Source organism: Arachis hypogaea, chromosome 6, assembly GCF_003086295.3.
Source record: "Arachis hypogaea cultivar Tifrunner chromosome 6, arahy.Tifrunner.gnm2.J5K5, whole genome shotgun sequence".
NCBI classification, from domain to species: domain Eukaryota; kingdom Viridiplantae; phylum Streptophyta; class Magnoliopsida; order Fabales; family Fabaceae; genus Arachis; species Arachis hypogaea.
In genome coordinates this window covers 118,572,571-118,716,351 of record NC_092041.1, presented here as the reverse complement: position 1 = coordinate 118,716,351, position 143,781 = coordinate 118,572,571, and the positions used below count along the sequence as shown (strand labels likewise).

The window sequence follows — 143,781 nt, the reverse complement described above, 5'->3', positions numbered from 1 at the left end:
TCTTTTTCAAAAATCACTTGATTTCTTTTCCACTTTTTGTTTTCGAAAATTATCAATCAAAGTTTTTCAAAATGTTTTCAAAATCTTTTACTTAATTTTCGAAAATTACTTCTCTTCTTCTCACATCCTTCTCTTTATGGACTAACACTATCCCTTAATGCAAAATTCGAACTCCATCTTCTTTGATAAGTTCGAATTTTCTACTTCTGCCTTCTATTTTTCTTTTCCTCTGACACCTCAAGGAATCTCTATACTGTGACATAGAGGATTCCACATTTTCTTGTTCTCTTCTCTTTCTTATGAGCAGGAGCAAGGACAAAAGCATTCTTGTTGAGGCTGATCCTGAACCTGAAAGGACCTTGAAGCGAAAACTAAGAGAAGCTAAGGCACAATTCTCTGTAGAGGACCTAACAGAAATCTTCAAAGAAGAAGAACACATGGCAGCCGAAAACAACAACAATGCCAACAATGCAAGGAAGGTGCTGGGCGACTTTACTGCACCTACTCCCGACTTCTATGGGAGAAGCATCTCTATCCCTGCCATTGGAGCAAACAACTTTGAGCTTAAGCCTCAATTAGTTTCTCTAATGCAACAAGAATTGCAAGTTCCATGGACTTCCATTGGAAGATCCTCATCAGTTTTTAGCTGAGTTCTTGCAAATCTGTGACACTGTCAAGACTAATGGGGTTGACCCTGAGGTCTACAGACTTATGCTATTCCCTTTTGCTGTAAGAGACAGAGCTAGAATATGGTTGGACTCACAACCTAAAGAAAGCCTGAACTCTTGGGAAAAGCAAGTCGATGCCTTCTTGGCAAAGTTCTTTCCACCTCAAAAATTGAGTAAGCTTAGAGTGGAAGTCCAAACCTTCAGACAGAAGGAAGGAGAGTCCCTCTATGAAGCTTGGGAAAGATACAAACAATTAATCAGAAAGTGTCCCACTGATATGCTTTCTGAATGGAGCATCATAGGTATTTTCTATGATGGTCTCTCTGAACTATCCAAGATGTCTTTGGATAGCTCTGCTGGAGGATCTCTTCATCTGAAGAAGACGCCTACAGAAGCTCAAGAACTTATTGAAATGGTTGCAAATAACCAATTCATGTACACTTCTGAAAGGAATCCTGTGAACAATGGGACCAATCAGAAGAAAGGAGTTCTTGAGATTGACACTCTGAATGCCATATTGGCTCAGAATAAAATATTGACTCAACAAGTCAATATGATTTCTCAAAGTCTGTCTGGAATGCAAAATGCACCAAGCAGTACTAAGGAAGCTTCATCTAAGGAAGAAGCTTATGATCCTGAGAACCCTTCAATGGAAGAGGTGAATTACATGGGAGAACCCTATGGAAACACCTATAATCCTTCATGGAGAAATCATCCAAATCTCTCATGGAAGGATCAACAGAGACCTCAACAAGGTTTCAACAACAATAATGGTGGAAGAAACAGGTTTAGCAATAGCAAGCCTTTTCCATCATCTTCTCAGCAACAGACAGAGAGTTCTAAGCAGAACACCTCTGACTTAGCAACCATGGTCTCTGATCTCATCAAAACCACTCAAGGTTTCATGATTAAAACAAGGTCCTCCATTAGAAATTTGGAGGCACAAGTAGGTCAGCTGAGCAAAAAAATTACTAAACTCCCTCCTAGTACTCTTCCAAGCAATACAGAAGAAAATCCAAAAGGAGAGTTGACAAATGGATTTTTGCCGGTATAGAAATTATAAAGTAATCAATCGTAGTATAGTCTAAACCGACGCAAAATCCATCATCAAACAATTCTACAATCTATAACCGAGAGTATTAGTCCCGAGTCGTTCTTCCCTAGGAATGCTACAAGAATGCATGTTATTGGTTAAGTGGTCCTTTGTGGCTTGAAGAGTGTGGCATAGAAGTGCTAATAAAAGAGAACAACAATCAATCAATAGTAAAAACCTTGGCCAAGGTTGAACATTGGAAGTTCCATCACTATAATTTCCTTCAATTGTGATAACAAAGGAGTGTTGCTTCACTTAGTCAACCCCTAATTATAGAGGAAAGTCAAGTGAAAGTAACTAACTTGAGTCACAAGTCCTAGTCTTACCCTAGGGAAGTCTAGCTTTAGTGCACTCCAAGTCAATTAGCAATCCTCAATTCTTAATCAACAATTGACATCCATTATTCAAGTGTCTCCAATGACTCAACCACTAGGCCAAGTGAGGGGATACTACTCCATATCTAAAGTTGGCATTTTCTCAAACACTTGGAGAGCGAGAATGAAAGACATAGTAAAATTGAGAGGAAACTTAGAATCAAAGTAATTCAATACAAGAGATTAACAACAATCAACAATGAACAACAATGAAAATAAAATCTTCAATGAATCAATAGAATCCAATCTAAGACTTATGAGAATTGAACAATTACAACACTAATGGAGATTAGAGAAGAGGATCTACAACATGAACAAAGTAAATTGAGAGTTGTAATAGATCTCACCAAGAAATGGTTGAGAATTGAGAAAAATGAAGATGAATCCTAGAGAGAAGTTGGAGTTTCTCTCTCTACAAATGTAACTAACTAAAAATATCTACCTAAGGATCTAAAATTAGTCTATGGATGTGAATGTATGTCAATCCCCTTCAATCCTTGGCTCTTATATGCATTTTGGCGCCAAAGTTGGTTACTAAAGCCTTCCAAAATCGCCAGGCACGTGTTGCATTAATGGAGTCATGTGCGATCACCGACGCGTGCGCGCACGGCACGCGTGCGCGTCCCTGGCCGATTTCGCAATGTGCGCGCGAGCGCCCTGTGCGCGTACGCGTGCTTGGCCGAGATCAACTCTTTGGCTTTTTGTGCTTCTCTCCACTTGCATGCTTCCTTCCTTGCTTCCTTTGATCCATGCCTAGCCTATTTCAATCCTATAATTACTAGCAAACACATCAAGGCATCTTATGGAATCAAAGAGAAATTAGAATTCATTAAAATAAGGATTGAAAAGCATGTTTTTACACTTAGGCACAAATATGGGAGAGATAACAAAACCATGCTAATTCATAGGCTAAATGTGACAAAAGGTTATCAAAAATACTCTAAATTCAATACAAAACAAACCGTCAAATTGGGGTTTGTCAAGAGTGCAAAGCCATCAACATGGCCGAATTTGGAGAGGAGGAAGAGGCAGTGAACGCCACTCAGTGGACGTCCACTGGCCTCCAATGAGTTCCCCAATGAGGAACCATGGGAATCTGAGGCTCAAAATGGGACCATAGAGATTCCATTGGACTTACTTCTGCCATTCATGAGCTCTGATGAGTATTCTTCCTCTGAAGAGGATGAGTATGTCACTGAAGAGCAAGTTGCTAAATACCTTGGAGCAATCATGAAGCTAAATGACAAGTTATTTGGAAATGAGACTTGGGAGGATGAACCCCCTTTGCTCACCAAGGAACTGGATGACTTGTCTAGGCAGAAACTGCCTCAAAAGAGACAGGATCCTGGGAAGTTTTCAATACCTTGTACCATAGGCACCATGACCTTCAAGAAGGCCTTGTGTGACTTAGGGTCAAGTGTAAACCTCATGCCTCTCTCTGTAATGGAGAAGTTAGGGATCTTTGAGGTGCAAGCTGCAAAAATCTCACTAGAGATGGCAGACAATTCAAGAAAATAAGCCTATGGACTTGTAGAGGATGTTCTGGTAAAAGTTGAAGACCATTACATCCCTGCTGATTTCATAGTCCTAGAGACTGGGAAGTGCATGGATGAGTCCATCATCCTTGGCAGACCCTTCCTAGCCACAGCAAAGGCTGTGATTGATGTTGATAGAGGAGAATTGATCATTCAAGTGAATGAAGAATCTTTTGTGTTTAAGGCTCAAGGATATCCCTCTGTCATCATGGAGAGGAAGCATGAAGAGCTTCTCTCAAAACAGAGCCACACAGAGCCCCCACAGTCAAACTCTAAGTTTGGTGTTGGGAGGCCACAACCAACTTCTAAGTTTGGTGTTGAACTCCCACATTCAAACTCTAAGTTTGGTGTTGGGAGGTTCCAACATTGCTCTGAGTATTTCTGAGGCTCCATGAGAGCCCACTGTCAAGCTATTGACATTAAAGAAGCGCTTGTTGGGAGGCAACCCAATGTTATATTTTATCTATTTTCCTTTGTTATTTTATGTTCTTTTGTAGGTTGATGATCATGAGAAGTCACAAAATCAATTGAAAAAGCAAAAACAGAATGAAAAACAGAAAGAAAAACAGCACACCCTAGAGGAGAGCGTGCTGGCGTTTAAACGCCAGTAAGGCTAGCTGTTGGGCGTTTAACGCCCAGTCTGGCACCATTCTGGGCGTTTAACGCCAGAAAGGGGCACCAGACTGGCGTTAAACGCCAGAAAAGGGCAAGAAGCTGGCGTTAAACGCCAGAAATGGGCACCAGCCCGGCGTTTAACGCCAGAATTGGCTAAAAACGCATTTTTGCATGCCATTTGGTGCAGGGATGACTTTTCCTTGACACCTCAGGATCTGTGGACCCCACAGGATCCCCACCTACCCTACCATTCTCTCTCTCTTCTTCACCCATTCACCAATCACCTCAACACCTCTTCCCCAAAAACCCTTCACCTATCAAATCCCATCTTTCTCTTCACCACTCACATCCATCCTTCATAAAACCTCACCTACCTCACCATTCAAATTCAAACCACTTTCCCACCCAAACCCACCCATCCATGACCGAACCATAACCCCCCCACTCCTATATAAACCCATCTTCACTCCTTCATTTTCACACAACCTAAACACCACTTCTTCCCCTTTTGGCCGAACACAAAGCCATCTCCATCTCCCTCATTTCTTCTTCTTCTACTCTCTTCTTTCTTCTTTTGCTCGAGGACGAGCAAACCTTTTAAGTTTGGTGTGGTAAAAGCATTGCTTTTTGTTTTTTTCATAACCATTTATGGCATCCAAGGCCGGAGAAACCTCTAGAAAGAGGAAAGGGAAGGCAAAAGCTTCCACCTCCGAGTCATGGGAGATGGAAAGATTCATCTCAAGGGTGCATCAAGACCACTTCTATGAAGTTGTAGCCTTGAAGAAGGTGATCCCCGAGGTCCCTTTTTCACTCAAAAAGAGTGAATATCCGGAAATCCGACATGAGATTCGAAGAAGAGTTGGGAAGTTCTTACCAACCCCATTCAACAAGTCGGAATCTTAATGGTTCAAGAGTTCTATGCCAATGCATGGATCACCAAGAACCATGATCAAAGTGTGAACCCGGACCCAAAGAATTGGCTTACTATGGTTCGGGGGAAATACTTGGATTTTAGTCCGGAAAATGTAAGGTTGGCATTCAACTTGCCCATGATGCAAGGAGATGAACATCCTTACACTAGAAGGGTCAACTTTGATCAAAGGTTGGACCAAGTCCTCACAGTCATTTGTGAAGAGGGCGCCCAATGGAAGAGAGATTCAAGAGGGAAGCCGGTTCAATTGAGAAGGCATGACCTCAAACCCGTGGCTAAAGGATGGTTAGAGTTTATCCAACGCTCAATCATTCCCACTAGCAACCGGTCCGAAGTTACCATAGACCGGGCTATCATGATTCATAGCATCATGATTGGAGAAGAAATAGAAGTTCATGAGGTGATATCCCAAGAACTTTATAAGGTGGCAGACAAGTCCTCTACCTTGGCAAGGTTAGCCTTTCCTCATCTCATTTGTCACCTTTGTTATTCAGTTGGAGTTGACATAGAGGGAGACATCCCCATTGATGAGGACAAGCCCATCACTAAGAAGAGGATGGAGCAAACAAGAGACCCCTCTCATCATCAAATCCCTGAGATGCCTCAAGGGATGCACTTTCCTCCACAAAACTATTGGGAGCAACTAAACACCTCCCTAGGAGAATTGAGTTCCAACATGGGACAACTAAGGGTGGAGCACCAAGAACACTCTGTCCTCCTCCATGAAATTAGAGAAGATCAAAGAATCATGAGAGAGGAGCAACAAAGACAAGGAAGAGACATTGAGGAGCTCAAGCACTCCATAGGATCTTCAAGAGGAAGAACAAGCCGCCATCACTAAGGTGGACCCGTTCTTTAATTTCCTTGTTCTTTATTTTTCTGTTTTTTCGAATTTTAGTGCTTATGTTTATCTATGTTTGTGTCTTATGATCATTAGTGTCTTAGTGTCTATGCCTTAAAGTTATGAATGTCCTATGAATCCATCACCTTTATTGAATAAAAAACGTTCTTAATTAAAAAAGAAAAGAATTGCATGAATTTTGAATTTTATAACAGTTTAATTATTTTGATGTGGTGGCAATACTTTTGTTTTCTGAATGTATGCTTAAACAGTGCATATGTCTTTTAAATTTGTGGTTCATGAATGTTGGCTCTTGAAAGAATGATGAAAAAGGAGACATGTTACTGAGGATCTGAAAAATCATTAAAATGATTCTTGAAGCAAGAAAAAGCAGTGAATACAAAAAAAAATTTCGAAAAAAAAGGGAGAAAAAGAAAAAGAAAGAAAAAAAGGAAGGAATAAAGTTGTGATCCAAGGCAAAAAGAGTGTGCTTAAGAACCCTGGACACCTCTAATTGGGGACTCTAGCAAAGCTGAGTCACAATCTGAAAAGGTTCACCCAATTATGTGTCTGTGGCATGTATGTATCCGGTGGTAATACTGGAAGACAGAGTGCTTTGGGCCACGGCCAAGACTCAATAAGTAGCTGTGTTCAAGAATCATCATACTTAACTGGGAGAATCAATGACATTATCTGGATTCTGAGTTCCTAAAGAAGCCAATCATTCTGAATTTCAAAGGATAGAGTGAGATGCCAAAACTATTCAGAGGCAAAAAGCTAAAAGCCCCGCTCATCTAATTAATACTGATCTTCATAGATGTTTTTGGAATTTATTGCATATTCTCTTCTTTTTATCTTATTTGATTTTTAGTTGCTTGAGGACAAGCAACAATTTAAGTTTGGTGTTGTGATGAGCGGATAATTTGTACGCTTTTTGGCATTGTTTTTAGTATGTTTTTAGTATGATCTAGTTAGTTTTTAGTATATTTTTATTAGTTTTTAGTTAAAATTCACTTTTCTGGACTTTACTACGAGTTTGTGTGTTTTTCTGTGATTTCAGGTATTTTCTGGCTGAAATTGAGGGACCTGAGCAAAAATCTGATTCAGAGACTAAAAAGAACTGCAGATGCTGTTGGATTCTGACCTCCCTGCACTCGAAGTGGATTTTCTGGAGCTAAAGAAGTTCAATTGGCACGCTCTCAACGGCGTTGGAAAGTAGACATCCTGGGCTTTCCAGCAATATATGATAGTCCATACTTTGCCCAAGATTTGATGGTCCAAACTGGCGTTCAAAGTCACCCTCAGAATTCCCAGCGTTAAACGCCGGAACTGGCACAAGAATGGGAGTTAAACGCCCAAACTGGCACCAAAGCTGGCGTTTAACTCCAAGAGGAGTCTCTACACGAAAATGCTTCAATGCTCAGCCCAAGCACACACCAAGTGGGCCCAGAAGTGGATTTTTATGACATTTACTCATCTCTGTAAACCCTAGGCTACTAGTTCTCTATAAGTAGGACCTTTTACTATTGTATTTGGAGCTTTTGATCATGTTTTTATGATTGAACCCTCTTTGGGAGGCTGGCCATTCGGCCATGCCTAGACCTTGTTCTTATGTATTTTCAACGGTGGAGTTTCTACACACCATAGATTAAGGTGTGGAGCTCTGCTGTACCTCGAGTATTAATGCAATTACTATTGTTCTTCTATTCAATTCCGCTTGTTCTTGTTCTAAGATATCACTTGTTCTTCAACTTGATGAATGTGATGATCCGTGACACTCATCATCATTCTCACCTATGAACGTGTGACTGACAACCACCTCCGTTCTACCTTTGATTGGGTAAATATCTCTTGGATTCCTGATACACGATGCATGGTTGATCGCCTGACAACCGAGCCAGCCATTCCGTGAGATCAGAGTCTTCGTGGTATAGGCTAGAACTGATGGAGGCATTCAAGAGAATCCGGAAGGTCTAACCTTGTCTGTGGTATTCTGAGTAGGATTCAATGATTGAATGACTGTGACGTGCTTCAAACTCCTGAGGGCGGGGCGTTAGTGACAGACGCAAAAGAATCACTGGATTCTATTCCAGCCTAATTGAGAACCGACAGATGGATAGCCGTGCCGTGACAGGGTGCGTTGAACATTTCCACTGAGAGGATGGGAGGTAGCCACTGACAACGGTGAAACCCTTGCATAAGCTTGCCATGGAAAGGAGTAAGAAGGATTGGATGAAGACAGTAGGAAAGCAAAGAGACGGAAGGGACCAAGCATCTCCATACGCTTATCTGAAATTCCCACCAATGAATTACATAAGTATCTCTATCTTTATCTTTATGTTTTATTCGTATATCACCCATATCCATTTGAGTTTGCCTGACTAAGATTTACAAGGTGACCATAGCTTGCTTCATACCAACAATCTCTGTGGGATCGACCCTTACTCGCGTAAGGTTTATTACTTGGACGACCCAGTACACTTGCTGGTTAGTTGTGCGAAGTTGTAGTGATCACAATTTCGTCCACCAAGTTTTTGGCGCCGTTGCCGGGGATTGTTCGAGTATGGACAACTGACGGTTCATCTTGTTGCTTAGATTAGGTATTTTTTTTTCTTCAGAGTTCTTAAGAATGAATTCTAGTGTTTCATGATGATCTGTTGAAGTCTGGCTGGCTGTGAAGCCATGTCTAATTCTATTGGACCGAGGTTTCAACTTATCATCACAAGAGCTTGTTGATTTCTATCAATCTTGCTGTTGGAGCAGTGATCTGCTAAGGCTTGGCTGGCCTTTGGCCATGTCTAGTGTTTTGGACCGAAGCTTTCTTTGAAAGCTTGGCTGGCTGTGAAGCCATGTCTAATTCCTGGACCGGAGTCTTAGACTAACACTGCATGATTCCTGGAATTCTCATTAAAAATTTTGATATCTTTTTCCACTTAATTTTCGAAAAATCCAAAAAAATTTACAAAATCATAAAATCTAAAAATATTTCTTGTTTGAGTCTAGTGTCTCATTTTAAGTTTGGTGTCAATTGCATGCATTCATTCATGTGTCTTAAGGATCTTCAAGTAATTCTTGATGATTTCTTACTCTGATCTTTGAATTCTTTTGACTTGAGTGTTTATGTGTCTCATATGCATTCTAATTAGTGTCAGTAGTATACAAACTGCTAAGTTTGGTGTCTTGCATGCATTGTTATTTGATTTCAGTTGCATTTTGATTATTCTTAATTATTAAAATCCCAAAAATATTTTCAATTTGTGTCTTTTCAAGTCAATAATACAGAGAATTGAAGATTCAGAACATACAGCAGAGGAATTATACAGAAAAAGCTGGGCGTTCAAAACGCCCAGTGAAGAAGGACAGACTGGCGTTTAAACGCCAGCCAGGGTGCCTGGTTGGGCGTTTAACGCCCAAAAGGGTAGAGTTTTGGGCATTAAACGCCAGAATGTGCACCATTCTGGGCGTTTAACGCCAGGATGGCACAAGAGGGAAGATTTTGTTTTCAATGCAAATTTTTTCCAAGTTTTCAAACTTTTTCAAAATCAAATCTTTTTCAAATCATATCTTTTCAATCATATGTTTTTAAAATCAATTTCTTTCCATTTTCAAAGATACTTGCTATCAATTAATGATTTGATTCAACATTTCAAGTATGTTGCCTTTTCTGTTGAGAAAGGTTTAATGTTTGAATCATATCTTTTCTTGATAGCCAAGTCATTAATTTTCAAAATCAAATCTTTTTAAAATGTTTTTCAAATCATATCTTCTCAATTACATCTTTTTAAAATCAATCATATCTTCTTAACCACATCTTTTTCAAAATAGTTTTCAATCGAATCTTTTTTATTTCTAATTTCAAAATCTTTTTCAAAAATCACTTGATTTCTTTTCCACTTTTTGTTTTCGAAAATTATCAATCAAAGTTTTTCAAAATGTTTTCAAAATCTTTTACTTAATTTTCGAAAATTACTTCTCTTCTTCTCACATCCTTCTCTTTATGGACTAACACTATCCCTTAATGCAAAATTCGAACTCCATCTTCTTTGATAAGTTCGAATTTTCTACTTCTGCCTTCTATTTTTCTTTTCCTCTGACACCTCAAGGAATCTCTATACTGTGACATAGAGGATTCCACATTTTCTTGTTCTCTTCTCTTTCTTATGAGCAGGAGCAAGGACAAAAGCATTCTTGTTGAGGCTGATCCTGAACCTGAAAGGACCTTGAAGCGAAAACTAAGAGAAGCTAAGGCACAATTCTCTGTAGAGGACCTAACAGAAATCTTCAAAGAAGAAGAACACATGGCAGCCGAAAACAACAACAATGCCAACAATGCAAGGAAGGTGCTGGGCGACTTTACTGCACCTACTCCCGACTTCTATGGGAGAAGCATCTCTATCCCTGCCATTGGAGCAAACAACTTTGAGCTTAAGCCTCAATTAGTTTCTCTAATGCAACAAGAATTGCAAGTTCCATGGACTTCCATTGGAAGATCCTCATCAGTTTTTAGCTGAGTTCTTGCAAATCTGTGACACTGTCAAGACTAATGGGGTTGACCCTGAGGTCTACAGACTTATGCTATTCCCTTTTGCTGTAAGAGACAGAGCTAGAATATGGTTGGACTCACAACCTAAAGAAAGCCTGAACTCTTGGGAAAAGCTAGTCAATGCCTTCTTGGCAAAGTTCTTTCCACCTCAAAAATTGAGTAAGCTTAGAGTGGAAGTCCAAACCTTCAGACAGAAGGAAGGAGAGTCCCTCTATGAAGCTTGGGAAAGATACAAACAATTAATCAGAAAGTGTCCCACTGATATGCTTTCTGAATGGAGCATCATAGGTATTTTCTATGATGGTCTCTCTGAACTATCCAAGATGTCTTTGGATAGCTCTGCTGGAGGATCTCTTCATCTGAAGAAGACGCCTACAGAAGCTCAAGAACTTATTGAAATGGTTGCAAATAACCAATTCATGTACACTTCTGAAAGGAATCCTGTGAACAATGGGACCAATCAGAAGAAAGGAGTTCTTGAGATTGACACTCTGAATGCCATATTGGCTCAGAATAAAATATTGACTCAACAAGTCAATATGATTTCTCAAAGTCTGTCTGGAATGCAAAATGCACCAAGCAGTACTAAGGAAGCTTCATCTAAGGAAGAAGCTTATGATCCTGAGAACCCTTCAATGGAAGAGGTGAATTACATGGGAGAACCCTATGGAAACACCTATAATCCTTCATGGAGAAATCATCCAAATCTCTCATGGAAGGATCAACAGAGACCTCAACAAGGTTTCAACAACAATAATGGTGGAAGAAACAGGTTTAGCAATAGCAAGCCTTTTCCATCATCTTCTCAGCAACAGACAGAGAGTTCTAAGCAGAACACCTCTGACTTAGCAACCATGGTCTCTGATCTCATCAAAACCACTCAAGGTTTCATGATTAAAACAAGGTCCTCCATTAGAAATTTGGAGGCACAAGTAGGTCAGCTGAGCAAAAAAATTACTAAACTCCCTCCTAGTACTCTTCCAAGCAATACAGAAGAAAATCCAAAAGGAGAGTTGACAAATGGATTTTTGCCGGTATAGAAATTATAAAGTAATCAATCGTAGTATAGTCTAAACCGACGCAAAATCCATCATCAAACAATTCTACAATCTATAACCGAGAGTATTAGTCCCGAGTCGTTCTTCCCTAGGAATGCTACAAGAATGCATGTTATTGGTTAAGTGGTCCTTTGTGGCTTGAAGAGTGTGGCATAGAAGTGCTAATAAAAGAGAACAACAATCAATCAATAGTAAAAACCTTGGCCAAGGTTGAACATTGGAAGTTCCATCACTATAATTTCCTTCAATTGTGATAACAAAGGAGTGTTGCTTCACTTAGTCAACCCCTAATTATAGAGGAAAGTCAAGTGAAAGTAACTAACTTGAGTCACAAGTCCTAGTCTTACCCTAGGGAAGTCTAGCTTTAGTGCACTCCAAGTCAATTAGCAATCCTCAATTCTTAATCAACAATTGACATCCATTATTCAAGTGTCTCCAATGACTCAACCACTAGGCCAAGTGAGGGGATACTACTCCATATCTAAAGTTGGCATTTTCTCAAACACTTGGAGAGCGAGAATGAAAGACATAGCAAAATTGAGAGGAAACTTAGAATCAAAGTAATTCAATACAAGAGATTAACAACAATCAACAATGAACAACAATGAAAATAAAATCTTCAATGAATCAATAGAATCCAATCTAAGACTTATGAGAATTGAACAATTACAACACTAATGGAGATTAGAGAAGAGGATCTACAACATGAACAAAGTAAATTGAGAGTTGTAATAGATCTCACCAAGAAATGGTTGAGAATTGAGAAAAATGAAGATGAATCCTAGAGAGAAGTTGGAGTTTCTCTCTCTACAAATGTAACTAACTAAAAATATCTACCTAAGGATCTAAAATTAGTCTATGGATGTGAATGTATGTCAATCCCCTTCAATCCTTGGCTCTTATATGCATTTTGGCGCCAAAGTTGGTTACTAAAGCCTTCCAAAATCACCAGGCACGTGTTGCATTAATGGAGTCATGTGCGATCACCGACGCGTGCGCGCACGGCACGCGTGCGCGTCCCTGGCCGATTTCGCAATGTGCGCGCGAGCGCCCTGTGCGCGTACGCGTGCTTGGCCGAGATCAACTCTTTGGCTTTTTGTGCTTCTCTCCACTTGCATGCTTCCTTCCTTGCTTCCTTTGATCCATGCCTAGCCTATTTCAATCCTGTAATTACTAGCAAACACATCAAGGCATCTTATGGAATCAAAGAGAAATTAGAATTCATCAAAATAAGGATTGAAAAGCATGTTTTTACACTTAGGCACAAATATGGGAGAGATAACAAAACCATGCTAATTCATAGGCTAAATGTGACAAAAGGTTATCAAAAATACTCTAAATTCAATACAAAACAAACCGTCAAATTGGGGTTTGTCAACCTCCCCACACTTAAACCTTAGCATGTCCTCATGCTAAAGTAAGAAGGAACTAAGGGTTATAGCATTTATTGAATGCAACTAAACTATATGAATTCTATCTAAATGCAACTACCTAAAATAAATGCAAATGCTTAATTCAAACATATCAAATTGCCAAGAGAGCATGTGTAAGCACAAGGCTAGGCAATAGGAATTAATTCCAAACCGCAATTGTATTGAATTATCAAAAAGAGTTTAAACTTGCAAGAATATAGATAATATGGGTGAACACATGTGATTGAACTTTTGAACCCTCACCGGATATGTGTATCCGCTCTATTCACTCAAGTGTTTAAGGGTCAATTCACTCAATTCTCTTCTAATCAAGCTTTCCAAAATTTGATTTTCTTCTAACAATCAACACTTATTCAATGCATGCATACATTCATCATGAGGTCTTTCATTTAGGTTGTAATGGGGTTAGGGTCAAGGTAGGATCATTTATGGTTAAGTGGACTAGGATTTGAATCTTTGATTAGCATAGACTTCCCCACCTAACTATGTAATGACCTATACAAGTTCAAACTATTCTAACTACCCATTCTTCACTTTTTCTTACATATTCATGCATTTCCTTTTTGATTCATGACACCTATGCATTGATCCTTTTTTATTGACTTCACTTTGGGGCATTTTGTCCCCTCTTTATTATTTTTTTCTTCTTTTTTTTTTCATATACAATTTTTTCCTTTTCTTTTCTTTTGTTTTTCTCATTTTCACTTTTATTTCTCTTTTTTTTTCATTTCTCTTTTTTTTTCTTTTGTCAAACTATATACAAGAACATCAATGCATAGGGTCTATTCATTTAATCAATACATGAGTATGTACCCAATTCCTAAACATGAAAGTGTACTACCCCTTTTATCCCATCCAATGTTCCCAAGCCTCACCAACTTTGAATAATAAACACTCTCACTAGCCTAGGCTAATCAAAGATCCAAACAGATGGATAGCCGTGCCGTGACAGGGTGCGTTGAACATTTCCACTAAGAGGATGGGAGGTAGCCACTGATAACGGTGAAACCCTTGCATAAGCTTGCCATGGAAAGGAGTAAGAAGGATTGGATGAAGACAGTAGGAAAGCAGAGAGACGGAAAGGACCAAGCATCTCCATACGCTTATCTGAAATTCCCACCAATGAATTACATAAGTATCTCTATCTTTATCTTTATGTTTTATTCGTATATCACCCATATCCATTTGAGTTTGCCTGACTAAGATTTACAAGGTGACCATAGCTTGCTTCATACCAACAATCTCTGTGGGATCGACCCTTACTCGCGTAAGGTTTATTACTTGGACGACCCAGTACACTTGCTGGTTAGTTGTGCGAAGTTGTAGTGATCACAATTTCGTCCACCAAGCGCTAATGTATCTTGCTAATAATACGCGACCTGACATATCATTCGTGGTAAATTTACTAGCAAGATATAATTCCTCTCCAACCAGAAGACATTGGAGTGGAATCAAACAGATCTTTCGATATCTTCATGAAACGGTTGATATGGGATTGTTTTATCTCTATGGATCAAAGTCACAATTAGTTGGCTATGCAGATGCTGGATATTTGTTTGATCCACATTCTTCTTCATTCATGATCTTCAAAATCAAGGGACAATTGATGTCCAACAGATCCGCTCAAGTGATAATTTGGCAGATTTATTCACAAAGTCACTCCCAAAATCTTCTTTTGAAAGATTGGTACATCAGATTGGGATGCGCCAATTTCGAGATATAAAATAATGTGGGTAAGAGGGGGAGACTGTACTCTTTTTTCCTTGGTCAGGTTTTTTTTCATTGGGTTTTTTTTTGACAAGGTTTTTAACGAGGCAGTCCTCATCATAAAGGATATTGTACTCTTTTTTCTTCACTAAAGTCTTTTTTCTATTGAGTTTTTCTTTAGTAAGATTTTAACGAGGCATTATCCTAAATGGTCATCCAAAGAGGAGTGTTGTGATAAGACATGAGGTGGATGTCCATTAATATTTGAGCGACTAACTTTTCCAAGTGAAAAGTTTAGGTTATCAAAAAAAGACTGAATTTAATTCTATCTGAAGATTTAGCTTTTGTATGCTTATAAATAAAAGGCTAAGCCTTAGACAAATATACAACAAACAATAGAAATAGAAACACTCTTCTTTCGTACAAACACAAAGTTACTACATATATAATATTAATAAATATATTAATTACTTTTATTATTATAGTGAAATAATTATATTGATAAATATAAATATTAAAATTTTCTATTTATATTTTATATTATCTTCTTTATTTATTCTACAACAATTATCCAATTTAAATGAATCAAATTTAATCGATTGAGAGTTTTCAAATTCACTAAAATCCAAGCAAGCCATTTGGGCTGTCACCTGTGCATTGAGTTTGAGCGTTGAGGAGACCAAATCCGAAATTGAAAAACAAAAATTGTAATAATGAAATAAGGATAGAGCATGGGCACGTGTGCTAGGGCCAATGTTCTTGATAGTGACACACCTTAGCTTTCATCAACTTACCACTAATGTAATCTACAAAACTATGTACAAGTTTCATAGTCCTTAATTTGTTTAGAAAATCCCTTTATTAGGAAAATCTCTTGAAGTGGAAAGTTCTACTTTAGGTTTCATTATATGCTTAAATTATTGTTTTAAATAAAAATTTTCAATAATTATATATAATTAATTAATTAATCATTTCATACAATTAAAACTAATTAGCTGTTTTAGAGATGATGAAAATATGTTATATGATTGATTAATATTGTATAACTTATTTACTCTGAATTATTAAAAAGTTCATCACTTAATAAAAGAATTTAATGATAATAAAAAATATTTTTTCTTTAAAAATTCCTTTTATTACTTAAAACAAGGAAAGAAGAAAAAGCATGAGTATAAAACAAAAAAAATAAAAAATGATAAAATTAAACATATTAAAGTATTAACATGAGTGATGAGTACATAATTATTTAACAAAAAAATTTAAGAGCTATTAGAATTTATTATTTTTTATTAATAATTTTTAGTTATTAATCTAATTTTTTAATTTAATAATTTAATTAAATATTTTAACTCAAATTTTTAAATATTATTAACTAACTGTTAATAAAAAATAATAAATTCTATTGTGCTGTAACATTTATCATTGTTTAATTTAGGCTTAATTACTCTGTTGGTTTCTATAATTTCGTGAAATTTTCAATTAAGTCTTTATATTTTTTTTAATTGGGTCCCTACACTAAATATTTTTTTTTCAATTAAGTCTTTTTAGTAGTAATTGGCTTAATTTTATAGGGACCCAACTAAAAAAAAGAATTGATATAAAGATCTAAATAAAAGAAAAAAAAAGTATAGGAATCTAATTAAAAGAAAAAAATTTTGACCCAAGAATTCAATTAAAAAAAATATAGAAACCTAATTGAAAATTTCACGAAACTAGAGAATCACATAGTCATTAAACCTTTAATTTAACACTACCTATCAAAGATGATTATAATGGCTAATTTGAAAAGATTTTCCACCTAAGAAAATTTGCCCTTATGAAATAGAAAATGAGTCCCCTCTGGACAGAAATTAATGTAGACATAAATAAGAGAAAGGTAGGTATATATATAAAATTATATATAGCAATAATATCTTATGACCTTTACCTAAATCCAGGAAGAAGGAGAAATTGTGAGAATGAATCAAGAGAAGAGGTTTGAGAAGAAAATGACATCAATTCATGGTTCATATTTCCTCATCTTCCATCATTTTCATGAATCAGCCTTTTCACATACAACCATATTAATAGTCAAGTCTTTACTTTTTGACCATAACTAGAGATGATGGGAGAGTTTGTGACCCTTAAACACTTTCAATTTGGAAACTTGATGAGATAAATTAAAGAGAAATATTTCAACTCGCTCTTTAAAAAGATTTTAATGGGATGCTTTAATTTAATTTCTAAACAAATTTTTGTATCAGTTTTCAAAACCCTATTTTGTTAGATAAATCAGTTTAGAGAATTAATTAATATGAAAATTTTAATTTTTTTAAAGATTATTATTATTATATCTTTATTAAATAACAATAAAAATTAATTTATCAAATAAAATAAAATGTTAGAAACTAATTTCGCAATTAAAATTTGTTGATGATTAAAATATTCGATTAAAAAGTAAAAACTTTTTGGGCAGTGATTTGGAATATAACTTTAAATTAAAATTACATTAATAAATGAAAGGACCAAGGGTTGCATCATTTTTTTTTTCATTTAAATGGAAAACTACATTATTGAATTGGCAGTGGTTGCTCAAGTTATTTGTCTTAGTTTTTTTTTTTTTTATGACATTTGTCTCTTAGTTTATATATATATGATTTACTATAAAAGAACTGTTATTTTTATTTTTTACACAACATTTTTTAGATACCTTTTTGACATATTTTGTATCCATTATCCATCATTAGATTAGATATGATGAATACTTATATATTGTAAAGCACATTATTAGGAGATATAATATTTCTAAGATATTATTATCTACCGTTAAATAAACATCCATAATGTGTACTTTAAATCAAACATCCATAATCATTATTTTTTATTTTCATATAACTTTTAAATATAATAAATCAATGTAAGTAATTATAATTATGTACAAGTATTTCTCAATAAATAAAGTTTAAAACTTCACTTGATCTTATTTTTTCACATTTTTCCGATAATAAATAAGAATATATTAACACAATATATGTTGATAACAATATCATAATATTAAAATAATATTACTCTTTGTGAATATTATTATTGGCTACTCCATTGAAGGAATACTAGTTGGGTGTTCATTCGATATTGTACTTTCTCTTTGGAGAGCACAAAACTATACATAAACACAAAATCAAAGTGACATACAGCTGTTTACACTGTAATCAAAGTATATAGAATCAAATATAGCTCAACAAACAAGAAAATAAAAAATGAAACCGAGGACTATGGTAAGTAGGGGTGGCAATGGTAAAATATAGTTAGGTTTGGATTTAATCCTAATTTTAATCTTGGGTTAAAAATATTTTAACTTTAATTTTATTTATTTTTAATCCGTAAATATTTGATCCAATCCGTGGGTTATAAAAAAGATGTAATATTATTATATAATTTGGTAATAATTTAAAATAAAATTAATTTTTATATAAAAAATTAAATTATTTATTAATTATCCTTTCTTAATGATTAAAATTTTTTTGTATTTAGTAAAAAGTTTTTAATTTAATATCTATTTAAAATATATTTAAGGTGCATGTTACCATCTCTAATGATAATAAAAATAAAATAAAACAAAATAAAATAAAACAAAATTGAATAATATTATTTGAATATCTAAAATATGACATTTATAAGATTTAATGTTTGTTGAAGGTTGTTTATAAAATATGAATAAACTACTAAAATGGTATTCAAATATTTATATTACTGACAAAACGAATTTAAAAAATGCTAACGGCAAAGAAATTTTCGAAAGACTTAAAAATGGGACAAAAAAATATATATTTTAAAAAAATATTTTAAAGATTATATTTTGATGTAAATTTTTGTAATTATTATTAAATAAATAAGATCTCTTTATATTTAAAATTTAATAATTTTATGTCAAGTAATTTTTTAAAAAAAATTTAACTGTGAATGATAATATTTCCTCGAAAATTAAAAAAAAATAGAGATCAAATTTTGATTTTTTTTTTTGATTGTGAATGATAACATTTTTTTAAAAATTAAAAAAAATTAAAAATATCAAGATTTGTTATGATTTTGTTTGCACCTTCTAGATATTTATTTAAATATTATCACAAAAAATTAGATCAAATAGATAAATCATTTGTTAAATATAAATTTTTTTTGTCACTTACAAAAAATATAATATTTATTAATTATTTTTGTCCCATTTTAAAATCATTTAGAGATTATTTTGTTAATAACAATTTTCAGAAATTTCTTTTTAGCGTTTAAATCTTTTGGGTATCAAATTGATAGTTAACCCATAAAATATCTATAATAACTTGAATGAAGAAGAATCCCATTAAAATTTAACAATTGTAAAGTAAATATATAAACAAAGTATATAAGAATTGGATATTATAAAGCATTTAATCCTTTTTAAGTGAATTTTATAATTTTAAATTTTCAAAACTAAAAATAAATGCATACATGACTTGTTTGCAAGTAAATTTTTCATTACAAAAAATATTTTCCAAAAGAGAATTGAAGGAGACAAGATCTTATGGATTGCTTTGACCAAGCACTATTGAACCGTTGGATTAGTCTTAGAATTGAGTAACAAAATTCATGGTATCAATCTTAGAAAGATTCATTATCTTCAAGGTGGTCCCCACTTCCCACATGTTACAACCATTGTTTTTTTTGCATACACTGAATCATGATTCAGACTCAAAACTGGTTCCAATTTTTATTGAAACTGTGCATGCAGTAGCACTTGCATATTTTGGGTCTAGCATTGCAGAGAGCAAAAGCATTTTCCTTTAAGCCATTTCTATTTCTTAAAAAAAAAAAAAAGAAAGAAAAAATTTGATTCTTTGAAAGAAACCCAAAAACCAAAAGGCACAAAAGGGTGTGTATGATGTGATTCCAATTTTTCTAGTTTTAGTTTTTATCCACAAGCTTTGTTTTGTTAAGTTATAAAAGTAATTAAATTATATTAATTATATATGTGTAACTTATAAGCTATAAACTCATCACAACAACAACCACAAACAAACCTTGTTCATCTTCCTCTTCTTTCTCACCTTTTGGTTTGTTCAAGGCATTGGCTTTTGAAGTTTTTGAGGTACAAGTTTTTGTTCAATTCTCACACATTCCCCCTCTTTTTGTGTCTTCTCTGCTCATTTTCTAGGACCTTGTCTCATGGTACACTCATCTATATCTCTAAACCTTTGTGCCTTTTCCTTCTTTTCATTTTTAAAGTTTCAAGGGTGGGAACTTTTGTTTGATTATGGTTTTTTAATAATCTTGTTTATCTAAACCCCTACCCCATGATGCATTTCACTCTAAATAAATTATTATTAGTGATATTGCATTAATATAAGCAACTATGTCTCGATCTAAATTAATCCAATTTCTAATAATAGACTAAATATTTAGCTCAGATCCTAATATTTGGACTCCAATACAAATTCAATTGGACCAAATTAGTCAAATTACTAGTAATAACATTTCATACACACACACACACACACACACATATATATATATATATATATATATATATATATATATAGATAAGTCTAAGTTCATTAAGTTAACCATAAATGTTCTATAGCTCTATAATATACTTTGGTTTCTTCTTCTTCTTCTTTCTGATTCTTGTTTTCAAACATTACTGGCAGTCATATTAGTTCTATTGCTTCTAATAAGCCAATGATGAAGCCATTGAAGAATATTGTGAAGGAGCTCAAGGAGATTGGAGAAAGCATTAGCAACATGTATAGAAACAACAACAACAACAAGCATAATGCTCATCATCATCATCATCATCATCATAGGCATGGAAAATCACACATTGCACCCGAATGTTCATCACCAATATCATCATTATCATCATCACCATCACAATCATCATTATTATCAGTAACAGTACCAGCATGCTCTTCAGCCATGGCAGCAAGAGATCAGAGCAGATGGGCTAACTTGCCACCTGAGTTGCTGTTAGACATAATCAAAAGGGTGGAAGGAAGTGAAACTTCATGGCCTTCTAGAAGAGTGGTTGTGGCATGTGCCTCAGTTTGCAGAACTTGGAGACAGATAACAAAGGATGTGGTTAAGACACCAGAACAGTGTGGTTGGATCACTTTCCCTATATCTCTCAAGCAGGTATTTTTCTTTTCATTTATTTTATTTCATTCTATGCCTTTTCAATAAGTTAAATCAATTTTAATAATTTCTATTAACTCATAAGATTTACTATTTAAATCATGTTATAAATCAGCCACTAAAATCAATCATCAATGTATTTATGTATAAAGACATGTGTGGTTTAATTTATTTTTAATATGTATTTATATTTCAGTATATATTTTATATTAGTGGCGAACTTTGGTAGTTGATTTTAATTTTGATATACACGTAGCATAGCTACGTTTAGTTTACTCCTCTAGATCAGATAAAGAATTTGTATTGCTATATTGTTTGATACATGTAGTCGAGCTCAGATAAGGCGGCTTCAAATGTTGTTGTTTTATTTAACTTTTCAGTTTCCTATCTGGTTATTTTGTTTCAAGATTGAAAGAATATTGTTACATTATAGTAATTTATGATTAATAATGTTGTATCAGCCTGGTCCAAGAGACACTCCAATACAGTGTTTTATTAAGAGAGAAAGGGCCTCTTCAACATATTGTTTATACCTTGGTCTCAGCCCTGGTAATATTCATTGTTCTCAATCATTTATTTTCTTCTTGTAAATAATTCTGTTAACAATGAATGATGTTTATTCTATCATGAAACTCTAGTCTTGAACTTATTTTGTGGTTCAAAATCCCTTCCAATGTTTTGCAGCTCCTTCTGGTGATATGAGCAAACTACTACTGGCTGCAAAGAAGATTAGAAGGGCAACATGTACCGAATTCTTCATATCATTGGTCGCGGACGATTTCTCGCGAGCTAGCACTACTTACATCGGAAAACTAAGGTTAGATTAGTCCAATAAATCTTCAGTTATGACCAATGAATTGTTCTGCTGTTTACTTGATCTGCAAGCAATCAACAGGTCTAATTTTCTTGGCACCAAGTTCATGATCTTGGATGGTCAGCCTTCACTCGATCCTTCTTTGCTTCAATCGAATTGCAAATCGCAGCAAAGAGTACACCTGAAACAGGTTCTTCCAAGAGTTGCTGCTTCTTCTTCTTCTGCTAACTATAATGTAGCAACAGTCTCTTACGAACTCAATGTTCTGAGAACAAGAGGGCCGAGGCGAATGCGATGTGCAATGCATTCAATCCCTGTATCATCAATCCAAGAAGGAGGAACTGCTCCAACTCCTTTAAATTTCACCAATTTCTTGAATGATCATGAATGTACTACTCTGTCTCTCTCCAAAGCGAAGAAGCCAGTAACTGAAACCGGGTCAGCTAGTACTCTCAGTACTCCAGAATCAAGCCATTGTGCAAGAGAACTTGTTTTGAAAAACAAGGCTCCTAGATGGCATGAGCAACTTCAATGTTGGTGCTTGAATTTCAAGGGCAGAGTCACAGTTGCGTCTGTTAAGAACTTTCAGCTTGTAGCAGCTGTAGAGCCTTCTCAAAATGTTTCGACTGCGGAACAAGAGAAAGTGATACTACAATTTGGAAAGATTGGGAAGGACATATTCACCATGGATTACCGGTATCCCCTTTCGGCCTTTCAAGCCTTCGCAATCTGTTTAAGCAGCTTCGACACCAAACCGGCTTGCGAATGATCACAATGTATCTTGCAAGAAAAGAAAAGAGAGAATCTGGTCAAACAAATCTTGTTCTAATGAGTGCTTTCATTCTCAAGTTTCTTAGTTTTGTAACATCATAAGAGACATTTGCAAAGTAATCTCAATGTACTGAATATCTTTCCATTTTAATTTTCTTGTATATGAGCAATTTCCAAATAAAAGTGACATTGCACAAGTGTATGTTGTTAAACTCATATGATCTTTTGTCTAAGTTCAATGTATCAATATCTAATGCAAATAACACTTAATCCTTATTTTTTATATGTTACAATATCTTATACAAACTATGTTTATTCTTTCATATATTCCTCTACAAATGATGAAGAATTCCAGGTCTTTGATCATCTTTAGGTGATTGAACCATGAACCATCACTGAATTGTTGATACTTTGAATGTTGCTGTTGACATAAGCCATCCCAAATGCATCATCCTTGGTTAAATCTTTCTCAGTGTTTCCATCCATGTCTGTGATTACCTGGGAGCTCTGTTCCGGCTCGCCCTCTTCGGCCTCATCGGCCTCATTCTTCGCCAAATTATCAACTTCCATTGTGGCTCCTCTGTTCTCCCCAGCCAGTGTCACAACCTGTGTTTGTTCCTCAGTGGATAGTTTGTGAACAAACTTCGAAACATCGCCTACGATGCCTTTATGAAATGCAGCCTTTTCTGGTGAGATGCTTGACATAAACTTGGAAGTTGCAAACATCAAGTTTCTCTCTACTACTCGTTGTGTTCTGCATCGCGGACGAAACACCTCAGAGAATGGATCCTTATTGCTCTTTGTTCCTGAACTAGATGCTATGGTATGTAGAATTGGTTGGCTAGTGGATATGCCTTTGGATTTTCTTGCTTTAACATGTTCATGGACCTCTTTCTCCTTTTCTTGAGGCTCAAGTAACTTGCTTTGTGGTTTCAAAGAGGGCTTGGAACTCTCAGCAGCACCATGCAAATCAAACTTCTTTTCTGTCGATGTTGTTTGTTCCATTTCATGTCTAGAAGATTCCTCAGGCAACTTTGGGATGGTATTCAATGGTGACTTCATCTTAAGCTCAGCTTCTTTCGGCAACGCCAAAAGGGATTGATCAGAGGTTGGTTCATGATGAAAAGAGACAGCTTTTGATTCGGTTTCTTGAGAGGCAAGTAATGGAGGCAAAGTGCTTTCTTGAATACTTGGCTGATCAAAGGTTGGTTCAGTTTTAGAAATTGGAGATGAAGACTTAAAAGAGGTTTCTGGTTCAAATTCTTGAGGCACAGGCTCAAGCTCAGACACAGCCTCAACAATTTTCTCTTTTTCCCCTTGAGAACTAGGCAATGCAGGCAGAGTTCTTTCGTCAGCATCGCGCATTAACGCCTCGCTGGTTCGCGCTGCTAAAGGAGGTAATTGAGGAGGTGGAGGTTCATCAAAGGTTGGTTCGGTTTTAGAAACTGGAGATGAAGGCTTAAAAGAAGTTTGTGATTTGAAATCTGGAGGCTGTGTTGGCATCTGAGGTGAATTGGGGATGGTTTTCAAAGGTGATTTTGCTTTTGTTTCGGTTTCTTGAGGCACAGGCTCAAACTCAGACACTGCCTCTACAATCTTCTCTTCTTCCTCTTCAGAATCAGGCAATGCAGGCAGAGTTCTTTCTTCAGTGTCGCGCTTTAACGCCTCGCTGGTTGGCTCTGCTAATGGAGGCAATTGAGAAGTAGGAGGTTGATTAGAAGCTGGTTCGGTTTTAGAGACTTGTTGCTGAGAGTCTTGAGGCTCAATTGACATTATCTTTGGCTCAGAGACATCCTTGTTTTCCTCTTCTTGTTCAGGCCTTGTGGTTTCTTGGGTAGCAAGCTTTGGTGGAGTCTTGGGAGAAGAGGACACTATAGAATGTTGGAGTAATGGTGATGGTGATGGAGTGTGAAATGGTGTTGAAGTTTTGGATGGAGAAGGTTGTGGAGTGTGATATGGTGTTGAAGCTTTTGATGGAGAAGGAACTGAAGATTCAATCATCACAGAAGTAGTTGTTGGCTTTTCAGGAATCTCTATTATTGGAGGCTTAGGTGGTGGTGAAGGTGCTCTTTGAATTGGTACATCTGTGTCTGAATCTTTGGTAGATTTTGTTTTGCCTTTCGGACGGCGTGGCCGTTCAGTACTCGGCCCGCCGATAGGCGCAAACGGCCACGGAATCCTTAGCCGGAAGGATTGCCTTTTAAGAGTCATGGATGATAGTTAATTTAAAATCAGATGACACAAAAGAATGATGAATTTTTTTGCTCGTGTTTGTCTTTGAATGCAATGCTGCAAATTGCAGTCATGCATTTATTTGAATGTATATATATAAACTAAGGATACAAGTTATACCTTACATGAATTATGGGACTCTTTATTACTTGTGCTCACAGTTTCTTTTTGCTTCTTTTTGGAGCATTTTCTTATTGATTCCATTTAAAAAGTTGACATTGTTCTTTCTTTGGTTAGACTAATGTTTTAAGGACATTGACGTCGACATAGGACATGATATGGAATACGTGAATACACTAATTTTAATTTTTTGTGAATCGTAGAGATATAATATACATATAAAACAGTCATATTAGGTGTATATCAAAATTAATTATCAGTATAAAATACACATGAGAATACTAACTTATTTTAGTGACTAATTTTAGTATGCAAATAATATTTTTGATTAAATATAAAATATTTTTTTGATAAATTATAATAATATCTTAATATTTTATTGATATTAATGTAGAGTATAATTTTTAAGTATTTTTTTTTCAAAGACAAAGAATTTTATTCATTAGAATAGAATTGCAAAAAAAGCCAAACTATTAGGCTAGTGCAAACAGAATTGGGTTCTCCCAAACGTACTCAAAAGAGTACAATAATAATACTTAATTTAAAATAAGAAATAACACTTTAATATGGGATCACATTTATTTGAGTGTATATATATAAACTAAGGATACAAGTTATACCTTACATGAATTATGGGACTCCTTATTACTTGTGCTCACAGTTTCTTTTTGCTTTTTTTTTTGGGAGCACTTTCTTATTGATTCCATTTAAAAAGTTGACATTGTTCTTGCCTTGGTTAGACTAATGTTTTAAGGACATTGACGTTGACATAGGACATGATATGGAATACGTGAATATACTAATTTTAATTTTTTGTGAATCGTAGAAATATAATATACATACAAAACAGTCATATTAGGTGTATATCAAAATTAGCTATCAGTGTAAAATACACATGAAAATATTAGCTTATTTTAGTGACTAATTTTAGTATGCAAATAATATTTTTGATTAAATATAAAACATTTTTTTTGATAAATTATAATAATATCTTAATATTTTATTGATATTAATGTAGAGTATAATTTTTAAGTATTTTTTTTTCAAAAACAAAGAATTTTATTTATTAGAATAGAATTGCAAAAAAAAGTCCAACTATTAGACTAGTGCAAACAAAATTGAAGTTCTCCCAAACGTACTCAAAAGAGTACAATAATAATACTTAATTTAAAATAGGAAATAACACTTCAATGTGGGATCGCAGCATTTCTGAAGAAGCTTTAATGCAGAAGCGGCGATGGAATCCAATGACAGGGATTCTTAATTTCTAAGTATTTTTAATGTCTTGTTTAATTATACAAAGCATTTAAGATAATAATATATACTATTTTTAAATTTATTTAAAAAATATAAGTCAACAATAAAGTTAAATGTCAATATGTGATAATATTTTAGTGTATCCAAAATATATTTAACACGCGAATACGAATACGACGATTCAATAAAATGTCCCTGTTCATAGCTTAAAACACACTATGCTAGAGGAAATAAAATTTCTTACCCCTAACAAAAGGAATCCCCAGTATATATGCTTTGCCTGATAGAAGCTTATATGGTTCCTGATATTTGTGTCAATCATCCATGTCTTTAGGACTAATTTATTTCAATGGTATCTAAAAACGAAATTCACATTTAGAAATCATAAGAATATGGAACTCTTTTCTTTTTTTTACTTTGCATTTATTTACTATTCTAAGGTTGGTTCACACTCATGAGGTACAGCAATTCCATACAAAAAGTAAAGAAAAAGTGCCATTCTTCACATATACCCTTAGCAATTAAAGAAATGTTTGAATACACATGGACAAGACTAAAATATTATATAAAATAATTAAAATATTCCTGTGATTCTAAATTTTTTACATCAAATACAAATTAATTTAATAAAAAATAAAAATACATAGGAGTACAGACAGAACTTAAAAAAATATTTAAAGAGACAAAAATTTTTAATAAAAAAATATATTAATATTTATATTAAAATAAAATTTATAAATATAATTATTTTATTTTTAAATTTATTGTTAATACGTAGGAATACATATGGTTAAGATTAACAAAAAAAATCTGAGTTTGATTAATAAAAAATTTTGTTTAGGTTAATAAGCCAAATTAATTTTAAATAAAAAATATTTTTAAAAAAATTCATTTTTACATGAAAAAAATAGTTTTTGCATATAAAAATTTATTTTTATTTAAAAAATTATTTTTTTTTATCAAAAACTGATTTTTCTTTAAATTATATAAAATCAATTACAATTTATAAATTATTTTTTAGTATTTTAAAAGATCAATTTTACTTTTGATAATATTTATTTTTCAAAAATTTTAAGATTAATTATTTTTGTTATTATTTTTATTACAAATTAAATAATATAATACAAAGTTAAAATGGTATTAAAGTAAAAACTATAAAAAAAAGAATTATCTACCCCAATAAAAGTTTCTACAGAAAGGAGAGAATATCTGAAAAAGAAAAAGATAGAGAAAGAGCAGGAAGAAGAAAGTACCTCTATGAGAACAACGTAATATGAAAAATAAGAAGGGTAACAGTGGAATAATAAAAAATATCCAAGAAAAAATGGAAAACAAAATTTATAAAAAACTCTGTATCCAGACAGTATCCATGTCTCTGCGTCCAAACACTTTTTAAACAAGTATTATAAACGCTACCTTAGATACAAGATACACACACCATTCGAATTTCGCAAACCTCATAGGACAGGTAAACAAATATGAAGATACTAAGCTTTTTTGTATTGAAACATAATAACTTCATTTTCAAGCATTTTTTATTTTTTAAATGACTTCTTATGTCGTTTTATTACAAGTTAATTTTAATTCCGTATGTATACATAATCAATAGGCTATAGAAAATTGAATTATATTGTACAAAAGTGAAAGGCCAAGTTCAAAAGAATAAGAAAAATGAGTGAAGTAAATCACTAATCTGAACATCTTGCAGACATGTTACAAGGGGAGAATTCAAAAACATAATACAAAAATGAGAAGCTGACGAAGCAAAAACTCAATGCTTTATTGCTATGGTCAATCCAAAAGACCATGGCTTCCTTTATAAGACAGGCTGCATTTGTTGGTCAGAAAAAAATGGCTCTTCTCATAACTCCAAAACCAGTCCTAAACTATCTAAACTTTGGGAATTTGCGGCTAGGTTTCAAAAGGGCCATCCGAAGGGATTCCGATAGAGCGAAACCCTGCGCCTCCATGATGCCACACATTCTTCGTGCATCCTGCTCAAACCCGCCAGCAAGAAGGCTCTGGATTATTCTCTCGAAATCAGCATGTTCCAATTCATCCTTCCTAGCTTCGACAGCACCAAGAGCTTGAAGGGCCTTTTTCTCATTTCCTGCCCTCGCATACATATCACAGAGACTCACTTGAACCTTAAACGGAGGAGCCTCGCCTTGCTGAGCAATTTTGCCTAAAAGATGTTCGGCCTCATCAACGAGCAGCAACCTACTCATCCAATCTACCAGAACAGAGTAAGTTGCAACCCCAGGCACAAACCCATCCTTCTCGAGCTTCAAAAGAAGTTCTAATGCTTTGTCCAATAAGTTTTTCTTCTCATAAGCCACAATCATGCTAGCAGTGCACCTATCATCAGGCTTATGCCCCAAGTTTTTCATGTAATCAAAGTTCCTTCTAGCCGCATCTGGGTTACCTGCATTTGCATGTGCCTCAACAAGTAATGTGCATGTCTCCTTAGTCTGCTGGAATCCTGCAAACTGCATCATTGTAGAAATCCGTTCAGCTCCAGTAACTTCACCGCGTTTAGAAAATGCTCGCAGCAGTGCCATGTATATTTCCTTAGTTGGTTTAACATCTTTTGTATCCATCTCTCTAAGAAGATATTCACCCTTTGCAGGATCGTTGGAATTTACATAGGCCATGATCAGTGCGGTGTAGACTTTTACGTTTGGCTGGAAGCCTTGGGCCTTCAAGATTTCAAATGCTTGTTTTGCGCGCTCAAGATTTCCCGCCTTGCAGTACATGTGGAGCAATTCGGTTGCTGCTGAGGCATCTGGTACCATACCTTTTTCGTTCATCTTCTTTACCATCCTCTCAACATCTTCAAACCGATTCTCTTTAGCATAGGCATCAATAAGCCTACAGTAGTCAGATATAGTTGTTTGGAAAGAATCTTCAGTCAATACAATTTCCGCCACCTGGAAATACACGATTTGAAAAAAAATTAATCCAACATCAAAATAAGTACCACCTCATCCCATCATAACTTAAATAATTCACTTCAGAAAATAAATGTACTATAATGATGGTTTCGTAAAATAAGATAACTATATTAAACCACTGACACACACCTTGTAGTACAAGGGTGGATTCTGCTGTTTCAATCCGTCAAGCAGGCTCTTCCAATCAACCCTACTGGGTTGCAAGAGCTCCACCCACTCGGCTAACAGCCTCAACAACTCATCACTGCCCTCCTCCTCCTTTAACTTCAGAATATTCTCGGTAACAATCTTGGATTTCCCAGTTATTGGCTTTGCCTCCTTTGGCCACATGACCTCTCCTGCCTCATGGATCCTATCAGCCACACGTGCCCACTTTGGATCAGATAAATCGAGCCCATAAATCTTGTACCTTATCTTCCCCTTCCTCTTGGGAAGTCCAACAACCTTACCCCCTTCCTCAGCAACACCAACACCAGCATCCCCATGTTCTGTACCCCCTTGTTCCTCCTCTTCATGTTCTTCAGCTTCGGCTTCTTTCCTCATGCACTCCAAACCCTCGTAGAATTCATGCTCCTCCATCTTCTCACGTGCCCACTTGAACCTCAGCTCCCTAAGCAAGTCCCCTCGTATTCCAACCTCGCCAGCAAACCTTATTGTATAGAACACAGTTTGAGGGCAAAATGATGAGTTTAATAATCATTGAAATTTATCGCAAAAGCATACAGAAAGAGTTATGATCAATCATTTCATATCTGCAGTTTATATATAAATGTAGATAGATACAAAGTCTTAAATAACATTCTCAAAGTAACTAATACTTAAAGATCCCCTGAAACTAATCACACCTACTCAATTTCATAAAATTAATCTTTCTTCTGACAGATTATACGAATTGCATCCAAAAACAATGAATTTTAGACGCAACAATTTCTCCAATATTTTGAGAGAGGCCATAGTTATTATGATCCTTATAACTAACCATAACTGCCTCAGTAACAGGAAAAATAACTAACAAACTAATAACTGAATTCAAATCTGAATCCGAATAAATAACCAACTTAACCAACTAACCTGCACATCTGCTTCACCTCATCACACTGCAAGAAACCTTTCATCTTCTCCTTCTTCCTCTCCTTATTCATTCCTTCGATCACATTGTTGCTCACTTCCCACACGGTCCTCCACAAATCCTCGCTGAAATCGCCGTTGTCACCGGGACGAAACGTCGCCGTCGCCGCCCCAAGGACGCCATCGAACCCTCCCTTCTCGAGCTCCGAAACGACGCGCTCGACGATCACGAGGAGCATGGTGTCGACAGTTCCCTTGTCGGAATCAGGATACGATTCCCGAACCTTCTTCCGCATCATCCACACGAATCGGGACAGGAACTCGTTCATGGTTCCATCGGCGTCTTCTTCGTCGGCAATGGAGCCTGAAGGGACGAGAGAGTTTCTGAGCTGGGAACCGAGTTGGGCGCCGAGTTGGGCGGTGACTCGGGAGGAGTGAAAGTTCCTGGAGGTGGCGGTGGCGGTGGAGGGAGGAAAGGGTAGTGGATGGAATATTGAAGAGCGAAAAGGGGCATTTTGGGAAAATTGTAAGAATGGAGTGAGTTTTTTGTGTCTGGAGAATAGAGTTCTCCAACTCATTTCTGTGCGAATGAATTGCAGACTTTGCTTTCTGATGTGAGTTTTGGAATGTAGGGTTTTAGATTCGGGGAAGAAGAAGGACAAGAATGGAAATGCACCAAAACCAAAAACAAAATATAAAATAAAATAATTTTGTGTTTGGGCCCAATGCTTTTTCTGTTCTCTCTATGGTGGGCCTACGCCCAATAGAATACTAACGCCAAAAAGGCCTTTGAAAGAAAAAGTATCAGTTAATTCTTCAAGAATGAAACTTTTTCTTAATGACCCAAAAAAAAAACGTTTTCATAAATGGTAACTAGTTCATACAGTTGATCCAGTTTTTGAAAAAACATTTATATAATTATTTAGAAGATATATTTAAAAAACTTAAGGTAAATTTCGATATCTAAACATTTTTCTAATTTTTATTATTTTTCATTTCCATAAAAAAAATTGCCGAAAAAATCCTTAAAAAAATTACGTCAAAATTTGATTTCTATTTTTTTAGAACATGCTTCTTTATATTTGGTGCATTTTGTTTCAATAAAGATCAACTTCAAAGGTTAAAATGTTATTTCTTTTGTTGAAAATGTATTTTGTTGTAAATTAAATTTTTGGAAAGCCAAAATAGTCTTTTATTCTATTTTCTCTCACTCTAATTTCTTTGTGGTGATTTCTTTTTAACTAAAGATAGTTAAGGGAGAAGGACACAAATGAAATACACTACTTCAAACTCAAATTTAACCACTAAATTATAAACTATGCATACTGGTTTTTGTTGAATATTTTGTAAGATGAAAGACCGAAGATAACATTAAAACTTTTTAGAAGTTATAAATTCTAATCTCCAATAGACTATAGATAACAATACAAGAAGCATGATGTTAATAAAAATCCTCCTAGATGTGAAAATGGGTCAAACCTTAAGTTGTTATACATTTAGTTTGTTACATCATATGGCTATTAAATGATTAACACACATTGTCAATAACTTAGTAGCCTAGAGAAATATAATTAGAAAAAAATTTAAAATAATCTTAATCTAATCAAATAAAAATTAATAGTATTTTGTTAACAAGTGTCCTAAAGACACTTTCATAAAATTTTTAACCTTGAGGGTACTTTTTATTCCTAACTAATGTTAGATAAGTTTTGAACAAAAGTTGACCTATATAACCTCAAGTACTAAGTACTTCAAAGTCTCTAACTACATTGTCAATTGATTCCATAACTTGATGACTATGTTCTTTATCCACAACTAAGTCATGATCCAAAGAGTTGCTTCCAATTTGATGAATGAATTTGCCATATCTCATCAATAAATACAAAAGGTATTGTAGAAGTTGCTTCTCCTTTTGGTTTGTGTCATTATTAATAACTTGATCAAGTTGCTTCCTAAGTGATGCTTTCTCTACTATGAGAGAGAATGTAGAGTTTATTTTCAACCTTGAAGTTGCAATTTGAATGGCTTCAAGTTCTGCATTCTCCATAGAAGAAGCTGAATCATTTAAGTCCTTCTCATACAATGCTAGAATTGCTTTCCTAGCTTCAACTTCTTCAATTCCTAGGGAAAATTCTGTATCCTTAAGATCATGGAGTATTTCAGATATCTGTAGGCGAAATCGTTGTGTTAGTTAATAAGTTAAACAAATACCTAACTCATAATAACAACACGTTGTTAACTATAAAGTAGTTTTGCATATGTACTTAATTATGTATCATTACGTCAACAAAAATAACAACTTTTTATATTTAAATGTGATTGAATAACTTTATAAAATCTAAATTCTAAGCGAAAAGTTCTTTCTTCAAAAGGAAAGGAACTTCCTTAAGCTACAAGTAACTTAAAGTACATTAAAACATTTATAATTTGATCATCCTATTTATATAACATCTTGTCCTCACCCAGTCACTTTAGAATATTCTTGTAATTAATCTTTTCATATCTCTAACACTCTAAAAATTTAGAACATAAAAATACAAACAATATGTGGAATACATACTCAGATGTTTGAAAACTTATGCCAAGGATGGATATGTATGAAAGAGATCACAGAACAATTCTGTGTGTTACATACTAACCTCAGCAGCCAAGGACAATGGAACAGCACTTTGAATTTGAGTCAAGTATAACTCAAATGCATTTCGAATTTTTTCACATCTTGAAAGTATCCTATGTGATGTCATAGCCTAAATTAAGCAGTGAAATATGTAGTTAGTTATTGCAAAAACATATTTATTACTAGAGTATATGATGAGGATACAATTATTATAATTGGGTTAATTGCATTTTACCCCCTAAAATTTATTCTATTTGTATTCTGGTTCCCGAATTTTAAACATTTGCAAATTGATCTCTTGAATTTTCTTAAATGTGTTAGTAATTGATGAAAAAATTGTCAATATAGTCAATCTCATATTTGCAAATCGATGACACATTTTTATGAATTCTAAACCAAAAATCTTAAATTGAAATTAACCCAACAAAAAAAACCCAAAGTGATATATATTATTTAATGTATATTTTATGTTTTAATATATGTTTTATACAAATAACTAATTTACTAATTATTTTTTTGTGTATAAATAACATGAATAAGTCAAAATATCTTAGGTTTGAAAATGAGAAAGAAATTAAACTATGGCTCTTTTAGCTATTCATTCTTAAATTTGGAATTATATTTTCCTACAAAAAATTTCTATGAATTTTCAGATATCCATAGAAAATGGTTGGTCCTAAATTTGACAAGTATGACAAATCCTATATACCCATCTCTGAAAACCCAAAGTTTCTTGGTCGTTAGTGAGATTCATGAAAGTTCAATAATTCATAACCAAAGATAGAGATTTGAATAATGAATTGAAGGTATGTACCTTAAGATCTTTACAAGGATTTGGATTCTCCAAAACTTTAGCACCTTTATTATGAACTAACTCATCAACAGCAATCATCACCACGGTTTAGTTAAAGAGTTAGAGCAAGAAGAAGGAGAAAGTGGTTGAATGAAGTACTTTTTCTTAGCAACCAAAGAATTTAAGAAGAGAAGATGATGTGTGCTAAGACAATGTCCTTGCTCTCTTCAATGGGGTTGCTTCTTTAATAAAATGTCTGTTATGAACCGTATGCTATTTAATTTGTTATTTAGTTGTGTCACCCTACCAAAATAATAATTGAGGCATTTGGCTTTAGCTAGGTCGAGGGCCTATATATATAAGCCTATAAATAAAAATAAAATAATAGGAGTTTTTTAATTATTAAACTGAATTTGATTATTCTTCAGTGGAATCCAGATTTGCATTAATATTTTATAAAGACTCGAATAATTATTTGGACGTAATGTCTAAAACTTTTGAATAACTATCAGAAAAATATTAGAGTTATCAAAATTTATTATTTTTTATTATTATTTAATTATTAGTTTATTTTTTAGTTTAATAATCTAATAATATATTTTATTATATATTTTTAAAATTGATAACTAATTGATCATTAAAATTAATAAATTTTGATGATTTTTTAGTATTTTTCTAACTATTATTCAAAATAAATTATATTGTACTTATTTTTTTTAAATGGTGATATGGAATTGAACTTAATTATCACTTGTTGTAAACAACTTAACTTTTTGCAGGTGAGGTTTGCACAAATGGAGAATTTATAGTTCTTTAATTTTATCAAATTTTATTAAGATATTAAAATTTCAACTAAGATTGGAATGAGGTCTAAGAATCTCATAGTATGACTGAGTTCGGTGTGTGAATAGTATAATGACAAAAAAAAAAAAAAACAACGTAACTTTTTAAAGTTTTTTATTTTAAATTGTTTTATCTATGTGATATATATTAACCCTTTATTACTATTAATTCTAAAATTTAATTTTGATATATCAACGTAAAAAAATTTATACAGTCATTCAATAAAATTTATGTATTTAAATAATTTTTTAAGTAATAAATTTAAAAATTAGTTATTTTTACTAATATAACAATATATAATTTATTGTTTGTATAAAATTAAATTAGTAATCTTAATTAATTTCTTTTTTGACTAGATAATCATAATGACTTACATATATATTGTTGAAAATTATGAATGGTATATTTTATGTAAAAATAAAAAAGAATTCTAATCTACATGCATCATTAAATTTTAAAACAAGTTCCAACATAAATTAGAGTCAAATTAACACACCAAAGTTAATTATTTGATTTTTAAACTCCGAATCGCAAAAAGAATATTAGAAATCATCTAAATAATATGTTTAATTTTGATAAAATCAGCATAATTTTTTAACAACATTATTCAACCATTATTTGTGTCTTATAGTTTTATGAATTAAATAAATGATGGATTATGCATGTATAATTAAGAAGGTTTTAATAATAATAAATAATAAAAACATTGAGAAGTTTCTTATTTGTTCACTTTTTTTGACAAACAACCACCAACAGACCAACTATTATAAAGTCAACTTCTCCCTTTCTCGAGAATTAATTGGAAAATAAAATAAAAAATTAAAGAAGACTTTGGCACCCTTATGGCGAATAGAATAAATGAAGGAAAATTACGTTGTATGTTTGGTGTGTTAGAACTTTCTATTCTGCAATTCATAACGACAAATTTTATCTCCTGGCCGGTCTTTGTTGACTCAATGAGAAAACATGACCCTCAATATATATGATAATAGATTATATAAATATGATTGGTGAATTAAATGTGATTATCCACATTTTTTATATTGAACCACTAACCAACAAGAGAAAACGTACAAAATGAAATTAAAATTTTGATGCTAAGGTCTTGTGTATATAATATATATTGACTACCTTAGCTTGTTAACATAATATGTCACATTAATTATTTGTCATATAGTTTTGATTATAATGTCTCAACATTTTGATGTCATTTTAACTCAATTCATTGGGTGATATTCTAAGCCAGAAGTTGGTTTTTGTTTCTTCCTCCAGTGTAGTTTTCTGATGGTACAATTTCACGCGATGTTTTCGTCAATTTCCATATCAATTCAAATATTAAAGAGAGATATTTATTTTTCGTCTGAAAAATAATATACGAATTTAATTTGAGAAAATCAAGGATTCATCACAGTCAAGGTTTAAGACTAATTTAAAAATAAAATAAAATGTTCATACACTTCGAATTAAGGTTTAGTTGTTTTTATATACACGGAAAATTAAATAAATAGTAGTTTATTTTTTTTAAATATCATCTTAAATTTATTTGAACAATAATTAAAATGCAATATTGTTATATTAATTTACAAGTCTATTATCTTGTCTCTCTTCTAATTATAAGGTTTGGATTATTTGTGCTAGAAACGCGTTTTAAGAATTGTCATTGTCAATCAATTACTACTATAAATATGTAATAGGAATAATAATATTTGAAATGTTGACCAAGTAATTCTGTACGTAATTGAATGTTGTTGCATATTCGAAAGGGAACTCTACTCTTGCTAGCCTTAGATATATAGCTTGTGGAAAATACAGAAAATAGTAATAAATAATAAAAACATAGCCCCGTCAGATTGTGGAAAATATTGTGACCACCACAACAACAACAATAATATCAGTCTAAAGCAATAATATCAACAATAATAATAATAATAATTAAAAAAAACAACTCAACTAAGTATCTTTTAAAATTGGTACAATATTCAGCCTTTTTTTACAATAATTCAAAAAAATAAAACAAACACATCTAAAAAATATAAATAAATTTAGTATCTTTAAAAATTAAATTCATATTTAAAATTCAAATTAAATCAAACTAAAATTTAAAATTTAAATCTTAAATTTTCGTTTCAAAATTAATACATTTAATATAAAAATATATTATAATTTAAGTACACAACTAAAATTCAAATGAATCAAAATTTAAAATTCAACTTTAAAAATATATTATAACGATTATGGATGTGTTTTAAAAATATATCATGGATGTGTTTTAAAAATATATTATAACAATTATGGATATGTTTTAAAAATATTTTGTATATAATATCATACTATTAGATGTGTTATAATTGAAAAATAAAAACACAATTATTATGATTATACCAGCTACATCTTCTCTCGTAAACTCTAGATTTTTTATTTGCTTCTTTACTCAAACTAATTAAGTACAAAATAGTTTATGTGCGTTTTTATTTAAAAACTAGAAATTTACAATTTGGAAAACGTGTATATTTAAAAACTAGATTTTTACGATTTTATATGTGTTTTTAAAATATTTTGTATATAATATCATACTATTAGATGTGTTATAATTGAAAAATAAAAACATAGTTATTATGACTATATCAGCTATATTTTCTCTCGTAAACTCTAGATTTTTTATTTGTTTCTTTACTCAAACTAATTAAATAAAAATACTTTATTCGTAACAATTCTATTAATAAAATCAAATAAAATCAAACTTGTTCTAATTAAATAAGAATGAATTTTTTTTGTTTATTTTTAAATATAATTAAAAATGATGAATATGATATTTCATAACATTAATTAAGCGCAGATATAAAAAGTGATTATACCTTTCACCAATAAAGATTAAAGGGTGTTTTAGCTACCTTCACCGATGAAAATGAGAGAGGCTTCGGCTGGGAGGCTCCTGTTTTTGAAATTCACTAATGCAACTAATAACAAATCATGTTTGATTGTGAGAGTGCTTTACAATGTGAAAGTTACGATAAAAAAGAAACAACAAATCAGGTTTGTTATGGGAGGTTGGATAAAAAAAGGCAAAGTCGTAATAGTTAATTATGAAGTTGGAGAGAAGTTAGATTGATTTATATTTTTATTATTTAAATTAAAAATATTTATAGATATGTACCCTAAAAATAGAGATATATTTTAATAAAAAAATAATTAAATATTAATAAAGACTGATTAAAAATTGATTAGTGTTGTACATGTAGTATTTTCCTAAAAAAAATAATATTGTCGAAAAGTGGCTCGTGAATTCCTCATCCAATAAAAATAAGGCTAGAAGATAGTCAACTAACTACTGTGGATAGATTTGAAAAAATATTATATATATATTAAAAATAATTATAAGAAATAATTGTTATACATAGTTTCTCACTTTCTCCCAATGGATTAAGTGATTAACTGATTAAGTGCCCCATCATTGATATGCACCTAATAAGAAAGGTCATACATAATCAAAATGTAATCAATTTAGCTTATTAGAATTGTTAGTTCATTCGTCTGTTTTAGTATGTAGCGAAAATTCGAATTTTAATTTATTATGTATATGTAATAATTTATTAGTCAATTATAGACATTTGAATAAAATTTAAAAATTTATAATAAATTAATTTTTGATTTATCAAATTAAAAAATATTATAAAAAAAATACATAACCAAAATGTACATAATAGTTTTAAAATAGCACATTAAAAAAAGCATTTACATTTTCTTTTACCTTAATAACATACAATCTTAAAGGTTTTAAAAGATTGTCATAATGGACTTTAGGAGTTGAATCAAAATATTCCCAAAAAAAAAACACCCACAAATACTATTGCAGCAATAATGAACGGCGAAATGATAGAAGAAAAAGGACAAACAATTACGATAAGGGAATAATAGATTTAAATTAACTAGGGTCAATAATCAAGACGAAAAATGAAAAGGAATAAAAGACTAAGGTTAATTGATACTAGGCAGTGGCGGAATTTGAAACGAAATTTTGGAGGGCTAGATAAAAGATTATTGTCAAGATACTTTTGATATGAATCTCATTTAAGATAAGCTCGTTTAACCTCATCTCTCTGATTTGGGTAATATTGCCAAATTTAAAGCCATTTTTCAGGGTATCGTTCTAAAGAATTAAGGTCAAACTCATCAGATGTAACTCTTTAAACTTTTGAAGGTTGTATCTTACTTTCTTCGTAATTCATTAAAGTAGAAGAACTATCTACAAGTGTTGATATTGTGTGTTTTCCTTATTGAATATTAGCATTCTTCTTAAAAAATGCATCAACAACTCTTTGATTTTTTATGACTATTTTATATAAAAATTTGAATATATATCCAGTAAAATATGTAAAAAAGAAATTAGAAGGACAAATATTAAAATTTATAATATTTATTAAATTTTTTTATCAATTTATACACATACAATAATATCAATACTTATTGAATATTCTAATATTTTTTATCATATAAAAAATTAAATTAAATAAACGGTAAAATATAAAATAATATTAAATTACATAAATAAAAATACCTAACTTTTTTATATTTGAACTCAAAGGTAAAGGGAGTGTTGTTTATTGAATAGAGAGCTGCGAAATACGAATACACTCAATTCAGTCTAATTCCAATATTGTTTTGAATGTTTAAAACTAAAAATTATTGTGTAATAAAAATAAAAAATGAAGATTAAACTTTTGTATTTTAAGTCATAATAAAATATTTGAGCTGAACTATTTTTTATTTTTTAAAAAATATTACTAATTTTTTTAATAAAAGTTTGGGGACCCATGACCACCCGTTGTCTGAACTAAGCTCCGCCACTATTATAGGCTCTCTCTCTTTAAATTTCTATGTATGAATCAATGGGTACATCCAAAAAAAATCTTTTTTTTACAGATATGAAAATTTTAATAGCCGGAGGAGGAAGAGTTGGAACTAGTTATTTAATTTGATGAAATTTTACAATCAATCAAATTAATAACTAAAAAAAAGATCAAACTGTTTGATAAAATAAATGTTTATCCTTCTAATTTTTTGTGTGTAATGTAAGCTGAAATACTTTTAAAGAATATAACAAATTATAATTTTACTAGTATTATTTGAAGAGATTTTATTTTAAGAGTTGAATTATTTATTTGATTTGTCTAAGTTAACAAGGTTAATATTAAAAAAATATTGTGTAAATTAAATGTTGTTGATCAAAATGATAATATTTGTGTATTATGTAAAAATAATTTGAGAATATTTTTTATTTTTTATTTTTTTTTATGATTTCTAAATTTACTTGATAGATACAATGTATTAATGTATCTGGTTAACTGCTTCTAGTAGACTATAATCTCTTTTAGATACAATTTAGCAATATTTTAAAAATTGGAGAAAAATATCTTAAAAGAAAGTTAGATTTTTTGGTGTCATCTAAAATATTAGACTAAAAAACAATGTTAGGATTTTCAAAAACAAAAATTCGGATGTAGAGAAAAACAAGAGTAGAATAGTATTGACTATTGAATATTAACCTTTTGTTGTAAAATAAAGGATATATAAAATAAAGATGTATAAATAGAAGACTCTATTATTAATATAATTAGCTCAATAATTTTTATATATATATAATAATATTATATGTTGTATTGTGTATATATATACAAAGATAAGAAAAAGTATTAAAAATAAAGAGAGAGAGATTTGCATTTGATACTATCTCAATATAATAAAGATGGTTAATATTGCTATTAATATTATATGTAAAAGAGTAATAGAAAATAGAATTTAAAATACTTAGAAAATAAAAGAAGAGAAAGAATTGTAATAGAAATATAAGGAGAAGAGTATTTGATTGTAACATAAAGAGGGAATAGATTTCTTATTATTTATCACAATATAATAGAAACTTATATATTTACTACTTTTATATATTAGAAGCGTATTAAGGGGAGGAGAAAGTATAAAGAGAGGAAGAGGATTTTTTATTGCTGTATCTCAAGACTCGTACAACACCCCCTATTTATACATGCATGGGGTCTTTATTTTCAACATGCATTTAATCTTCATTCTCTTTTGAAAATATAAGTTTTACATGGGAATGGGCATCCACGTTGCTTGTTCTTATCACAACACTCCCCCTTGGATGCCCATTTAGGATTATTGCCTCATTAAAACCTTACTAAAGGAAAACCCTGTGGGAAAAACCTTAGTGAAGGAAAAAGAGTACAATATCCTTTGTGATGGGGACTGCCTCATTAAAAACCTTGTCAAGAAAAACCCAATGGGAAAAAAACCTGACCAAGGAAAAAAGAGTACAGTCTCCCCCTCTTGCTGACATTATTTAATATTTTGAAATCGGCGCATCCCAATCTCATGTACCAATCTTTCAAAGGAGGATTTTGGGAGTGACTTTGTGAATAAATCTGCCAGATTGTCACTTGAACGGATCTGTTGGACATCAATTGTCCCTTGATTTTGAAGATCATGAGTGAAGAAGAATTTGGGAGAAATGTGCTTTGTTCTATCGCCTTTAATGTATCCGCCTTTAAGTTGAGCAATGCATGCTGTATTATCTTCAAACAGGACAGTTGGAGCTATCTTATGATCAATCAGTCCACATGATGACATAATATATTGAATCAGACTCCTTAGCCAAAAACACTCGCGACTAGCTTCATGAATCGCCAGTATTTCAGCATGATTAGAGGATGTTGCAGCAATTGTCTGTTTCGTGGACCTCCAAGATATAGCTGTACCACCATATGTAAACAAATATCCTGTTTGAGATCTCCCTTTATATGGATCAGACAAGTAGCCAGCATCTGCATAGCCAACTAGTTGTGACTTGGATCCATAGGGGTAAAACAATCCCATATCAACCGTTCCATGAAGATATCGAAAAATTTGTTTGATTCCACTCCAATGTCTTCTGGTTGGAGAGGAACTATACCTTGCTAGTAAATTCACCGCGAATGATATGTCAGGTCGCGTATTATTAGCAAGATACATTAGTGCTCCAATGGCACTAAGATATGGCACTTCAGGACCAAGGATATCTTCATTTTCTTCTTTAGGACGGAATTGATCCTTTTTCACATCCAAAGATCTTACGATCATTGGGGTACTTAATGGATGTGACTTATCCATATAAAATCTCTTCAAGATCTTTTCTGTGTATGTTGTTTGATGAATAAAGATCCCGTCTTTTATATGCTCGATCTGCAGGCCGAGACAAAATTTAGTCTTTCCAAGATCTTTCATCTCAAACTCTTCTTTTAGAGTTTTTATAATTGTTGGAATCTCTTCAGGAGTCCCAATGATATTTAAATCATCAACGTACACAGCAATTATAATGAACCCAGATGTAGTTTTCTTTATGAAAACACATGGGTAGATATCATCATTCTTGAAACCGTTTTTGGCCAGATACTCAGTAAGACGATTATACCACATTCGTCCAGATTGCTTTAGACCATATAAAGATCTTTGTAATTTGACTGAGTATAGCCCTTGTGAATATTCATTGGATGGTTTAGATATCTTTAATCCTTCAGGGACTTTCATATAGATATCCCGATCTAATGAGCCGTATAAATAGGCTGTTACCACATCCATTAAATGCATATGCAGTTTATGATATACAGATAAACTGACCAAATAACGCAAAGTTATCGCATCCACTACAGGGGAATACATTTCTTCATAATCTATACCGAGCCTTTGTGAAAAACCTTGTGCCACAAGTCGGGCTTTATAGCGCACAACTTCATTTTTCTCATTTCGTTTTCTCACAAATACCCACTTATATCCAACAGGTTTTACATCTTCAGGTGTACGGACTACAGGTCCAAAGACTTCACGTTTTGCAAGTGAGTCTAATTCAGCCTTCATGGCTGCTTCCCATTTTGGCCAATCATTTCTTTGTCGACATTCTTCGACTGATCTTGGCTCAAGATCCTTACTTTCATGCATGATATCTGATGGCACATTATATGCAAATATTTCATTGACAATTGTCTTATTTCGGTTCCATTTTTCTCCTGTAAAGACATAATTTATCGAGATCTCGTCATTTTCACAATTTTCAGGTACCTGAACGTCTTCTGGCGTTATATCAGAATTCTGGACAACTGCCGGTGTCTTTACTATGTCTTTTTCAACAGGAATCGTATTTACCTCTTTTCTCTTTCGAGGATTTTTATCTTTGGAACCAACAGGCCTGCCACGCTTCTGGCGTGTATTTGCTTCCGTGGCTATTTGTCCTACTGGGACATCAATTCGAATTGGGGCATTTTCCGCCCTGCCACGCTTCTGGCGTGAATTTGCTTCAGTGGCTACTTGTCCTACTGGGACATCAATTCGAATTGAGGCATTTTCCGCTGGTATGTAAGATTTGGTTATCCTCTTTGTATCGGAAAATGCATCAGGCAATTCATTTGCTATTCTTTGCAAATGTATAATCTTTTGAACTTCTAGTTCACATTGCCCTGATCGAGGATCTAAATGCATCAACGATGATGCATTCCAATTAAGTTCCTTTTCAGGAAGCTTATTCTCTCCCCCTAATGTTGGAAATTTTGATTCATCAAAATGACAATCCGCAAACCGGGCTTTAAACACATCACCAGTTTGTATCTCAAGATACCTCACTATAGAGGGAGAATCATATCCAACATATATCCCCAATTTTCTTTGGGGTCCCATTTTGGTGCGATTAGGTGGTGCAATGGGAACATATATTGCACACCCAAATATTCTTAAATGAGAAACATTTGGCTGCTGGCCAAAAGCTAATTGTATAGGAGAGAATTGATGATAACTCGTTGGCCTCAAACGAATAAGTGCTGCGGCATGTAAAATAGCATGCCCCAAACCGAGGTTGGGAGATTTGTTCTCATAAGCAAGGGTCTAGCAATTAATTGGAGGCGCTTAATAAGTGATTCTGCTAACCCATTTTGTGTGTGAACATAAGCTACTGGATGTTCAACACTTATTCCATTAGCCATACAATAAGTATCAAAAGCTTGGGAAGTAAATTCACCAGCATTATCAAGACGAATTGCTTTAATTGGATTTTCTGGAAATTGTGCTTTTAATCGAATAATTTGAGCCAGTAATCTCGCAAACGCCAGGTTGCGAGAAGATAATAAGCACACATGTGACCATCTCGAAGATGCGTTTATGAGGACCATAAAATATCTAAAAGATCCACATGGTGGATGAATATGTCCACATATATCACCTTGAATCCTTTCTAGGAATTCAGGGGACTCAAATCCAATCTTTACTGGTGATGGCCTTAAAATTAACTTTCCCTGAGAACATGTAGCACAACAAAATTCACTAGTTTTAAGAATCTTCTGGTTCTTTAGTGAATGTCCATGAGAATTTTCAATAATTCTCCTCATCATGGTTGTTCCCGGATGGCCCAAACGGTCGTGCCAAGTTATGAATTCATTTGGGCTAGTAAACTTCTGGTTTACAGTGGCATGTAATTCAATTGCACTAATCTTGGTATAATACAACCCAGATGAAAGAGAGGGTAATTTTTCTAATATAACTTTCTTATTTGAATCATGAGTTGTGATACATAAATACTCATGATTTCCCTCATTCATCGTCTCAACATGATATCCATTTCGGCGAATATCTTTGAAACTCAATAAGTTCCTCAGAGACTTGGTAGATAATAGTGCATTATTTATTATAAATTTTGTTTCTCCAGGAAACAAAATTACAGCTCTTCCGGAGCCTTCTATCACATTGCCTGAGCCAATAATAGTATTAACATATTCCTCTTTTGGCACAAGATGGGTAAAATATATATTACTTTTGAGAATAGTGTGCGAACTTGCACTATCCGCAAGGCATACATCTTCATTACATATCCTTGCCATTCTTCAAAAACAAATAATAAAATGAGTAATATGCACAGTTAAATTGAATACTTGATCAGAATTATTTTTCTAAAAAAACACTGTACATAAGATAATGTCATATACTGAAATTTTATTTTAAAATTTGACACATTTAATAATTTCAAAATTCATATTAATATTTCATTATTTATGTACATTACATAAAACTTAACAATAAGTTCTTTACATTATTTATTTACATATATACTTCACAATCCCACATATTAAACTATTCCATCATTGATCAAATGACCAATATTTCCTTCAGGGTCCTCAAAGAAATCAGATACATCATAATGAGTGGTGGAGTTCTCAGCATCATTTGAAACAAAATTTGTTTCCTTTCCTTTGTCGTTCTTTTTCAAAGATGCCTGGTAAAGATCGACTAGGTGCCTTGGGGTACGACAGGTACGTGACCAATGGCCCTTTCCACCACAGCGGAAACACTTCTCCTCGGTTGATTTATTCTGCCCGATATTCCTTTCTTTATCCCACTTCTGGTGAGATCCTCTCTTTTGAATATAATTCTTTTTCCTTCCATAATTTTTCTTGTTATTAAAAGCTTGCCATTTACCTCTTCTGGGGTAATGATTTGCCGCATTTACTTCAGGAAATGGGGCGGCGCCAGCTGGGCGCGCTTCATGATTTTTCAATAACAACTCATTGTTGCGTTCGGCAACAAGAAGGCAAGAAATTAACTCAGAATATTTTTTAAACCCTTTCTCTCGATACTGCTGCTGCAAGAGCACATTCGAGGCATGGAAGGTTGAGAAAGTTTTCTCCAACATATCATGATCAGTTATTTTTTCCCCACACAATTTCATTCGTGAGGTGATTCGAAACATTGCAGAATTATATTCATTTATAGATTTAAAATCTTGTAAACGCAAATGCGTCCATTCATATCGGGCCTGAGGAAGTATCACCGTTTTCTGATGATTATACCTTTCTTCAAGGTCTTTCCAAAGATCTGCAGGATCTTTTAATGTAAGATATTCATTTTTCAATCCCTCGTCAAGATGACGACGAAGAAAAATCATGGCTTTGGCTTTATCCTTCTGGGATGCATTATTTTCAGCCTTAATGGTATCTCCAAGATCCATTGAATCAAGATGGATTTCAGCATCTAATATCCATGATAAATAATTGTTTCCAGATATATCAAGAGCATTGAATTCAAGATGAGAGAGCTTTGACATAATGAAAATATTACCTGAGTCTTCCTAAAAATTTGATCAGAGTCTCGTGCTGATAACGTGTTGTAAAATAAAGGATATATAAAATAAAGATGTATAAATAGAAGACTCTATTATTAATATAATTAGCTCAATAATTTTTATATATATATAATAATATTATATGTTGTATTGTGTATATATATACAAAGATAAGAAAAAGTATTAAAAATAAAGAGAGAGAGATTTGCATTTGATACTATCTCAATATAATAAAGATGGTTAATATTGCTATTAATATTATATGTAAAGAGTAATAGAAAATAGAATTTAAAATACTTATAAAATAAAAGAAGAGAAAGAATTGTAATAGAAATATAAGGAGAAGAGTATTTGATTGTAACATAAAGAGGGAATAGATTTCTTATTATTTATCACAATATAATAGAAACTTATATATTTACTACTTTTATATATTAGAAGCTTATTAAGGGGAGGAGAAAGTATAAAGAGAGGAAGAGAATTTTTTATTGCTGTATCTCAAGACTCGTACAACACCCCCTATTTATACATGTATGGGGTCTTTATTTTCAACATGCATTTAATCTTCATTCTCTTTTGAAAATATAAATTTTACATGGGAATGGACATCCACGTTGCTTGTTCTTATCACCACACCTTTATGATTATTAATAGCAATATCAAAAATAACTACGAATTGAGATTTTTAATTTGATTATATTTTTAGTTGTTAATTTGGTGTTTTCGGTTCTCTTTTTAGTTTACCGTGTTCAACTCTTTTGTTTAAAAAAAAATAAAAAAATTGGTCCTTGATTTATTAAAGAACAACCATTAATTTTGCATACAAATAACTGAAATAAGCTACTATCTTTGGGATTGCTGCTCTGTTGACTCGGTCAAATTCAAAGTAGCCGCAGACAAACCTCCACGAAAAACAAGAATAAACAATAAAAAAATACGATGCAACAAAAAAAAAGAAGTTAGAATAACACTGCTACCAGTTCAGCTTAAAGAAGTAGATAGTGTGATATTGAACCTGGAGAGAAAGATAGTTGAAGAAGAGATTTTATTCTGCCGTCAATTTTATATGTTTGTCTCCAATGAATTTTTGTTACATATATATTATATTTAATTTGGCTACGAAACCAACAAAAATTCTATAAATTTCTGTCCATTTTTATTTATAATTATATTTAATAAAAATATTTTTATAAATGTATCTAATAAAAATGTCTTTGTAAATATATTTTAAATATGTCTTTTTATACATGTATCTTTTAATAAAAATATCTTTAATATTAATTATTGTTAACAATAAATTAACAAATAATATATTAATACTCTCTACTTTTTCATATTATATTTTATACAAATAACATTTAAAATAGATAATTAAGTACATATTCACAAATAACATTCTGAACATTATTGTTATTGTTATGATTTTGGCTTAATTATTTAAAAAAGTTTTTTTAATCCGTACAAAATAATGTTCAATATATTATTTTGCTAAGTATATACCAATTATCTATTAAATATTTTTTTATTGTTTGTTGTTAAAATAAAATATTATAGATAATAATTTATTATTATCTAAAAAATAATAAGAATAAAGAGTATCATTTTTGTCTCCAACCTTTAGGATAAGTTTTATTTATATTCCTATTGTTTAAATCGTCCTATTTGTATCTCTAAAATTTATAAAAGTAGTTCAATATTATTCTGTCATCAATTCAACATCATGAACTTTAGTTGAAATTCTGAAAATATCTTTTTGAAATTAGAATACAAATGTCTAGAACAGAACTGATGATCTATTTCGAATAATAGCTCATCAAAAGTTGAAACTAATCTTAAAAAAATATACATAATTCACTTTTTTTAGAAACATATAATTGAACATAAACACAAATAATTAGTACGATATTAAAATCAAATATATCTAAATAAAATGACCTAATTGAGAATGAATACATTCAAATAAAAATAATTAAAAAATAAAATTTGATCTGTTAATATAGTTGACAGCATGATAATATTAAATTATTTTTATAAAAGTTAGAAATACAAATAAAAAGATTTAAACATTATAAACACAAATAAGACTTACCAAAAATTAGGACAAAAATCATATTTTACTATAATAATAATAATAATAATAATAATAATAATAATAATAATAATTGGGAGAATAAACCCCTAGCCACCACTTGGTGTTACCTGGTACAAAGAAATAATCAGCATCTGTTATGGCGGAGCACCAAACAAGTGTATGTTTATTATTGAAGGACGTTATAATTTGTTACATGAAAATGAAATACTTCCCAAAAACTATAAATACGTCCCCCATAAGTGATATCAAACAGGGTTGCATGTGCTAATTGGAGAAAAAAAGAAGCAACAAAGAACCCTAATTATAAAAAACAAGGAAATGGCAAAGCTATCATTGGCTTTGGTATTTGCCTTGACATTCACAATAGTGGGTTTCCCAGTCCGTACAGTTGTGGGTGATGACGTCAGCAGCAATAATGTGTGGCTGAGCATGTTCAACCAAGCAAGCCTAAGCCAAGCTGGTGGTCTCTACTCTTCTTCATCAGTTTCCGAGAGCACCATTGATGAAGCAAAGAAGGCTCTTGCAGATCACGAATCATCATCAGCTTCATCGTCGTATTTGGAAGGTGTTAGAAACTCGATTGCTCAAGCTGCTGCCAAGAAGGCTGCTGCTGATGCTTTGAGTGGTTTCGGTTTTTCCACTCCCTCTCCTCCTTCTCTCCCTAATTTCAGTGATTGGGTTGAACAAGCACGGTAACATACTTTACTATATCTCTCAAAACCATAAATAGAGACTTGACTTTTTATTTTTAAGATAAATAAATTTTTTATTGAAAATACAAAAATATTTTTATCTTTAAAAATATGAGGTATTTCAATTTTTTTAAAAATTTGTCATTGTATATTTTAGACAAAAAAATGTAGATATCTCACCTTTTAAAAAATAAAAAATATTTTTATATTTTTAATCAATCAAAAATTTATTTTATTCAAAATAAAAAATTAAAATTTATTTATTTTTTCTCTTACAATAATCATGGCTGGTGTATTGATTTATAAAATCATAACCTAAATAAAGTCATCAGTTTTGTAATAGAATAAAGTACAAATATGTGTTTATGGTGTCAAACAGATAAATTAGTCTGTATAAATTTAAATATTTATATGAAAAAATAAATTATAAATCAAGTATATATATATATATATATATATATATATATATATATATATATATATATATATATATATATATATATCTTTAAAATAGTTGTCTGATCTATTTAAAAAAAGTTGTCAAGCTAAAAAAGTCAGTTTGTTTATCTAATTTTTTTTAAATAGATGACTTTTAATAGAAAATAAAAAAAAAAATCATTGGATTATAATATCAACTTTTGATTAATTTTTTTACTAACAAACTTGATCCATTCTGACAGCACTATATATTTTTGATAATTAAAAAAAGTGAGTTATATATATAAATCTTTGAATAAATCAACAAAAAAATCCATATATCTGATTTTGTCGACAGTCAATTTTTTTCGTATTTTACCCTTAATAATAAGAACTTATAATCAACCAATTTAATTTGATGTTTGAGTCTTAGTTTAAGGTATATATTTATAAGCTCAAAACTAAGTTAATTTTAGTTTGAGATGTATGTTCATATATATCCCTCAACATCCTCTCTCTTTTTCTTTTTCATTCTTCCCTTTTTATTTGTTTATTTATTTATTTATTTTCCAACAAAACAGCAATATGGAGAAAGGTATATTTAAGACTAAAGCTCCAGTGGAAGCACCAGCAGCTTCACCTTCAACTGCACCAGCAGCATCACCTTCAGTGTCACCAGCTGCATCACCAAGCTCTGCACCAAACACTGCACCAGTTGCATCACCACAAACTGCACCAGTGGCATCACCAAAATTGACCCCAAGAAACATACTCTTTTGGTGGTCCTCACTCAAAGCCTAAAAAAAATTCTTTAAGAAAAACTTAGGAATTTTTGGCAACATGTGTAAACAAAGTTGATAATTCACATTTTTATGTATGAAAAATTATTTTATTTATTGGCTAGGTTTATGCATTAGAAACTTTTTATTCAAATCGATACTGGCACATTTTTGTTGAAAACATGAGTGACTTCTATTAATACGAACCTTCCATGCATAATCAGTTATCACGCCCAGGCCAAAAAAAAAAAAAAACTCTTATATAGACTTTAAATTATATAAATTATATAATAATAACAATAAAATCTTATCTCACTAAATATGATTGATTATATAGATTAAATAATATTATTACATCCTATTATATATGACGTCTAAAAAAAATTGGTTACATCTCTAACTACTGATCTATTTTTCATATGATTCCTTCTCTTAATAATTGAATGTTATATAGTTCTTCTTATATATTCAAACTAGTTAAAATGAAATTATGCATCTTCTATCTTTCAACAATCTACGTTACTCCAACTAAGCTTTCTCTCTCATATACTATCCTTCTTTATTCTATGTTATGTATGACTAGTCATCCATCTATCTTATTGAATTTGGAATGCCAAGAAAGGTGGTGGCTGGATCAAAGATATGGTGATTTTCATTTTGTAAACAACTTGTAAGTACTAGTCTGTTATCTATTTTTGAAAACTACTATTGACTGTCTTTTCTGCAGAATCCAACTCTAGTCATCTTAGCAAAGGATAATTTCATATGTGCTGTCAAGCTGTTAATTGACATTGATATCTCTTTGTTCAGATGATTCTTCTTGCGACCCATGGAGCCTATATCAGATATAGGTTTGGGCCAAATCAATGATATCATGTTCAATGACAGGACATCGGTGCTGCCAATTTGATTCAAGTCTTGAAACTGATTGAGCTGATGATCTTACAAAACAATGACAGGAATCAACTTTCATATAGAATTCATTTTTTTTACCCTAAAGTTTTGATGTAAGCCTTGCCTAATTTCTACACTCTGAATTGGTTGTAAGATGACAAAGTTGTTGATGGTATTGAACTATTAATACACACATCAAATTGAATTTCCATGAATTACGGAATCTATTTCTTTCTTTTTTTTTTTGGGCGGGTAACGGAATCTATTTCATCCTCATAAAAACCATGCTCTCCTATCACTTGAAGAGTAATTCAGCAAGCCACGATAGAAGTCAATCATTATTGATCCCTATTATATTACCTTGCTACTTATGCGCTTTGATTCATGCTTTGGGCCCAAAAATAATACTCGCTTCCCTCATTCTGTTATTTTCAGTTATTATATAAATTTTCTTCCCAAAAATAAAATTCTTTTTTTTATTTTAATGCACTTTTAATATATTAAAAATATAATTTCGATATTTCCTTTTGAAGAATGATGTGTAGTAACCAGTAATTTACTATTTATTGTTATATACATATTATACCATAGTACCATAAAATGTAAGTCATGTAGTAACTCAGTAGTCATTATAATTACTCTTAGTGAGTATTTATCTTTATACTTAGATATAATTAATACGAGTGAATAAAAACCTATATCATTATATATTGATTGAAAAAAATTGACATCATATTGAAGCAACAAGAAGAGGGAAACCACACATGCACCTCTTTATGCATGCAAGCACACACAACCAAGCATTAATGCAACACACCCTAACTAGCTAGCAGCAGTAGTACACAATATGCATCGCATTCGAGGGCCACCAACCTCCATTTCATCATCATCATCATCATCATCACTATTATTGACTCCACTCTCTTTCTTGCTACTGCTAGTGTAGGAAGAATCCGTAAGACAAGTTGAGTGATAAGCATGACAGCAAAAGAAAACAATGACCGATACATCACGTATAGAAAAGGGATCAAAACATATACAACATCTTGCACCTCCCCTAGAGATCTTTGAGTTCATTTCCATGGTTCTAAAACTAGACGATTTCCAGTGCGAAGCATTAGTACCTCTCCTTTTCGCTCGTGGCTCATCTTCTTCATTAGTTAGACATATTCCCTGCTTTGCCTCTTTGTAATACTTAACTAAAAGGTTGACACAGTCCGCCTATTTTGATGTCAAAAAATCAGAGGGATACAATATAATATCAAATTAATTAGATTCTAAGGTTTCTCGTTATACTATACTATACTAGGGGTACGGTGGGGGAGAAAAGAACCTTAAGTATATCATTGCACCCATGTCTAAGTGATGTTTCAGTCCTGAAGTCAGTGATAATTTTTACCAGCCGATCCCTTAGCCTACAGAAGAGTAGACAGAGAAATTAAATTACACTGTATAAAACATAATGCTACTGAATAAGGCTGGAATTGGGAAGCCGGAATGACCTACGCAACCATGAACCTTCTGAGCACCCAAGTCAGGATCAAGATCCTCTAAAGTGAAAAGATTTGTAAAGTAAAAAAGTAAGTATTTAATGACCATTGAATTAAAATAGTGAGATTTACATATAATGAAAGTTATAAATTCAAGGGTGATTAACCTCTCATTTTATAACTTCACTAATTTCCTCACTTTAGAGAATCCAAATTCCTCAGTTCAAATACAAAAACAGATAGATGGACCTCTTCTAAAACTGAGTGCGATATTCAATCAAAATACTTTTTAATTAGTTGTTACGTCACATTCATTGCTTACCGAGGTATTTCCATCCCATTGGGAACCTTATTTACAATGTAGAGGGGGTCGAGGTTTCCAACTGTGTGCTCCAATAGTATGCCCACCTGTTGTCAATTACAAGAATCAAAGAACTCGTTGGACAAAGACAAGGTATACAAAACAAGTGAATATTGGATCGTTTGTTTTTAAGGATTTATTTCTTCTTAAACATTTTAACTCCCACACCAAAAACAAACAAACTGTTGTAGGGGACAACAGACATAACCTACTCCCTCTCCCGATGGAAAGATCTTTGCTCATCTGACTCCAGATAAAACTAGTGTTAAGATATGGTGAGGCAAGATGTGCCGAGTACAATAACGTTAACAAGACAACTCGACTCAGCAAAAACATAGAAGAGAAGTTCAGATTTAAGATATAAACATAGCCCAGCAGCAACCTTTGGGTTAACAAATATGACTGGCCTAGCTTTGAGACACTGGAAATGATGGTAGAAATACACTTTTGCATTTGGATTCTGTTTCTGTCCTCACTTCGGGAAGGAAATATAAGAATTTTTCGTCTTTTGGGATAAAAAAGTTGTGTCTTTGTCCCCATCTGGCCGTCTCTACAACCAAAAGAATTATTTCTCTGCTGTTTCGATATTTTTGTCTTGAAACGTAGCCAAAAGATGTGCTGTTTAAAATGATTGACACAAACAAAACTTGCGATGACAGTTTTCACGTGTTGGGAAGGAGATAGGGGAGTTAAGTACATGGTCATGTTAAAGACATGGCTTTTGGCTTCAGAAAATCTGATTGGTTACTTCTATTTACTAAAATATTGAATAAGTGCATGCACCTAAATAATTTTCATTTTCGCCCCAAAAAGGTTCTCAACAAAAATAACCAAACAGGCATGAACATATAAATATACATCTTAGCTATCAAGTTATACCATTTCAGGTTTGTTAAGGCATTGCTGGATTAGTTCTTCCCAAAGATCATCATCCTGCTGCATGGTGACAAACTCTACAGCCTGCAAAAGATTATGACCAATCCAAAATCAACATAAAATGCCAGAGATTCTGATTCAAAATTTGGATTTCGGTTGAAAGTTAAAACCAAAATCCACTTCTGGATGAATAGTTGAAATACCTCCTCTATGTCTCCCAGTTTATTTATAATTACAGCTAGAGCTTGCTTTGAGTTTCCCATCCTTCCTAGGATGAAGACTTGCTCTCTAATTAGATCTCTCCTTATGCAAATCTCATAAGCCTGAAAAACGATTGAGAAATGGTTCCGTGAATCACTAGCATGCGAATATATAGCTGTCATTTACAGATTGATCCCAAACCTTCTCAAGGGTATAATGTTGACTGTTTCGAAGAAAAGGTACCAGCATCTTTGGATCATAGTCTGCATATAGTTCTACCTAAGCAGAAGAAAAAACAATGATATTAACTGAGAAAAAAAAAATTCAGTTGCAGGCAAAGAAAGGAGGAAGAATATAGCAATAATATGCTATAATAGCTTGAAATGAATACTGATGCCTCCAACATGACAAAGAAATGCATCAATAGAACAAGGCCATCAGTCTACAAGTTGCAAATATGGCAGTAATAGCCAACAATTGTTAGCAAAACAGATTGAATTTCAGAGATCAGAACTAATCAAAACCAAACATTCTATAACTGATTGTGCGGACGACAGTTAGTTACTTTCTATTACACAATAAGAAATTCTGATTCCGTTTCGAAAACAAGGGCAAGTCTCCACAGTGTACATAGAGCAACAAGGCAATGGGATCTAAGAATCCAAAGATATAGCCAAGGGCACGACCATATAGGACCAATTCAAGCTGTTATGGGAAGAAAAACGTCACATTTATTGTTGCATACTTGCATGTGAATCACCAGGTGTACGGGAATTTTGGTTGGATGAATTAGAAAGGATATAATGGCACAGGAAAAAGCAAATTCTTTAGTTACGGCATTTCAGTCTTTCATATTTGTTTTCGTTGTTGAAGTTTAATATATTCGATGTAGGTTGTTGTTCTCCTTGCTAATAATATTATTTACTTAAATTTTACAATTGAAAGAATATGTTTGTCTTCTAGAGAAAAACTTCAGCAAACGAGCAAGCACCCACAGACCAGGATATGATGACTTCTACCTTTTCAAACATCCAGAGAGCAAACTGGGACTCTATGAATAGAAGCTTTGGCCTTCACAGGTTGGTGTTAATAAAACGGGATATGAGTCATGTAGAAGTCATTAAAAAGATGAAGAAATTCTTTTGTCCAGGATGAAAAGTACAGACTTACAAAGCAGCAACTACCTTAGGTTGCAGCAGTGAAAGCAAACACGTGAATTTCACAAATCCAAAATACAAATTTTGCATTGATCTACGTTTAAGAATCCATAAAGTAAGCTTGCAAAGGTCTATATAGAAACAGAGCCTACCTGCATATCATGAAAGTCCCTCCCAGCATGTGGATTAACTTCAAATAATGAATGGAGATATAAATGCAAGAAGTATCTTGAGTCAGACTCATTATCAGCATTTTGAAGTTGCTTCACAACTTCAGGAGCGCTTATTAAGTTTTTAGCTTGGATTAACAGAGGAACAGCACGCTTGCAATCAATCATCATTAGTTGGAAAACCTGAACAGGTACAGCATGTATAATGAGACACCAATAGCTATATAGACAAGTTTTAAGGATACAATATGTTGTTAATGACATTGATTTGGTTATCAGTTAGTTGCTCATTAAGCACACAAAGTGATGGTTATATGTGTCATTTCATAATTTAGTATTAGAATAAGTAAAATTATAGGGTCAACTTAAGTTCTATGGTTATGGGGATCAGCATATAAAGTTAATCTTTTGTTTACAAACCGAAAGCTAAAAGTAGCTCAGGGAATGATAAGCATATTGTATATGTATACTAAAGTGTAAAATAACCTTTGATTTAAGTAACTAATTGCAATAAGCTCCCAAATCCCACTATAAAGGATACAAGTGACATTTTGTAATCATAATATAAATAAACAAAGATCTAGGACCATCTCATGAATTACAAGGCATAAACATATTCATTAGGCACTTGCTCATCAGTAACATTTATGCCCATTCTTTGTGTCATTTTCTATTGCCATTCCCAAAAACTCTAGTTTTTCTAACAAAAGTGGATACAAGTACAAACAAAACATCAATTCCCCTTAAACAAGAGGAAGGAAATACCACAAAGTTTTCTCCTTCAGATAAATATGAGACCATTCAAATATTAATAAACAAATTTTGGATAATTGGGATGGACTCTGCTACTCATCCATTTTTTTTATACATTTAATAAATATAAGAGATGTGACAACATCAATAACTAGATCCTAATACTGTAACAAAACTTGTAGAAAGATTCTATAGGTTCATTAATGCTTAATCATGAAATACCAAAGGAGAAATGTAGAGTATATTGCTCACATCAAGTGACACTGTAAAGACTAAAGATAGATAAATATCACTTCTGCAAATTGCAAGCATACCTTCTCACGAATTGCACCATGCAGTTTATGTTTATCAATGAAGTCAAATACTTCTGGCTTCATAAGCTGAAAGTTTCATCAAAGAAGGGTGTAGGAACTAAATCAGTATAAATGTACTTTAATGACTTTCAATCAATGCACTTGCTTCCTGAACACACAGAAAAGATATACGACCACCTACATCAGCATACAAAGCAACAGCTTTCTCATGTTGCCCATTAATTACATACAATTCTGCTAATGCCTGGCATAGAAAACAAATACATCATTATAAGCAAATGACTATCGAAAACATAAATATAACTAGTAAGACATCCCAGTCCCCAATTCCTGTAGGGCTTTGGTGTATTAGGGTAGAAAGGAATTCCAGGGTTTTTAATGATTTCTTTTTTAATATTGGTTTTGTTTGGGATGCGATTATTTAGTTGGTATTCCTTTGGTGCTCAGCATATGGTTTATTTATTGGTCTTCTACTGGTTGATATTCAAAGGGATTGACATGCATTGTTACATGGTTTATTTGTTAGCTATTTCTTTTCATATCTATCCGTGATTCTGTGTTTGTCGTATTCTCTCTTGTCCATTCCCTTAAACTAAAATTTCTTTTTCTATAAAAAGATAAAATGAGAAACGCTGACCTCCTTGAGTGGTTCAGTCATGGATGAAGTTTTAAGCTGAGGTTCAATAGCTGAAATAACAGATAGTGCAGAATAAATTACAGGTGGCCAGGACTTAATAGTGGACAAGAGATCCTTATGAAAGGAAGGATTTGTAGCCAATGCATTTAGAGCAACCTGTACAACAATAAGCAGAAAAAATGTCAAAGTTAGTTGATTGCAGAATGCAGCTTATATAAAGACATTACTTGTAAGTTGTAACAGTGACTACTTTGGTTTAGGCTTTAACCAACCTCATAGGCAGAATCACGCAGTCTAGGATTTTCTGTAGGCATGTACGGAACCAAAACAGGGAGTTGACGAAGGTGAGCAAAGTGGAAAACCCATCTGTTGAAAGCAGTCCATTGACACTCAATCATCAAACAAGAACTACAAGCCTGATTAACAGTTACCAGTATGTGGTTCAGTTACCTTTCCCAAGCTGAGGCTGACCCTCGAAGCAACTTGGGACACAATGAAGCTGCTTCAGAATATTTTCTTTCCACTATCAAATGATCAAGGTATCTAGATCCCACCTACAAATATAAAACTCAGCTATGATCGAATGGAAAAAAGTTATTTAGAAGGAGACATATCAAGTGAAAGCAATGATTGTTAGAGTGAGTGGAGTAAACATTGACTATTAGAATGTTACAAAAAACGATCACTATAAAAGCATAAAGCCATAAGACTTCTTTTAGTGATCTTTCTTTTCTTTTAATCTTTGATCATTCATGTGTGGTTTAACAAAAATACATGGATAACCTTATTCCACTATTATGAGATAAGCTTATAACTTACCTCATCAAGAAGTTCACTTCTCCCATGACTTGATTCAACTACAGCCAAAGCTTTTTCATGCCACCCATGTTGAAGAAGCCAAGTAATATGATCTTCAGTATCCCTAATAATTAAAATGCATTTATTTCTCTCATCATCATCTTAATTTTTTTTTACTTCCAATTTATACTCCCAACTTATAAGATAGCAAAACACTTCAGATATTTTACATAAAAAAAACTCTAAAAGACAAACAACCTTCATTTGTACGTTTAATCTTCCTAGTGAACAATGGTGTTTAGATTGATTTACTAGTGTAGTGAATATAACAAAGTTAAAGAATCTGGTATATGATAGTGCAACGCCCTTTCTCAGAAGTTACTTTGAGGCATGTAATCTATTTAACTAAAATAAATAACAGCTCTATAGATTATCATACTATGATATTTTAATGAGCATATATATATAATCACGAATAAACTGAACAATGCTGATCCCTTGAACCAAACCCTTGTAATATTCTTCCATGCCAAGTAGTCAGCTGGCAAGAAAGACTGTTTATTTGTTTGCCAATCCCATAAGAATAAAGTTTTTAAAGTACGGTAGGATATATTAAAAAAACACAGCTTCCTTTGTTTCTCCCTTTTATTTATTTATTTATTTATTTATTTATTTATTGGTTATAAGCAAATGCATCAATCACCAAACGATAAGATCAAGAAGTTGACATTGACCTTGGCTTTGCAATAACTACATCCTTTGGGGACACAATATAATAAAGTGGTTCATCACCTGCAGCCCACTGACCACCAGCATTACTGCTACCTACATTTGAATGAAAAAGGTAACTATTGCCGTGCAGGAGCAGCAGGAGAATTTCATCCACATAATATAAGAACACTGGATAATGTTCACCTGAGAAGGGAGCATGAGCAAGAGAATAGTCCTTTGCCTTGTAATGCTCAAAGCCGTGTACTGGTAGAGCATCTGTTGAAAGTTCATCATTGTTCCATGTTACTATTCGAACCTCTGGTCTTTGAGCATTGCCCTGTTTAAGAACAAACTAATTTATGATATAACTTCATTTCATCATATCATATGTAAGAAACCGTGAATACCTGCCGAGAAGGAGCAGTGCTACTAAAGTCCTTTTCTCCATCTTCTCCAGGAACATACGCCAGAACAACCAGAGCATCATCAAAGGGGGCAATTCCTGAGATGAAATAGCTAGTTTGAAATGATGCCACAATGTCCACCTGGCTCATACTAGATAAAGGAAAATTTCTGTATGTCCCATTGGCTACTTGATAGCGGTTTGTTCTTATTGAAGCAATTTTGACGGTAGTTCCCCAGCCAATAACCAAGAGGGTGTCACTCTGTACAATATGGAAGGATATTAAGCAAAATTAATTTTTCATAAGAAATGTCTTGCAGTATTACATTTCTTTAAAGCAAGGACCAAACATTCAATCAAGTTATAGAAGCAGATAATGCTTCTGAGAAGACGCACCAGAAACAAATAGCAAGTCTATGCTCAGATATTTTACCACTGACCTGCCAAACCAAGTGAGGAAGCAAAAGCTCAGGCCTGGGGCTATCTCTTGGCCTTTCAATAAATGTTACCCGCTGGTTATTGGCAGTATCATAAACCTTCACTCCTGTGTTGTTTGCCCAAGCAACAAGACTCGTTCGCCACTTCACTGCATGTATTGGACCTTCCCCAGAGTGCAAAACCTTTTATAATATATATATTGTGGAGAATACAATACATATGGTTATAGTTTTCAACACACTAAAAAGAGTAGCACTATCCAAATTCATGCTAGAGTTAAGAAGAATCTTGCAGACCTGGTCACGATAGCCTAACCATGTCTTCGAATTCAAATACAAATTGCCAGCTAAACCACCTGCAACAAATCTCCTAGAGGCATTCCTTGTGTAATCAGGATCCAAGGCAATCGCCTTCATCGGCCGATGATACTCGAACTTCGTTTTCTCATCGGAAAAAAGACCGCAAATAACAACTGATCCATCATCGGAACAGCTTCCAATATACTCACCCTCTAAATCAAAGCTAAGGTCGTTAACAACAGCAGAATGAGCAGGGAACTCTTTCACCTGCAATCAGATATAAAATTTCACAAATGCAATCCACTCCATTGTGAAGTTCATGAAAAAGCTTGGGAACGTTACCGAAAGATCACGTAAGAGAGGGGAAAAAATGAAATGGCTAGCTACAATTTGAACGACGATAGCTCAGAATTTCACGAGAAGAACATTTCATAAATAAATAAATTGATGCGCAAGGAACGAACCTGGTTGCCGAGGAAATCGAGGATGTAGACAATGCCGTCGTGAGTACCGAGTGCGATCATGCGTTCCGCGACGGCGATGCAAGAAGCTGCGTCGTTAGATAGCAGCGCAGGTATACTTCCTCCCATTCTCTGGTACTTGAGCCTTGGCTCCTCTTCGTCATCTTCCTCTTCTCCTTCTTCTGCTTCTTCGTCTTCTTCTTCCTCCCCCTCCTCCTCCTCTTCTTCTTCTTCTTCTTCTTCTTCTCTCTCGTCATCTCCTTCGACGCCATTCTCGGACGGAATCGGAGCCATCGGAAGATAGTTAACGCCGGCGGGACCAACGGAACGGAGATCTGTTTGGAAGCTGAGAAATTCTATTCTCTGTTTTCTGTTTTATTTTGTTTTATTGTGCAGTGTCGTTTTGCGTTCCGTTATTAAAATTTTGGAATGTCGTTCACGTTGAAGATGGGGAAGAAGGTTCTTTGGATATAGTTAGTAGTACTAATTAAGAGGAGTAATGAGGTGAACGACAATAATAATCATAACAGCAAGAGGGAGTGTTTTGTGTTGAATGAGATTGGGGGAACCCCGAGAAACCTGTAAGGCTGTAACTAACGGAAGAGGGTTAAGTCATAAGTGGAGCATCTGTTTCTTGGCCGTTAGCGTTTTGCACTTTCTGTGACGACATCGTTTAACAAAACCAAAGTACCAAACTTAACGAATTTTTAAAGCTGTTTTTTTTTTTTTTTTACTTTTTCAGACATCTTCTAGTTTAATAGGTAAAAAATTAATCCGTTATGATCCAAATTTTATTTAAAAATCTATCGCTAATTAATAAGTTTTTGTACACAAGATGAAATTTTAGAATTAGTTTAAGGGTCGATATATATATATATATATATATATGAGTTAACTGTCTTATATTATAAAAATACATTTTAAGAATATAATTATCAAATATTATATATAGTAAAAATTAATTATCAATTAGTAAGGGTATATGACAATATATTGTTGAGTTTAGTAAATAAATAATAATATTTTAGTGATAATAAACATAGTGTTATTTGAGTTAATAGTTCAATTAAGATTTGATGAAATTGTTTAGTATTGCAGGCTCATGATTCATAATGCAGCCAAATCAATAAAATTAAAAAGTCTAACTAGAAAGACCAAATACTTACAAGGTTGTTGAAAGAAATTGAATCCATAACCCAATTCTTTACCGTTCAAGCAAAAGAAAAGCAGCTCTAAGCTTCTGCTAAGTTCATGTTGGGTAATGCTCAGTTTTTTCTTACCAAGAGCCAAAGAAGAAGAAAAGAAAGCTAATTAAGGAGATTATATCAAATCAATATCAATAAAAGCAAGTTAAGCTTAATCAAAAGGGTTAAAGGTAATTTATTTCTATTTATATGAAAATCAATTGTTTGTTGTTTTCTTTTTTTTTCTGCATTAGTTAGTAAGTTGAAGAAAGTGGTGGTTATCTTACTCTGCTGTAATTCAATGGTTGATAATGAAATTTGGGGATAAAGCACAAGATTAAAGGTTTAAATTTTGTCAAGCTCTTTGAAAAAGTTAATTGCTGCTGCTCTTTACTCTACTATCGTGCTTAATATTGATTTCTGATCCCTGATTTTCTATATTTATGAAAGAAAAAGAAAAGAAATTCAGCCAACTCAAAATTTAAGAAGTTGACCTTGTGAAAAAATTTTAACTGAAAAAAATAGAGCTCATACAAAAAGAAAAATCATCTTCATTTCTGCAAGAGGAGAGAGAACCCGAAAAAAAAAAGAAGAGTGAAACATTACAAATCAAGATTGAAGTCTTAAAAACATTGTATTTACACTAAGAGAAACATTCTATCAAGATAAAGAACAATGTTCGAGAGTTCAAAATATGAGTTCAGCATATAGAGTTTGAGTTGTAAATCATCATCTACTTGATGATTCATCATTGAGTATTCTGTTTTAAAGTTGTATCTTTCTTTGTTCTAAATCAGTGGTAAAAGACATTCAAATGAGGTATTAAGTAAAAGTCATTGAGAAAAAATGCATAGAGAGAAATTTAGAGAGAAAATACAAGATTTATTTCTTGTCTTCTTTGATTGTATTTTTGTTTTGATTCTGATGTCTTAGTTGTATCTTTTTGTTAAGTTGGATAAACACTTAGTGTGTTGAAAGTATAGGAAGTTGCATGGTCAAGTCAAGTTTAGGTAGAAGTTTGATTCATCCCAGATAGGATTAGGTTGAATTCTAAGAAATTTGTGTATGTAATATTTGATATGATAGTGAAAATTCCACTGCTGCTGTGGTGAAGACTAGATGTAAGTTGCATTATACGATGCAATTGAACCAAGATACATGATTGTGTCATCTTCTTTTTCTTTACACCGGTTATATTTTTTCACGATTTATGAGACAAAATAAAATTGTCTCCTGCAGACAAAATAGAAGCTAAATTATATTTTTTAGTTTAAGGCAAAATTAATCAAATATAAAAAGAAAGTCATAGATTCAAACTCCTTCTCTAGACCACCAAAAACCTTCATATATATTTGATATCTTACAAATTATTTACTATTATAAATAAGTTTTGATTACTAATATATTATGTGTTCATTTATTTTACTATAAAAAGTTTTCTATTCTTCTAGTGATTAATCGTTTAGTTTAAAAAATATATAGATCAATATGTATATTTGTATATAGTACTTTTGTATATATATATATATAATACATTAGAAATGAAAAGAAAAATGTTTTCTTAATGATTCTTTAGTAATGTTCTTAAAATATCTTTTTATTTTCATGCCCTACCTAGGGTTACAAATTAAACTTACTACGTCGGGTTACAAATTAAACTTACTACGTCTTCCTGAGTGGGAAAAAAAATGAACGCAACATGTGCCTTTTCATGCATGCGTACGTTATCATTCTATGTTGTATCTGTGTGGCCCTTGCATTTTGTTGATATAATTGTTCATGGAATACTATGAATTGTTTAGAGGTGAATACAAAACCAAGTGAAGATAATAGATAATCACCAATTTAGAGGTGAATATATGTTGGAGTTATATATTTGACTAAATTAGTATTTATAATGATATGTATTTTTATTTTAATTTATTTACACATGAAAATATGAATAATCATTTTAAATGTGGACTAATATATTAAAAGGGATTTGGGCCGAAAGCATGGGCCGGATGGCCCGTTTATTATAACTTTTTTTTATGAGTAAATGAACTAGTCTTCGCTTAATTTAAAAAAAACAATAACTCAATTTATTTAATTTGAACAAAATTTATACATTTTTAATATTTTAAATTTTATTTAACAATTAATCTAATGTCAATGAATTAAATTCATAATTTAATTTGGCCAATATTCTAGTTGGCAGTGTTATTACGTCCACCTAATTAAAGTGTTAATTATTTGTCCACTCTAATATTATGCAACAATTCATATTTAAGTTAAAGACAACAATATTCTTTTTTATAAATTTAAGCTATAAATAGTTACTAATTATTTGCTCATTTATTATTTTTCTTTTTGTCATACATCTGTCTTGCTCTAAAATAATGCTTAAAAGAAAGGCTGAAAAACAAACAAAAGAAGAGACACTAATTACAACACTAATTGCTCTGTTAAAATTAAATTTTTAATAAGTCCAAGCTATAAATAGTTACTAATTACCAATTTTATGGTAGGGAAGACTCAAATAAATTAATAACATATAAATAGGAGGCCAAAAATAGCATATCCTCAAGTATAAATAAAGCCTCATATTGACACTAAAAGGTGTGCACTTCTTCATTGCAACCCCTTCCTTTTGGTTACACAAAAGAAGCAACTATTTGTTGCTTCAATTGTTGACTTTATTTATTGAATTTGAAAAGGGGGAGCAATAATTTTTGAATAATAAGGCAATGGCAAAGACATCCTTGGCTTTTGTATTTGCCTTGTTGTTGGCTTTGCCAATTCATTCAGTTTTTGCTAATGAAGTGAATCCATTGAACCTTTTTGATGGTGTTGAAGCACCAGTGGAAGCCAAGACTTTTGATTGGGTTCTAGAAGCCAAGTAAGTCATGCTTTTTTTTTTTATTTTTCTCATTTTTAGAACAATCACATTTGTCTATTACAATAAATAGTGTTATTTGAACACACATATATATAGTCATCGTTATATTTTATGTCGATAAATTGTTTATTTGCAATTTGATAGATGAGGTGATGGATTATTCTATTTATAATACATTGAATGCATATAAGGATACTGCATGATAGTATTATGAAAATCAAGAGAATTTTCTCCACTTTTTCATAAAAGAATCGGAAGAAAAAGGGGTAGTATTTTAATTTAGAATATGAAGTTTTACAATTTTATAGCTTTGTTATTGAAAAGAAAATCGTTGAAAGTATAATATTTTTGTTTTACAAAATTGTGTGTAAGATTTGTGTCATCTTAAAAAAAAATCAATTTAATAGAAAGAATATCACATCAATCATTTTTATGTCTAAATTTATATTTAATTTATGCTATTTAAAAATATATTAAGTTAATTTTAATATATTTTTATGAGAAAAACTCAAGAGCCTTATTTTTTGTCAGTATTTTAATCATTAGTTTAATATTTCTAGTATAACAATTTAACAATATATTTTTAATTTGTATTTTTAAACATTACTAATTAATTACTGCTTAAAAGCAATAAATTTTATTAATTTTTTAGAAATTTTCAATTTTTATATCATCTAATGTGTTTATTCACATACATGTCTTTTTTGTTTTTATATATAAATTAGGAATTTAGAGACCGACAAAAAAATTCCTACGATATTCGATAAGAAAGTACAAGCACCAGCTGCATCTCCAAGAAGAGCTCTTGTAGAATCACCAGAATTGGCTCCACAAAAAGCTTTTCTTGATTTGGAATCACTAAAATTGGCTCTAAGAAGAAATCTTGTACAATCGCCAGAATTGGCTCCACAAAGAGCTTTTCTTGACCTAGAATCACTAAAATTGGCTCTAAGAAGAAATCTTGTACAGTCACCAGAATTGGCTCCACAAAGAGCTTTTTTTGATCTGGAATCACTGAAATTGGCTCTAAGAAGAAATCTTGTACAATCACCAGAATTGGCTCCACAAAGAGCTTTCTTAGATTTAGAATCACTAAAATTGGCTCTAAGAAGAACTCTTATAGAATCACCAAAATTGGCTCCACAGAGTGCTTTCTTAGACGTAGAATCACTAAAATCAACTCTAAAAAGAGCTCTAGCAAAATCACCAGAATCGGCTCCAAGAAAAATCCTCATGGAATCACAGAAATTGGCTCCAAGAAGTGCACCCACACAAGCACCAACATCTTCTCAAGAGAAAAAATGTTTCTTTATGATATGCATATAAACTAAGTTGATATCATTTTTTTTTATCGACTGAGTTTGTACACCATATTTTTCTGTATTCAATTCATTCAAATTGATGTTGGAATATTTTTGTGCGGAAATTACATTATTAATTCTCTTATAGTGTTATCTAGTTTGATCTTTTGCTTTAAGTTTGCCATGCTTAATTAAATAAATTATCGATCAAATTTATATTAAAATCTTAACTTTTTTTGTATGAAATAAAAATAAACAAGCTAAGTATAGAAAATTAAGATAAAGAACTGAAAGAACAGAAGAAAAAAGATGGAATTAAAATGAAAGAAACAAAAATAGAGTCTCATGATATTTTGGTAGATTCATGACTCGTGTTTTTGTATAACCAGCGCTCATAATTAGGGCGGGCTCCGTAGCCGCTGGTAAACTATTTTGCGGCGGTTTAAAACCGCCGCTAAAGGGAGAAAAAAGCGTCACTAAATTTTGCCTTTGCTGTAGTGAATGGTGCAATTACTGAAAATTTTTTGAATTTAAATGTGAGGAAGTAATAGAAACTTCTCTAACGTATTAAGACTAATTTTATTTATAAAAAAGATCCTAAACTATTTAATATAACTTTAAACCTGAAATAAAATTATGTTTGACCTTCAAAATTAATCATCCTTATTTTGTGACCATACTTCACGTCACATTATATCTTCTCTTAATTTATGTATAATTCCCATTGTGATCTCTCCTTTAAAAGCCCTCTAGACATTATTACTGAATAATAATAATAATAATAATAATAATAATAATATAAAGTAATTAATGTTCATTTGAAGAAAAGTTTTCAAAACAAAAAATATAAATGATTTGATGAGAAAATTATTATGCCATAATTTTCCTCCAAAGCCAAAATGTTTCTATTTATAGTTTAACTCGGATAATATAATTTAATGATAATGCTAAAGAGACAAAAAATTCAATTCAAACAGCTTAAACTTACTTCGCTTCATAAACTATATATGTTGTTAATTTTATTATTTATTAGTCTTAAATATTTATTAATACACATAAATGTATCCTAAAGTGAGGTAAAGAGATGAGGAAATTGAAATTCCTGCGTTAGAGGAAGTAAAAGTCCAAACTGTTGGATAGTAACAACATGTTTAGGGCATTAATACTTTTTCAATTTTTTTTTATAAATCTAAGCTATAAATAGTTATAAAAAATATTATTCGCACACTAAAATAATCATTAAAATCAGTTATTGATGTATTTGTGCATAAATGTGTAGTTTAATTTATTTTTATTATGTATTTATATTTTAACATATATTTTATACTAGTAATTAACTTTGGTGACTGATTTTAATATACATGTAGCATAGTTGAATAATTATAGGCATGATTTTACCATTGATATGATATATTATAGACATGATCTTCATTATATAAATGTCTAATTAACAATAAAATTTTATAAAAAAAAAATCCAACAAAAAATTATACAACGGACATAATGGTTATTTTAAACTGCTTTAGATTTTTTTCGAAGATATTAAACTACCAAAAATCTAAATGAAACCTTTTTTTTTTTTTGAAAATGGTAAACTACCGAAAAAACTAAATGAAACTTATATTGTGTTGATTGCTAAGTTTATTGGATCCGTAGATTGTTATTGCAACCACTTTTTTTGTATGTAGTCATATATAGCAACAGTTTCAAATTATAGGAGGCAAAAAATAGCATGTTCTTCCACTATAAATAAAGCCTCATATGTAACCCTAAGATTTGTGCACTTCTTTATTGCAACCCTGCCTTTTTAGTCACACAAAGGAAGCAATTATTGTTGGTTAAATTTTTGAATTTATTGAATTTGAAAAAGAAAAGAAAGGGAAGTAATAATTTTATTAACAATTAAGGCAATGGCAAAGTCATCATTGGCTTTGGTATTTGCCTTGGTATTGGCTTTGCCAATCCATTCTGTTTTTGGTGATGAGGTGAATCCATGGAAGAACCTTTTTGATGAAGAAATCAGTGTTGGTTCATTAGAGGAGGTTCCTAAGCTTCACTATGTTGATCATTCTGAATTCCAAGATTGGGTTCAAGAACTCAGGTAAGACATGATTTATTTCTTTTCCCTTAATTTCACCAAAATCACATTTGTCTATTATGTTTTTAATAAATCATGTTATTTGATTATAATTATCATTGTAATTTGTATCAAGAAATCATTTATTCAATATTTGATCGAATAAGTAATTGATTTCATTTATAATGATATTGATATTCTATTTTGATTATAGAAAATGAAAAAAAAATTTAAATAGTTGAACAGATTTTATCAGAATTAAATTTCGAGTAGACGAAATTTTCAATCTCTCTTTTATTTTATAATTTCAAAAGAAATAAGTGCGTAAATAAAATTATCTTAAAAGATTAATATTTATAAGGATATAACATTATATTAATTTGATGATCACTCAACTTTTCAGCCATTTGGACAATAAAAATGTCAACAAAGTAGTTTCTAAAGAAACACCAGCATCTGCACCGGTGCAAGCACCTAAAGTGTCTCCACCAAAATGTGCACCAACAGCATCACCAAAGGCTGCACCGAAAACTGCACCCAAGGCTGCACCAGTTGCATCACCAAGGTCTGCACCAAAAGCTGCACCAGTTGCATCACCTATAACTTCAAGAAGAATTCTTGTGGAATGACCAAAATACGCTCCAAAAATGTCTCCTATAACATCATCAAAATTATCTCCAAGAAGTGCACCCGCAAGAACACCAACATTCGAAACCTATTAAGAATGATTCTTTACATAAACAAACTCAATTGCAAAATGTTTAAACAAAGTTGATAACTCATAATTTTCTATCACTATTTTATTATTATTGACTATGTTTGTACACCATATCACAACTGTTTATTATCGAATTCATAATTTTAATTGATGCTGGCAACACTTTTGTGTTCTTTCCGTTTTTTTTTTTCTAAAATTAGGAGTAAGATTCGAATTCGCAACTTTTAACTGAGTATGAAAAGACTATACCATTTAAATTATAGTTTGTTAACTTTGTACTCTCTTCGTTATAAATCCGTTACGCATCTTTTAAATTAATAACTCATTTATATACATCATCATTTTGAGCAAAATAATTTACTATGATTTCACTTCAAACAATTATTTTATATCCACAATGATTATGATATACTTTAATTGAGAATATTATTACTATCACTTAAAGTGTTGCTTAATATTATTGTGCACTCTAATACTATACAATAATTTTTCTTTGGTTAAAGACATAAATTAATTTATGAAATGAGTTATAGCTCAAATAATATAGTCTTCTCATATTCATTTAAGATGTTACGAGTTTGAATCTCCCTGTATACATATAAGTACTTAATAAAATATGAAAATAGGGTAAGCATCCATGAACCAAAACAAATCACCATTATGCAAAATTTTCGGCAAACAAAAAAAAAAAATCCTAATAACAGAAACAAAATAATGAGATGAACAGCAAATCTAATTCAAACGATAAAAGCTTAAGTTTTAACATATAATTTAGAGTTATATTTATTATTTTAAATTAAATAGCATTTAATTTTAAATTATAATTTAGTTATTTTTATTTGATTTTAAAATTCCCATTGAAAATGATTTATATAAAAAATTTATCGAAATCCAAAGTAAATATGCTTAAATTTAAATATACCAAAGTAATTGTTCTGTCTACTAATTTAACAATTCAAACAGTAATATAAATAATTCAAATATAATAATATTTTATTTTAAATATTAAATCTTATATTAAAAATATGATATAGTATATTTTTTATTTTTGAAGTTTGTTAAAAATTTTAAAAAATATCTTTAAATTTTATTTTATTTTAATTTTATCCTAAGAGTTTTTTATTTGTATCAAATATATTTTTGGCGACTAATTTTAAAAAAAATTAGGACCAATTAACAACAATTTCATCATAAGAACAATCTTTAACATGAACAATTTATACATAATTGTTATGCATTATTACTAATTTGGTCATAAAATTTTTAAAAATTTAATTGTCAAGAATATATTCGATACAAATAAAAAATTTTAAGAACAAAATTAAAATAAAATAAAATTTTTTAGAATTTTTAAAAATTTTCAACAAATTTCAGAGATAAAAAATATATTTTTTCTTAAAAATAAAATAACTAAAATCACATGCAACATACTATTTTAGAATAATGAAAATTTTACTTGAATAATTTAAATTTAGACCCTAATTTAATTAAAAATATATAATAATTACACAAATGAACACCAAATCTATTTAGACCCTAAGCTTGTAACACGATTGAGAGACTGACACGTGGCACTCTATAATTCTTTCAATTCAGTCTTATATATATTAAAAGATAAAATATGTGTGGATAAGAATCTCCAGTGTGTCACACACACACACACACGAAGCCACTAAATTCCAATTGCTATTTACTTTTTCTACATTATTCATAACATTATTATACTCTCTAACTGTCACAACTCCTCCCACAAGCTCCTCAACTGTTCTACGGAGGTACCCCTTCCTCTATTTCAACTTCTTTGCCTCCAAAACCATAACATCATCTTGCATTGACTATGTAGTATAAATTACCATTATAGTTATCTTTTGAGTTTTGTTGATGTCTATTTTTAACCTTTGGTTTTGGATCCAAAATTTCACTTTGGATAGGTGATTCGAGCATGAAAGGTTTGAATTATCATTATCACTTAGGTTGACATGTTTAGGGTTTGTTGATCACTAATAGCTAACAAGAGAAACTCTTGAAGCCAGCAATTTTTAGTATTTTTTGCCATTATTTGATCAGCACAAACACTAAATTGTCATTTTACTAATTCATGTGTGCAAATTTTGAAAAAATATGACTGCGAATTGTATTGATTCATGTTTGCAAAATTCTAGTAAATATAAATGCTTCTTGTGTGCAAGACGTCTGTAAATATGGATGCAAATTATTGTTGGCTAAATGCTCGCCAAAAATGATAATATTTGCTGGCCATGTAGCATTGCTCTAGCTAACACTCATGCCACTGAAAACTTTCAGGAGAAGCTGCCAAGGGTAGAATCATGGATAGCACCCAAAAGGGAGCCCTTATGAGCAATGAAGGCCTTAAAGATTTACCACTCATGGTATATTCTTCACTGCTCTACTTTATGGCAAATTCATTATGCTCTTTACTCAGTTATATTTACTTTAACCTGTGACTGTGACTGTGACTATGATTTCCCTAACTATTCCCATCATGTCGAGCATTTAAACGGCAATACTGATCTTCATTTCTGGGAAGTATAATAACAAAGAAGAAAAGGATAAGAATGTAATTATGCATACAGAATCAGAATCAGGGTAGTTAATATTCTGTTTAGTTAGTTAGTGCTGTTAGTCTTGCTAGCCAAGGCAGAGGTAATGCTTGTATATATAAGTGTTGAGCATCATCTTCTTTCTTTCTTTCTTGCAACACACTCATCGGTGTTGCTTTCAATTTCTCCACACAATAATCTCAAATCACTAGTTATTCATTCTCGAATGATTATGTGATTAGAAACATCCATGTTTTATTTGCAAAGTTACCCTGAATATTAGTATATTACAGTTATACTTAGTAACTCATAAACTTATTGTCTGATGGGCTCAATGGTGAAACAGGAACTGCAGCAATACAAGAATAACCAAAGAAAGTTAAGCTCTGCTCGAGAAGAGACCCGTGATCAATCTCGCTGCCTTATCTGCACACGGGACAACAGTTGTCAAACAGTTTATTCAAGAACCAAACTGATGCATACTTTGATTGGAAGGGGGAAGCCACAGGAAGCTCAGTCTATCTTCAATAGTTTAACAGAACAAGGACATAGGCCAACTCTTATAACATACACAGCTCTTGTGGCTGCCCTCACCCGCCAGAAGCGTTTCAAATCCATTAATTCGCTTCTTTCTAAAGTTGTAGAGAATGGAATGAAGCCTGATTCAATACTTCTCAATGCTATGATCAATGCCTTTTCCGATTCTGGCAAGGTTGATGAAGCCATGAAAATCTTTCAAAAGATGAAGGAGTATGGATGTAAACCTACAAGTAGTACATATAATACCCTCATTAAAGGATTTGGAGTTGCCGGAAGGCCTTCCGAATCTATGAAATTGCTAGAGATGATGGGCCAGGATGAAAATGTAAAAGCTAACGAGAGAACTTATAATATTCTCATCCAAGCCTGGTGCACCAAGAAGAATCTTGAAGAGGCATGGAATGTTATGAACAAGATGGTAGCGTCGGGCCTGCAGCCTGATGTTGTCACCTTCAACACGTTCGCAAGGGCTTATGCTCAGAATGGTGAGACAGAAAAGGCAGAAAGATTGATATTGAAAATGAAGTACAATAGAGTGAGGCCTAATGAACGAACTTGTGGTATCATAATAAGCGGTTATTGTAAAGAAGGCAATATGACAGAGGCCTTAAGGTTTCTTTACAGAATGAAGGAGCTTGGAGTTCAACCGAATCTCGTCATTTTCAACTCTCTAATCAAAGGATATTTAGACATTACAGACACAAATGGGGTAGATGAGGTGAGTTCTCATATCTCATGCTTTTTATGAGATCAACATTTTCCTTTTAAGCATTCCCCTCTATAATAAAAATTGAAAATTGGGCAGGCACTAACATTGATGGAAGAATTTGGGATAAAACCAGATGTGGTGACATTTAGTACCATCATGAATGGATGGAGCACAGCAGGTCTTATGAAAAACTGCGAGGAGATATTCGAAGACATGGTGAAGGCTGGGATAGAGCCTGATATTCATGCATACAGCATCCTTGCAAAAGGTTATGTGCGCGCCAGACAGCCACGAAAAGCTGAGGCTCTTCTGGCCTCCATGAGAAAATATGGTGTCCATCCAAATGTTGTGATCTTCACTACCATCATCAGTGGATGGTGTGCTGCAGGAAGAATGGACCGTGCTGTTAAACTCTATGACAGAATGCATGAAGCCGGAACTCCGGCAAACTTGAAAACTTATGAGACTTTAATATGGGGATATGGAGAAGCAAAACAACCTTGGAAAGCAGAAGAGTTACTTGTTACCATGGAAAGCAGGGGTGTTGCCCCAGAAACCACCACTATGCAACTGGTTGCTGATGCTTGGCGAGCCATTGGTTTTTCCAAGGAAGCCAAGAGAATTCTAAATGCTTCAGAAGGGAATCTTGAAGTCAAGAAGATACCGATTCAAAGCTTGGATAGGATTTATGATAAAGAGCAACTGAGTGATTCCCACTCTAATCCACTGCAGAATGGCAACATAAGAAGCAAAATGATAGTCAATGCTTCTGTCATTTCCCAGAAGGCTACCACTTGCATTGTTTTCGTTCGAACAAGTTCATATCGGCTTCAGCCACTTATTATAAGTAAGCATGAAACTCAAAACAACATTTATAGGCCCCTCCTTGATTGTTGCAAGGCAGTGCCAATACAATGTTAAGCCTGCTTCTGTGACAGTGCAACATGCTGATTAGTTCTGTCCAAGTAATTGTAAATAGATGGAAACTCAGGTACAGTTAACTTTATGTAAAATTGATAGCTGAGAGCTGTTAGATGACAATTTAGTCAAATCTATCAACTCATATTACGACTTTCATCTATCAACTTCACATGAAATTAACTGCACTTGAATTTCTACCTTGTAAATATCATCCGTGGAGTACGGAAAAAGAAAGTCACACTTGCAGTTTTTACAAAATGCTGGTGTAAGGTATTCATGTTCAGTTGCCAAAGATGCATGATGACTGAAATCATTCATTTACATTGCTATGTAGGGAAGTTCGTCTTCTATAAAATACTAGTAAAGAAAGCTCAGAAAACACATTATTCAGAACAGATCACTATCAATCTTGCATGCCATGGCTTCCACTTTTTGGTTTCAAACTTATTCTTCGTGCATACAATCCAGTTTATATTTATTTAGTTATAAATCTTCAATCGATTATTTTAGTTATTTATTTATTTCAATATTTTTTAACTTTAGCTTTCGATAAAATGAAAGATGATGAATTTAGTTCACAAATACATAACATAATTCAACACTGATGAATTTCACAAGAAAATAAATAATTCGCCTACTCCTCATGGATAAGATAAAATTGTATTTGAGCGAGAAAATTAGATTTAGATGTACAGGTTTATCCGAATCTTAATTAAAAATTGCCAATATTATAAAGCATTACTCACTAAACAACAATTAGAAACGGTTTGGTGTGTGAACCCTATGATTTAGATACACTTAATTATACAAACAAAAATGTCACGAGTATATTAAAAGTTAGTTGATAAATTAATTATTTTATATTTTTGGATATAAATATAAATATATATTAATTTTTATGTTTTTAATATATTTTATACTTTAATATATATTTTTCATAAATATTTTTTTTTACATATAATATGCTTGTATCTGAACAATGGGTCATAGATAGGGTTGGACAAAAAATCCAAATATTAGATTTTAAACCCAAACCAAACTATTTTAAAAAAACCAATTTTTAAATTACCAAAAGAGAAACCAATTTTTTTAAAAAAAATTTCAAATCATATTGCATTAATTTTATAATTTGGTTTTTTAATCCAAACTATATAACCAACTTAAATCTAGATACAGATTCAAATCCAAATTTGGAAAAACCCTAATTGGTGAACCAAGTTCACAGTTCACACTACGCACAAATCAACAAATCAACTGACTGTCTTTGTCCAAAAAAAAAAATCAACTGACTGTAGCGTCGTCGCTTCTCCTTCAACTGTGGTGTCTTCTCCTTCGACAAAAGTAAATTCATTAAGACCTTTTTGATGCAACTCTTTACGGTATCTCTATCTTATTTTTTATTTTAGTTGAATAGCACTCTATAGTGACTAATTTTAGTGTTACGTATAGTTTTCTCGTTTAATATTTTTAAATTGCCGTTTATATTCCAAGAGTAGTTTTTAATGTATATTTAAAAAAAAGACAAAGTATAATTTAAAATTTGAAATTTAATTATTAAGAAAATTAGTTATAATGCTGAAATACTATTTTAAGTACAAAATCATTTTGCAGATCCTCCTATTATTTCACTTTTAAAGTTCTAATTGAAAAAAATCCAACATCTTGCTCAAAAGATGGTAATTTTTTTTTATTTTTTAATCATTACTTTTAAAAAAAGAGTCTTTACTATGCAGGTATAATCGCTGAAGTAATTACATTTTGGCAATTGTTTTACAACTTATTGACGAATTTATTTTCTACTTCTGTTTATCAAATTTGAAATATTTGTCCATTTATGTTTTTTTTTAATAAATGCATATGATCTAATAATCTGTTTTTATATGAATCTGATTTATATATAATTTAAAAAACATAGTTTGATAAATCGATTTTAAATACATAACTAATTAAAATGATTTGAAAGAAAAAAAAATATTTTGACTCTCTAAAAATAATTTCAGTTCGATAAAATGACTCTAAATATTATTAAAATATATTTTAAATAGAATAAGTTTGTTTCAATAAAATGTAAATTGCTATATCTATATGAATTATTCAATTTAAAATATTTTAAAACAAAAAGTAAAACAAACACAAAGTTAATACATGATTTATTAAGTAGATAAATTTCCTTTTAATGTTAAATATGTTTATATATAATTGAATCTAACTCATAAGTTATTTTAGTTGTATAGGTTAGTATTTCTCCATTTTCTAACCATTTATTCACCAAAGTTCTAGCATCAAACTACAAAGTTCTACCATCCAATTTGAAAAAGTAAATAAGTTAATTCATAAAGTTTTTCTCTAGGGTAATGTTCTACAAGCTCATGTTCTCCAATGCCAAATTTGGTGCCTCTAAGGTTGCGGCATTGGCCACAAGATTTCCATCTTTAATTTTGACGGGGCTAACCTCAGAGAGAAGGTCCAAGCATGGTGCTGGTGTTTCACATACCCGTTGAAGCAGGGAGTGAGAAGACTTTGTACGGTACAGGTTCTTCCTCTGCCTCATCCTTCTCGGGAGGCATAACGAACATATCTATGCCAGCTTCCATTTTGAAGTATGTGCTGCTTTTGGTTTCCCCCAACAAAGAAAACAAAGTTAATATGGGACCTCTATGAATCAATATCTTTGCATTTTTTGAAAAACACCATTACCAACAGCAATAGCAACAAAAATTATCATTCAGCAACAAAAATTATCATTCAGCAACAAACAGGGCATTCAACAACAAAAATTAGAACCTTGTGACTGACTATTATTCGAACTAAATGGATTAGGATCAGCAGAATCATTTGAATTAAGAGGATTGGCAGACGAATTATTACTCAAACAGGCATTATCAGCAACTGCTGTTTGACTAACACTTTCATCCATAACTAAAATCAATAAATCATAATCCAAATTAGAAACAGTAACAGAACGGCTAGAAATCCAATAATCATCCATAAGATCATAGAACAGAATCAATAACAAATCCATTACTCAAATTCAGAAACAAATCCTTACTTAATTTCAGAATCAGTAACAAATCAGTAACAAAAGCACATATTAGAACAGAATCAGTAATATATCAGAAATCAATCACTAACTTCAGAGTTCAGATTCACAAATCCCTAATTTCAGAAATTGCATATTTGAGTATAATTTGAAATTTCATGAGTTCAGACCACTAACCTTGACGGAGAGAAATTATAAAAGCTAGAAATTATAAAACCAATCAGAAATATGGTTAAAGCATTTCATCAAACATGTTGAGTGCGGTAAAATTAAAACGAAATAAGAGAATCCAAAGCTTAATTTCAATGTGATAGAGAATGCAGAATGCAGACCGAATAACGAAGAAGAAGAATTGAAGAACCAAACTTCAAGCCAAGACCCAAGAAGAATTGAAGAAATATGAAACAAAAATTGAAGAAGTTCAGAGAAGATGAAGACAAGGAACCACTCACCTGGGTTCGAGAGGCCAGCGAAGACGAAGAGGACCTGGGGACGGCGGCGGCGCTGACGACCTGGGAACCGCGGCGACGACGGAGGGCTAGGGTACTGGGTACGGGGTTCCTCTCCCTTGGCTTCAGAGGGCTAGGGTTCACGAACGACTGAACGAGTGAGATGAGAGGAATGAATTTGTGGGTGGGGGGGGGGGGGGGGGGGTTCACGAACGAGTGGATCGGGTTTCTTTTTTTTTTTTTAAATAAACTAAAAAAGGCGTCGTTTTAGAGGAACAACGAGTGGATCGGGTTTTTTTTTGTTTTTTTTTTAAATAAACTAAAAAATGCGTCGTTTTAGAGGAACTGACCGGTTATCGGTCCAGTCCAGTTCAACAGTTTTTAACATAATGGTTATTGGAGGAGGACCGAACCGCTTTTATCGCCCAGTTCCCGATTAAATATATATTATTTTTTATGTTTTTAATATATTTTATATTTTAATATATATTTTACATAAATAATTTTTTTTACATATAATATGCTCGTGTCTGAACAATGGGCCATAGAAATAATAATAACTTAATTTGGATGTTGAATCACGTTAAATTTTTATTTTGGTAGAACTAGAAAGGATCACAGGTTGACTTGACTCGGCCGAACCTAACATGGATGTAATAATAATATTATTCATTGCCGAGCTAAAAAGACTTGCATAATTATTAATATGTATATTTATGTATAATAATATAACAAAATATTTTATGTATGTGTAAAAGAATTAATAACTAAATTAATTATTATATATTTATATATAAATATATATTATTTAATTTATTTTTAATTTATATTTTATATTTTAATATATTAATTATATACATATAATTAATTTAGTAACTAATTTTTACGTATATATAATATAATTTTAATATTAATATTATCCATAGTCCATAGCCTCCGTAGGAATATAGGATTATTAGAAAATATAGAAACCAATACAAACACGAGACTCCAAATTTTATTATAAAAGACTTAAATGACTACTACTACTACTAATACTAATACTAATACTAATACTAATAATAATATAATATCAACTAATATACTACTATAATAATATATAGAAGTAATTTACATAATTTGAGAAAAAAAAAGTCATAACTTAAATGGAAAAATAAAAATAAATTAAATCAATATGTATAGTATCCTCATTATATATAATATAAAAGTATAGATAATTAACTATTTGTATAAAATTCTTTTATATTAAGAATATATAAAAATTAAATTCATCACTAAATATGCTTAAACTTATAATAATAATAATAATAATGATAATTACAACATGGCTATTAAACTTAAAATAAAAAAATAATAAAGTGATAAATAAATCTATAAAGATTTACATTTTAAACAGATTTTTTTTTAAATATTAACAAAATTTTTCAAAATAACAGATATAGATACACTATTTTTAAATTAACTTCTATAATTAAAAGAAAAAAGTCATAACTTAAATGAAAAAAATAAAAATAAATTAAATCAATATATATAATATCCTCATTATATATAATATAAAAATATAGATAATTAAATATTTGCATAAAAGTCTTTTATATTAAGAATATATAAAAAATAAATTCATCACTAAATATGCTTAAACTTATAATAATAATAATAATAATTACAACATGGCTATTAAATTTAAAATAAAAAAAGAAAAATAATAAATAAATCTATAAAAAATTATATTTTAAATAAATTATTTTTAAAAAAAATTAACAAAATTTTTTAAAATACTAGATATAAACACACTACTTTTAAATTAACTTCTATAATTAAAATAAAAATTCTTTATTTAAACTAACTTATTCATATTTATTATTCTAAAAGACTTTATTAATAATTTTATTTTTAGAAACTAATATGTTCCAACTACAAATTATAAGAATTTTATTTATTACTCTACTTTAAAAAAAAAAAACACATGATCAACATGAGTCACTATAAGATATTGATGAAATAGTGACGTGTCTCCACGTTAACGCCTATATAGTATGACAAATGATGTATATTATAATCTTTTTATATACTTTTCCCAGCTGTTATTCTTCTGAAAGAAATTTTATTGGCACATGATCCACGCATTCATATTCCATACTTTGTATGCTGCAAAAAAGAGTTTGACTTGAAGGAGAATTATTGTTTTCATCATAGAATCATAACAAGAATTTAGAACAATGAGTTCAAGAGAGGACACTGAAGATGGAAGGGATCTGAGGAAGCCATTTTTGCACACTGGAAGTTGGTACCGTATGAACCACAAGCAATCGAGCTTGTTAGGTTCCTCACAGGCCATAAGAGATGCTTCAATTTCTGTATTTGCTTGTGTTGCCATTGTTGCTTTGGGTCCAATTCAGTTTGGTTTCACAGTAAGAACATGCTTTGACCGTTAGATTCGGTTCGGTAACTTGTTTGGAAAAACGGAAATATGCATAAATTTGTAATGCCTGTTTTAAAACATTGCCAAACAAAGCCTTACTATGAGTTGATTTATTTATTTTGCAGGGTGGGTATACATCTCCTACTCAATCTGCTATAATCAGTGATCTAGGACTTTCAGTCTCTGAGGTATGAAATTTTGAATTTTATATAGCATTTTGTTGTTGAGAATTGTTATTAGAAGTAATTTTGAACCCTAAATAGGATGTTGATCACTTTATTGTTGATTTTGAAGTCCATGTTATGATGTTTTTGAAGGGTTACTAAGTGTTTATAACACACAACAAAAGTAATAAAGTAATCTATAATGATCTAATTGTGTATGTTCAATGGCTTCATGAATTTATTGTGGCTTTTTTGTTTGGTCAGTTTTCTCTGTTTGGTTCTTTGTCCAATGTTGGTGCCATGGTTGGAGCAATATCCAGTGGTCAGATTGCTGAGTATATAGGGCGCAAAGGGGTAATTTATCTTCTGTTTCGAGTATCCGTAATGATATATCCTCCTAAATTATGGTCCTAATTATCCTCCTAACATCCAAACCAGGAAAGTGTCAAGTGCTTTGTGTTCTTTGATGGTTTCCTTTTTTGTCCCTCTAATTTGATGGCTAATTCTGTTCTTTGATGGTTAATTTGCAGTCTTTGATGATTGCATCGATTCCAAATGTCATTGGTTGGTTGATAATCTCATTTGCAAAGGTAAGTAATGGATAATTGTATTTTGTTATTACCGAAATGCCATAATAGTACTGTCTTCTAAACATGTTATTCATATTTCAGGATACTTCTTTTCTCTATATGGGAAGGTTGTTGGAAGGGTTTGGCGTCGGAGTAATCTCTTATACGGTAGTTTCAATTGAAAATGCTTTATTGCAAATGTAGGATTATGTTATGTGCTGCACAAAGTTATTAATTTTGTTTGAAATTCATAGGTGCCGGTATATATAGCCGAGATAGCGCCACAGAACTTGAGGGGAGGTCTGGGTTCAGTTAACCAGGTTGGTGTTGATACCTAAGAATTATTATCATCACATTGAAATTTCAATGCTATGTATCGAAATTTATTGTTTTCTCTGTGCATAGCTGTCTGTCACCATTGGAATTATGCTGGCTTATCTGCTGGGAATTTTTGTTCCTTGGAGAATTCTTGCAATTTTAGGTAAATCACAAAAATGATTAGTAATTTGTAAAATTGAAATGTTTCTTGTAACTGTAAAATTTTGAAACACTAAATTTGTCTGAGTTTGATTCTGGAATCACTGCATAGAGTTGTATATTAAGTAAAAGAATTTAAACTATGCAGTCTTATGCACTTACTCTTGCAGGAATTTTGCCATGTGCACTATTGATGCCGGGTCTATTTTTCATTCCCGAGTCTCCTAGATGGCTGGTAATTGATTTCATGAATCGGTGTTCTTAAATGTCATTGAATGTGTGGCGATAGTTTAAAGAAAATTTTGTTTGCTTAATACAGGCAAAAATGGGCATGACAGATGAATTCGAGACCTCCTTACAAGTTCTTCGAGGTTTTGATACCGATATTGCTGAAGAGGCAACTGAAATAAGGGTAATAAGTAATAACCATTTGTTAATTTTGTTGTGCTGAATGAACATTTTTTTAAGCATTCATTTATTGATTCATAAAATGGACCTTAAACATTGGAATCATTTTTATTCAGGCTGCTGTTGCATCATCAAGCAGAAGAACTGCACTTCGATTTGCGGAACTCAAACAAAGAAGATACTGGCTTCCCTTAATGGTACTTCTTATCTTTCTATAAGCACTAATTCCAATCTATGAGTTTTATGGAGTTCGAATACGTATCAGTGACTCTAACAAGCTTGTTTTTACTGACTTATCACTTGTAGATTGGAATTGGACTACTAGTTCTGCAACAGCTTTCTGGAATTAATGGAGTTCTTTTTTATGCCAGCACCATCTTTGAAGGCGCCGGTATCTTACACTAATTTCTAATTGTTTTCTAAAGTACTTCTCCGTTTCAAATAATTAATAAATGGATCTTGCTAATGTATAAAATTGCATAAGTACACGAAATTACCTCTAAAGAAGTAAACAATGTAATTAATGATTTTTAATCATAACAATCAAACTAAGCATTTTGGGGGGAAAAAACTAAAACTCCATCTTGATATTGGAAAATGAAACATTATTCTGCAACTTCAATTTAATTTGACCGGTACAATGAGATAGAGGGAGTACTTTCTTTCAGATAGCCTCGTGTTTCAAATTTCCAGTCTGTTATATATAAAAGCCTTTTCTTTACACTTATAATTTCTATATATATGTCATAGGGATTAGTTCAAGTGATGTAGCTACATTTGGAGTTGGTGCTGTTCAGGTTCAACTGAAAAGAAGATATTTCCCATTTTTCCTAAGAATCATTCTTAAATCATAAACTGACAAATATATAAATGTCATACAGGTTCTTGCCACCAGTCTAACCTTATGGTTGGCTGATAAATCCGGTCGCCGGCTTCTTCTTATTGTGAGTCCAAACTTCTCTTTTATGTTAAGTTGCATATAACTGTATCCTTGGATGATCAGATTGAGAATGGACAAATCTCTCATTTGCAGATATCTTCAGCTGGAATGGCTGTTAGTCTATTTGTCGTTGCAATCGCATTCTATGTGAAAGTAATAATACTATCATCAATTTTGTCGCTATTTACGCATTACATGTACATTCATCCTTTTTTTAATTGATAAATTTGCCTTAAATTTTACTCCAGGATTATATATCAGAGAGCTCTTCTTTATATGAGATATTGAGCTACCTATCGATGGCCGGAGTTTTGGTATGCAAATATATGCAAATCCATTATACAAAATAGAGTTATTAGTTGCTTGTTTTCCCAAGTGTTTTCACTTTGAACTTTCACCAATTCTTTCAGGCCATGGTTGTTGCATTCTCTTTAGGAATGGGAGCTATGCCATGGCTTATAATGTCCGAGGTACCATAATTTGTGAAATTTTAAGCCTCCAAATTGTAACTTGCATTTCCTCCAAAATAGGAACCTTAGTAGCTAAGCTGGTAACATTCTTTGCAGATACTGTGTTTTTGGGAGAGGAAAAAATTGAGTTTATGGATACGTAATTCTTGAGCGCAAATATAACACTTTTGAGATGAACAATGATCAATTTCGCATTTGCAAGAAACATAAACATAAGCTATAGTCCCTATTGTTGCTTGCATTTGAAGTTACATGTGATGTGATTGATGTCTTTGAATGTTACATCATAGATTCTTCCAATTAACATCAAAGGCTTTGCTGGAAGTTTCGCGACACTAGCCAACTGGTTCTTTTCCTGGTTGATCACATTGACAGCAAATATGCTCTTGGATTGGAGTTCTGGAGGTTTGTATGCATTTCCTGTTTTTATTTTTGATTAAATTACTTTGAAGATTCCTCTAGTTTCACTTAGTTTTGACTAAGCTTCCAAAGTTTCAAAGTTTGTAACCAACTTCTTTATATTGTATAAAAACTAGAACAACCATGCTATATGTATACTAGAAATTAGTCACCAAATCAGTCATTCGTATAGAATACATGTTGGAATGCAAAATATACACTGAAAGTGTGTGAAACAACACATGTATTTATATACAAATACATAATAACCAATTTCATGGCTGATTTTTTGTGTGCAGATAATATTTTTGAAACTCAAAATATATTTTAATCAAGCCAAGGCCCTCTAATTTAGATTAAAAAAATGTGATTAAACCCCTATACTAGATGATAAGCCATTGTGCATTTTTAAATGATTTTGTATTAATATAAGGACGTGATCACAAAATTTTTAAACTTGATTATTAACCACTTGCTACCTCTATTCTTCTTAGGAACCTTCACCATATATGCAGTAGTGTGTGCTTTCACAGTTGTATTTGTTTCCATTTGGGTCCCTGAGACAAAGGGAAAAACTCTTGAAGAAATCCAAAGGTCTTTTAGATGAAAGTTTCTTCTTCTGTGGCAGCATTTTTGTATTATTATTATTATTATTATTGTTATTGTTGTATTATTATTTGATTTAAGGATGAATTCCTCATTGTAATCCTGTAATGGCAAGTTCATTGAAATTTTGTGTGAAACTGTTGATTGGCTATGTTCATACTATTCAACATGTGTTGATGCTCCTTTATGGAAAATGACAGTTAATACTCATTAGTTTAATTCATTTTTCTGTTATTTTGATTTCAATGGAAAACGGTAGCCAAATTAGTGTTGCACTATTGTGTATGGATTTCAGATAGTTTCCATGGGATCGAAAGTTTAAACCTCATTGCAACTTATGCAAAAAATATAAAAAAATAAATAAATAAATTCAAACATTATTTTAACACTAATATTTTCTTAATAATTAATTCGTGTTTTTTGTTAATTAAAAAAATATTTAAATACATAATTAATTAATAACGATTCTATTTTTATATATAGGAGTCACAAGTATTTAGATAAATAGTTATTTAAAAAATAAATAAAATAACAATGATCAAACAACATTACTTAAGATTAGAAGTCAAACAAGTTGACTTTGGGTGGACAATAATCCAATTAGATATGTTCAATATACATAAATCCATTCCAAAATTTAAGTCCTATCAAGTGCTGTTTATTAATGCAGTTATGATTTAAATAAGATACTAAAAAGATTGGACAAAGATTTCTAGAGACCATTAACAACATATAGATAAATTTAAACAACTGAACATAGTATTACACTTTTACACGGTGAAAATTCAGCTACATTTAACTTTATGTAAAGTTAATAGCTGACATTAGATGATAATTTAGTCAAATCATTTAACGTTTCTTAAATATCAACTTCACATAAAGTTAATTGTACATGAATGTTCACCTTTTTACACTGATGATGCATCAAAATTAGACTCAGATCCTAACATTCCAGCAGCACCAATCAAACTAAAGGGAAAGCCAGACCAGAATCATCAACAATGCTTAAGGGTATTTCCACAGGATACTTATGAATGCAATCTTTCCATGGTCCATTAGGAGAAGTGCTTCCCAAACTGCACTGTTACATTTAAACCCACTTCCAAATGCAATTTGCCATACCTTGTTTCCCCTTCTCATCCTCCCTTTGGCTTCTATATATGCCAGCTCATACCGAATTGTGCTAGACGAAGTGTTTCCAAACCGGTGCAGTGTCATCCTAGAAGCCTCAACATGGCAAGGAAGAAGCTGGAGATTCTTCTCCAACTCATCAATCACTGCCCTGCCACCAGCATGTATGCAAAAATGATCAAAAGCAAGCTTGAAATCCGGTATATAAGGCTTCACATACATCAGCCTTATCACTAATTGGGAGCACCAAAGGACCAAGACTGGTGATGTTTGTCTTAAGAGCATTGCCTGCAATATCCATTAAATTCTTAGACAAGGAAATGCTGGTCTTCCCGGCTTCGTCCTGTTCTTGATAGAGACACCGGAAGGCCTTGTCGTCGGCCCCAAGATGAGTCCTCACTGCATGAACAAGCCTGTACTTTGCTCTTCTTCTGTCAACAGACTTATTTGACAGCAGCACGGCCGCGCAGCCGACACGAAACAAGCAATTGGGTATGAGCATGGATTTTTTGGAAGGATTTGGACGAGGATTAATAATATGTATGTAGTTTGAAGTGGATGTTGGTGAGATTGGAGAAGAAGAAGAGAGGAGTTTTTTGGATTTAGAGAGAGAAGAGTGGTTAGCAGAAATGGTGGTTATGTTTAAAAAGGGGAGGGAGGCTGAATACGCAAGATTATCATGATTAATATATAGCGCGTTTTAAATTTCAATCGATTGGATCATCATAACAATCGATTGGATGCAAATAAAAATTTATTTACGTCATATTTCAATCGATTGAATTTTTATACCAATTGATTGAATTGGAATATGCCATTAGTTAGGTACAAACTTCAAAACATAACCAATCGATTGAATTTTCATAACCAACCGATTGAATTAATTAAACTCAGATTGCTTTGATGAGTTCAATAGATTGTTTTGTGATAACCTGAAATCCAATCGATTGAGTTATGGAAAACTGAAATTCAATCGATTTATTTTTTAAGAAACACGATTTCACAACTCTCGACGGATGTAACGGATCAAAAATAAACTTTTAATCGATTGGGATTGCCAAAAAGTTATTACGATAAATGGAAGATCTAATTCGTTATTATTTTTGTTTTTTATTGTTAATAAACATAATAGATGAATGATAAAATAATAATTTATAAAATAAAAAATAATTTTTATAATTAAATAAAATATATGGAGTTAATTTGTAATTAAAATTAGAAAATGACTATTTAGAACCATTAAGTTTCTGGGACCATCGAATCCGGTGCCAACTTTCATAAGCTATTTTCAAAAAGTAAAAGTTTTATCAAACCAAACCTAACAGGGAGACAAATGGATGTTAAACCAAATATAAATAAATTAGGATTTTTTTTCAAATAAAATAAAAAATAATTAATTCCCCAAATCTCACTTTCCAGCTTTAATTTTTAGGATGTGTTTTTTTTGTAATTAGAACAAGTTTGCTGTACCCCAACGAACTCTATATAAAGTATAGAATTCACCGCACTCCTCGACGAACTATATGTTGAATTTTTAAAATAAAAGCATGGCTGTTGGAGAGTAGATCATTAAAGCACAATATTGGTTTTCATTTTTAAGGTTGATATTTTTTCTACGATGTCAAGGAATTCATTGTTATCCATTTGTTACGATGGTAAATTAGTGTATGACAAATAAGGTTCTATAATTTTTAAATCGGGACAACCGATATTCACGTATATAACACTGGAGGTTGATAGTTTAACAGTTTTGAAGAATTTGATATTATATTCCATCGGGCAGCAAGAGGAAAAAAGGGGTGAAAAAGATTTATTATAGATATTTGAAGGTTGTAGAAGGCTTAGAGAAGGGGGGTTGAATCTATGACATTCTTTTGAGTTACTGAAATAACCCTTTAAAACAAACTTTTAATTCTGATTCTGTTTGAACTCAGCAGAGAAAAATTTATGAGACAATTTATTTTTGTCTCATGAATATCAGAAAACAGAACAGAGCAGGGAAGAGAGAAGCTAACACCATCATGTATTCTAGTTCAGTTGCATTGTGCAATGTAACCTACATCCGGTCTCCACCACAACAGTGGTGAAATTTTAACTATAGTTAAAGTATTACATACACCAATTTCACAGGATTAACACAATCCTTTCACACTCAAGTTCTAGCCTAACTTGACTTGGTTACGCTAATACCTAACTCTTCACTCTTAGTGTTAACCCAACTAAAAAAGGGATACATTACAGGTACAAGATACAAGACACAAACTCACCTAAAAAAATCTAAAATTACTCTAGACTTTTCTCTCAAGTGTATCACTCAGGCCTCAACCTCTTTCCAGTTTTTACTTGAGCTCTCTCATTATGCCTTTTCACTTAAGAAATTACAGAAAGATAAACATTAAAAAGAAAATTACAATCTGTAAAACATGAAGGAGATTAATGCTTCAATAGCCTCTTTGCTATGTGATAAACCAGATTTGCTAGCCTTTAATTCAGTTTTTCATTCTGGCGGAATGCTCCTTTGGCTAGGAAACACTGTCCAGTTAGATGAACTTCTTCAAAGAGCTTTTTCTTAGAACATACACCTCAAGAACACTGGTTTTCTCTCCTTGGCTTCTGAATGATCAAAACTCTTCTTTTGTATCTCCATGCATGTTGCTGAGTTGCTGTCTCCTAGGTCAACCCTAGAGCAGTGTGCTTCACCAACTCACTGTGTCACTTTTCCAGTTAATCCTCAAACTAGAAACTTTGGTTTTGACTTTCCTTTATTGACCGAAAGTCACAGAATCAGCATAAACGGATATCTTCAGTGGTAAACCCAGATCTTGGCCATTGAAAAACAACTTGGTTCCCAAGACACATATATGACCGTAGATGCACAGCAGTGAATAGCAGAGATTATCTTTTCCATGTATCCCAATATAGAGTGGTAGAGAGTTAAAGATGAAGAGAAAAAAATGAGATGCATGTAGAAGGAAATAAAATCACCTTTAACTTCTGACCTCTTCTTGATACAGATTGATGTGGGTGATTAGACTTCTACCTTTTGCTTAACTTTTTCTTTCTTGCTTCTTTGGTGAATAGCTTAGGGAAAAAGCTCTCTCTCACTTCTCTGATTTCTGACCAAGAGGAAAAAAGTTAACGTTGCTTTTAGTGAAAGCAAATTGGAGGGATTAGCCTTGAGTGATATCAAATCGGGCTTGGGTTCAATCATATTCAATTAGCCTGTTTTGATTTCTTTGCTTTGTTTCTTTTAGGCTTCCTTTGGATTGTAGCCCACCAGCCTTGTTTTAATTTCACCCAATTGGACTGCTGTTGTGTATTGGTTTTGGTCTGCATTACTCAACCAAAATGATTAATAACTAATTAGGTAATTAGCCTAATAATCTAATGTTTGTCATCATCAATTATATTAGTTAATTTCTTAACTCAACAACATCCGACCTAAAGTAGATGGTAGTTTGTTTTATCAAAGGTATGTTACACTCGTATTGTCTCTGTTACAATTATATTTATGAGATAACGGTTGTGAGAAATACGTTTATTGTATTGAATTAGGTACCGTTTGCGCGACGACGAGGACGCACGGCTCATACGATCGTGGCACAACCAATGGACAAATATTCATCTGTTGGAATTATTCGTGTATCTCATTGAGGTGGGTGGCCGAGGATCATCTGCAGATACTGTCGATAATAGTCCGTTGAGTGGAATTGTTAAACAAACTATCAGAAGGACTATGGTGGACCTAAATATGCCACTCAAGGGGAGTCAAGAAGGGTCTAATGTTAAAGCTTGTAATGTTGACTTGATGGACAATGAGGTTGAAAGTCATGATGGTTCTGCTATTAGAGATCTGATGATGGATCAATATGAAGTTAACCCCGATGACGTAGACAATGCCGATGAAGAACTAGCTGAAATTTCTGATGATGGTGACGATGAAGAAGAGATGAACTACTATAGTGAAACTTAGATCACTCTTACACAGCTCGCCATCTTTCCACCATATTACCAGCCGGATCATTTCACGAGGTTGAATCTCAATGCAATGACTTCGAATTGGTCGTTTACCCTCTCATGTACCTCTTCAGGCGCTCCTCTGTAGCGTCTTGCTCCAACTCTCCACAAACTGTGTTCTGGAACCACGTGAGCTTCATCGTCCACTTTGTCTATGACTGTTGGTCATTTGGGCTCGAAACAACCCCGAGTAGCTACTCACATAACTCCTCAATCGTGCGTCCCTGATGGTGCTGTTCCCACCCACCAATGCACCCATTCATAGGATCATCGTCAATCCTGAGCCCCAGCTGGTACGCTACATCCTGCAAGGTGATAGTCATCTCGCCGCACGGTAGATGAAACGTGTGGGACTAGGTCACCACCGCTCTCTCAAAGCCGAGGCAAGCGGCCAATCGTGCTCGAACTCGATCATATAGACCACATACTCAAATCCAGCTCGTCTGAGATATGGCCTAATCTGCTCCGGTGACCGTGCCATCAAATTACGCTTGGTGTGCAGTACCCGAGGCGCCTACCAAACAGAAACAAAAAAACACAAAAAAAGGGACGTTTAGCACATAAAATAAGAGTTTCGGTACTAATTAATTAAACAAAATAAAAACCAATTAAAAAATTATACCACTCTATCAAACCTCCTATCAATGTGTTCAGCGTGATTCAGTCTATACATCTTACCCTCGTAACCCAACAGCTACTCCTCCATCTAAATACAATCTAGTAAAATACAATCACAAACAATGAACTCACCTCCTTTTATGTTAACCAAATTATTAAATAAAAAATCTTATTTAATTATTTAACTCGGCTTATAAATTTAATAATTCTAATTCTGCCCCCAGCTAATTGACGCGGTCAACTACCTAATTAATTAATAAATAACTAACTGAACTCTAAATTTTTCAAATCAAAATTTTTCTCATCCAACTTAATTTAATTCATTCTTCCACTAATTACCTTCTGAGCACGCCTTAAACTATTTATTCTAGCTAAACTAATTAACAATTTACTTTGTTATACTAGTTAACATGTTATAGAAAATAAACAACATCTATATTTAAAAAACAATTGCATAACAAATTTTAACTAACATAAAAAATAATTAACAGTAAATCTAACTAACATGTCATCAGTAATTCTATAACTCTAACTAACAAACAACCTATAACTAGTGACTTTAACTAACATGTCAACAGTTACGCTAACTAAGTTAAAAAAAAAAAACTAACTCTAAATAAGCAAAAAATTTAACTCTAACTAAGTTATTATTTACTGATCTGAAACTAAGAATATCGTCTGCAATGAACTTCACGTGCGTCTAAATGATAGGATAAAAGAGGAAGAGAATGAATTTAGAAGAGAGATTGCAAAAGAATAGGACAAACACAAATAGTCCCACTAAATTTTTATAAGGTGCCAAATTCTACATAGAGTTCGCCAGAATGCGGCGAACTTGTTCTAGTTACAAAAAAAAAATCACATCCCAAAAATTAAAACGGGTTTGAAAATTTATTTTTTTATTTTATTTGAAAAAAATCCAAATAAATAAATTAATTAAAGGGTAAGGAGGGAAGAGAACTTGTCAAAGTAAATCATCGTCCAACATAAAAAATAATTTCAAATTAACACATTCATCATACTTATTTTTTAGATTAATTTATACTGTAAAAGTTGTAAATCTAATGTGTAAACTGTAAAGTCATACATGCACCACACTTCACTTTTTAACTACTCTATTAATTGCAAAACATACTTCCAAATTAACACATTCATAAAACCTTTTTAGATTAATTTGGATCAAACTCGACTAAAATGAGAAAATTAATAAAGTGAGAAAGTGAGAATCTAATCACTTATAAATTAAAATAGTAAAACTCACACATGATAGAAACTACAAAAATAAGAAAAAATGGTGATTAATTCCTTATTTTGTCACTTTATAATTCTTTTCACTTTAGAAAATCTTTTTCCTATTAATTGATTGCATAAATTTTTTTTGTCATTTAATTAAAAAGTAAACAAAAATAAAGGATATAAATATTAAACTAAGAATTTAATTGGTATGCAGTGATTGAATCATATGCTTGTATTTGTTCCTCCCCCTCCCAAAAAATAAAAATAAAAATAAAGAAGTTGGAAATTTTAAGAAGAATAGTTAACTCATCAAACACAAAGTTGAAAACCTTGTTTAGTGTCAAATTAGGCGTTCATAAATGAAATATAGCCCACGTGATTGTATTATAGGAATTCTTGATAATAATAAATAAACAAGCATCGGTTAGCATGTCAATCCTAGAAAATTATTTCATCATTCCAACAGGAGCATGATTAGTATTTGATCGAACATCTGAATCTTATTGTTCACATGTACGTCGTCACTTGCATTTTTTAAATGCTAATTTATTCTTGGATTTTTTCAATAAATCCAATAAATCATTGCATAATTGATGACATAACTCACAAAACTATTCCACAGCCAGAAGTCTCTAAGGAGAAAATTTTCGAAGCAAATATTCTCTGATATCTAAATCAAATAATTTCGCATGAGTGATTTGTCGAAATAATATTCTTTATCCAATTAATGGTGAAAAAATAACCTAAAGTCTCTAGTAAAATATGAGCATAAAATAATCATAATACCCAATAAAAAGTTAACATAACTGACAAGAATACACCTCATTCCAGCAAAAAGATAACTGCTACCATATAAGACAACAATGAATTTGGTTGGATAAATATAGAGAATTAAGGACAGTAATCAAAGCTATTACCAACTAATCTTGCAAGGTGGGACAATAGTTCGCTACAAGGGCTCATTTTCTTTTGGTCATAGTTTTGGAAACTACCATCACATTATCTTCTGTCCCTACCTGCAAATCGCCATCACTTAGAATTCAAATATGAGTTTAGCAAACATGGGTCCTAAGGCACATGATAAGCTTACTATTAGTAGAAAGTTTTACATTTTTTCATTTAATAAATGCAAAATAAATCCATTGAAAACTTAAATTTTTTTGTATTTCCAATAAAAACTTTCTCCATTTGTAATCTTAACATGTACCCTTAGGATAAATAAACCCTTAAAAATATATGAACACATTTTAGATTCTCATTTCTATGCACCATCGCTATATAAACTGGTTTTGAGATAAAGAATGAAAGTTACTTCTTTTATCTAATTTTACACTAAGTGGTGCTTCAAAATTAAACTTAACTAGACCAGATAATTCTCATGACTTAGAGTATAGAAAAAAGTTATAGAAGATTACAATGCAACTATAAAGGGTAAAAATTTCATAGAGAGCATTGGCAGCACAAAAAAACAGGAATCCACCACATCATACCCAAGAGACATGAATCTGACTAAATTGTAAGCTACTAGCAACATTCATCAAGCTTCAAACAAAAATGAAATTGTAAAACGTATATGAACACATCTGCAATTTGAGAGGCAAAAGGACATCGTGAATTCACTTCTATGTTCTAACTAATATGTTGCTGAGCTATGAGGGGTACTTCCACAGGATACTTATCAATGCAATCTTCCCATGGTCCATTAGGAGAAGACTTCACATTATGAAGTGCCTCCCAAACTGCACTATTACACTTAAACCCACTTCCAAATGCAATTTGCCAAAGCCTATTTCCCCTTCTCATTCTCCCTTTGGCTTCTATATATGCCAGCTCATACCAAATGGAGCTCGACGAAGTGTTTCCAAACCGGTGAAGTGTCATCCTTGAAGCCTCAACATGCACAGGAAGAAGCTGGAGATTCTTCTCCAACTCATCAATCACCGCCCTGCCACCGGCATGTATGCAAAAATGATCAAAGGCAAGCTTGAAATCTGGTATATAAGGTTTCACATCAGCCTTGAACAACTTCCTCATTACCAATGTGGCGAAAAATAGAAGCTGTTCGCTGATTGGGAGCACCAAGGGGCCAAGGGTGGTGATGTTGGTCTTAAGCGCACTGCCTGCGATTGCCATCAAATCCTTAGACAAGGAAACACCAGTCTTCCCAGCACCATCCTGTTCCTGATAGACACACCGGAATGCCTTGTCATCGGCAGCGCGATTGGTCCTCACTACATGAACAAGCCTGTACTTCGCTCTCCTCCGATCAGCAGACTTGTTGGAGAGCAGCACGGCTGAACCCCCGACCCGAAACAAGCAATTAGGTATGAGCATAGATTTCTTATTCCCAAAGTACCAATTTTGAGTAATGTTCTCAGTGCTAACAACAACAGCGTAAGTATTCCTATGAACCTGCAACAAGTCTTTGGCAAGATCAATAGCTATAACTCCAGCACTACACCCCATTCCCCCCAAATTGAAGCTCTTGATGTTACCCCTCAATTTATACTTGTTAACAATCATGGCAGATAGGGAAGGCGTGGGGTTAAACAAACTGCAATTCACCACAAGAATGCCGATAGCCTTAGGCTTAAGATTGGTGTTTTGGAACAAACTATCCAAAGCACCAAACATAACCTCTTCGGCCTCAGCTCTAGCCGTAACCATGGAAGATCTAGGAGGTATGTAAAGCATGGCTTCGGGGACATAAGTCTCCTCTCCAAGTCCCGAGCGCAAGAGAATCTTGCGCTGGAACTCTAGGGAGGACTCATCAAAGTCTCCGGTGAGGCGAGAATGCTCCATAAAGCTACAGAAGGGGGCCTTGAAGCGATCGGCTGGGCGATAACAAGCAAAGTCAACAAGGTAGACAGGCCGAGGACGAGTGAGAATGAAAACTGTAAGTCCAAAGACAATGAAAGCAGAGCAAGTGAGGATGGATATTATATTGTACTGGAGGTGGAGCCACACATGGTGAAGATCATCAATATCAGTTTGAGAGAAATGGATTAAGGTCACAAAGATCAAAGGCACAAAACAAAAGGTGAAGAGGTTGGAGATCAAGTAATGGTAGCCTAGTTTGACATACTTGAGCTTGACACTCTGCAGGAAATCCGGTAGAGCCATCCGAGATGGCGGCTGAATCTGAACAGCCGCAGCTGCGGTGCTGCCTTGGTTATCAGAGATGGTCATCTTCAGAATGCGAAACAAATAACAAAGGAATTGTTGAGTTCTCGAGTGTGAAGAGGTGAAGAGTAAGAAAGTCCAAGAAACACATGTATGTCTCGTACCTGAGAAGAAGGTAGCAGTTAAATAACGGCTCCGTGCAATGTGCGGTAACTGGGATTCTAAGATTCGGGGCAGGTGGGAACGAATTTTCTTTTTTTTTTTCAAGAAATTATTTTGGTTAATTTCAACAACTCCTCCAATTATTTATTTGCATTTTTTGGGGTTGAAAAATTGAACTAATAATGTATAACAAAGAATGAGTTGGCAAGAAAATAAAAGAAATTTGAGACAGACGTATGCATGTTAGAAAATTCAAATGAAGAGTTGGATGACGTAAGGTGGGGAAGACTCTGGCGAGGACATGTAGATGATACACAAGTTGATATTATCAACATTTCAAAATTCAAAGACAGACTAATGGATATTTTTATTTAGAAAAAAATAACAATTTTTCAATTGATGAGGTGGAAGACAAGTTAGCAATCCAATAAAAAATATCTCCAAATTAGCACATGCACGGATGCACCACTCTTATTCTATTTTATTATATATAAACAGAACAATTTCCGTACACTTAAAAATTGTAAATTTAACAAATAGAATTGCTAATAAGTGTTATTCGAACCACTCATGTTAGTGTCACTAAAATTAGATGCAAAATCAGTAACTAATATAAAATATATATTGAAATACAAAATATATATTAAAAATAAATTAAATAATATATTTATACATAAAATTATAAAGACATGACAACTAATTTTACTGTACAAATAGAATTTTTGTATGATATATGCACCATACTTGATCACTTATTTATAATTCTATTAAAAATTTAATTTTAATGTACTTTCCGTGTAAAATTTTATACATGTATCTAATTACGTAATATTATGTTAGCAAAAATAACTATCTTTTAGATTGATAGCGTGAATAGTCATTTAAAGGAACGAACGTGATTGAACGATTATATAAAATATTTTATATTATCAATGCATTAAAATTGAACACTTTTGTTAAAAGTTTATTATAATTTACCCTTAACTTTTTGCAAATATGGAAATTAACCTATTGAACCTTTTAAATGTGCAGATTATGTTGCCCATTTTTCCATTAGTATTAACAAAGTTTAGGGTATTGAAATTGCATACGTAAAATAATTCAGATGGGTGCATATCAACTAGAATTGAAGGGGTGTCCTGCAATTATTTTCTTGCATTACTATTATTATCACTGAATTATATGTTACTCTATAACAAAACTTTCAAAGAAGTAGATGTAACATTCAAACACTTGTAATCTTGATAATAAACATAAACACCCCAACTTGGCATATGTTCCATATGCATATAAAACTATATTATCTTAACAGGAGCATGATTTGGATTCAAAAGCACAAAATCATCAAAATTTTGATAGTATTGGCTACATTTAAGTCACTGCAATTTTCTAAATGCCAATTTATTCTTGGATTTTTCAATGAATTCAACCATTCATTGCACACCAGAAGTATAATTACATGAGTTTAGATCAATGTAGAGAATTAAGGTCATCAATTAAAGTCATTACCAAGTAATTCAATAAAGTGGGTCAGTAGCTCAGGCTACATAGCCTCCTTTAAGAGTCTTTCAGTCACAGCTTTTGGAAGTCCCATCACACTATCTGTTGTCCCTACCTGCATATTAACATTTCTAAGAATTAGAAGTATTTTTCAATTAAAAGAGGAGAATAATTTTGAGTTTGATTGTTATGTTTATGCACACTGTCATACAATTGGATGCTTAATTTGTATAACTTCTAAGATAGTTGGTGTCTAAGTTAAATACTTTTACTAATGTGACAATAAATGATTTGATATCTTTGCACTACTTTTTTAACATTGACAATGCATGCAAATTAAATCCTAATTTTTTTTATTTAACATAAGTTTTTTGAGAATAAACCTACCACTTCTCTGACAAATGGCAATATCGAAGGATGCTCTATTAGCAGCCCACCAGCAACGTTGAGAGTAACACCCTCATCAACCTAAATGGCAAGAAAAAAGATAAAAAGCTTATCAAACACCCAAATAAAAAATTTAAGATAGTTTTGTAGAATAAAGTGATCATCCATGACATAATCAATTCAAAGAAACAACACATACCAGCTTCTCAATTATTTCATCGGGTATTTCGTTGAAATAGATCTGTAAGGTGAAACAAATTACTCAGAGAGAGAGAGAAAGAGAAAAAGAGAGAGGAGAGGAGAAAATCATACATCCACACGATCCCATTCTCCTTTTCTGAATCCAGTTTTGAGGTTTGTAACTAGAACGGATGACACAGTTGCTGCATGCCCCCCAGAATAATCTGAAATTTTGTAAAGAATTATATACATAGAAGGCCATTGGAAGTTCAAAAGAGAGAAAGCGGTTTTAGATTACACATGAATGGAATATAACATATGCAAACCTTTCAAGAATTGCTGAGCTTCTTCTTTGCTAGATGGTTTTTCCCTAACCACACCGTCATAGACCACCACCTCCAAATCATTTCATAATGAAGGCATAAGCAACTTCGACTGATAAAAAATTAGAAAAAAGAAACTTGACAATTTCTTTTACAAACTAATTTCATTACCACAAGGCCATTTATTTATGAGGATAGCAACCACCAACAAGCAAGAGCTTGGAGATCGTTTAGTTTTTCATCCATAATACAAGAACAGCAATTTGTTTTGACTCTGGAAATATTTTTAGGCTATTGATACACACTAGCCAAATCAGTTTAAAAAGAGAAGGGACGAGTAAAAGAGACAGCAAGAGCAACAAAATGCTAGAAACCAAGAAAACCAAGCCACAACGTAGCTGTTTTTTTTTTTCCCCCCATAGCAATGTTGGACATTTGACTTGTTTCTGTTTCCTTCAGAAAAAGAATATCAAGTGATGTTGTTGCTTTAGTAACATGTGACGGAAGAACAAAGGAAAACTACAGAAGAAATATTTATAACTCGGAAAAATATGATGTATACTTGGTCACAAGTAATTAATAATGTTGGCTCAGCATCCTTTAGGTAGTCATCAACAGGGAGCTTCTGTAAGATAGCTTCTGCCTAAGGAATAAAAATGAGAGATGATAAGTACCTGAGTAGCAGTTTCATGAATAAAAGTGATGTGGTATTTTTGAAAGTGTGAATAGTTACATAACATCTCCACATAACTACTTAGAGAAGAGTCACACAAAGAAAAAGAACACACAAACACTGATGCAACAATTAAAAAAAAAAACTGAGCAAGATATTGCTCTGAAATGGTTTGATGAAGACGAGAAGATAAAACCCAAATCATTTACTTTGATCGTTCCTGAACCTAACAATGACATTCTCAACTTTGATTGTTCCTATCAGATAAGCATGAAAAACTGAAAAAGTGGACAGAACAAAAAAAAAAAAACAAACAAACCGTTTACTTTGTTACAAAAGGAATGAAGTGTTCGAGTATCTTCATTTCCTCACATGGCTGGCTAATTTACTATTTATCTAATAAGCTATACCTCTTCAAAAGAAGCTAGTAAGCTACATATCCTCATTTAATAAATGGCCTGGGTAACACCACCTAACAACAACCATTAACACCTAACTAACGGTTGCCAATGACCAGAAAGGAAGCAAGATGTACTGTGTCTGCCGCAATTAAAATCATTGGTTCATCAACCCTCTCTTGGTTACTGGTAGTTTGAAGTTTAGATATGATGGCATTGGCCTGATACATAATCACATCCAAAATCAGAGGATAATTGATCATAGCATGGCCTTCCATGAAGGAAAGGGAAACAACACACAGAAAGCAAAAAACTAGGTGACATCATAAAAGCAGTTACAGCGTGCCTTTATAAGGTCTCTCTACTCTCTATCAGAAAGAATCAAGATATCTATTATCTCATCTAATACAGCACTAGCACCAAACAGAACTTTTCTTGCTGGTTCACTGGTGACAATGGATGCAGTTATTTATGCTTACTTTAAAATAGAAGTAATTTTTATAAAAAAGGTGGGGGGATATGCAATTTTATAATTGAATGGGGGAAAACGCATACAGTTTTAAGCAACATTTGTTTTTATAAAAAGAAATTAAGCAATATCAAGTAATTCATTTGTGGGATATAGAGAGCACTAAAGAAGTAATGACTAGAAGGCAAACCTTGGCTTCAGCTAGAGCCATAACCAGCTCTTCAGGAGTTTCCTTTCGGATGCTCTTCTCATCAATATCAGCAGTCTGCACGTAAATACAAAAGATTAAAGAAGCGACGTCCACAACCCAAAATCCAATCCAATCATTGTTGAACGAATGTCATTTACTTACCATTTTTGTGAATTCGTACCCCATTTCAGATAGTATCTTGCGCCGTGCTACTGAGGATGATCCCAATATAATCTGCAAATGACAATATATCATCAAACATTCAACATGATTCCATAATCTGACTTAAACTAAAATTGTAGACAACCAGAGCTTTAGTCAGAACTTCACTGCCAGCATGGGGTGTTATTGTCCTAACCCCTAAGCTATATCCAACCATCACCATGATTTCTGGCAAACATTGTGGTTATATATTTCTGGTTATGCACTTTTAACATCAAATTTGTTCTACTCCTTAAACCGATTTTCTTATGTTGAAATAACACACATCTATATAAATATAAATATAAGAAAACGGTAAAGATACACAGTACTAGTAAAAAGTAACTATGACAATGAGAATAGGAACTACGAAACACTCAAGTATAAATATGAATATGATGCAGATGCACACACAGTTACATAATAAAAGATGAGAAGAGTTGCAGTTCTGTGCGAGTGAAACTGCCACAACAGACTCAGCTCGTTGTTAACTGAATTCAGTTAGTTAGTTAGTTAGTTATGCTCCTGTTATATAAACAAATACAGTAAGTATAACTACATCTCTGCAAGTAACGTGAAAACAGGGATAGAACTTCAGAGGGTAATATACATTAAACAGCCAATCTCTAATTGAACGACGATTTGAAATAATTGAAATATAATTGACGGAGAGAGGAACCCTAGATTGGAAGGAGAAGAAGACGAACCTTGTAGGAAGAAGTGGAAGCTTCCATTGTTGCAAGCTAATAAACCGAATAGTGAGCGGGAAATGGAGACACAAGCTATGGAAAAAAAAAAAAAAAAAAACGAAAACGAGCGACTAAAATTAACGAACGAAGAGATTGGTGAATTTCGATTGAGCTGTGTACAAAGGTGTGTAAAATACTAAAATGTAGATGAGTAAAATCCCATCCCACCCCTATCCTTTTACATAAATGACAACCCGCTCCTCAACCATACAAAATTAACTTTGATCATTGATTTTATTGGACATTCAAATCTTTGGGAGTGGATCTTCTTTTTTTTTTGAATTGTTTGATAAAGTATAATTTTTAATTATTTAATATTTTTTCACATGTTTTTTGTTTTGTCCTACTAAAAAAATATAATGTGAGAGATCATATATCAAACAATTAAAGAAAAAAAATTGAGAGCATCATTCTCCAAACCTCCTTGTTAATCCTTCAAATAAATGATTAAGGATTTATGTGTCTTGTTATAAAAAAGTTAAGAGTAAAAGAAACACTTTGATGTTTTTCTTGATTTCAATCAATTCATTTGAAAGCATTCATTGTATTCCTTAGAGTTTAGAAACTTTCCTTTAGGAGTTTATATTCAATACCTACACCAAACCAAAATGCCAAACAACCTATTAATTCAACTAGTCATAAAGAAAATGATAGGTAAATACTCATTTAACTTTGATGCCAAATGCAACACCTTTGTCTCACCAAATAATCTCACAAATATTCATTAGTATATTCGTTCACATGTTTAAGAAATGGTGTGATATAATATCATCTGTAAGTCAAAACGTACGTACTATAATCATCTGTGTGTTTAAGTTTAAGGTCTCACAAGGTCAAACTTTTGGCTATAACAAAAATACATATTATCATTTATTTCCAGTCAGTTAATCAAATGCTACTTTCTAGGAGGTATTAGAGACGATGAATTAGATATTTTAATTGGGAGGAGAAAAAAAATAGGAATTTTAGTTTGGAGAAGAAAAAGAATTAGGAATCTTAAAAGAAAAGGAAAAAAAGATCGTGAAGAAGAGAAGAATAAGAACGCTGGATTTAAGAATGAAATGGGTTAACGTAAATTAATGAGACACATACACCTTAACCATGTGCCCAAAACGTGTGCGTTTTGCTAACAAGGTGGGGCCAATATCTAATTAAGATTGAATACATCATATGCTATAAGATTGAATAAATCAATAGCTCTCTGTTGAAGATTGAATGTTGATACAAGAGAAGCTCAATATCGCAGCAGCAACTCTGGCAAAAACAACTGAAGATCAAAGATCTTCAAGATCACATTAACGACTGGACACTATAGTAGAATTCAGTCAACTAAGCGTGGTGGTTTGGTGGACAGGAAAAGGAAAGATTCAATTTTAGATGAAAGGATAAAAAAAAGTTATTAAAAAACTTCACAAAATAATGAGTTTAGTTATAATGGTGATCAATGGTTCACCAATAATGGTGATTGGGAACTTCATAGCTTCTAGGCAATGCCTCTCACATACTGGTCCAATGTTGTATTGAACAGCTGACACCTACACAAACCCATCAAAGATTGATTCAACAAACAAGTTCTTCCATGGTAAATAAGGGGAAAATTTGAGAAGAAAAAGTGATATATACTACGTTACCTAATAGGAGATCCGGGTGTATAGAGTGGATTCTTGACAACATATTCAACATACAAATTGTAGATATACTTCAAGGAGTCCCGCAGATCACCGGTTCGAGGATGAGTCACTAGGATAATCTGCATGAAACATGAAAATCATGGAGAATCTCAATATAATCATAACCACAAGTTAATTACAAATATGGACAAAGTGCCAAATAAAAATTAATTACAACTTAAATTAGCACCAACTACATCTTAAGGTATACAAGAACATTGTTGTAGCTGACCTTTATTCCGGAAGGACTTTCCATGAAACTAAGTTTATATGTATTGGTCCGAAAACTGTGAAATGAACAACCTTGGCCGGGCAACTGAGGCACACCAAGGTTTCCTTTCTCTGCACTGCACAATAAGTTGGAATACGTGAACTAAACCTACCAGTTCAGTATAAAAAGTCTACACCAAAGAAACTCCTTTTACAATCATACAAAACATCCATCATCATTTATATTGTTGATCAATGGCAAATTGCAGAAATAGTAGACAAGATACAGTAATAAAACAATTTCACAAACAAAATATAACAAGCAGGAGAAAACTACACCTAATTAGGATAAAAATGAAGGGCACATCAGAATAAACAACCATCCCATTAAGTACTATGAGATCATAGCACATTATTAACTTAATGATACCATGGTGTGAGGTTATAAACATTACTTACATGACCATTTAGGAATTGACAACCAAAACCAAGGACTTAATTTTCAATTGCAGGTTTATCACCTATGCGCAACTTAACTCCTTATCATTGTCTAGTGCTGTAATTTCTACACATTGCACAGAAAATGATGTATAAATGCAAACAGTATTCTTAAGAAGGTACCTTCGCAACAATGTAACAGAAATGGTCAATTATCCATGAAAAATGGTCAACATTGTTAACGCACTACCCTCACCCGAAATTATATCTGTTGCATAATTTTGCAACAATTCTTAACTTTGCGTATAGTTATTTAAATAAAATAACCAACATACATGGTAGGGTCCATCTTCGCTGTTAGTGACTTCAGTGAAAAAAGAAGTCCAAACATTAACTTATGGTCTTGCTGAGCATTCAATGTCCGCAATGGGCGATTCCACTCCCGATAGAGCAAGCATACACCATTCCTATTGAACACATACATCATATGGCCATTGTTCCCTGAAGCTGTTGGTACAGGAGGTGATGGACTGATTTCAGACCCTCCGAAAAATTGCATTCTTGATCAACAAGGATGTAGAAAGAGATACCAGTATATCAAAACCTGAAGTGGATGTTAATCACTTTTAGTGCAGTATTTCACAATTGGCAGTAAACATAAGGTATCAGGTTGCGAGAACCGAACCGGTCATTGAACCGGTCAAGTGAATGACTGGTTCAATGGTTCAATGATCCAACCAAAGTCGAACCATAATTGAACCGGTTTAATTAAATATACAATAAAATTATTAAAAATTCAATATATAATTTTAAATATTTAAATTCAATGATTTATAAACTAATAAAATTCAAAAATTCAGAGTTTACATCACCTTCCATATTTCCTCCATCTAATAAAATAGAATAAAAAGCCAATAAGAACCCAAAGTTAATACTTAACAACATATATCTTTATTAAATGAAACAAGTTTTACTATTTCACTAAATCCCACCAATGATACCAAGTGAGTGCTTGTTTTAAAGGGGCCAAAGCATCATAAAAGACTAGATAGGATTTGTAAGAAGAATTCTGAAGCATCTACAAATATATGAGGTACTTAAGTTGGCCTTAGAATGAATTTTCATTGTCTTAAAAACAAGTTCTCTTTGCAAAAGATATGCAGTAAATGCAAGTTTTTTTCAAAACAAAATGCTCAATTAAATTGGCTTCTATCCCACAAAACAAGAAGCCACAGTACACCACAAAATCATAAAGAATCAACTGAAATTTTCAGCAATCTACTTCTGACCATAAAAATTCCCCAAATTGGAACAACCAAACAAACAACCCATACCCGCACAACCCCGAGAATCCAAAATTCAAGCAACAGGCCACAGAATAAAAGGAAAAAGGAACAGAAAGAATTAAGAAGAGTACCAATCTAATACCCAGAAATTTATTAATTTTTTTATTATAAGACAACAAGTTTTTCAAGGCACAAAACAATCCAAATTACATATAGCCAAAAAGAACACAAATTACATCCAGAAAATTTTTAGAAAAATTAACTCAGCAAAGAAAAACAAACCATGAACAAAATTGTACCAAAAAATTTAGCAAGATACCATCAACTCAGCCAGTAAAATTTAACAAATCAGTGAAACACCATCAACAAAATTAATCCAGAATAATTAAAATTCTCAACATCATAGTTTATTTCAGTTTCATACAAATTAATAAAAGAAAAAACATAACAAATCCATCAGAAACTCATAATCATGAACATTATTCCAAATTACAGAATCATATAATCAGAGGTAGAAACTCAAAATCATCAAAATCAAGTTATTAACGACAAAAAAAAAACGAACAAGCACTGGTTACCGCGCGGCGAGGGAGGCACGAAACTGACGGCAAGGTAGGAGCGAAACAGACGGCGAGGCAGGGAGGAGCGAAACAGAATTGCTAGCGAAGGAGGAACGATTATACAGAGACGCAGAGGAGAAGAGCTTGTGCGAGAGAGAAGAGGGTCAAAGAGCTACCAATGTGCGAGAGAGAAGAGGGCCAGACGCAACGACGTAGAGGAGAAGAGGGCCGAGCAGAGCTTCGAGAGGTTACTAAATTTTGAATGTTAGGCGGCGCTGGCTTAGTGAGCACCACTGCTGCTGCAGTTTGAGAGAGAGAGAGAGGGACAGACGACGCCGAACTAGGGTGCAATGGAAATTAGGATTGGAACTTGGAAGGGAGAGAGCTGAGGGAGGAGTTCGTAGTAAGGTTGCGAGAATCGGACCTCTCAATAAACCGATAAGATTACTGATTTAATGATTTACTGGTTCGACTAATGGTCAACTGGTTTTATTAAATATTAAATAAAATTATTGAAAATTAATAATTTAATATATGTAATGCTTGATCACTATTTAGTTGTTCTATCTTTAAAAATACAAATTTTTAATTAGTAATAACTACAATTTACAAACACAAATTTACACAAATTAAATACAGCTAATAACTAAATATTGATTATTGAACAGATTTACAGAAAATTTCTAATCACATCAAGAAGCAACAACATGCAGTATCAAAAGTTCAAAACACAATTATCAATTACATATGGCATCAGAAGTTCAGAAAAACTCAGAAGTGAGAATCCATACAATTAGACAACTAAATCAACAATCAACAAAATTAATAAGTACCACCAAAATAAGTACCACCAAAATATAACGAAATTATTTTAGAAGAATTAACTCAAATTGAAAAGAACAGTGAACCTGAACAAAATCACTAAATGAAGTCAATCAAAATACAATAGTCCTCAACAAACAACTAGGGAGGGCTAATTCCATACTTCTAGCCTTGAAGACATTCACAGCCTCATCAAGAAACTTAGCAGATAAAGAGAGAACCTGGAGAGCAAAGGGAAAAAGCTCGACTGCTCGAGCAGTGGAACAGATGTGAAAGCAAGGTCCCGGTGAGAGGAGGTGACGGCCGAGCAGTGAACAGAGGTGACGATGAGGAGAGACGTTCGCGGTGAGAGTGAGACGAGATGCAACAGAGAGGAGAAGAGCTCCGCGATGGCGATTAACAATTACCTAATTCTAGAAATTTTCACCATATAGTAGGAGTGACTTTATGCTAGCCAGAGAGAACACAACATATAGGGAGATTAACAAAAAAAATACGCAGTTCAATACAGGAACATGTCTATGAATGCCATGATTGATTGAACCGGGTGAGGGATTTGTCATGGCTTCGTATGCGGATCAAATTAAAAATCTAGAAATCTAAATTACAAATTACATACAACAATTCAGAATGACAGCAATTCAAAATCCAGAATTATATTCAGCAAAATTCAATACAGCAGCATTGAACTTATATTGCAAAATTCAATATAGCAAAATTCAAAATCCAGAATCCCAAAATTAAACTTATATCAAATTTAGAATTACAAAATAATTCATTAATATAATTAACAAAATGAAAAAAAATTGAAAAGCAGAATAACTCTGTATCAAGCCATCAATTCATATTAACGAAGAAAATCCAAATATTAACAAAATCAGAAAATACAGCAAATCAATTACTAACAACTAACAAGTATTATCAGAATCAATTACTAAACCCTAAACCAGCAAACCGACGCCGAGGAGATGGCTGCGAAGTGCTAACAGAGTTATCAACATCCAAGTATTATCAAAATCCAAGACACAGTGCTTACCGCCGGCAAGGAGGAAGACGAGCGACGGCGACGACAGAGCTTGGGGTATCTGATAAAACCGGTACTTTAAAAAACTTGGCCGATTTGGCCAGTTCACTAGTTAATCGCCGGTTCATCCGATTTTTAGCCGATTTTTTGCAGAGCAATTTTGAGGATCAATCAGACTGGTTAGATGACCGGTTCTCAGTTAATCCAGTCGAACCGGCCAGTCCGGTTCGATTTCAGAACACGGGTTATCAGGATCACCGATACAATGTAAGAAGCAAAACTTTCTTATCAACTAGTGTTGCTGCCCATGCAGTGCACGGGAGCAGCAACAAAAACCAAATATGCAAGGTTTATTTGTAATATCCATAACGAAGGTATCTCTTAGCATAGTAACAATACTAGTCCAAGATAAAAGCAAAATTTGTTGACACCAAATATTTCATCAATTACTTATACATAGATGATATCAGCAACCAACACAGAGAAAAACTAAGGATAACATATTACAAATTTGCAAAAGGTTATAGAAACACATAAGGTGATGCAAGATTGCAAGTCATCACCAAACCTCACTGTACCTCTACTAAATCAGACTTTGGCAACACCCCGAAACAGGACATGTTATCAACCATGTTCAGCACCATGCTGAGCTTTAAAAGCATGTACTAGATCATATTTTCAATAAAAATAAATTAACAAGAAGTTTGTCAACAAAAGAAAACTAAAACTCTAATGTTGGTACCAACTGTTCTTAGCTATTAAATTCAATTGTAATGTGAATTGCATACCAAAGACTTCCAATCAACCAAGTACAGAACAAAAGATGAAAGTCCTCCACCTCCGATCCCTAACGTAATCAATCTAAAACCCAGCAAATGATTTTGTTCTCTACTTTAAAACAGATCCAAGAGATCGTCACTAATTCCTAATATATGAACCCGATACACTTGAATTTTAAACAGAATCTAGTGCAAGTGCTCAAAATCAATGGTATTAGATAATACAGATTACAAAGCTAAGTTGATGCTTCAACTATTCTATGAACCACGATCGGCTGCATCTGTTAATTGAAATGAACAAAGAAAAAAAAAAGAGACAGCAGCATTGTGCACCTTGCAACGAGAATAGCTGAGGCGGAGAAGGCGGTGTTCGTTGCGGTGCCGGAAGCAGAATTTGCACGCGGCGGTGAAGAGATCGGAGGGATGGTGGAAGAAGATTAGAGATTCGGAATGGAGAATGGAGTGTGGACTTGTGGCAGTGGTAGGGGTAGGGGTAGGGGTATTTCTGGGAATTGAAATATTTCTTTTAATTGTTTTTTTTTTTTCTTTAATTGTTTTTTTTTAAATAACAAAAAATTGGGTTTGTATTTATTCTTATTTTTCGGTCCATATTATTTCAGTATCGGTTGAGTAGAGTGCACATGACATAAGTTAACTACTAGCTAGCTAGTTGGGCTTGTTTGTTTATTTCGAGTTGGATATGGGCTTATGTTTTAACTTTGTTCTCAATAATATTATTGGGCTTTTCTAATAACAAGGCTAAACCCTTATCCAAAAACGCCCAAACCAATAGCGGCAGAAATTTGCCCAGACGGGGAATTTGTAGGTCTCCAATCATGTCGCACCAAGGTTCAAGTCCAAGGAGTGGATGCACAGAATCTTGGTCTAATGGTCATCATGTATATGCTTTGTGCATGTAGCAATCTATTGGCCAATGATAAATCCTTAAATAGAATTTAGTATCGCGACGGATTAGTTCTTGTCCTATTGAATTGGGAGATACCGTGATAAACTAAAAAAAAAGAAATAATAAATAAAATCTTTAAGCATTGTATGTGCGAGTGTGGTGTTAATAAGTTTGTAATACTTAGTATTAAAGATGATAAAAAATGCGATGCTGCCTTAAAAATTAATTTGTTAATTAAAGTTAAAAAAAAAACATAAATCTTAAATTTTAAATTCTATATTTTAAAAATTAAATATGAATTATTGATCTAAAATATAATAAATAGAGTTAAGTTTTGTTTAATTAATAAAAAGTGCATTATTTTTTACTTAATAAATAATGTTTAAGGATGAGTCAAGTTTCATTGATGGCAACTAAGTGCGATTAATTGTTAATACACCCATTTTGTCTACGAACTCATTAAGAATGAGTAGCAAATATATAATCTTAATTAGTAAACATCCTTAGATTAGAAGGTTTACTTTAGTAGTGGAGTAATAAAGTATAATATATTTGAATTTTTTGCTAATCATTATGTGATGAAAATATTAGTAAACCACTACTAGTCTTCAATAAAATAATAATGTTAGTGATTGGATAAAAAAATGTACTTATATTTTCCAGTGACATGCATTACAAGCAATAATGAATTATTTGTCAATATCTTACGTTATTAATTTTGGTATTATATACTAATTATAAGCTATTAGAAACCTGTTGCACAATCTTCTTATGCAGAACAAAAGTTGCAAAATTTGTCAACCTTTGAGGGTTCTATTGTTTCACGAGGTTTCAAACCTTTCCTACACTAATTATGAATCCAAGTTATATGGTCGGTAGAATCAGTGTCAATTTTGATTTACATCACTTTTTTTAATAGATTGAATTGTCTTTAATTTTAGGTATTACATCACAAATTCATATACACTATTTACTTACATACCTAATATTTTTAAGAATTTTTATTCATTATTTAATATTATCAAAATTTAAATCCAAATACAATATATTAAAAGACATGTTAATGTATCATTTCAATTAAGTCTCAATTAGGTAGCGTTTGTTTTGAGGTATTGAGACAGAGACTGAAAGATTAAAATTCAATATCATGTTTGTTGGTTCAGAGATTGGTACTAAAATTTCTGTCTCTGTCTCTACAATTTCAAGTATTTTAGTACCTCCAAAAAGTAAGAACACAGAGACTAAAATTTTTAGAAATAGAGACTGAAACTTTAATAACATTTTATATCTAAAATACCCTTATTTCAACTAATTAATTCCAATTTTATCCTTTGTGCAAATTAAATTAGAGTTTCATTCTTGTTTTAATTTCTGTCTTTCATTTTGCACCAAACAGAATACTAAAATTTATTTCAATCTCTGTCTGTTAGTCTCTATTTCTCAGTTGCATCACTAAAAACGTTCACACTTATAAACTATTTAAAAATCATATTTTTACTTAGAATCGTGGAACTTGTAATATTTTTGACCATTTGGTACATATATATTGGTTTTTTTTTCTCAATTTGAAAAGTATTCTAAGATCATATCTAACATTACAAGTTTAGTCTCTATCAATATCATTTGTAATTTTGTATCCATCAAAAGGACAAATTAATGAAAAGAAGTACTTGACAAAAACTGGTCATGATTTACCATCAACCAGTTGGCATATATGATTGAGATAATTAATTAATAACTTTTTTTTTTACATTACATATATATAAAGGGATAATAACATACAGCTAGCTACCATTGACACTTAAGGGGAAAAAAATCAAACCACATTTGATTTTTGTTATTAAAGAACAAAGCTAATTAAGCTACTAATAATAAGCTAGGTGCATTTTTTGGGTTTTCACTTAATCCACTTGATTTGTATAATATAATCTCTATTTTTTGTCCCACCAAGCTTAATTAGTCTTCACTGGAGGCTAAGAAACTTCAACCTGCATTGCATGAACGAAATCAGATTCCAAGCCACATTATTAATTCACAATTAAATATATATATCTTATGTAGATTAAAAAAAAATGAGAAACTTGAATAACAATTCACAACAATATAATAATAAGGTGTATGTGAAATAAATCATTTGTGTTTTGTCTAAATTAGACAGTAAACCCGGCATTTATGTGTCTCTACGCAATAACTTTTTTTATATATAAAAATAATACATAATTATTAGCAATTTAGCATGCCTATTCACTTTTTTTTCAAAATAATAATAATTATTAGTTTGGACAAAAAGAAGATATTAATTAATGTATATCCAAGCTCTAACCAATTTACTATTTATATCTATTCAATTTTTTTAATGTACTATTTTGAAAAATATAATAAGCACTACATACAGAATCCCTTTTAACTATCATGGTAAATTAAATATACCAGATACAATATAGTACATTTTTATTTTCTGTATAAATTAAATAAAACAAGCAACCACTCCGTTTTAAAATAAGTGTCGATTTAAATGGACAAAAAAAATAATGTAAAATAATTTTTATTTTAGTTATATATGATAAAAGGTAAAAATTTAAGTGTAATAAATTTTACGTAATGTTAATTGCACCTGAATTTTCACCATAATAAAAATGTTATATACGTAAAAATAAAATTATTAATTTAATTAATATATTTATTTATAAATATATATTCTATACGAATAACTGATTTCGGGTAATGGTGCAAAATGGTATACATAAATATTAGTAGAAGTGGTAGAAAGTAGTAATAACAAGACCTTCTTTCTTCTTCCATGTAATTGTAACCTTTATTGCTGGATCCAACTGTTGCATTACTTGGAACATTTCTATAATTAGGCAAAGGAACATGTCCTTCCTCAATTTGCTTCAAATCCTCAACAAGCATCTCATAATGCATCTTCACTTCCTCCACCGTGGTCTTCCCTCCGACCGCCCTCGCCAGCTTCTGCCACCGGTCCGGCGTGTCCTTGTCGAACACGGCCAAGGCGTTCTCGAATCTCTTGTTCTGCTTTGATGTCCAAGCTGAGCTTGAGGCCATTGATGATCTTCTATATGTCACAACAAAACAATGAAAAAAATAAAAAAAAAAATAAACACACTATACTATAGTATAGTATATGACTATATGGTAACGAAAATTAATATATATTCTCAATGTTATTAAGGGAGAGAGAAAGAGAGAGTTATTTATGTGAATAATATGGATGCATTGTACCCTTTATATAGTAGTGGTTGTGTGATGCTACATGTTGCCTTCGGAGCATAAAGTGGGGGGACAAATTGTAAAAAATCATACTACTTTTTAGGTATTTCCCTATTTTACATGAGTGTGCAAAATTAGTTTAATATATTTTTTATTTTTTTTATGCATCTATTAAATATTAATTTATACACTCTGACTCAATAATTTGAGTTTATCCTAAACTATTTAGAATTTTGTTATCCTAGGATTTGGTATTGATTGTGAAAGATTGCATGTTAATATATTTTGAAAAAAAAAAAGAAGTGCAATGTTTTTTAAAAAACCCACTATATATTATTAGAGATAATAAATAAATTAATAAGCTTTTAGACTTTTATTTTTTATAATTTTATAAAAATAAAAGCGATTAACTTAATTAGCATATTAATTTTAATATTTTATAGAGAATTAAAATTTTTTAATTAATAAAAAATATAATATTCTTTACTTAATAAAAAATATTTAAGGATAAATAATCGAATTTGAAACTACTGCTAGCTAGAAGAAGCTAAGATAAAGTTACATTATTCCACTTATAGCTATGGGATTATTGTTAGTGCAAAATTAATTAGTTTAATGCTAGTCACAAAAAAAAAAAAAAAAAGTTTAATGCTTAGACTTCAAGGAATATGGCATTATAACAAATATAGGAATTAGTAGCAAATTGAAGGGTCGCGCCGACTTTGTATTAACCAAGAAAGTTAATTACATAATGTAAAATTCACTCATTCTTCAAATTCCTTTTTTCACATGCATGCCTTCTTTTTTTTATTATTAAATTGAGTAGCATTTTGACCATATTTTAATAAGGAACATAAGAATAATGTCCCCCTTGAATTGACATGAGCAAAAAATTGAACCAGACATCTCTAATCTACAACTTCATCTCTCTCTCTCTCTCTCTCTCTCTCTCTCTCTCCTCTCTCTCTCTCTCTCTCTCTCTCTCTCTCTCTCTCTCTCTCTCTCTCTCATATACAAGAATTATCATCACCTTAAATTTTGAACTCAATTGCCTTTTATTATTTTTCTTTAGGGTTGAATTACACTTAAAAAAAATTAAAATAATATTAATATGCAAGATACCATTTTTTTTTGTAAAATTATACACTAATTTCCTTCGAAGAAGTTTAAGTTATATATATATATTTTCACATATGACTTACTTTAATTTTATTATGAACATATCATATAAAAAGATTAATTTTCTTATGTGATGTAAAATTAGTTTATTTATATATAGTACATATTAGGGGTGTGCATGGGCTGGGTGAAACCGGGTTTGATGTGACCCAGACCCGACCCGAAATATATACCGGGCCTATTTGTTAGACCCGAATCCGACCCTAGACCCGATGAAATCTATACACTTTCGGGCCACGATTATACCGGGTAAAAACCGGGTGAAAACTGGGCCGTTAACATTATATTACCTTGATACCTTCTTGTAAGTTAGTATGTAAAAATATCCAAATTTCCAAGACTCCAACTACTATTTGACATGGTAAAATTCACTTAGAAAAATATAATAAGAACCAACTTTTCTGTAAAATTAAAGCATAACCATAATCAATACTAATATTGCCTAATAACACCAAATATTTAAATCAATACAAATAACACAAGATTATGCATTAGTCTAAAGTCTTATGCATTTTAAATATAAAACATTAACTTATAGTCTTATATATAATGACTAGTAATACAAAATATTAAGGTTTACAATACTTAAATTTCACATAATAATAGCCATCATCCATCACTAATAACACAAAATATTAATTGTGTATGATGACCGGGCCACCGAGCCGATTTCGGGTGACCCGAGATATGGCCCGGACCCGACCCGAAATAATGACCGGATCTATTTTTAAGACCCATACCCGGCCCTAGACCCGATAAAATCACACCAAATTAGCCCCAAAAGTGTTCGTGACCGGGCCGGGTCTTCGGGCCGGGCCGGGCCATGCACACCCCTAGTACATATATAAAAGATGTTAGGTGTGAAGAGATCAAAGTTTGTACTAGAAAAAAGGACAAGATATGGGTCCAGTAGTTCTAATGGCTGTACACTAAAATGTTCACGGGCGCCATGAATAATAATGATGATACAACCATGTAGAAAATCTCAGGCCATAATATTATAATATGTGCATGAATATATAAGATCATATGAAGACATATAAAACCACAAAAGCCACTTTTTTCTTATTACCTTTTTGTTGTTTTCTCTTCCAGTGTCTATGTTGTGTTTGATGAAGTCATACAAGTGTGGATGCAATCCATTCAACTCCTTATTACTCACTAATCTTAGCTTCCAAGAAAATGTTATTTTTATATCAAAATTTTCTAATATTGTAGAAATACTACTGATGTATATATTCTTTAATTTTAATTATGTATATATCTTATTATTAAAATTGATGATTAATTAATTACTAAAAGAGTAATGCTATATGATCAGTAAATATTATTATTCTTGTCAATATTTAGCAAATAATAATTTATATCTATATTTACAAAAATTTTACATATAAAAAATATATAATTTGTATTTATATTTATTAGAATTTTACACACATAAATCGATACTATTTTCATCTATATTTAATTTTTTCAGAATTTACACACATAAATTAACAAAATTTATTTATTAAAAATAATTTAATATTTATACTAATTAAATATTAACTAAAAATACCAAAAATTACTAACTCCAAAAAATTTTTAATTAAAATACCGATATTTATTCTTGAGTACTTAAAATGCTTTCAATCTTTTATAAGTTGAGAGGACTAGCTTTAGCTACGAATCTACCATAATATATTTTTTTTAGTATATTATATTTAATTATATTGTGATATTAATTACTAATATCTATATATCTATATTTAACTAATAAATATTAAATAAGATAAGTTTTGATTTTTTTTTATTTTTCTAATATTATCATTAATTATTTAACATTTTTAATTTATATAAAAATTGATAGAAAAAAAATATAACATCCAAACTTTTTGACAATTACCTTCTTTTACCAAAAATTATTTTCTCATACTTTCTAAAAAAAATTGGGATGTTACATATATAAAAGAAAATCTCCAATATAATTAACCATATTAAACCTTATATTTATATTATATATGAAATTTTTAATTAAAATAATGTTGAATATAAGACTTATATATGTAAAGAATTATGATTTTTCTTTTCGTTTATCATAAATATTCTTAGATAGATAGCCCTAATTAATTACTTTTGGTTATCTGCGATTGCTTGTTAATTACGTTTATCATATATGTTTTATCAAAAATTTTATTCGTACATCAAAATCAATCACAAAAATCAGCTATTAATATATTTGTATATAAAAATATATGTAGTTTAATTTATTTTTAATATATATATATTTATATTCTAACATATATTTTATACTAATAACTAAAATTTTAATAGTTGATTTTAGTATATTTATAGCGTAGTTCATATTTTAATTAGCTTCTAATATCTGCTAATACAAAGAGATGCTATGATATAGCATTATCCTACTGTTCATAGCATGCAGCTAATGTCAAAACAAAAACATTATAATATTATATATAGCTGTTACATTATCTTCTTTGAAATTATATATGTTATGTCATAACAAACAGAATAAAAGATATGGTGAATAACCTTAGAAGTTTGATCATCATTGGGGTAGGTGCTTTAATTATATTTTCCATCTCTCTCTCAAGAATTTCAATTTCAAGGTTGTATTAATAATAAGAGAAAATGTCACTCTCCTCTCCTGCGAGATGCTAAAATGTCACTTCCCTCTCTTCTATTTTATAAATGTACATTTTCTTCCCTTCTAATTTTTAAAAAACATTTTCTTTAATCTATTTTAAATTTTTTGTGTTAATAATATTAATTTTATCCATTTTTTATGAAAAAAAAATAAATTATTTTTTAAAAAATATCCATTAACAAAAATTTTATTTTTTATCATTAAATTTTGCTTACCAAAATATCCTTTAATAAATTATTCTTTTATTAATTAAATTATATTTTTAACGAAATATTTTTAAAAAAATTAATAATTAAATTATTTTTTTCTAAGATACCTATTTTTCAATAATTTTTTAATTATTAAATTGTGATTTTACTAAAATTTTTGTTAACAATTATTTTTATATTTATTATTAATTTTTTTTATATTAATATATATTATTTTAATATTAAATAAAAAAATCTTACCACTGGTAATATGTATAACAATTAATATTTATTGATATTGAAAAATAATCTTACTAAAATTTTTATTTAATGTTAAAATAATATATAGATATCGAAAAATTAATAATAAAATATAAACAAATTGTTAACAAAAATTTTGGTAAAATTATAATTTAATAATTAAAAAATTATTAAAGGGTATTTAAAAAAATAACATAATTATTAAATTTTTTAAAAATACAATTTAATTAATAAAAAAATAATTTATTAAAGAATATTTTATTAAGCAAAATTTAATAATAAAAAATAAAATTTTTGCTAATGAATATTTTTTAAAAAATAATTTTTTTTAAAAAATAGATAAAGTTAACATTAGTTAACACAAAAAGTTTAAAATGGATTAAAAATGAGATTTTTTAAAAGTTAGAAAGGAGGAAAATGTACATTTATAAAATAGAAGAGAGGGGAGTGTCATTTTAGCATCTCACAGGAGAGGGAAGTAGAATTTTCTCTAATAATAATAATAATAATAAAATGTGCTTATTATTATTTCATATTATATATCTACGTGGAATGAAAGTGACACCTAATGAAAGTTATCAGGCTATTATATAGGAACCAGAATCTTTATATCTTTAGGCCTTGGACTCCTTTATCTCTTTGCTTACTTGGATTATTGGAATATATAATATATAACTAAGCCTCATCAATTGGTCACTCAATATCATTCTTAGAGCCACCAATGGTATTCTAATATATCCATTATGTGTTTTTTATTTTATTTGTCCAGTGTCATTTTTTAAATTTGATGATAGATGAACTTATTTATTTTTGAAGACATTAATGAAAAAATATAAACATATTTATTATTAAAAATCAATTTTATTCTTAATAAAAATATAATGATATTATTTTTTTAAATTTAAATTAATAAAAAAGATAATATAAATAGATATATCTCTAACAAACCTCTTCAAATAAAAATACTTTTTTGAGTTTGGTAAATTTTTTGTATAGATAATTTTTTTGTCTTATACTATTTTTTATTTTTAGTTTAACAAATATCGAATTCTAGACTTTTCAATCCAAAAAAATTTTATACCATGTCATAAAATTACTTCTCTCAAAAAATTTAAACTCTTAAAAAATTGTTATCATGACATAAATGGTTATATATATTTCTAACTAAAAAAATATTAATGACAAAGATGATAGAAGTAAAAAATAAAATTTTAAAAATTTTGATGAAGTAGTGATAAAATTATAATAAAAATCTAATTCGTTCCGTAATATATATATTTTTTTCCTTTTTTTATAGTTCAAGAATTCATCAAAACCCAAACAACAACAACAAAAAGATTATACCAAGATGAGCATATATTCAAAAACGAGCGAATACACATTTCAATTAAACTTCATCATCTATCATGAGTAAAGATTATAAAGATTATAATATATATTGTTGTGTGTTAACCAAAATTTATGCCTTACTAAATAAATAATGTACATATATATACTAGTGTATTTATGTTTCTGATTGATATAGTTACTTTTATTACTAACATTTTTTAAGTTCCTCACTAGCTATACATTCTATATTACAAAATATTTTTAAGAAATTAAAAAAAATAACATAATAAATAAGAGTACATAATTCCTGACAATAATAACTATTATTAATTTAACCTAATAATAAACGCTTGATCAATGCAAACAAGTGAATATTAACTTTGAAGCTTATAATATAATATTATATAAAGATGCACATAGATCGGATAATATTCGTATATTTTTTGTAATTATTCGTATTCGATACAAATTTTGTAAATATCGTTGAATTCGTAGAACTACCAGATCGCACTATGATAGGATCGAATTGTAGATTTGATAGTGATATTTGCGGATTTGATTTATAGATCCGTATATTCACACATCTCGTATAAAATAGCATAGTTTATGATATCTTGTTTTTAATCTTTTATGTTATACTTTAAATTAGAATAATTAAATTTATATCTTGTGTTATTTTTTTGTTATTAAAAAAAAATTATTGATAATATTTTAGGAATAAATAGACATAAACAAGTAAAAAATTAATTTTTTTGGACATTTTTTTTATAAAAATAACTAAACAAAACTTAAAAGTAATTTTTTTTAAATTAATGGATATACTCGATCGATCCAATCGACATAATCTAAAAAAATATAAATATTATATATAAATACAGTGTAAATTAAATAAAATTATAAGTTATATCCGATTCGATTTTATATGGGTGTAGTCCTAATATTATACAAAGTGAAGTATAAGATAAAAGAAATGTTCTTTGATAACACAAATCAAAGATGAAAACACATTTCAACTTTATTCTATGTAAATATTTCTGTAGCATACAACAAGAATTGGTGAAGGAGGAGGCAGTGATGCTGATACATTTAGAATCCTTATCATCCACGTATATACCAAGATGAATATTATTTATTATCTCTGAGGATGAGATAGAGGAGCTTAATATATGTTATATAATTCCCTTTCAACTTCAAAAGCTTTATGATCATCACTCATCACTACTCTTCTATATGCCAATACATGCAAGTTGGGGAAAATAAATAACTAATGGGGCCATCAAATTAAAGCATTTATTATTTGTAACCGCAGATTGGGAGATCCATGCTTAGATTCCCCAAGTCCTAGATGCCCTGACATATTGTTAGTCAAAGAAACTGATGGTCTAGTCAAAGTATATATAACCTAATGAAATATAGGGGTTTTTTCATCACTACTACACCCTATTACAATAATTGTTAACCACAATCATCTAGATATTTCAGTTTGGGAATTTTTGTTTTTGATATTTGAGTGATAATCGTGTTTTTTTAATATGTAAATTGATAGGATATTATTATTAAATGTAGAATTATTTAATTAAAAAAATATAAATTAAACTGTCTGATTTGTTAAAAATATAGAAATTAAATCATTTGATTTGTAGATATACACAAATTAGACCGTTCAATTTGTGAAATGTACAGAAATTATATCGTCCGAGTTAAAAAATTAAAAAATTTGAGATACATAAATCGGATCCTCTGATTCGTGTACTTTTCATAATCTTAAAACACAAAAAATTATAATATTAAGATATATTACTACTTTTACTTTCATATTAAAAAAAAGCCTCAATAAAATCAGAAATAATATTATTATATATTTATTTAATATTAGTCATTAAAATAAAACATATATTAAAATATAAAATATATATTAAAAATAAGTTAAATTATATATATTTATATATAAATACATTATAATTAATTTTAATGATTAATTTTATATGTAACTAATATTTTTATATTTTTTGTGGTAATTACTTCATTTAATATAGAGACCTAGATCTGCCATCGGTTTTGGTGTATAAATCAAGAGTTTAATTAAAAAAATATTTTCTTCAGTTAATATTAATTAATTTTAATTTTTTAATTTTAAATTATAAATTTTAAATGTTATTGTTACGTGAGTAATCTGAGATAGGTAGATTGGGTTTGCAATAGTGGCCCAAGTATGGTTGGATGGTGGTCTCCGATTTGATTAGTGTGTGAGAGCCGCCGTCCGACTAGTGTTTGTGAGAAAATGGGGGTGATACCTGCAAAGACACTCTAATGCCTAAGTCAGCAAGAGGGTAAGCAAGTTTAGAGGGTATTGGAACTTAGAGATACTTAAGGGGTGTCAGTGTATTTATAGTGGTGATCCAATAACCACTGTTGGAGTAGTTCCACCTTTTAGGATGGATAACCGTCCCTTTATCTTAGGGTAGTTGAGATATGACTCTTGGAAGTGAATTGAGAGATTTTAGAGACAGTTACTTATTTGAATAAGTGTTATGTGCCAGTTATCCTTTAAATCCGACTTCTTTGAGAAAGAATCTGTGTTGAATCCTATCTCTTTCGAGGAGGTCGGTGAAAAGCGAAGACCAATCTTTAGATTAGACCTTTTGATGTGTTTGGATCTGGACCATAGCGTTGTGACAGGGTATGAATAATTATCATCAACACTAAATCTTTCAAAAAATAAAGATTAAAAAATTATAATAAAGAACAAAAATTAGGTAATATTGCATTAACTATTTACTTTTTCATAAATCAATACTCTAGTTTTAATGATCAAATTATAAATATTTATAGAAAAAGATATATTTCGTTTGTTGGTAGAAAAAAATTAAGATAAAAAATAAAATAAAGTAAAATATATACTACTCAGCCAAGACTTTCCTTGCTTGCTTTATAAGCTAAATAAAAATAAAGATTCTTAATCCACACCAAGTCTTAATTGTTGTTATTAGCTTATTCCAAATTCGGAATTAATTGTTGTTATTCTCAAAATCATTTCAGAACATGCCATTATTTACTAAATGACATCACAACTTCCTCATTAAAATAAACTTATGTTATGATTGTCCTTTTAATTCATTCCGTCCATACAAATCTATTGATTTATTTGTTTTTTCTATAAAATTAACTTATGAGTAATAAGATGATGATACTAAAGAATATTTTTTTATTAAATCATTTATCACAAAATTTTAAGCTAATAAAAAATACATGAATAATTATATATCTAATATATTTTATTAATTTTTTAAGTTTATGTAAATTTTGTATAGACATTATATTTTCTTTTATTTATCTTATGTTGAGTTTTTTTTAGACTTCAATAATATAAAAATCAAAATCTAGACTTTTAGGTAATTAATAGAGAGTCTTATACTATATATTATGAAATACTTATTTCAAAGTTTAAACTAATAAAAAAAATATAAATAATTATATTTTAAACAAAATAAAAATTTTATATATTTAAAAAAATAATTATGAATGAACAAATTAAAAATACCATTCTTATTTTGAATTATTAGTAGATTGTAAAATATTTATAAATAATAAAAAATTCATGATTATTTTAAACTTTGACATATTATTAATTATGAAATTAATAATTTGAAACAATGCAAGTAATTTCAAATGGGTGGCTAGTAATAATTAGCATACATAATCATAAAGAATAAAGAGGACAATACATGATATATATGCCATTTGTAAGAAAAGTGACATCCAATAAGGAGGTGTTAGAATCTATATATCTCTATCCCCTATCATCATATCCCGAATATATAATGTAGTTTAGTCTTTTAATTTATATGCGAATTTATTTGATAAGAAGAATATATGAATTTTATTTACAGCTAGGCAGAATTTGACTCCTCTTCCATGTTGATGATATAATTGATGTGAATTATGTGATTTTTTAAAGTTAGAATAATATGGGTATTTTATAACTTTTCACCTGAAAGAACATGCATGACAAACTCCAAGAAAGAGATGTCAATTCTTCTTCTTCAATTCTCCTTATCTTCAAACATATATAGAGCAATAATAATACAACATTTATTATTAATTAGAACAAGAAAAAATCATACATGTATTATTGTGCAGTAATCCAACTTAAAAATTTTCCCTCAACTTTAATTATTTGATAATGTAATTGGTATTTAATTGAAGAAAATTTATAATTTGAATTGAATAATAATAGCAATATTATTATATAACTAGAAGAATGTGATTCATTTTGATATATGAGGGTTTAAACCGTTGTAATATGTCTAAAAATATTAGCGATTTTTAAAATTTAACACAAAATAATTGCATAATATCACTACCAGAAATGCGGTGATTAGCCACAGAAAAAACCGTGGCTAAAATCAAGAAATTCCGTGGCAACTAAGCGTTAACAACGAATACACTTCCGTGGCTAACAAGGGCGACGCCTTTTCAATTAGCCACGGTTTTCGGCCGGTTAGCCACGGTTTTATGACCCGTGGAGACATCTAAATAGCCACGGTTTTTACGTTATTGGCCACAGACTAAACCGTGGCTAAATGACAACAGTGTAACCAATAAATATAGTTTCGCCACAGTCTTTCCGTGGCTAATACTGATAGGCTGGGCTTTTTTGCCACATTTTTTCTGTGGCTAAATATTGTTGGGTTATTTAGCCACGGTTTTTCCGTGGCTAATCATAAAAGATAAATTAAAAAATATATATAATAATAATAATAATAATAATAATAATAATAATAATAATAATAATAATAATGCTACTTAGAACAAAATTATATCATACAAAATTAAAAAGATTAGCCATATCCATATAAGTAGTATTTTTAGTAATAAAAATATGAAATTTAAGTAACAGTGTTAAAAAACAAATATTCTGAACTAAATGAGTTTAAACTATTACAAAATCAAATATCAGAATGTATCATTATTAGATCTCTAACATCTTCATTGGAATACCTGCAAAAACATTCAAATAAGATTGTGTTATCTCTTAATTCATGAAAAAAAATTCCAAGATATTATTTAAAATAATATTTTAATGTACTTTAAAAAAAAAGTAGGAATGCATACCCAATAATGCTGAGTTTCCATTTTCACAACATAAAACATCTTATTGGACTCGTCATCAATCAATATATATATTACTAGACTTGATATCCTGGTGAACAATTTTCAATTCAATTGCTTCATGTACGTAAATAAGCAAGCCTGTCAAGAATGAAGGTAAAATAGAGAGTGATATTAATGATATTTTCTCATATTAAAACCTAACTATAGTATTATTTAACGAGACAAAAGAATACTATTAACCAGATATTGAATTGCAATCAAAATCATTTAGAGACAAAGAACTTAAAGTAAAAATAAAAATGTGTTAGAAATTACCAAGGTCAATATTGTAAAGTAGAAAGTTGAGCTTACCAGGTAACTATCGAATAAAACTTTCATGCAGACCTCCTAGGGAAGTGTTCCTTGTTCCCTGGCAACATGCATCCATTACTCTAAGTTACCATTATTCACATATTTATCCATTAGCAGCTTAAATATTGAAACAAACACTAAAACAAAAATGTTATTGATAATACAAAGAAATAGATAATTAGATACTATGTACTCGGGAGTTTGAACAATTTAAAAGAAAACACAAACTTGTATGGAGATCCCAGCATGGACAAGAGCCAAAGTTGCAGCATTGATACACGCAGATCTAGATCTAGTCCTACACAAGAATATTGGAGAAGAGTTAGTGAATAGTCAAAAAAATAGTCTTTTAAATAAAAAAAAGAATAAAGATTCGAGAGAATATTAGATAAACATAAAAAGGGGTTGCTTAGGGTTCCTTCCATTTTTCTTTGTAATTCAGGATTGCTTGCAAAATCTTGATTTCCGCTATTTTGGGACCTTCTTTGGTGACTCAACGCTGAATTTACTAAAGATACAGAGAAACTGAACAATAGTATGAACCTGTGAGGGAGTTCTTCCGATTTTCTAGTGAGTGGGCTTTACTTTGATGTTGAGTGAAAATTATTTTTAAGTTTTTCGCCCAAAATTTCACTTGTATTATTGTAAAAGTTCATTTGAATTTATTTCAATAATTGAGATTTTTAATTTAAATTAATAGTTAACTATAAAAAAAATATAAATTATAATATATACCATATTTCAAAGACGGTACATACTTTCAAAAATAAACTTACGTTAATTTATGTTGGATATTTTTTTACTAAATTGATAAAAAGATAATGAAAAAAATAAAAAATAAAATTTAGGAAAACTAATGCATATTGTGAATTAGAGACAAAAAAAGTACTCTTTTTTATCATGAATTTTATATATACTTTTAACATTTATTCTCAATTAATTAAAGCAATAAATATATACTCTTTTTATACTATTTCAACTAATGCATCTTCCGGTCACAAAAAAAACTAATGCATCTTCGGTTACTCAAGGCTAAATTTATTAAGAATACTGAAAAACTGAACAATAGTCTGAACATGTGAAAGAGTTCTTCCGATTTTCTAGTGAGTGGGCTTTACTTTAGTGTTAAGTGGAAGTTATTTTTTTCCGCCCAAAATTTCACTTGTGTTATTGTAAACGTTCATTTGAATTTATTTCAGTCACGTAATTGAAATTTTTAATTTAAATTAATAGTTAACTATAATAAAAAATATAAAATTATAATTATATATCATATTTCAAAGACGGTATATACTAATTAGGATTATGAATTTTGGCTCGGATTTAAAAAAATAAAAAAAGTTGCCGGAGAAAAAAAATTAAAATTTTGTAACTATTTCAAAAATAAACCTACGTTAACTTATGTCGGATATTTTTTTATTAAATTAATTAAAAAAATAAAAAAATAGAAAAATTAAATTTAAAAAATTAATACATATTGTGAATTAGGGACAAAAAAAATTATACTTTTTTTTATCATGAATTTTATACTTTTATCATTCATTCTCAATTAATTAGAGTTATAAGTATGTAGTCTTTTTATATTATTCTAACTAATGCATATCTTATTAATTGAAAATGGCTGGAAATGAGAGAGAAAAAATTATCGACAAACTAGATAAGATTGCACTCTTAAAAATTGAAATTTATTATTAAGGTTTAAATTTGGAAAAAGGAGGAACTGCATATAAAATTTTTGAAAGGGATGGAAGGAAACACTAGAAGCGCGTAATTTGAAGATAAACATCGTTTGATTTCGCCACGGTGAGCATTGGTTTTGTGGCAATTGAGAGAATCCAATTCAAATTGGCCACAGACAAACAAGAACGTGGGAAACTTTCGCACAATTTAACCACGGAAAAACAAAACGTTGCAAGTGATTACGACGATCATGGAGATTTGCCACTGTTCCTTGTTCGTGAGTATTTTTCCGTGGTAAACTATCGTATTTCTGGTAGTGTATAGAAAACTAAAAGAGTTATTGAAACCGTCGCAATACAATTTACAAGAGTAGAAAACACCGTAAAATATTTAAAAAAAATACTAAAAAGTATGCCAACTATTAGTATAATATTTTATTTTTTAAATAGTTAAATATCATCAACAATCTAATTAAATATTTTGTTAACTATTATATAAAGTTAACAACTTTTGATGATATAATAATTATTTTTAATTACATATATAAGTGTTAATTATGAAGGTTTGTCATTATCTCATCATTTGATATATCATCAACTCAATTACAACACTTTTTGTTACTCTCTTAACAAAAAGCTTCATCACAAAAATACATTATTATACGCCAAAATTTATTTCCCGCCGGTTGCTCCGAACATATACGTATTTCTGCTTATTTAAGTTATTTTTTTCAAGTATAATTATGATGTTACTCTTTGATACTTTCCATTCTTTGAGGGAATTAAAGGGTCCCCATCAGAATTTTCTCTTTTGGATTTAAGACTTTATGGCTCCTTTTTCCTTTCCAATCAAATATTCCCCTTAATGCAAGAATGTTATCATTTGCAAAAAGAAAAAAAAATTATATATGATTTTCTAAAGCTAAGCTTTATTAATTAAGTGAAACTCATCATGATAATAATACACTTTTAGTTAGATTATGTTGGACTTTTTTTTTTAATTTAATTTTGATGTAGTATAGTATAAAATCGTTTTACGTACATGTACATCCATTTATATAAAACTACATTATAAAAAATAATTATTTTTACATTAACGACATGAATATTCATTTAAAAAAATGCTTATGATGAACGACTGTATAAAACATTTACACTGTCATTGCATCAAAATTAAATTCTTCTTTTTTATAAAAGAAACTACTATTATATATTAAACCTTACCAAAAGAATAATTTTCCTAATTTAATTCTAGTACATAGAGTGTTGATATTTTAATGATGGGTCAAGAATCAAGATAACACAAATATGTGATCTATATATGAATGGATTATTCAGCAGAACATTTTTTTTTAGTGTAATATATATCACCCAAGAATTTCTGAAAACTTGATGAGTGGTATGACTAGAAAGTTAGCATGATCTAAATTAATACAAAGGGCATCATGGAATAATAAACCTGCTGCCCAAGTTGTGAAGATGGGACCTTACCAAGAGAGAATAGACCATATGATAAGAAGGTGTAAGGGTAAGAATAATCAACTATCCTTGAGGATTCTTGGTTTATGCATGGTGGAATATAAACCATATGATAAGGATTCCAAATTTTTGCAACTCATGTATATCTCTCCCTGTTTGGGATAAGAAATTATTTATCTTGCTAAGTATATATAATTATCTAATTAATTTTTAAACAAAAGAAAAATAATATTGGGTATTTTTCATTATTTTTAAAGGTATTGAATATATATTAAAGTGTTTTTTCTTTATTTTAAAATTATAAAAATACATGAAAGATGTTTATATTATTATCACAACCCTCAAAAAACATCATATCCTTTTATGCTAAAGAATATAATAAATAGTTGCCAAACAAAGTGATCACTTGTAATTAACTAAGTTCAATAGTATTGTATGTTTATATTTATATACTCTCACACCATCAAAATTTATTATTTTTTACCATCACTTAATAAGTTATTAGAATTTATTATTATACATCAAAAATACTACAAAACCATCAGAATTTATTATTTTTGACCATCACTTAGTAAGACACCAGAATTTATTAATTTTTATTATCACTTAGTAAATTATCAGAATTTATTATTTTCTGGCTATCACTGTGTGTGTATATATATAAAATTTAATTTTGATGTATTATGAATACAAATAATTTTACACGTGCATCCAATTACGTAATACTATATCAGTAAAACTACCTTTTATATTAACTACGTAAATAATCATCTAAAAAATGGATATAATTACATGACTATATAAAATAAAAATGAAATGAAAAATGTTATTATTCATAAAATAGGAGTGGTGATCTTCATACTTTAGAGTTTAGAGCACTTTTAGCAACCGTATCTTAGCTTGAAATCATAACTTTTTGTTATGCTTTTATCATGTTATATGATGTAATCACTTTTCTAATAGATTTTATATGCATGAATGGGTGCAAATCTTGACCTAGCTAGAATGAAGTCCTAGGTGGTCTTAATTTTATTTATCACGAAAATTAAAGACTCCTTATTTTGAATTAAGTCATAAATAAAGAGAGATAACTAAGTTAGATTAACCTAGTAGTGATTAGTTTATTAGCTAGTCTTCTTAAATAAGTATTATATTTTAAATTTTGTTTTGTGCATACAGTAACAATAAATTTTAAAATAAAACTTAAATTTGTGACAGATTGATCTTTAATTTGTTGGATTAGAAGATATATTTACAACAGAAACAGATAATAACAACACAAAATTAACGACTGTATTCGAATCCACTGCAAAATTGGTAGAATTACACTACAGTTTGGCCTCTGCTACAAAACTGCTTAAAATAGTGACGATTCAGTTGTAAATCGCTGCAAATCAATCATTTTGGGTATAAAAATCAAAGAAATATTTTGTGATATGTTGTGTTTTTCTTTTTTTTTTTTTGTTGGGGGGGGGGGGGGGGATACTTGTTGTGCGTGTCTTTATTGTTGTTGTTATATTATAAAAGACTCGTGTGCCAAGAACGTTTGGTGTTACCATTTTTTAAATTGTGCCAAGAAATGGGCCATGAGAATTGGGCTTCGACTAAAAAGGTTATGGACGTGATCTATTAGAAGTTTAGAACTTTTACAATGAATCATTGATACCGTTTTTTTTTCCTCGTAAAAAAAGCTTTTTTAAATGTAAATTGTTTTTTGGTGACTTTCAAACTGTAACTTATCAAGCAGTATGGTGAATCTAAGAAAAAATAATCTTCTCTCCGTTAAGATTACAAAAATAATCTTTATGAATCCGATCATTATCACTTTAGAGAGAGTTTTCCTTAACAGAAAAGGATAAATAGGTGCTTGACATTTTGATCTGCAAATATTTAGGTTTTCGAGAATTTAAAAATATATTTAAATTTTTTATCTTTTTAAAATTTGGACTTATCGATTTCTCATGTTCATTTAAGTCATTGACTTTTTCAAAATCTGGACTTATCGATCCCTCATGTTCACTTGGGTCTGTCAGACTCAACAGAAAAATTTGATCTGATTGATACAGATACACATGTGAGAGAGTTTTTAAAATTGGACAAATTAAACTTAGAGATCGATATGTCCAAATTTTAAAGAGGTCAAAAACTTAAATGTATTTTTAAATCTTCAAGGACTTAAATATCCGTAGACCAACAAATTAGAGATCGATTTATCCTTTACTCTTTACTTAATTATCTTCTCTCCATTATTCTTTGAACATTACTTCAAGACTACAAAGGTGTTGAGAACAATTATACGAATAAATCGTCAAATTAATTTTTGAAAGATTATTCTTTATTTAAATTAATTTTTAATTTTTTTGATTAAATTCGTTTTTTAAAAATTTTAAATTAGTTATATTAGTTCTTTCGTCATTTTGTTTATTGATGGTGTCAAAATTTGTTAATGTAACATATTAAATGACATCTCAATACACATATAAGAGTTTTAATTGACTATTAACATAATAAATTTATGAAATGAAATCAAATTAAACCTAATTAAGAGGAGAACTTGAAGCATTAGAATCTCTCAATTTGGGATTAATTTGATCTAATTTTATAAACTAATCGTGTTAATAGTCAATTAAGACTCCTAAGTATCTGCTGTAGTGTCACTTAATGTGTCATATTAACAAATTTTGAAACTATCAATAAATAAAGTGACGGAATAACTAACATAATTAATTTAAAATTTTTAAAAAATAAATTTAATTAAAAAAATTTTTAAAGACCAATTAAAAAATGAATGATTTTTTAAAGACTAATTTATTTATTTATTCAAAATTATATACTATTCCTTAGTTCCTTTTACGAGACAAAAGTCTTGTTTCTATAATTTAAATTAAGTATCATACTTAGTCAACAAAAAGTTAAGTGCCATATTTTGAGCACAAATTTTTTTTATCAAGATATATCCGTTTATTAAAATATTATTATTAAGTATATTATTGAGTCTATTATTTTAATCATATAGTAAGTATATTCTATAGAGTAATAGAACAAAGGTATTAGTACAAATTCATATGAAATGTGCCAATTTTGGGGAGAATTTTTTTTTCCCAAAATAGTTTCTTCATTAAAACATAAAATGTATTCCACCAAAAACTCGTAAACTTTATATTTTGTCTAAAATTTTAACTCAATAATGATTATGATAATAAAATAGGTTGGTATTGTTACAATTACACGTGTATATTTTTTTTATTTGTATGTATAAAATATTTTCTTACACTAGTTTTTAAAAAAATAAAATATCTCTGTATACTTTTGATATATAGAAATAATGCTCAAGATGAGTTTAAAATCTAGAAAAAGAGATTATAGCTGGATTTATATATAAATCTTTAAGTAAGCAACAATAACACCACATACTAAAGATTATGTTAGAATAATGAGTTTATGATATATCATAATTTAGCTATTTTAAAGTAAAGTTAAAATTTTAATTTATAATTTATTGTAGTTAATTGTGATGCTTACATTTTTGGGATAGTGTTTGTTTTTAAAGACCGTGAGTCCGTGACTAAAATTATTTAGTATTGCATTTAGTGGTCAGAAATTAAAACTAAAATTTCAATTTTTTTCAATACCTCCAAAAAATAAAAATTTAAAAAACTAAAAAAATAAAAAATTAAAATTAAAATTTTAATAATATCTCTTTTAATTTTTTAAATACCAAATTTACACTTTAATATTTATAATTATTTTAAATTAAATATAATATTAAAATATAACTATTCAATCTAATACATTTTATACTAAACACAATTAAAAAAATTTAATTTAATCTTTATCTCTTATCAATATCTGATTTGCAATTTTAATTTCTCCGTCTTTATTTATCTTTCAACCGCTTCATATGAATGAATCATATGCAAGAATATGAAAATATCGGATAATAAGAACAAAAACAAAAAACAAATCAGAATGAAAAATTTTAAAAATCATATAAAATTATATACACATACATAGATTAAAAAAAAACTAATATTATTATATATGCACAATGAATACACGTGTATGTAAAGCCAAATAGAATGTGATATGTGAGTTGTGACCATAATCAATGAACTTTAAGGAAAAGAAGATAGCAATATGAAAAGTAGAAATGTTCCTTTCAAGACCCAAATAATTGAAGGGTGAACCCTATTGAAAAATAATAGTCCCTTATCAATGATTTATATTTTTCCTTTTTTTTTGTTTTATTAATGCGAATGCCCCTATTTCACCATGCATCCCCACTTCCTTCTCATCAAAGACTCAGTCAAATGAAGCTTTTTTTTTCTTTTTTTTTTATTTTGATTGATGGAATTTATTTTGTTCTTTCAATTAACAAGTCAGTCAATGACATTTTGTTTCTAAAGTCATATTTCTTTTCTGTTGGCAACGAAATCCAGATTCCACACGTTTTTCCAAAATATTTATTTATCTCTTAGATTAAATTAACACATATATACTATTCTTTTATTATTTAATGAAGTATATATAATGGATAAAATATAAAATTAATGTAAAATAAATTCCATACTCTATATTCTATAATATTAAAAATACATGCACCAATGTAATATATAATATACAAATAAATAAATAAAAATAAATAAATTTTTAACTTTTTGATCTGAACATTTAAATTTTTAGGAATTTAAAAATACATTTAAGTATTTGATATTTCAAAATTTGGATATATTAATTCTTCTGTTCATTTCAATTTGTCAGACTTAACGAAAAAATTAAACATAATTCTCATTGTACTGACTTGGCCGATACGAATGCACATGTAAAAAGAGAAATTTTAAAATATGACAAATTAGACTAAAGATTGATGCGTTAAAATTTTGAGAAAACATTGCATTGATACAACTAACAAGCAAGTTAGAAAGAATCTAGTACTTAATCTTAGTACGAATCTTTTAGTTTCATTATTGTGTGTCCGAAAAAAGATAATTATACTGATTAGGCATACTCGAAAGACACCTTAAATACAATATTGATGATCTAACAAATCAAGAACTTAAATATATTTTTAAATTATTAAAAATTTAAATATTTACGGATAAAAAATTAAGCTAAATAAATAAAATAGCACATTTCCTATTTTCATCATGCAAGTCTCACTCTTTAATAAAAAAATTAATTAAAAAAAAAGTAATCTTAGCCTATTAAAAATAAAAACTATTTAATTTACTTATTTATTCTTTAATAATAAATAAAAAACATTGATAGGTTAGTTTATGGCAAACAACATGCTCAAAGATGGCAGTATTATTGGAGTCATGTTTTTAGTCCTCTCGGTCTCACTTTTTTGTTAGATTGAATGTGATTTTTTTAATTTGTTGTTATGACTAAGAATCGCAACTTGATACCAAATTGTGATAACTACCTTGGGAAATTAAAGTAGATAGCTTATAATTTTATATAATATTTCGTTAATATCTAATAATTATTTGAGTGAGGGTGCTATCAATACACGTAGGATAGCGCGTATTATATTAAATATTAATGTTTTTAATTTTCAAGTTCACAACTTGTTGCCCGACATCACCATATAAGCCAAATCAAATTTTTCCATCTACTTAATAAATAAATAAATAAAAAACACTAAGGAGCCGACATTTATTCAACCGATTAATTTAAAAGTCAGTTAATAATTTAAAAAATATTTAAAAAATATCCGAAATTAAAACAATAAAAATATTTAAAATTCAAGTAGAAAACTGGAAGTGAAACGAAATAAAACTAATTTATATTTTATAATTTAAGAATTAAAATTTAGAATTTATTTTTTAAGATTAGTAGCATGCCATGCAATTCAAGATTGAACAATATTCAACTCATGACACTATAAATTGACTGTAATAGTAAATAACTAAATACTATTATACTTACTTTATACATGAAGTCAGTATCAAATTAATTATTACATAAATGAACAATAATATATATAAAATAATAATTAATCAAAATACAACAACGAACTAACATGTTTTCAGATTCTAACATTTTCCAACATAGGACTGTTGGAATTGGACCATTCCATATAATGTATACGAGTCGCTGTTACAGTTCTGTTAGTATTATTAACGCATGACAATATGAAATTGATTTTTGATTTGAAAATTCTACGTGTAGAGACAACTGAATTCTCTATATATATATATATATATATATATATATATATATATATATATATATATATGGGCAAATCACTATATTAAGCCAAGGAGAACAAAAATTTACACAAATCCGCCAAACCAAAAATTATTTCATGAATCAACCGATACACATTTCTATATAGTTCGAATTAAGTTGTTTCGAACTTGATTTACATGTAATTCGAATCAACTTGATTCGAATTATACACAAACACACACACCCACTAATTCGAATCAACTTGATTCGAATTACACACATACAATAATTCGAATCAAGTTGATTCGAATTACACCCTGATTTATTAAAAAAATAAAAAATTTATTAAAAAAATAATAATTTAAAATTAAAAAAATTATTTTATTTCATACATTCAAAAAAGCTAACAAAATATTTAATTACGAGATTTTTTTAAAATATTAATGAGTTATCAATTCGAATTCCATACAATATTCTTTTGTCCATTTTTAACTGTTCATGAATATATTTTAATAAATTTTTTTAAATTATATGGTGAGATATTACATTATTCAAATTACACATGAGGAAGTTCGAATCGCTCTTATTCGAATTATATGGCGAGCAATTCAAATTCTATACAATACTCTTCTGCCCATTCTTGATAGCTCATGAATATTTTTTAATAAATTTATTTTAACTATACCACAAAAAAATATTTTATTCTATGTAAAATAATTTAAAAATTGGTTTAAAAATATTAGAAGTACTATAAAAATTTGTAATGTTCTAATGACTTAGGTAAATACATGCATGTACACAAATTTTAAATAAAATACTCTACATAGTCAATAATAATTTAAAAATTAAAAAAATATTTTATTCTATCCAAAATAATTAAAAAATATATTTTATTCTATACAAAATAATTTTAAAAAAATGGCTTAAAAGATGTTATGAGTACTATAAAGTTTATAATATTCTAGTGATTTAGGTAAATACATAATAAAAATATATTTTTTTAATTTCTAAATTATTATAGACTATGTAGAGTATTTCTTTAATGTCCTAAGTCATTACAAATGTTTATAATACTCCTAACATCTTTTAAGCCATTTTTAAATTATTTTGCATAGAATAAAATATTTTTTGTGGTATAATTAAAATAAATTTATTAACAAATATTCATGAGCTATCAAGAATGAGCAGAAGAATATTGTATATAATTCGAATTGCTCACCATATAATTCGAATCAGAGTGATTGAACTCCTCCATGCGTAATTCGAATTATGTAATATCTCACCGTATAATTTAAAAAATTTTATTAAAAAATATTCATGAACTATTAAAAATAGACAAAAGAGTATTGTATGGAATTTGAATTGATAACTCATTAATATTTTAAAAAAATCTCGTAATTAAATATTTTGTTAGCTTTTTTTTAATGTATGAAATAAAATATATTTTTTTAATTTTAAATTATTATTTTTTTAATAAATTTTTTATTTTTTTAATAAATCAGGGTGTAATTCGAATCAACTTGATTCGAATTATTGTATGTGTGTAATTCGAATCAAGTTGATTCGAATTAGTGGGTGTGTGCGTTTGTGTATAATTCGAATCAAGTTGATTCGAATTACATGTAAATCAAATTCGAAACAACTTAATTCGAACTATATAGAAATGTGTATCGGTTGATTCATGAAATAATTTTTGATTTGGCGGATTTGTGTAATTTTTTGCTCTCCTTGGCTTAATATAGTGATTTGCCCTATATATATATATATAACCATTATTCTTTTAATGTCTATCAGATGCTGACTCATTTATCATCATCTTCACGTATATATGTATCATAAATAGGCAAATTAGAAAAAGAAAAATCAAAGTTGAAAAAGCTACTATAATTTTCCATGAAATTTCCACATGCATTTTTTTTTATTTAATAAAAGAAGATATATTATTATTATTTATTAAAAAAAATCTAAAGAATCAGTAATTTTTGTATTTTGTAGTCAATATTTAATTATAAAAAAAATAAATAATCTCTTACTATTAAATATAATTTTACACCAATTAAAATACTTTAATTACCAATTAATAATTATAAAACACAAAAGTTATTCACCTCTTAATACTCCTCTTTTCTTGTATTTTTACTCTGTCAATCAACAAAAAAGTAACTTTATTCTTAAAGAGAACATTATCTAGATTTAAGATTATGATACATCATACATGATCATTTGCCATTTTGTCTTATTTTGATTGGGGTTTAGGAAAATTTAGTCCATGTAGTTTATTCACGTATACATACACTGTAAATAATAAATTATAGCGAGTCAAAATAATCTTCATAATTAGCAAATATGAGGATATAGTGGCTAACTGGCAATATATACTTTAAAAAAAAATTAACATCTTTTAATTTAATATCTATAATTTTATATAATTATGTTATATATATATATATATTAAAATTAGTCACTAATATAAAATATATGTTAAAATATAATACATATTAAAAATAAATTAAATCATAATATATATTTATACACAAATATATTAATTATTAATTTTAAATTTTATATATATAACATTTATAATTATATATTTATTACATATTACATTATTTAATTATATCAATAATATTTAAAAATACAAAATATAATAATTTTAGACAATTTTATACTATTTTTTTATTGTCTTTTAAATATTATTGGTGGCTAACAACTTGATAAAAATGAATATTTTATCTCAATATATTTTTTTGTTGATTAATAATCTTCTTCCTAATAAAGTGTCTGTTTTATTGAATAGTAATTATACTAATTTGTTTTACTTTGCTATTGTTTCTATTTTCTGTTTATTATAACTATAACTAAAGAAAAATGTTAAGAAACATCATAATTTATTTTTTATTATCACTTAGTCATTAACTAAATTTTTTTAATTTAATTTTATGAGTCTAATAATTTAATAATATATTTTATTTTATATTTTTAAACATTAATAACTAATTAATTAATAATAAAAAATAATAAATTCTTATTATTCTCGAATATTTCTCATAACTAAAACTTGTAAGAACAAAAAATTTAAATATAAGTGATATTATTAATTTATGCATGTAATCAATCTCATTATTTTATTATTTTTATTGCAAAATTCATATAAAAACTAAAATAATCCGCGTATATATTATTTGAGAAAGTTATGGGAATTAACATTGCACAATTAACAATGTAGCTAACATTAAATATAAGAAAATAAATATCCGGACTTAACAAAAAACTCATTTTTAATAAATTTTATACTTGATTTATTTTATAATTTATTATTATATTAGCTGAAATTGATTGATATTACTATTAGTTCTCTACTATTTTTCGTATTATTTATATAGGATAACAATATTTTTTTGAACAATTTAAATAATAGATTAAAAAAATTATTTTTAATTTTAAAAATCAAATTTTAATTTAATTAAATATTATTCTTTAATTGAATAGTTAGTGGACTTAAAATGTTACCCATTATTTTCGCTGTTCGCATCTCTCATTATTCACTTAGCGAAATTGATTTATAAGATCAAAAAGAATATATATAGAAAAAAGTAAAAATAGTATTGTTGATTTGCTATGATATTTGTTTTTGAGTTTGATTGCCTATTACAAACTGTAGAGAAACCTAACATCAATTATTGGAAACCCCACACACAAAGACACATACATAGATATAGATATAGATATAGATATAGATATAGATATAGAGATATAGGCATTAGAATGGCACCATAACCACCATAACAACTTGTTGTTCATCAGCACCTCCCAATTCCCAGAAGCTCATTAAATAACTCCGGTGACAGTGACTAAGACTCTTTCCTCAAACAGGTATTCTTCCCAGCGGTTCCACAATTAATGTAATGCTTCAAATCCTATCCATTACTCTCTCTTCACTATTCACTATTCACTATTCACTTCCACTCCTAAACTGGCAGATACCTCCATTTAATGTTTCCTTTCCTCACAACCCCACTTTCCAAAATCTTTTCTTTCTTTCAACTATTCAACACCACTAGACTAGACAACAATCTTCAAATCTTGGGTATGCAGTTTTCTTCACTTAACCAAAGATTTTGAGTTCAAACTTTTGGATATACTATTGTGTCAATAAGCAAAAGTGAGAAACTTTATTGTCACAAAATAAATAAATAAATAAAAGTTGGCTATTTTTGGTTTTTTAGTGGAACATTCAACAAAGTGTGCTTGGAAGAGTTGCAATTTTTGAATGCTGTTTTTTTTTTTTATTTATTTTTTTATGATTGCATTAATGGATTCTTTTGTGGATTGGTTCAGAGATTACAAGACAGAACAGAGCAGAATCACCAGAGCTTGTAATTGGAGGTAACACAAAATTCAACAACATTAAAAATTTCTCTCAAAAACTTTAATTTTCTTCATGTAACATATTCAGCATCATCATGAAACTTCACAAATAGAAAATCCAAAAAATAAAATAAAAATGAGGCATTCATGTAAATTACTAACATTAATGGATTCTTTTTCTGTATTGGTTCAGGTGCAGAATCAGTAGCAAATATTTTGATTGGAGCCAAACACACAAAATCCAATTTTTGTGTCAAATTCCAATTTTTCTAAATCAACTAAACCAGTTAAACTCATGCATACACATGAAGCTTCGGAGAAACAGAGAAAAAAACAGAGAAACATAACATGAAGAACAGCACCAATTGCAGAACCTTTAGAGCTTCGAATTGAAGGTGAAAAGTTAAAAAAAAAAATTTTTTTCCCCCTCTTACATTAAAAAAGTTTCCGAATTTAACTAAAGTTTGGTTCAAATTGCAGAGAAACAGAGCAAAGAACAACATGAAGGTGAAGAAGTTAAAGAGTTCCTCTGTTTTGTCAGCTACAGTTGTTTTTACCGTTATGAACCTGTTCTTCTTCGTTGAGTTCAGTTCTGCTTTGAGTTCAAGCACTGAAAAGTTGAGTTCAAGAACCGAATGGTTTTCGTTGCTTCAACTTCGATCTTCATTGGGTATAAGAGCAAAAAACTGGCCAAGAAAAACAGAACCGTGCTGGAACTGGACCGGGATTCATTGCCAAAAGGGTTCAGTTATCGGAATCAACATTTCCGGTTTCAGAAGAACACATAAAGCTAGTCTTCACCCAAGTTTCTCAGTTGATGCACTTGCCAATTTTACCCGTTTAGCTTCCTTCAATGCTTCAGGTTTTGTGCTTAATGGTTCTATTCCTGAGTGGTTTGGTGACAAAAGTAATAACAACTACCTTGGTGCACTCCAGGTGCTTGATTTAAGTTCTTGCTCAATAACTGGCTCTATTCCTGAGTCAATTGGTGGTTTGATTTTGTTGAAGTCTGTGTTACTTTCTGGGAATAGCTTAACTGGTAGAATGCCTTCAGGTTTGGGAATGTTGTCTAATTTATCTGTGCTTGATCTCTCAGGAAATGAACTTTCTGGGTCTATTCCTGATTCATTGTTTTCACTTGGTAACCTCACACGTCTTAATCTTTCTTCCAATTACTTATCTGGGAATGTTCCGAATCAACTTAGTAACCTTTCAGGGCTTGAAACTTTGGACCTTTCCAACAATGCACTAACTGGTAATGTGCCTAGTGTCTTGTTTTCTCGCCTTTCGAAACTTCGAGTTCTCAATTTGAGTGGTAACTTTATTGATGGTGATCTTCCTGATACTTTGTGGTCATTACCGAGCTTGCGTTTCGTTGATGTGTCCAACAACAACCTTACCGGTCCTCTACCAAATTTTTTCGGTTCAAATACTAGTTCTACTGATGCCACATTCAATCTCTCAAACAACTTATTCTTTGGAACTCTAAATATTTCGGCTAAGAAGTTTAGAATGATTGATCTGTCCGGTAATTATTTGGAAGGCGAGGTGCAAGGTGTTAGTCTTAGTAATGTTAGTTTAGCTAGGAATTGCCTGGAGGATGTTCCAAATCAGAGGGATGTTAGTGTTTGTAGAGTGTTTTATGAGAAGAGAAATTTACCCTTTCCATCAAATTCGACAATGGAAAAATCTTCCAGAAAGAAACTGATATTCATACTGGTAGGTGTATTTGGTGGACTTGGCTTTATTTTGCTTCTGGCATTGGTCCTCGTACTGTTCTTAAAACTATGTGGCAATCATAAAAGCTTGGAAGTTCAAAGGGGAATTGAAAGTGGAGGGCCTGTTCCAGTAGGGGAGAGTCCTATGCCGCCTAAAGACCTTGCATTCGACATTGCTGTCGGGGAATCATTTACTTATGAGCAAATTCTCAAGTTGACTGGTAATTTTGCTGAAGCAAATATCATCAAGCATGGTCATTCTGGAGACCTCTTCTGGGGAGTAATGGAAAACGGAGCTACTGTCGTCATCAAAAAGGTAGATTTGAGTTTGTTCAAGAGAGAATCATATGTTGTGGAGTTGGAATTATTAAGCAAGGTTTCACATGCAAGATTGATCCCAATCTTGGGACATTGCTTGGAGAATGACAATGAGAAATGTATAGTTTACAAGTATATGCCAAATGGAGATTTGGCAAGTTCTTTGCAGAGAGTCACTGATGCAGATGGTAAATCGAAGTCCCTTGATTGGATCACAAGATTGAAAATCGCTACAGGAGCTGCCGAAGGCCTTGCTTATCTACACGATAGCAGTCCTCCCCTCGCTCACAGGTAACACCAAATATAATCTAGACTCTTTATTGTTATTTCACCATGAAGGAAATGAATCTATTGGCAAAATGTGATTGAGTTTATGATATGCTGTCAAAGTGTCAATATATGCTGCATTTTCAATTTTTTGTTACATCATGGTGCCTTGCAAATTACTGAAATTTACTTTTGATTTTGTGAAGAGATGTTCAAGCTAGCAGCATACTTCTTGATGATAAATTTGAGGTGCGACTTGGAAGTTTGAGTGAGGTTACCACCCAAGGAGATGTCCATCCTGGTGTCATGAACAGGCTGTTCAGCAAGCCATCGTAAGTTTTGAATTCTTTAACAGACAAAGACATAAAAACAGCTGAATCTATTACAATAATTGAATATTAAACCTGAAGAGGTACCGTCATGATTTATAAATATATTGAATCTTAGCATTTAGTTTGAATGGATGCTGATATTTAAGTTTACTGTTACATTTTTATGTTCACTCAAAGTTGTAACCAGTATTTTCATCTTTGTAATTTTGCAGATCTTCTAATCAACCAAATTTTGGTAAGTAAACTTGTTTACCCTTTCTAGTTAGTTTTCATCCAAGTGTTGATGGAAGAGATTTAAATGCAGCACATTAGTCCCATTGAACAACTTTTAGTGATCCTGCTACTACATACATTGGCATGAAATTTTTTCAAGAAAACTAATATGCATTTCTTATTGCTTTGGCAATGATCAGGCACGTCATCAGTAACTTGGGCAGGTGATGTATATGGTTTTGGTAAGATTTTGCTCGAGCTTATTACCGGAGATACCGAGGTCAGTAAATCGGACGATGCCACCTCAAGAGAGTGGTTGGAGCAGACCTTGCCTTACATTAGCATAGATGATAAAGAAAGGATAAATAAGATTGTTGACCCTTCTTTGTTAGTAAATGAGGATCTACTTGAAGAAGTATGGGCTATAGCAATCGTGGCAAGATCATGCCTGAATCCTAGGCCTTCGAAACGTCCCCCTATGAGACACGTCCTCAGGGCGCTGGAAAATCCGTTGAAGGTTGTAAGAGAAGAAAGCGCAAGCTCGGTGAAGTTGCGAACAACTTCGTCTAGGAAGTCTTGGAGCACTGGATTGTTTGGTAGCTGGAGACAGAGCTCATCAGATAGTGCTACTGCAACAAACAAAGATAGTTCAAGTGGGACTAAACAATCAGGGAAAGTAAGTTCCCAAGGAAGTGGTGTAATAATGGATCACTCATCTTCCAATAAAAGATCATCCAAATCCAATGAAGTTTTCCCTGAACCATTGGAAACACAAGATGTGGAGATTGGTGGGGGAAGATGAGGCAAAAAGGAAGTGATGAATTTGCCTATTCTTTAATTGTATGAGATTGATAATTGTTTGTACCATAGCAATTGCTTGTTATTAGCAAGTCAAAGCCACATTACCAAGAGTAATGTTATTTGTACAGAACATTGGTTGGATCCTTTTGGACTTTTGGTATGTTTGACACATTGTCATCACCCCCATGCTCAAGCAATCAAACAACATGGTGGTGCTAAATTATGTGCACTAGCAATTGCTTATTTGTACCACACCCCTCCTTGTAGGTCAATGAATGTGTGAGGCATTGTAAAATTATAAACGGGGTGTTACAATTTTGTGAGGAATTAGAATTTAGAAGTGTGAAGAATATTTGCTCAAACTTTATTTAGCTAAGTGTATTATTGTAAATTAAACCCTCTTAAGCATTGTGGCATATGCCCTATTTTTCCCTGTGAATTTATATCACAATAAAGATACATTCTTCTTCTTTAAAACATTAATATTATTTATCTCACAGTAAATATATATAACAATAAAAGATAGTATTTTTAATCTTATATAAAATTACATTAATAATTAAAAATATCATTATTTTTTATAGAGAGTAAAACATTCACACAATGACACAAACCCAACAATATTTTTTATTTTATTTTTATTCATTTATTGAAAAGAGAAGAAAATTTACAACAGATGTAAACACCCAAAAAAAATATCTAATACTTGGAGTAAAAGACTTCCATTGAGAAAAAAAAAAAACCCACCAAAGTTGATGTTTTTCTTTCTTACAGTTGAAAGCACTGATTAAACAGTAACTTTCCACGCAAGATCTGCTAGAAGTACTAGCTTTTCACCATCATTTCACCATCATTCTTACACAATATTCCAAACCTCCCCTTTTTTATATAATGATTCATCTGCTGGAAGTATTTGATCCTCCACCACCATTTTCAGACAATATTATATCTGAACAATTTACTGCATATATTCCTTCTAAATATTTTTTTATCATTTTATCACTCTATTTTTTATTATTAAATTTGTATTTAACTATGGTATGAAATTTTAGTTTTAATTTTATTTTTTCACATGTGATTTTATAGCTTGCTATTATTTTTATAGTTAATTATAGCAAGTTCTTGACCTCAATAAAAGAGAAGGGAGTTTTAATAGGAGTAAAAAAAAATAAAAAACAGCAACAAAATATACATTGACACACATTTTATATTTATTTTTTATTTTCACCTACCATATCATACATAATATCAATTATTAGGTTATGTAAAATCAACATTCAATATTGAAAAGTATTTGTTATCATAGTTATTTTAATATTCATTCTCTTCTGTAAAAAAAATTATTTTTGAGTTATTTATCCAAAAACTACAACTTTAAAATAAGTACTTTTATAACTAAAAATCTAAATACAAAATAACTTATTTATAAGCTGCTATTAATAAAAATTCTTATGCTTTAAGCTCTTTTTTCAAAAGAACTCATTTATGTAACTAGTGACTCCAATATATGCTTGAGCTTGACAACACCACCAAATAATTCAATTATATATATATTCTTCATCTATACAAGCCGTCATCACAAGCATCACTAGTAAATAGATCAAAGCAAATTAAATATTAGTGTGATAAATATTCTTTTTTTATAATTGTTTCACATGTTTTTATTCATATTTGCAGCTAGCTGTTCCTGGAAGCTAAGCAAGTTTTTCATACTAAAATAAATGTAAATGCATATAAAACAATTTATTTCTGTATAGGGGCCTACTACACATACAAATAAAAAGGTCGTACAAGTTTTACAAGTTATCAGCCCAAACTTCATTAACACGCGCATTAACTCATTTTGAATGGAGCGTAACTACACGCGCCCCACTCAAACGGTTCCTCTTCGTCTTCTTCTTCTTCTTCGCCTTCGTCTTCTTCTTCTTCTTCGCCTTCGTCTTCTTCCTCTTCCTCTTCCTCTTCCTCTTCCTCTTCGTTTTTTTTTTTATTTTCATGATTTCTGAAATTCTTCTTATTCTTCTTGCTGCACGTTCTTCTTCCTCTTACTCTTCTTCTTCTCCTTTTCTTTCGTTTCTGCACGTTCTTCTTCCTCGTTTTCCTCTTCTTCTTCTTCTTCATTTACGTCTTTTCTCTCTGTTTTCTTGTTTTTTTCGATTTTTCATGGTAAAATCGTTTTTGAAGAAGAAGAAGCAGCAGAAGATGAGGAGGAGAAAGAGAAAGAGTTCTGAATTATGCATAAGATGTACTTCAACGAATTTTGGGTGTATTTTCTTAAATCCTTTGGGTGTATTTTCTGTAACCCTTTGGGTGTATTTGAGTGATATCTGACTGATATCTATGAGTGTATCTGACTCATATCTATGGGTATATCTTACGGATATCTATGGGTGTATTTTTCATTTCAGAAAAAATGGCAAGCATTACAGAAATACACCCAAACGATTACATAAAATACACCTAAGAGATTACAGAAAATACACCCAAACGATTACATAAAATACACCCAAGAGATTACAGAAATACACCCACCCAAAGTGATATCTGACTGATATCTATGGGTGTATCTGACTCATATCTATGGGTGTATCTGACTCATATCTATGAGTGTATTTTTTATTTCAGAAAAAATGGCAAGCATTACAGAAATACACCCAAACGATTACATAAAATACACCCAAGAGATTACAGAAAATACACCCAAACGATTACATAAAATACACCCAAACGATTACAGAAATACATTACAGGAATTCACCCAAACGATTATAGAAATACACCCAAAAGATTACAGAAAATACACCCAAAGGATTTAAAGAAATACACCCAAAATCATGCATAATTCAGAACTCTTTCTCTTTTTCCTTCTCGTCTTCTGCTACTTCTTCTTCTTCAAAAACGATTTCAGAGTTTGATGTCAAAAAACAATAGAAATCGAGAATAACGAAGAAAGAAAACAGAGAGAAACGATCGAAAAAAAGGAGAAGAAGAAGGAATGTAGCGCGTCGTACGTGGAGCAGCGCGTAATTTAATTTTATTGTTTAATGAACTTGTAAAGCATACAAGCCCTAATGGCTTGTATGCAGAGCTTTTCCCTTCTGTATATATGTATGTCAGTATGTGTATATAGTGGGACGATGATGAATAAGAAAACCAATAAGTTTAATTTCCAATGAAGAGCCTCATGGCTCATTCAGCAATATAATAAGCACAAATTAAAAAGATTTTCTACTAAAAAAAATATACCTACCGAAAATTTGTCATGCCATGCAACAAACAATGTTATTTTAGTAAATATTAAAAATGAATAAATATTTCCAAATTTTAAATTAAGTAAATGTGTTAAAAAGAAAGAGTAGTATTTGTTGCGATAAGGATAAAAATGGATGACCATGAACAGATCATATTTTTCATGCTGAATGGTTACATTATCAATGTCCTTATATTTAATGATAGTTGAAAATTATAGCCTCCTTGCATGTATAAATAGATATCCTCAGTGCATGATATGGACACACAACAATAACAACAGATTCTTCCTTCCTTTCTATACAAATAAATCAATCATCTTTTTATGTTGCAATCAAATACCCTTCTCCTTATATTACTATTACAATTCTTTCTCTTCTTTTATTTTATAAGTATTTTAAATTCTATTTTCTATTACTCTTTACATATAATATTAATAGCAATATTAACCATCTTTATTATATTGAGATAGTATCAAATGCAAATCTCTCTCTCTCTTTATTTTTAATACTTTTTCTTATCTTTGTATATATATACACAATACAACATATAATATTATTATATATATATAATAATTATTGAGCTAATTATATTAATAATAAAGTCTTCTATTTATACATCTCTATTTTATCTCTTTTATTTATTTTACAACACGTTATCAGCACGAGACTCTGATCAAATCTTTAGGAAGACTCAGGTAATATTTTCATTATGTCGAAGCTCTCTCATCTAGAATTCAATGCTCTTGATATATCTGGAAACAATTATTTATCATGGATACTAGATGCTGAAATCCATCTTGATTCAATGGATCTTGGAGATACCATTAACATTGAAAATAATGCATCCCAGAAGGATAAAGCTAAAGCCATGATTTTTCTCCGTCATCATCTTGACGAAGGATTGAAAAATGAATATCTCACATTAAAAGATCCTGCAGATCTTTGGAAAGACCTTGAAGAAAGGTACAATCATCAGAAAACGGTGATACTTCCTCAAGCCCGGTATGAAAGGACGCATTTGCGTTTACAAGATTTTAAATCTATAAATGAATATAATTCTGCAATGTTTCGAATCACCTCACGAATGAAATTGTGTGGGGAAAAAATAACTGATCATGATATGTTGGAGAAAACTTTCTCAACCTTCCATGCCTCGAATGTGCTCCTGCAGCAGCAGTATCGAGAGAAAGGGTTTAAAAAATATTCTGAGTTAATTTCTTGCCTTCTTGTTGCCGAACGCAACAATGAGTTGTTATTAAAAAATCATGAAGCGCGCCCAGCTGGCGCCGCCCCATTTCCTGAAGTAAATGCGGCAAATCATTACCCCAGAAGAGGTAAATGGCAAGCTTTTAATAACAAGAAAAATTATGGAAGGAAAAAGAATTATGTTCAAAAGAGAGGATCTCACCAGAAGTGGGACAAAGAAAGGAATATCGGGCAGAATAAATCAACGGAGGAGAAGTGTTTCCGCTGTGGTGGAAAGGGCCATTGGTCACGTACCTGTCGTACCCCAAGGCACCTAGTCGATCTTTACCAGGCATCTTTGAAAAAGAACGACAAAGGAAAGGAAACAAATTTTGTTTCAAATGATGCTGAGAACTCCACCACTCATTATGATGTATCTGATTTCTTTGAGGACCCTGAAGGAAATATTGGTCATTTGATCAATGATGGAATAGTTTAATATGTGGGATTGTGAAGTATATATGTAAATAAATAATGTAAAGAACTTATTGTTAAGTTTTATTTATGTATTTAAGTCTCAAATGTGATGTACATAAATAATGAAATATTAATATGAATTTTGAAATTATTAAATGTGTCAAATTTTAAAATAAAATTTTAGTATATGACATTATTTTATGTACAGTGTTTCTTAGAAAAATAATTCTGATCAAGTATTCAATTTAACTGTGCATATTACTCATTTTATTATTTGTTTTTGAAGAATGGCAAGGATATGTAATGAAGATGTATGCCTTGCGGATAGTGCAAGTTCGCACACTATTCTCAAAAGTGATATATATTTTACCCATCTTGTGCCAAAAGAGGAATATGTTAATACTATTATTGGCTCAGGCAATGTGATATAAGGCTCCGGAAGAGCTGTAATTTTGTTTCCTGGAGGAACAAAATTTATAATAAATAATGCACTATTATCTACCAAGTCTCTGAGGAACTTGTTGAGTTTCAAAGATATTCGCCGAAATGGATATCATGTTGAGACGATGAATGAGGGAAATCATGAGTATTTATGTATCACAACTCATGATTCAAATAAGAAAGTTATATTAGAAAAATTACCCTCTCTTTCATCTGGGTTGTATTATACCAAGATTAGTGCAATTGAATCACATGCCACTGTAAACCAGAAGTTTACTAGCCCAAATGAATTCATAATTTGGCACGACCGTTTGGGTCATCCGGGAACAACCATGATGAGGAGAATTATTGAAAACTCTCATGGACATTCACTAAAGAACCAGAAGATTCTTAAAACTAGTGAATTTTGTTGTGCTGCATGTTCTCAGGGAAAGCTAATTTTAAAGCCATCACCAGTAAAGATTGGATTTGAGTCCCCTGAATTCCTAGAAAGGATTCAAGGTGATATATGTGGACCTATTCATCCACCATGTGGATCTTTTAGATATTTTATGGTCCTCATAGACGCATCTTCGAGATGGTCACATGTGTGCTTATTATCTTCTCGCAACCTGGCGTTTGCGAGATTACTGGCTCAAATTATTCGATTAAAAGCACAATTTCCAGAAAATCCAATTAAAGCAATTCGTCTTGATAATGCTGGTGAATTTACTTCCCAAGCTTTTGATGCTTATTGTATGGCTAATGGAATAAGTGTTGAACATCCAGTAGCTTATGTTCACACACAAAATGGGTTAGCAGAATCACTTATTAAGCGCCTCCAATTAATCGCTAGACCCTTGCTTATGAGAACAAATCTCCCAACCTCGGTTTGGGGGCATGCTATTTTACATGCCGCAGCACTTATTCGTTTGAGGCCAACAAGTTATCATCAATTCTCTCCTATGCAATTAGCTTTTGGCCAGCAGCCAAATGTTTCCCATTTAAGAATATTTGGGTGTGCAATATATGTTCCCATTGCACCACCTAATCGCACCAAAATGGGACCCCAAAGAAAATTGGGGATATATGTTGGATATGATTCTCCCTCTATAGTGAGGTATCTTGAGATACAAACTGGTGATGTGTTTAAAGCCCGGTTTGCGGATTGTCATTTTGATGAATCAAAATTTCCAACATTAGGGGGAGAGAATAAGCTTCCTGAAAAGGAACTTAATTGGAATGCATCATCGTTGATGCATTTGGATCCTCGATCAGGGCAATGTGAATTAGAAGTTCAAAAGATTATACATTTGCAAATAATAGCAAATGAATTGCCTGATGCATTTTCCGATACAAAGAGGATAACCAAATCTTATATACCAGCGGAAAATGCCTCAATTCGAATTGACGTC

The 143,781-nt window shown here is 31.0% G+C and overlaps 13 protein-coding genes and 2 long non-coding RNA genes across 39 annotated transcripts; 7 read left to right on the top strand and 8 right to left on the bottom strand.

Annotated features, from left to right (window-relative positions):
• The first annotated feature begins 19,483 nt into the window (after positions 1–19,483).
• On the top strand, positions 19,484–22,805 carry LOC112697981 (tubby-like F-box protein 5). Of its 3 annotated transcripts, none has more exons than XM_025751405.3 (5): positions 19,484–19,896; positions 20,456–20,939; positions 21,401–21,488; positions 21,624–21,756; positions 21,835–22,805. In XM_025751405.3, the coding sequence occupies exons 2-5, from the start codon at positions 20,487–20,489 to the stop codon at positions 22,520–22,522; spliced, it is 1,362 nt and encodes a 453-aa protein (XP_025607190.1). In that variant the 5' UTR covers positions 19,484–19,896; positions 20,456–20,486; the 3' UTR covers positions 22,523–22,805. The 3 variants fall into 3 exon arrangements, with proteins under 3 accessions (XP_025607190.1, XP_072054610.1, XP_072054609.1); XM_072198509.1 differs by having other exon boundaries at positions 19,489–19,680; XM_072198508.1 differs by having other exon boundaries at positions 19,489–19,976.
• A 4,936-nt stretch (positions 22,806–27,741) lies between these two features.
• Positions 27,742–33,894, bottom strand: LOC112756287 (uncharacterized). The gene is made up of 5 exons (XM_072198507.1): positions 33,587–33,894; positions 32,795–32,902; positions 30,159–32,322; positions 29,217–29,736; positions 27,742–29,063 (listed from the first exon to the last, which is right to left on the bottom strand). The coding sequence occupies exons 3-5, from the start codon at positions 30,731–30,733 to the stop codon at positions 28,020–28,022; spliced, it is 2,139 nt and encodes a 712-aa protein (XP_072054608.1). The 5' UTR covers positions 30,734–32,322; positions 32,795–32,902; positions 33,587–33,894; the 3' UTR covers positions 27,742–28,019.
• A 13,874-nt stretch (positions 33,895–47,768) lies between these two features.
• On the top strand, positions 47,769–49,651 carry LOC112697977 (uncharacterized). The gene is made up of 2 exons (XM_025751401.3): positions 47,769–48,338; positions 49,337–49,651. The coding sequence occupies exons 1-2, from the start codon at positions 47,965–47,967 to the stop codon at positions 49,554–49,556; spliced, it is 594 nt and encodes a 197-aa protein (XP_025607186.1). The 5' UTR covers positions 47,769–47,964; the 3' UTR covers positions 49,557–49,651.
• Positions 49,652–51,112: 1,461 nt separating this feature from the next.
• Positions 51,113–60,086, bottom strand: LOC112697976 (vacuolar protein sorting-associated protein 41 homolog). 2 transcript variants are annotated; one of them, XR_011862978.1, is made up of 20 exons: positions 59,501–60,086; positions 59,034–59,303; positions 58,740–58,919; positions 58,304–58,561; positions 58,101–58,233; positions 57,920–58,010; positions 57,207–57,309; positions 56,838–56,941; positions 56,660–56,753; positions 56,388–56,543; positions 55,932–55,994; positions 55,751–55,816; positions 54,666–54,866; positions 53,558–53,635; positions 53,359–53,478; positions 53,159–53,239; positions 52,241–52,326; positions 51,931–51,978; positions 51,762–51,843; positions 51,113–51,649 (listed from the first exon to the last, which is right to left on the bottom strand). XR_011862978.1 is itself a non-coding variant. In XM_025751399.3 (19 exons), exons 1-19 carry the CDS (start codon positions 59,789–59,791, stop codon positions 51,251–51,253), a joined length of 2,856 nt encoding a protein of 951 aa, XP_025607184.1. In that variant the 5' UTR covers positions 59,792–60,086; the 3' UTR covers positions 51,113–51,250. The 2 variants fall into 2 exon arrangements, 1 of the variants encoding a protein (XP_025607184.1); XM_025751399.3 differs by lacking the exon at positions 51,931–51,978.
• A 3,201-nt stretch (positions 60,087–63,287) lies between these two features.
• LOC112697975 (uncharacterized) lies at positions 63,288–65,005 on the top strand. The gene is made up of 2 exons (XR_011862776.1): positions 63,288–63,559; positions 64,285–65,005. It is a non-coding gene; the product is annotated as an uncharacterized lncRNA (long non-coding RNA).
• A 1,627-nt stretch (positions 65,006–66,632) lies between these two features.
• Positions 66,633–67,815, top strand: LOC112697974 (uncharacterized). Its single transcript, XM_025751397.3, has 2 exons — positions 66,633–66,961; positions 67,341–67,815. Exons 1-2 carry the CDS (start codon positions 66,771–66,773, stop codon positions 67,564–67,566), a joined length of 417 nt encoding a protein of 138 aa, XP_025607182.1. The 5' UTR covers positions 66,633–66,770; the 3' UTR covers positions 67,567–67,815.
• Positions 67,816–69,279: 1,464 nt separating this feature from the next.
• LOC112697973 (uncharacterized) lies at positions 69,280–72,781 on the top strand. Of its 2 annotated transcripts, none has more exons than XM_025751396.3 (4): positions 69,280–69,430; positions 69,960–70,045; positions 70,563–71,474; positions 71,562–72,781. In XM_025751396.3, the coding sequence occupies exons 2-4, from the start codon at positions 69,983–69,985 to the stop codon at positions 72,384–72,386; spliced, it is 1,800 nt and encodes a 599-aa protein (XP_025607181.1). In that variant the 5' UTR covers positions 69,280–69,430; positions 69,960–69,982; the 3' UTR covers positions 72,387–72,781. The 2 variants fall into 2 exon arrangements, with proteins under 2 accessions (XP_025607181.1, XP_025607179.1); XM_025751394.3 differs by having other exon boundaries at positions 69,413–69,604.
• Positions 72,782–74,606: 1,825 nt separating this feature from the next.
• LOC112697972 (uncharacterized) lies at positions 74,607–76,263 on the bottom strand. The gene is made up of 2 exons (XR_003151358.2): positions 75,879–76,263; positions 74,607–74,993 (listed from the first exon to the last, which is right to left on the bottom strand). It is a non-coding gene; the product is annotated as an uncharacterized lncRNA (long non-coding RNA).
• A 1,578-nt stretch (positions 76,264–77,841) lies between these two features.
• Positions 77,842–82,549, top strand: LOC112697969 (sugar transporter ERD6-like 6). 3 transcript variants are annotated; one of them, XR_011862775.1, is made up of 18 exons: positions 77,842–78,286; positions 78,423–78,485; positions 78,726–78,815; positions 78,992–79,051; positions 79,133–79,198; positions 79,285–79,350; positions 79,436–79,511; positions 79,678–79,742; positions 79,827–79,919; positions 80,032–80,112; positions 80,222–80,306; positions 80,666–80,712; positions 80,797–80,859; positions 80,949–81,008; positions 81,104–81,169; positions 81,266–81,325; positions 81,422–81,730; positions 82,219–82,549. XR_011862775.1 is itself a non-coding variant. In XM_025751391.3 (18 exons), exons 1-18 carry the CDS (start codon positions 78,095–78,097, stop codon positions 82,329–82,331), a joined length of 1,461 nt encoding a protein of 486 aa, XP_025607176.1. In that variant the 5' UTR covers positions 77,842–78,094; the 3' UTR covers positions 82,332–82,549. The 3 variants fall into 3 exon arrangements, 2 of the variants coding, with proteins under 2 accessions (XP_025607176.1, XP_025607177.1); XM_025751391.3 differs by having other exon boundaries at positions 81,616–81,730; XM_025751392.2 differs by lacking the exon at positions 81,266–81,325 and having other exon boundaries at positions 81,616–81,730.
• A 745-nt stretch (positions 82,550–83,294) lies between these two features.
• Positions 83,295–83,963, bottom strand: LOC112806010 (3-ketoacyl-CoA synthase 4-like). The gene is made up of 3 exons (XM_025848322.1): positions 83,750–83,963; positions 83,453–83,694; positions 83,295–83,411 (listed from the first exon to the last, which is right to left on the bottom strand). Exons 1-3 carry the CDS (start codon positions 83,961–83,963, stop codon positions 83,295–83,297), a joined length of 573 nt encoding a protein of 190 aa, XP_025704107.1.
• Positions 83,964–85,485: 1,522 nt separating this feature from the next.
• On the bottom strand, positions 85,486–97,934 carry LOC112697967 (uncharacterized). 12 transcript variants are annotated; one of them, XR_011862977.1, is made up of 11 exons: positions 97,646–97,926; positions 96,900–96,971; positions 96,738–96,812; positions 95,570–95,650; positions 95,011–95,080; positions 94,817–94,908; positions 94,704–94,745; positions 94,505–94,585; positions 94,127–94,232; positions 90,250–90,348; positions 85,486–87,992 (listed from the first exon to the last, which is right to left on the bottom strand). XR_011862977.1 is itself a non-coding variant. In XM_072198506.1 (11 exons), exons 1-10 carry the CDS (start codon positions 97,670–97,672, stop codon positions 94,161–94,163), a joined length of 696 nt encoding a protein of 231 aa, XP_072054607.1. In that variant the 5' UTR covers positions 97,673–97,837; the 3' UTR covers positions 92,277–92,619; positions 94,127–94,160. The 12 variants fall into 12 exon arrangements, 10 of the variants coding, with proteins under 10 accessions (XP_072054606.1, XP_025607170.1, XP_072054602.1 ...); XR_011862976.1 differs by lacking the exons at positions 95,570–95,650; positions 97,646–97,926 and adding exons at positions 96,216–96,299; positions 97,045–97,137; XM_072198506.1 differs by lacking the exons at positions 85,486–87,992; positions 90,250–90,348 and adding exons at positions 92,277–92,619; positions 96,216–96,299 and having other exon boundaries at positions 97,646–97,837.
• On the bottom strand, positions 90,750–92,955 carry LOC112697966 (3-ketoacyl-CoA synthase 4). Of its 3 annotated transcripts, XM_072198497.1 has the most exons (3): positions 92,620–92,955; positions 92,418–92,521; positions 90,750–92,226 (listed from the first exon to the last, which is right to left on the bottom strand). In XM_072198497.1, the coding sequence occupies exon 3, from the start codon at positions 92,132–92,134 to the stop codon at positions 90,962–90,964; it is 1,173 nt and encodes a 390-aa protein (XP_072054598.1). In that variant the 5' UTR covers positions 92,135–92,226; positions 92,418–92,521; positions 92,620–92,955; the 3' UTR covers positions 90,750–90,961. The 3 variants fall into 3 exon arrangements, with proteins under 3 accessions (XP_072054598.1, XP_025607166.1, XP_025607168.1); XM_025751381.3 differs by having other exon boundaries at positions 90,750–92,521; positions 92,620–92,950; XM_025751383.3 differs by lacking the exon at positions 92,620–92,955 and having other exon boundaries at positions 92,418–92,591.
• A 905-nt stretch (positions 97,935–98,839) lies between the features above and the next one.
• LOC112697968 (uncharacterized) lies at positions 98,840–105,013 on the bottom strand. Of its 4 annotated transcripts, none has more exons than XM_025751389.2 (5): positions 104,810–105,013; positions 100,341–100,609; positions 99,590–99,704; positions 99,319–99,437; positions 98,840–99,222 (listed from the first exon to the last, which is right to left on the bottom strand). In XM_025751389.2, exons 2-5 carry the CDS (start codon positions 100,562–100,564, stop codon positions 99,171–99,173), a joined length of 510 nt encoding a protein of 169 aa, XP_025607174.1. In that variant the 5' UTR covers positions 100,565–100,609; positions 104,810–105,013; the 3' UTR covers positions 98,840–99,170. The 4 variants fall into 4 exon arrangements, with proteins under 4 accessions (XP_025607174.1, XP_072054597.1, XP_072054596.1 ...); XM_072198496.1 differs by having other exon boundaries at positions 100,341–100,895; positions 104,810–105,004; XM_072198495.1 differs by having other exon boundaries at positions 103,710–104,928.
• A 2,040-nt stretch (positions 105,014–107,053) lies between these two features.
• Positions 107,054–108,613, bottom strand: LOC112697965 (protein RADIALIS-like 4). Its single transcript, XM_025751379.2, has 2 exons — positions 108,169–108,613; positions 107,054–107,371 (listed from the first exon to the last, which is right to left on the bottom strand). The coding sequence occupies exons 1-2, from the start codon at positions 108,447–108,449 to the stop codon at positions 107,347–107,349; spliced, it is 306 nt and encodes a 101-aa protein (XP_025607164.1). The 5' UTR covers positions 108,450–108,613; the 3' UTR covers positions 107,054–107,346.
• A 23,897-nt stretch (positions 108,614–132,510) lies between these two features.
• LOC112697964 (probable LRR receptor-like serine/threonine-protein kinase At2g16250) lies at positions 132,511–137,510 on the top strand. Of its 3 annotated transcripts, none has more exons than XM_025751376.3 (7): positions 132,511–132,889; positions 133,355–133,402; positions 133,578–133,779; positions 133,865–135,711; positions 135,894–136,019; positions 136,232–136,254; positions 136,433–137,510. In XM_025751376.3, exons 4-7 carry the CDS (start codon positions 133,886–133,888, stop codon positions 137,032–137,034), a joined length of 2,577 nt encoding a protein of 858 aa, XP_025607161.1. In that variant the 5' UTR covers positions 132,511–132,889; positions 133,355–133,402; positions 133,578–133,779; positions 133,865–133,885; the 3' UTR covers positions 137,035–137,510. The 3 variants fall into 3 exon arrangements, with proteins under 3 accessions (XP_025607161.1, XP_025607162.1, XP_025607163.1); XM_025751377.3 differs by having other exon boundaries at positions 132,531–132,918; XM_025751378.3 differs by having other exon boundaries at positions 132,620–133,103.
• Positions 137,511–143,781: the final 6,271 nt, after the last annotated feature.

Bases quoted from the DNA above. Each gene is read 5' to 3' on its own strand.
- LOC112697981 (XM_025751405.3), top strand. From the start codon at position 20,487: ATGATGAAGCCATTGAAGAATATTGTGAAGGAGCTCAAGGAGATTGGA. The intron at 20,940-21,400 runs GTATTTTTCTTT...ATGTTGTATCAG, and splicing joins TCCCTATATCTCTCAAGCAG to CCTGGTCCAAGAGACACTCC. The intron at 21,489-21,623 runs GTAATATTCATT...AATGTTTTGCAG, and splicing joins ATACCTTGGTCTCAGCCCTG to CTCCTTCTGGTGATATGAGC.
- LOC112756287 (XM_072198507.1), bottom strand. From the start codon at position 30,733: ATGAGTTGGAGAACTCTATTCTCCAGACACAAAAAACTCACTCCATTC. The intron at 29,737-30,158 runs GTTAGTTGGTTA...CTATACAATAAG, and splicing joins GAGGTGAAGCAGATGTGCAG to GTTTGCTGGCGAGGTTGGAA. The intron at 29,064-29,216 runs GTGTGTGTCAGT...GTGTATTTCCAG, and splicing joins ATCCACCCTTGTACTACAAG to GTGGCGGAAATTGTATTGAC.
- LOC112697977 (XM_025751401.3), top strand. From the start codon at position 47,965: ATGGCAAAGCTATCATTGGCTTTGGTATTTGCCTTGACATTCACAATA. The intron at 48,339-49,336 runs GTAACATACTTT...CCAACAAAACAG, and splicing joins GATTGGGTTGAACAAGCACG to CAATATGGAGAAAGGTATAT.
- LOC112697976 (XM_025751399.3), bottom strand. From the start codon at position 59,791: ATGGCTCCGATTCCGTCCGAGAATGGCGTCGAAGGAGATGACGAGAGA. The intron at 56,754-56,837 runs GTAACTGAACCA...TGCTTTCAACAG, and splicing joins TCAGCCTCAGCTTGGGAAAG to ATGGGTTTTCCACTTTGCTC. The intron at 51,650-51,761 runs GTTCTTTTCTCC...ACATCAAAATAG, and splicing joins GGTGCAATGATATACTTAAG to GCGGACTGTGTCAACCTTTT.
- LOC112697974 (XM_025751397.3), top strand. From the start codon at position 66,771: ATGGCAAAGTCATCATTGGCTTTGGTATTTGCCTTGGTATTGGCTTTG. The intron at 66,962-67,340 runs GTAAGACATGAT...TCAACTTTTCAG, and splicing joins GATTGGGTTCAAGAACTCAG to CCATTTGGACAATAAAAATG.
- LOC112697973 (XM_025751394.3), top strand. The intron at 70,046-70,562 runs GTATATTCTTCA...ATGGTGAAACAG, and splicing joins TTAAAGATTTACCACTCATG to GAACTGCAGCAATACAAGAA. The intron at 71,475-71,561 runs GTGAGTTCTCAT...AAAATTGGGCAG, and splicing joins ACACAAATGGGGTAGATGAG to GCACTAACATTGATGGAAGA.
- LOC112697969 (XM_025751391.3), top strand. From the start codon at position 78,095: ATGAGTTCAAGAGAGGACACTGAAGATGGAAGGGATCTGAGGAAGCCA. The intron at 79,052-79,132 runs GTAAGTAATGGA...TTCATATTTCAG, and splicing joins TGATAATCTCATTTGCAAAG to GATACTTCTTTTCTCTATAT. The intron at 79,512-79,677 runs GTAAATCACAAA...TTACTCTTGCAG, and splicing joins GAGAATTCTTGCAATTTTAG to GAATTTTGCCATGTGCACTA.
- LOC112806010 (XM_025848322.1), bottom strand. From the start codon at position 83,963: ATGCTCATACCCAATTGCTTGTTTCGTGTCGGCTGCGCGGCCGTGCTG. The intron at 83,695-83,749 runs GCAATGCTCTTA...GCTCCCAATTAG, and splicing joins GAATTTAATGGATATTGCAG to TGATAAGGCTGATGTATGTG. The intron at 83,412-83,452 runs GTATGGCAAATT...TAAATGTAACAG, and splicing joins GGATGAGAAGGGGAAACAAG to TGCAGTTTGGGAAGCACTTC.
- LOC112697966 (XM_025751381.3), bottom strand. From the start codon at position 92,521: ATGACCATCTCTGATAACCAAGGCAGCACCGCAGCTGCGGCTGTTCAG.
- LOC112697967 (XM_072198506.1), bottom strand. From the start codon at position 97,672: ATGGAAGCTTCCACTTCTTCCTACAAG. The intron at 96,972-97,645 runs GTTCGTCTTCTT...TGTCATTTGCAG, and splicing joins CTTCCACTTCTTCCTACAAG to ATTATATTGGGATCATCCTC. The intron at 96,813-96,899 runs GTAAGTAAATGA...ATTTACGTGCAG, and splicing joins GGTACGAATTCACAAAAATG to ACTGCTGATATTGATGAGAA.
- LOC112697968 (XM_025751389.2), bottom strand. From the start codon at position 100,564: ATGCAATTTTTCGGAGGGTCTGAAATCAGTCCATCACCTCCTGTACCA. The intron at 99,705-100,340 runs GTATGTTGGTTA...CTTATTGTGCAG, and splicing joins GCGAAGATGGACCCTACCAT to TGCAGAGAAAGGAAACCTTG. The intron at 99,223-99,318 runs GTAACGTAGTAT...GGGTTTGTGTAG, and splicing joins ACACCCGGATCTCCTATTAG to GTGTCAGCTGTTCAATACAA.
- LOC112697965 (XM_025751379.2), bottom strand. From the start codon at position 108,449: ATGGCCTCAAGCTCAGCTTGGACATCAAAGCAGAACAAGAGATTCGAG. The intron at 107,372-108,168 runs GTCTTGTTATTA...CATGCAATGCAG, and splicing joins TACATGGAAGAAGAAAGAAG to GTTGAAGTTTCTTAGCCTCC.
- LOC112697964 (XM_025751376.3), top strand. From the start codon at position 133,886: ATGAAGGTGAAGAAGTTAAAGAGTTCCTCTGTTTTGTCAGCTACAGTT. The intron at 135,712-135,893 runs GTAACACCAAAT...GATTTTGTGAAG, and splicing joins AGTCCTCCCCTCGCTCACAG to AGATGTTCAAGCTAGCAGCA. The intron at 136,020-136,231 runs GTAAGTTTTGAA...GTAATTTTGCAG, and splicing joins AGGCTGTTCAGCAAGCCATC to ATCTTCTAATCAACCAAATT.